The 144,179-nt window shown below is 43.6% G+C and overlaps 1 protein-coding gene, 1 non-coding gene and 1 pseudogene across 4 annotated transcripts; 2 read left to right on the top strand and 1 right to left on the bottom strand.

Moving 5' to 3' along the window:
• Positions 1 to 17,484: 17,484 nt before the first annotated feature.
• Positions 17,485 to 17,587, bottom strand: LOC147883328 (U6 spliceosomal RNA). Its single transcript, XR_015543837.1, has one exon. It is a non-coding gene; the product is annotated as a U6 spliceosomal RNA (small nuclear RNA).
• Positions 17,588 to 37,057: 19,470 nt separating this feature from the next.
• Positions 37,058 to 97,996, top strand: LOC147883326 (histone-lysine N-methyltransferase CLF-like). Of its 3 annotated transcripts, XM_087399294.1 has the most exons (21): positions 37,079 to 37,148; positions 37,279 to 37,349; positions 55,961 to 56,023; positions 56,210 to 56,332; positions 56,441 to 56,505; positions 67,265 to 67,372; positions 67,516 to 67,808; positions 67,924 to 68,085; positions 68,485 to 68,569; positions 69,265 to 69,534; positions 69,726 to 69,773; positions 69,925 to 69,996; positions 70,117 to 70,904; positions 71,586 to 71,742; positions 71,858 to 72,078; positions 72,224 to 72,355; positions 72,433 to 72,523; positions 72,633 to 72,680; positions 72,854 to 72,982; positions 97,501 to 97,578; positions 97,680 to 97,996. In XM_087399294.1, the coding sequence occupies exons 4-21, from the start codon at positions 56,212 to 56,214 to the stop codon at positions 97,869 to 97,871; spliced, it is 3,060 nt and encodes a 1,019-aa protein (XP_087255420.1). In that variant the 5' UTR covers positions 37,079 to 37,148; positions 37,279 to 37,349; positions 55,961 to 56,023; positions 56,210 to 56,211; the 3' UTR covers positions 97,872 to 97,996. The 3 variants fall into 3 exon arrangements, with proteins under 3 accessions (XP_087255421.1, XP_087255419.1, XP_087255420.1); XM_087399293.1 differs by having other exon boundaries at positions 37,059 to 37,349; XM_087399295.1 differs by lacking the exon at positions 55,961 to 56,023 and having other exon boundaries at positions 37,058 to 37,349.
• Positions 88,532 to 90,512, top strand: LOC147883327 (uncharacterized; annotated as a pseudogene).
• Positions 97,997 to 144,179: the final 46,183 nt, after the last annotated feature.

Raw genomic sequence — 144,179 nt, 5'->3', positions numbered from 1 at the left:
ACCAAGCTACCTCACATGCAGCCATTGCTGCACCCCTATACTCAGCCTCTGTGCTCAACAAGGCAACTGTAGGCTGTTTCTTACTGCTCCAAGTGACTGAAACACTCTAAAAAGAGAGCATATATCCACTTGTAGATCGTCTATCAAAAATACTACCAGCCCAATCAGCATCAATGTATCCATGCAACTGTATTTGAACCCCAGTCTCATAAAATAGTCCATATTGCAATGTGGACATTACATACGTCAGTATGCATCTAGCCACATCCAAATGCAGTTTCCTTGGAGCCTGCATAAACTGACTTACCAACCCAACAGCATAGCTCAAATCTAGCCTGGTAATAGTCATATAAATCAAACTTCCTACTATGCGTCTATACATAGTAGGGTCTTCCAGAAGCTCATCCGCATCTGCGCTCAACTTCACATTCTACTCCAAAGAAACTAAAATAGGCTTACAACCTGTCATCCCATATTTGGACAGCATGTCCAATCCATACTGCCTCTGCAAGAGCCATATCCCACTTCTCGATCTAATCACCTCAATGCCCAAGAAGTAACGCAGCTCTCCCAAATCCTTCATCTCAAACTTTTGCTTCAATAGCATTTTCACATGAAGGATATCTTCATCACTATCACCTGTGATGGTCAAATGATCAACATAAATGACAAGCAATGCCTTTCTCTGTTTTTCTCACATAAAGTGAGAAATTTGCCTTGAAAATCTGAAAGCCAATAGTGACAAGATACTATCCTATCTTGTCAGACCATGCTCTGGGTGCTTGCTTCAAGCCATACAAGGCTTTCTTCAACTTACAAACAAACTCAAGATGAACAGCATGAACATAACCTAGTGGCTGCTCCATATAGACCTCTTCTTGCAAATCACCATGCAAAAAAGCATTCTTTACATCCATCTGATGTAAAGACCATCCCTTTGATGCAGCCATAGCAATGACTGCTCTTACGGTTGCCATCCTTGCAATTGGACCGAATGTTTCTTCATAATCAATGCCATATGTCTATGCATACCCCTTGACAACTAATCTTGCCTTGTATCTGTTCACAGAACCATCTGCATTGTGCTTCACCTTATAAACCCACTTGCAACCAATTGCATTCTTGACTTTAGGCAAAGGGACCAATTCCCATGTAGCATTTGCTTCCAAGGCATCCATTTCTTCATCCATGGCTTTCTCCCATTTTCCCTTTCCCATGGCTTGCTCAAAAGAAGTGGGTTCTAGTTCATGTATCACTTTGAACATATAGGCATAGTGAATGGCTGTAAATCCATCATATTTCAGCCTATCCACATGATACCTAGCTTTGGTAGACCTGCGCAAAATAGGCTCACTACCAGGTGCTCTCAAAACATCCCTTGTCTTCCTTAGTCCAAGTGTAACAATAGAGGGAATACCCAACTCATCATCAAGGCTCTGTTATGAGCCACTGGATTCACCATCCACATAAGAGTGACCTACATTCACATCAACCATGGGCTGATCTACTTTCTCTTTTCCTTTTCATGATACTTGCATACCACTATCTGCATTGCTTTGAGGAGATCCTCCTGATTTCAATCTGCCTATCCATGGTGAAGTATGTGAACCACTACTAGAGGACGCTACAGGTCCACTAATATTTTGTGATTGCTGCTGTGAATTCTGTGCAGCATTACCATTTTGTTCATCTACATCATCAAGTCTTTGTACCCAAGGGTTTGAGCGAGTTTCTTTAATAGATTTTGTCCATCAAGAAGGCTAAAAAGAGTTGGATTGTGGTTATCTACAACATTTGAACCACCACAGTTATTGCCTAGTGTAATGATACCACCCCATGTTAAATTACACGGCGCAGTGAAACAAAAACTGAACAAAGAATAGAGAGTACACAACAAACTAGAGATGAACAAAATTTTCAATACTAATGTAGTACAGATGATGGCTTCGTCCACCCATGCACTCCCATAGTGGAGCTTAGATGGAGATCTAGACAGATACTCAGTGAAGAGCTACTAGCTAGAAGATCTCTACTAGAAGATCTAATTTGATTTGAGCTGATCTGATATAATGGACTAGGGAGGTCGCCTCTTTATAGCTATGATGACAGTAGTCAGATCAATGTAGTCGGTGGAACCAACCAATCAACCTAGTCGGTCAAGCTGACCAATCAACCTTGTCGGTGGAACTGACTAGTCATCCATGGAATATTTAAGGAATATTCCCTATACCGTCACCTCGGGGGATCTTGCCCCCAAACCCCCACCAGACCCCCCCAGCTAGGGACCAATTGGCCCCCAAACCCCAGCAAGAGTAAGGGGCTCCCACACAATCACCTTTTTACCATCAACAGTCTCATTGATAGACCTCAACTGACATGCAAGTTAGGATCAAGTCCATCTAGTGTCGTGGGCTCACACATGGCTTCTCCTCATATGGGGGCCTTACAACTTGAGCACCTTAGACCACTGGTGGTTACCAGGAGGGTGGGGCATTGAGCATATCTAACACCCCCCCTCAATGTCCCCCCATAGGTGAACTATCTTCTCGGCCCAATGCCGAGTCTCTGAAGATGACCCTAAAGCTGATCCTTCCCGAGTGCCTTGGTGAAGATATCTGCTCCATTTTGCTCTGTTGGACAATAGACCAATTCCACTATGTCCTCGATGAAATCACGCACATAATGATACTGAATCTCTATATGTTTTGTGCATGCATGAAACACTGGATTTTTAGCAATGGCCATGCAACTTTGATTGTCGCACCTCAGCACAGTTGCCTCATACTCTTGCACTCCCATGTGCCATAAGATCCTCCTCAGCCACACTACTTCACAAGTGGCAAAACATGCTGCCTTGTACTAAGCTAGGTGCTACAGGTAGATCCTCCACTCCCACATGAAGAACCAATCGATCTAGAGATGCCATTCTTTATGGCCGAGTGGGATAATGAACCTGAAGAAGGTACCCATACCAATGATGACTTAGATTTTCCTTGGGACCTTGAAACAGAGGCTGAGAATGCTGAAATTGAAGATCAAATCTTTGATAATGACTTAGCCATTCTGTATGCCCTAATGGCAGTCGAGTTCCCAAAAGTCAATTCACCAAAATTGAATAACAGTAGAAGATCCCACAAGAAAGCTGAAGGAGGAAATCGTAGAAAAGCCAAGGCCGAGAACTTCAATGAATTTGAACGACTCCAAACAAGGATCGTTGAGTTGTACCTTGCAAAGTCAACTCCCTCAAAATTAGAACCACCACCTCTTGAATGGTCCCCTGAGGGACTGGAAGGAGTATGCGTAGCAAATGAACCCTTACTTGGAAATTGAGAGATTAATGGAGAGATCAGTGGAGTGATTTGTGGATCTAGGATGCTCTCTCTTGAACTCACATACAATGTATCACTGGCCTATATATTGGAACTTCCTCTCATGAATAAACTACTCTTTCTCCTTCATTGTTGATCTCATCATGACTTCTTTTCAGTTCCTTCACATCTTTTGAAGTTTAATTTATGAAAGAATTTGTCTATCCGTTGGTAGCATGCTCTCGGGGACTATTTCAACCGATACAGAGCCTTCTTCAGCTTACATACCTTGTTCTCAGAATGGGGAGCCTCAAACCCAGGTGGCTGAGCCACATACACCTCCTCCTTGAGGTCACCATTCAAGAATACTAATTTAACATCCATTTGATAAACTAGCCACTTTTTATGAGCAGCCACCAATAGTACTATGTGAATACTAGTCATTCTAGCAGTCAGAGCGAAATATTCCCGTAAATCAAACCCTTCAACTTGCAAAAATCCTTGTGCAACCAATCTGGCTTTGTACTTTTCTAAAGTCGCATCAGCCTTGTACTTTACCTTCCAAACCCACTTGGTGCCAATAACCTTATTGTTAAGTGGTCGATCTACCAACTCCCAAGTTTCATTCTTCATGATGATGTCATATTCTACTTGCATAGCATTTTTCCAATCTTGGTCTGCAAGTGCTTCCTTCAAACTCGTAGGCTCCTTTACTTTTGCAATAATCTCAGCCATCAAGGCCATATTGACTATGTGAGTAGAAGCCCTCCTTTGCTCCTCAATTCTCTGAGACCGCCTTGGTCCACTGCTCAACAAACATAGGCATCTAGTTATTGTGGTCATAGAGCTACCTTACCCATTGCAACAATGGCTTTTCTGGTGGTGTAACAATAGGTTGGTGACTTATACCTTCATCATCTAATATTTCCTCCTCCTTTATATCTCCTGGGATAGGTCCATAGTGAATTACCTCTTCGCTTGATGATAAAGTAGAAGAGCTCTTCTCTGCCTCCACTGCATGTGGTGTTATGGATAAATTTGTCTAAGGAAAAAGGCATAAATATGTGTGTGTGTTTGTATGTGTGGCAATAGTATAATAAAATATGGAGTGCATAGGGCTCAGGGTTGAGGTGGCAGGGCATGACCATATGCCACCCTTCCACATAAGAGGACCCATAAGGTGTGTTGTACATAATCCATGGTAGTAATATTATAAAATGTAAGGTGGCATGGCTCCTCCATGTGCCACCCCTCCACCTAGGCAGTCCCATGCCTGCATTTAGTGAGATATGGCCCAAAGTCCATGGGAGAAGTAATATAAAATCGGTGGAGATGGATATTATATTGGGGTATTCCCTCCATATAGGATAGGCCCATGTGGGGGAGGTGTAGAAAGTCCAAGGATGCAAGTTAAATAATGGGGAAAGTAGGATGAGTTCCTTGTGCCAACCCTCCACTTGTCCTCCTAGATGTTTGAACGTATAATAAAATTGGGAAGAGACCAAGGGAGTATCATAGACTTGGGATATGGGAGTTGATATATGTGGAAAAATGTGGCCAAGTGTTATCGCACACAATTGAGAGTGCATAACCGCCTAGCCCACATGGGAGACTCTTCCACATACACCATGTATGTGGGAGGATGCATTTATTGGGAGAGACCCCCCCTCTTGGCTATAAAAGGAGCGGGCTATTCCTTGATGGAACGCGCTCATTCTTGTAAAGCCACCTAGCTAGTACTTTGATTTCCCCTTCCCTTCCTTTCAAATAAAGCATGGCCCTCTTCCCTTGATGTCTCCATCTTTACATTCCTCCTCCACCCATATACATACTCCTCTTTCCCCTCTCCCTCTCCCCTTGTGCCATAGTCTCCCTCTTTTTTCCCTCCCCTCTTAATTCCTTTTCCCCACCCATGTTAACGCTCCTCCCCTCACGTTCCCTATTCCTCTATGGCCGTCGAGCATCGCCATACCTATCCTCTAGCCTCTTGTCTTGACTTCTTTTCTAGGTGACAAAAATGGTGTGGCTGCTGGGATCGAAATCTCCATGGCTAGTGGTGTAAAATCTGTTACTCCTATGACTGGGTGCGGCTCTACAGCCTTTTTTGTATGCAGTTCTCTACAAACTGTGTGCCTTCCCTGTCTCTACGGTTGCAAAACCTCCCTGCTTCTGCGCTTCCAGTCTGCCTACTTTCTACTCACGGTTCCTACATGTATGCTGGCTGGCAAATCTTTTGCTCGTATCGATCACATTTGTAGAACTGTAACATTCATGCTCCCTCTGAGTTCCTGCGCACACATTCGCATGGCTACTGTATACACCTACATGCATCGCGGATCGATCATGACGGTTTTTTGGGCTCCTACATCTTCTGGTCGCGGACAGTTTTTTTGGGCTTCTACAAAACTGTAACAGATCCTGCGCCCCTGCTCTCTTCTCTTGTTCTTCTTCTCCTTCTCTTTCTCTTCTCCTCCTCTCCTCTCCTCTCTTTTTATTGAAGAGTGGGATTTGAACCCAAGACCTCCCCCTTCACAAAAGGGAGACTTAACATTGGGCCAGCAAGTAGGAAGTGATGAAAATGTAATGATTTTTTGCTTATATATTGAAATCTCGGGAACTGTAACTCTCTAACCATGGGGAGTTTTCACATGCTATAAAAAGCAAAAGTACTTCACTTCATGTGCTCTACTCATATCTCCTACTAGATCACAAATTCTAAACTCTTTCAAGTTCACTTCACGGATGCATGCCACACAAGGACGGTGGATATTTATGTCACTTCTCGACGAGTCTAAGGATTTGGTGCCTGGTCCTTTGCGCCTTACAGCTACCAATGGGCGAGATCTCTTTCTTGATCTTCATGTCGATCTTCAACAACTGATTGTACATTGCATTGTTCAAGGAGACGACAGGTGGGATGATACACGATGGATGATTCAAGGTGTAGAACTAGTGATATGCTAGGAGGACTTTGATTTCAATTCTACTCATTGTGCCATGATCGAGCTACTTGCTGCTTCAGAGGTAATTAAAAGGGTGTCCTTCTTTGAAGGTTGGGATGCTCCCCAAGCTTGGGGGGAGATTTGGCACATCTGCTTGTTAATTCCTGTGGATAAGCTCATCTTGAATGGTTTATTCTCAATCTCACTACAAAGGTTTCTAGGGCTCAGCTATGGTTGGTAATGTTTTGACCAAGGAATCCCTTTGTACTAATCAACCCTTTATGCCTCATTTTGAGTGTCAAGTTGTAATTCTTTTTTGTCTAAAGATAAACTATCAACAAAGGATTGCAAGTTTATTTGGTGCTGAACATTTGGCTCAAGTATTGAATTCTCCCCACCCTCTCCTTCTACCTATCCTGGACTACTGAGAAACTTGAGATGTCCGAATTTTAGTCTTGGTGTGATGACATCTTGGATCCTTCAATTTGATGGAGCTTACAAACCTTCGACCAAGGCTTCTGGCGTGGGTGTGAAGCTCACTTCACCGGGTGGTGAGTATTGTTATAGCAAGTCTGCACCTACAAGTACTTGCAACCAAGTTGAGTACTCGACACTCATTTTTGGGCTACAAAAGGCGCAAGAACATTGCATCAAGCAAATTGAGGTGCAAGGAGATTCTCAACTCGTGTGTGAACAAGTTAGTGGAAAGTGGAAGGTACAGAGCGAAGGCTTGATTCCATGACATCAACAAGCATTGGAACTATGCCAACAATTTGAAGAGGTAAAAATTCAGCATATCCCTCGAGCTCAAAATATAGTTGCTAATTTCTTGGCACGTGAAGCTTGTACTTCAATCATGCATGATGCGAGTGGAAGCACCACCCCAACAAAGCCGCAAGCCACGAAGGAGGGTGATCATTTGTAAGGAATGCAAAGGTTGTGGTCATCATGAAACTAAGTGTTGGGCATATCTGATACGAGTTTACCGACTTCGGAAGATCATTAGAAAGGTCCTCAAGGACATTGCTCAAAAGAAGGATGCCATACCGCACACCCCTTGAAGAAATAGCATGGCGATTACAAGAACTGGAAGAAGCTGAAGGTGATGTGCAAGCTCTCCAACTATTGACATTTGTCATGGCATTCTTGTTTGCCTTGATAAACAACCTCATGCAACGTCATGTCTCTAACCCTCGCTTGTAAAGATGGATACCATATCATGAGGGTTGGTCCTTTTAAGATTGTCTATGAGCTATTCTATGCTGAAGATTCTTCCCCAGTAGTATTTCATAATACACCAATCACACCCTACCCTGCCTGTGTGCTTTGTGGATGTATCTTCACCTGATTTTCAATTCAAGATACCTCTTTCCGTTGTTTGCCAATAGATAATCCTCATTTCGACTCTCTCTTTTCCATTTTCAAGCATGGCTGACATTCTCGTGTTCTGTGGATGGGTTGAAGAAAATCCAAATGAGCATCTTGTGGCCTTCAAGTGCCATTGTGTTTCTCTCAACTTTCTTACTAAAGATTGACAGCAGCGATGATTGAGTATTTCGGCAAAGAAGAGGAGCCAGAGAATGTGTACCTGCAGGTGGCAAACTTGAAGCAGTCAGAAGGTGAGATGGCACGTCGATATGTGGATCGAGCGGCCGTGCTCCTGGACCGTTTAATTGCCATGCAGGAGGACAATGCTAGATTTTGAACTGGAATAACTCAGCACATGTTGGGCTATCTTGTAGCAAGAGCAAGTGACAAATTCTGCCTCAAGCTTAAATGGGAGAATCTAGAAACTATGGCGCTAGCACATGAGATTGCTCAAAGGTTTGATAAAGTTCAGTCTGACCCCGCTTCAAAGAAGATGATTGTCCCTCGACAACCCCCTCCGCTCTGGCAACAACAACCATCAGGGATGTATCCACCACCTCCACCTCAAATGTATGGTCCTCCCTTAGATGCTTACCCTCAAGAAGGTGTATATTCTCACCCTCTGCCTCAAAGATTTCCCCAGCCTCTCGCCCACGAGCCCCCCTCCTTTCTACTCCCTTAGCCCCTCCAGCTAAAGAGGCCCCTTCTGCAAAAGAAACCGGAGTCAATGACCTAGCTAAGGCCTTGAATGATCTTCGTCTTGAGATGGTGGGCATCAAAAATCAAGCCAATCACCCTCCAAGAGAACGTGCCAATGTTGTCTGCTACGAGTGCCACCGAATGTCCCAATATTCCAAGGGTAAATCTTCTAAGTGAATTAGGCTCTAAGGATTCTGCATACCACCTTGGACCCCTCTCCAAACCGTGGACTAGGCCACCCCAGGAAGAAGGTCTCCTTCTCAGAGCCCTCAGATGTTGAGATGGCAGACCCACCAACAGAGAAGACTAAAAGATCTTGCAGGAGTAAGTGGTCGCCCTTGGATTTTCCCATCAGCTCGGGGCAAGAGGACTATTCGGTCGTTCAGGACCTTGCTCATCGGTCTTTGAGCATCACGCTCCCTCAACTAATAGCATTAAGCCCTAAGGTGAGACGTGAGCTGCAACAAGGGCTCTCAACAAGGAGGAGCAAGAAAAAGGGAAAGGTATGAGAGGTCTCTTCTATCTCTGAAGAAATTGATCGACACCCACATACAGTAGATGTCATCATAGATAATTGCCGTGTCAAAAGTGTGTGTGTTGATGGGGGAGCCACATGTAATATCATGGTGCCCCGAATCATGAAGAAATTGAATTTGAAATGTACAAGGCGTTCCTCCACTCGAATCAAGGTAGCAAATGGTCGACAACTCGCCACCCTAGAAGTCATTGAGGATTTGCCCATCACTGTCAATGGGTTGACCACCACCGTCAATTTCTATGTAGTGGACATTGAAGATACAGGTAGGAGTTACCCAACCATACTCGGGAGACCATGGTTGAGAAAGAGTGATGCAATCAGCTATTGGAAGACAGGACACATGTCTTTTGGTGCTTCTAAGGAGGAGATCCCCGTGCAACAGGTGCCACGAAACCAGAAGAAGAAGAGAAGCAAGAGAGTGATACTCTCTCATCCTCGGTGTCTGAATCAATGGAAGAATCAGACGGCGGGGAGGCGTTCTCAGAGGAGGAAGTTTACATGATAGGGGTGTCTCCAACCCCGCCACCTGTAGAAAAGGTAACAACTAGTCCTCAACAGCTTGAATCTATGCTTTCCCCAGACCTCACTCCAAGTGAGAAAGACGAGTGCCTAGAAATGTTCAAAGATTTCCCTGACCTCTTCACAACTAGCTACCGCCACCTTCACCATGTGACTGCCATAGAGCACAAGATAGAGCTGAAGCCTGATGCGAAGCCTGTGGCTCTGAAGTATCAGAGATTAGGGCCCCTACAAACCGATGCTTTATGCTTAGAGTTGCAGAAACTTGTAGAAGCTGGGTTTATTGTTCCAGTTCACAATACTGAATGGGTTTCACCAGTGGTAGTCACCCCAAAGAAAAATAAGTGGCAGGTTTGCATAGACTATAAGAAACTCATCATCCTCTGCCCTTTCAAGACCTCATTCTTGAGAAGTTAAGTGGTCATGAGATGTATACTTTTTGTGATGGTTACTCCGGGTTTTATCAAATCAGAATTGCCAAAGAAGATGTGCTTAAAACCACATTTGCCACACCCTGGGGGACATTTTCATTCAAAGTAATACCATTTGGCCTCACCAATGGTCCTGCCACCTTTCAAAGATTTATGCAGATGGTGTTTGCTCCTTATTTGGGGGATTTCTTGGAGGTGTTTTTGTATATTCTCGTCACGCAAGGAGCACATCATGAAGGTTAGGTTGGCCTTCAATGCACCATTGGAGCCACTCAAGGGTGGGACATATTGTCTCATCCGAGGGCATCAAGCCTGACCCCGAGATTGTAGAAGCCATCCTCAAGCTCTCCCCACCAACAACCAAACGTCAGGTACACTCATTTTTCAATCTAGCAGGATACTATCACCGCTTCATTGATCAATATGCTGCTTTGACACGACCCATGATTATGCTATAAAAAGATGGGGTTGATTTCTCTTGGGATGAGGATTGTGATCATGGGTTTGCACAAATCAAGAATGCTCTGGCTTCAGAACCCATTCTATGCAATCCTAATTAGTCAAAGACTTTCTATATCAATCCTGGGTTTGGTGAGCACACTCTGGCAGGTATTCTTCTCCAGCAAGGGGAGGATCGGTTCATGTATCCTGTTCGATTTGCTTCTTGACAATTGCTCGAAACTGAACGACGCTACTTTGAGGCTGACAAGCATGCCTTGTCTTTGGTGTTCTGCATTGAGAAATTTAAGCATCATGTGGCTGGAAAGTCCTTCATTATAATCTCTAGCAATGGTCTTGCAAAGCAGGTTCTTCAATCACCAAATCCCATGGGCCGGTTGGCCAAATGGTTGGCCGTTTTACAAGAATATGATTTTTCTTTCAAAATTGTAAAAGGGAGTTGTTCCAACTTGAAGAATGCTTTGATTGATTTAGAGGAGTGCCTTGATGTAACCCTTGTAGTGGCCATAGAAGTTGGGGATCCATGGTATGGCGGTATCTACAAGTATCTAACTACTTTCTCCTTTCCTCCAAAAAGTACTACCTATGAGAGAAAGAAGATCCGCAGAGATAGTAGGCGCTACACCCTCTTTGATGGGTGTTGTACCGTTAAGGCATGGATGGGGTACTAAGATAGGCCATTGATGCAGATGAAGTGCCTAAGGTATTGAAGCATTATCATGATGGATTTTGTGGTGGCCACTATGCCAGTGACTATACAGCTAAGAAGATTTTAAATGCTGGGTACTATTGGTCGACCTTCTTCAAGGATGTCACTATGCATTGCAAAACTTGTGAACCATGCCAATTCTTTGGTAGGAAGGATTTGCATCCTGGGCAACATCACCCAGTGATGTCAGTCCATCTATTTCAGAAGTGGGGAATAGATTTTGTCGGGCCCTTGCCCATGACTGCCCACAAAAAGAAGTATCTTTTGGTAGCCACTCAGTATGTCACTAAGTGGGCTGAAGCTATCACCCTCCCCGTTGCAAATGGTAAGGCAATTTCAAATTTCATATTTGAACGTATCTGCATAAGGTTTGGGACACCCATGGAAATAGTATCTAACCATGGGAGTCCATTCTTAAATGAAGCAGTGGAATTGCTCATGGATCGCATGGGTATTGATCATCGCACTTCTAGCATCTATTATCCAACATCCATGGGTCAAACGGAGCAGACCAATGGCCTCCTTTGTAAAACCATGGGAAAATGGCTATAGGGAACAGGAGCCAGTGGGATCAGAAGGTCACAGAAGCCGTATGGGCTTACAACATCACTCATAAAATGTCCACAGGTCACACTCCTTTTGAGTTGGTGTATGGTACTGAGGCTGTTTTACCACTAGAGATAGAGAGTCCGGCTTTCAGATTGGCAAAGAACAGAGGATGACAGAAGATGAACATGTAGAGGCACAGTTGGTGCAACTTGAGAAGCTAGATGAAACCTTACGCCTTGCCCTACATCAAATAGAGATTCAAAAGAATCGACAAAAGGCCCGCTTGGATGCTAAGATTCGCAAGGGATGGGAAAGACACTTTGCTGAGGGGGATGTTGTGCTATGCTTTGATAATAGATTGGACCACCAAATGGATAAGAAGTTCCTTCCATTGTGGACCGGTCCATACAAAGTCATCAAGGAACGTAGCAATGGGTCTGTACAAGTTTGCGAGCTGCATGAGCCATATGGCACGAAGGTGATCAACAAGCGTTACCTCAAGCCCTTCTTTGTGCATGATGGACCCAGGCATGGAAATGCTGTGCATTCCCTGCCTAGGGGGGGAACTGTTATGGATAAATTTGTCTAAGGAAAAAGGCATAAATATGTGTGTGTGTTTGTATGTGTGGCAATAGTATAATAAAATATGGAGTGCATAGGGCCCAGGGTTGAGGTGGCAAGGCATGACCATGTGCCACCCTTCCTCGTAAGAAGACCCGTAAGGTGTGTTGTACGTAATCCATGGTAGTAATATTATAAAATGTAAGGTGGCATGGCTCCTCCATGTGCCACCCCTCCACCTAGGCGGTCCCATGCCTGCATTTAGTGAGATATGGCCCAAAGTCCATGGAAGAAGTAATATAAAATAGGTGGAGATGGATATTATATTGGGTTATTCCCTCCATATAGGATAGGCCCATGTGGGGGAGATGTAGAAAGTCCAAGGATGCAAGTTAAATAATGGGGAAAGTAGGATGAGGTGGCAAGATTCCTTGTTCCAACAACCCTCCACTTGTCCTCCTAGATGTTTGAACGTATTATAAAATTGGGAAGAGACCAAGGGAATATCATAGACTTGGGATATGGGAGTTGATATATGTGGAAAAATGTGGCCAAGCATTATCACACACAATTGAGAGTGCGTAACCGCCTAGCCCACATGGGAGACTCTTCCACACACACCATGCATGTGGAAGGATGCATTTATTGGGAGAGACCCCCCCTCTTGGCTATAAAAGGAGGGGGCTATTCCTTGATGGAACATGCTCATTCTTGTAAAGCCACCTAGCTAGTACTTTGATTTCCCCTTCCCTTCCTTTCAAATAAAGCATAGCCCTCTTCCCTTGATATCTCCATCTTTACATTCCTCCTCCACCCATGTACATACTCCTCTTTCCCCTCTCCCTCTCCCCTTGTGCCATAGTCTCCCTCTTCTTTCCCTCCCCTCTTAATCCCTTTTCCCCACCCATGTTAACGCTCCTCCCCTCACGTTCCCTATTCCTCTATGGCCCTCGAGCATCGCCATACCTATCCTCTAGCCTCTTGTCGTGATTTCTTTTCTAGGTGATAGTGGCTGCTCCCTAAACACCACATCGTGGCTCGCTATGATCTTCTTTGCCTCTCGGTCATACAACTTATAGGCTTTCTTCTCATCACAATAGCCTAAGAAGATACATTTGGTGCTTTTTAGTTGTAGCTTGTTTCTCTCTTTGTCTGGTACATGTGCATAGCATTCACACCCAAACGTTCTGAAGGGGAGACACATGGCTTCTTATCGCTATAAGCCTCATGTGGTGTTTTACCTCTGAGTGCCTTTGTATAGCTACGATTAAGGATGTAAACCACAGTATTGATAGCCTCAGCCCAAAATTGGTTTGGCAGTCCAACACCTTTCAACATACACCTCCCCATCTCCACGATGGTCCGCATTCGGCATTCAACAACCGAATTATGCTGAGGCATATGTGGTGTCATCGTTTGTTGCTTGATCCCTTTGCTCTTGCAAAAATCTCCAAACTCTATAGAAACAAACTCACCACCACCATCCAATCTGATTTTCTGCACTTTTTAGCCTGTTTCATCTTCAACAAGCTGTAGCCATTCTTTCAATTTACCAAAAGCTTGAGCCTTTTCGCAAAGAAAGTACACCCACATGTTCCTACTATAGTCATCGACAATCAATAAAAAAACAGGAAGATCCCCCCAAGGCCTATGTAGGCATCTTACCACACAAGTCAACATGCACCAACTCTAGAGGAGCGTTTGCTCTATTCTTGCTTTCTTGTGGGAATCCCTATCTCTATTGCTTGCCCATCATGCAAACTTCACACAGTTCTTTGATTTCTGCTACTGCAAGTAAGTGAGCAACCATATCTTGCGTCTGCATCTCCTTCAGCACTACAAATCCGATGTGGCCAAATCTTTCATGCCAAAGTCTACTTGTGCCCACTCGAGTGGCAGCTATGAGAGCACTTAGCTCATACAGGTTGTTCCTCCTTACTCCTGTGCCAACAAGATTGCCAACACTATCTAGAATTTTTGCTCCTATCTTCTTGAACCTCACCTCATGGTCAAGGTCAGTTATGGAAGCAACTAATAGAAAATTTCTCTTGATTTGTGGAACATACAGCACATTAGATAGTTTCTTAACATCTCCATTTACAGAAACAAATGAAATCGTACCTATATCCTCAACATGGCATTTTGCATTATTTCCAACCGTCACAGTGATGGGTTCCTATAGAGGCTACATGGAACAATATAGACCCTTCTTGCAGGTCATGTGATGGGAGGCACCACTATCCAACACCCATGAATCAGTGGTTGACGCTTCTTGAACTGAGGAAGACTCTTCCTCAATGGCCAGAAATAGATCCAACTTTGCTTTCACTGTGTTAGCTATCTCTTTCCCCTTATCTATCGTCTTTAGGGTACCATTCTTTTCATCTACTTTCTTGACCCAGCAATCTGCAATCACATGGCCCTTCTTCTTGTAGTAGAAGCATTCTCCTTGAAACTTCTTCTTGCCACCCTTCTTCTTTTTGTCACCATTAGTAGAGGACTCGCCTTTGGTGGAGGAACCACCTTTGCCTTTTGCAGTGGCACAAAAAGCATCATCCCCATTACTGCCTCCATCTCGAGCTTTAAGCCTCAATTCCTTCTCCATAAGTAAAGCACAGAACTCCTCAAATGATAATGGTTTGGGGTCTCACCTGAGTGTTAAGTGCTGTTACCAGTCCATCAAACCTTGGTGGACATATCTAGAGACACCATCGAGCTAGCTCTTCGCTAGTCTTTTGTATCGTAGCACCAACCATTTGGTCACGCAGATTTTTGATTCGGGTTATGAACGCCTCCGCTATCTCTCCTTCATTAAACTTCTCAACTGCGAGATGATTCTCTAGGTTCTGGATCCTTGTCTGATGCCACATCTCATACTGACTCTTCAATATGTTCTAGGCCATAGTTGCCTTAGATGTATGCTAAATCAAGGTCAAAACCCTCCCCAGTACTGTCTCTAGAAGCTCATATGAATATAGAATAGCAGTAATTTTAAACTTCCATAGAGTACAGTTCATACCACGTAGCTTGCCTTCAGTGAAGGCTGGTGGGCGAATCCTCAACGCTTGGATTGTTGGTACAGCTGGTGTAGCTACAGCTATTGAACTCGAGCCGCTTCTTATTGCCATCACTCTATATGCTATTGAAGCCCTCGCCTCTCTTCTACTCTTCGATCCTTAGAGCCGCTTGGGCTCTGATACCATTTTAAATTACATGACACAACGAAACAGAAATTGAACAAAGAATAGAGAGTACACAACAAACTGGAGATGAACAAAATTTTCCTTCAATATTGATGTAGTATATATGATGGCTCCGTCCACCCATGCACTCCCACAATGGAGCTTAGATGGCGATCTAGACAGATACTAGGTGAAGAGCTACTAGCTGGAAGATCTTTGCTCAAAGATCTGATCTGATCTGAATTGATCTAATGCAATGGACTGGGGAGGTCGCCTCTTTACAGCTATGAGGGCGGTAGTCGGATCAATGTAGTCGGTGGAACTGACCAATTAACCTAGTCGGTGAAGCCGACCAATCAACCTAGTCAGTGAAACCGACTAGTCGTCCATGGAAGATTCAAGGAATATTCCTTATATCATCACCTCGGGGACTCTCACCCCCGAACCCCTACTAGGGGGGCTGTTGGTCCCCCTAGGAACCCCCAACTGGGGCCAGCTACACCTCAAACCCCAGCAAGAGTAAGGGGCTCCCACACAATCACATTTTTACCATCAATGGTCTCATTGATAGACCTCATCTGACATGCAAGTCAGGATCATCCAGTGTCCCAGGCTCACACATGGCTTCTCCTCATATGGGGGCCTTACAACTTGAGCACCTTGGACCACTGGTGATTACCAAGAGGGTGGGGCATTGAGCACATCTAACACCCCATGGTGCTGGAAACCCAAAAGTACTAGGAAAGTCTTTGCACCCAAGGCTTGGGGCAAGTTTTGTTGATAGATTGTGTCCATGAAAAGACTAAGAAGTGTTGGATTGTGGTTTTCTACAAAATTTGAACTGCCACCCACGGTAATGCCTAGTGCAATGATCCTTGCCCTATGGTAGTGGGAATCTAAAAGTACTAAGAAAGTCTTTGCACCCAAGGGTTGGGATGAGTTTCATTGATAGATATTGTCCATCAAAAAGGGTAACAATGTTTGAATTGTGGTTGTTACAACATGTATACTAGCACACGCATTGCCTAATGCAATGACCCCTACCTATGTGGTGGGAACCTGGAAGTACCGAGAAAGTATTTGCATCCAAAGGTTGGGACAAGTTTCATTGAAAGGTCATGTAGGCTAAGAAGGCTTGGATTGTGGTTATCTAAAAGATTTGAACCACCATGGTCATTGCCTACTACAATGCCCCCTACCACATGGTTGTGGTGTGAACATGGAAATATTGGGAAAGCCTTTATTCCCAAGTATTGGGATGAGTTTTGTTGATAGATCATGCCCATCAGGAGCGTTGGATTGTGGTTGTCTAAAACATTTAAACCACTAGGATTGGGATGAGTTTCATTGATGGATTATGTCCATCAAAAAGGCTAAGAAGGGTTGAGATTGTGGTTGTCTAACACATCTGAACCACCACGGGCATTCCCTCATGGTATTGGAAACCCCAAAGTACCGAGAAAGTCTTTAATCCCCAACAGTTGGGATGTGTTTGTTTGATGGATTGTGTCCATTAATAGGACTAAGAATGATTGGATTGTGGTTGTTTAAAACATTTGAACTACCATGGGCATTTCCTAATGCAATGAGCTTTACTCCGTGGTGGTGGAAACAATAAAAATTGTCGTGGGAGCCCATTCTATAAGGATGGGATGGAGTGATTGTCTAAAACATTTTTTTGATGGTTGTTCAAACATATGGAATGGTTGTCAAATGGTTGTCAAAAGATGAATAAATATAAAATACCTTAATTTACTGATATCTTTATAATCAAAAATTATCATATAGTATTTATTTTATTACAAAGATCAAGATCTAATTTTAAATATTATGATATATCATTTATTTACATTACAAACATAAAGATATAAATATCTTATATATCAAAAGTTTGTATTTATAAAATATCTTTTTTTTAAGAATAATATTAATATATAATTTATGATAAGGAAATTTTATATACAAATAAATATTTATTTCAAGAATCTAAAGATATAATTTATATTTTTTTATTTTAATTTTTTAAAAAAAGTAAAACATATCACATATAATTTATAAATTTATTACATAAAGAAAATCAACGTAATATTTTAATATGTCATTAATTTTCTTTAAAATAACATGATATTTTAATTATTATGTAAAATAATAAAGATATAATTTCTAAAGCTATTATTTATTAATATCTTATTTTTTTAATTATAATAATTAATAAAATAAAGTATTTAAACCATTTCTCGATTTGTGCGTGTCATCCTTGCGCAAGGACCATGCTTATCTTCTCTATATTGTTCCAATTTTATCAGATGTCTCCGAAGAGACATTAATAAAATAAAGTAAAAACTATAAGATATAATTTTCAAAGTTATTATATAAAGCAAAATAATATGTATAAATAATAATATATTTTTATTATTTATCCATGATTTTAAAAATAATAAAGATAAAATTTTAAATATAATGTTACAATATATCTTTTTTTTTAATGACATATCATTACAAACATAAAGATATAAATATCTTATATATTAAAAGTTTGTATTTATAAAATATCTTTCTTTTTAAGAATAATATTAATATATAATTTATGAGAAGGAAATTTTATATTACAAATAAATATTTATTTAAAGAATCTATAGATATAATTTATATTTTTTTTAATATTTTAATTTAAAAAAATATAATAAAACATATCACATATAACTTATAAATTTATTACATAAAGAAAATCAACATAATATTTTAATATATCATTAATTTTGTTTAAAATAACATAATATTTTAATTATTATGTAAAATAATAAATATATAATTTTTAAAGCTATTATTTATTAATATCTTACTTTTTAAATTATAATAATTAATCAAATAAAGTAAAAAGTATAAGATATAATTTTCAAAGTTATTATATAAAGCAAAACAATATATATATATATATATAATACTATATTTTTATTATTTACTCATTATATTAAAAATAATAAAGATAAAATTTTAAATATACTATTACAATATATCATTTTTTAATAATATTTTAATTTATTTATCATATTAAAATAATTAATGTTCAATTTTTAGCTTTTTAATAACAACATTTTTTATACTAAAAAAAGTTAAAATATTACAATATATCATTCACAAATACTATAATATTTTACCTATTATATTAGAGATATAATAGGTAAATATACTATTTGAATAATACAATGCTTCATTTATTATATTACCAATTTATTATATAGACAAATACATATAATATTACAATATATCAAGTAGGATGATATTTTATTTACTATATCACAAATAATAGAGATATAATTTTTAGATACACTATTATGATATATCATTATTTTTATTAAAATTATTATATTACCAATTTATTATATAAACAAATACATATAATATTACAATATATTGTTGACAAATAGTATAATCTATCATTTATTATATTAAAAAAATAGAGATATACTTTTTAAATATACTATTACAATAGATCATTTAGTTTTATTACAACATTTTGTTTATTGTATTAAAAAAATAAAGATACAATTTTGAAATTTTTATTTACAAACTATCCTATCAATAATATAACTACCTGCACTAGAAATTTATTTATTACTTTATTAAATTAAAAAGTTTTTATACTCCTTCTTACTTGGATCTTAAACTTTTGATCCTAAATCCTCAAAAAGCATGTGTTTAACTACCTAAGTCTTTTGGAGTAACATCCTTAACTTCTTAGCTATTTGCCTCATTAACTAATAACTAAGCTAACCTCAAATCAATTAAGGAAATTTTAAATTTTAAAGTTTAAATTAAAAAACAAAATAAAGAATAGCTACCCGTATTTTAAATTTAAAAATTTTACAATTTACAATTTGATATATACATACATGCCTATGCACACACACACACATTTATTTATATTTATATTTGTACATACTTAATTACTTACTTATTTATTGACTTACTTACATACTTACATACATACATGCATGAGTGCATGCGTCCGCGCACACGTACACACACACACACACTCTCTCTCTCTCTCTCTCTCTCTCTCTCTCTCTCTCTCTCTCTCTCTCTCTCTCTCTCTCTATGTGTGGCTATAGCCACGGCCGTGTCCAACCCCCCCCTCACCCCTCAAACCCCCTCCCCTGGACCTCCTTCTCTCTCCACTCACCCCACCTTCTCTCCACCTCCCTATGTGTGGCCATGGCTGCGCAAGGAGGAGGGGATGGAAACCTATGCATGGCCACAACTATAGGCCCTCTCCTCCAAACCCCCCACCCCCTCCCCTCGAATCCCTCGCCACTCACCTCCATCCCCTCCTCCTCCCTACATAGCCATGGCCATATGCACCCCACCCCCCTCTCTCCCCTCAAACCACCCTCCCCTCGAATCACCCCCTTCCCTCTACGCATCCACCCTCCCCTCCTCCTTTTGCTTGACGAAGTCCGTGGCCATGCCACACACAAGGAGGACCTTCTGCCCTCAAACTCTCTATTTTGTATTCCTTTTGCTATTGTTGAACCAACACTCTTCAGTCCTAGGCCTGAATGATTACATATGCTACCAAATTGTGTTGACCTACATTTGGCATTTTTGTGTTGTTGAGGATTCATCTCAACATCATGTTCATGTTGTGCATAACACTACCCTAAAACAATATTAAATAGGTAGAAGGTTTGGAAACTTTAGCTCTAAGCCTAAAGGGATTGGTCTATATTTACTCTTTTCAACTAATATAGTGTATACGGTTAGTCATTTGCGGTGTGCTCTCTAGTTGTTCCCTCTATTAATGCTAAAACATGATGATGGTGTGACTAGTTCAACACTTCATCCCATGGCCCTTAGTTTATCCAAGTATGGAAGTCGGCTGCCTTTTCTAGATGATCAAAAGGGCATTGAAATAATGCAAGCCAGTAAGCATATGCAAAGCATGGGGGGAAGCGAGAACAAACAACTCAAAGTGAAGTGAATGCTAAAAGAGAGATAGAAGTAAATCTTGCAATCATTGGTCCTTGAAGTATTTTCAACTTTGTTCTACACTCCACACACATGAGTATGCTTATGTCACAAGAATGACCCTAACTTCTAGGAGTCTACACCTTATAGACTAGGGTCCCATCTGACATTCGTGGTGGGTGCTACTCACCATATTTACAATAGTTCACACTTCCCTTGTCAAAAACTTTATATCAATTAGAGATAATAGACTTCATGCAAACAAATCATTTATGCATGGCCTTCATCAATGATGTCCTTGGTTTGGGTGGGTTGACCCTTCGTTAGTTAACATAATGGGCATTTGGACCTTCCATGAACCTCTAGCTTGTTTTGTTGTGTAGCACCAATTAACTTATAGCCTAGCATTGCATGACTTAGCTTCTTTACTTTTTTGCCTAATATGCATGGCCTTGGTGACCTTAACAAACAATCAATCCGCATTGTGTATGGACTAGGTATCTTGAACTGGACATTGATGGGAGGGTTTGAGTTGCTCCCTACTTCACCCATTCCTTCAATGAGCTATCCCATCCACTCATTGTCTTCACTCTCCGCTCTTCAAGATCCATTTGTTTGCTTCATCCTCTTCTCTAGGAGATTTCCTTTGGCCAAAGATGAATCCCCAAAATGTTAGCTCTAATGGCGGGTTAACATTCCCCCCACCTCTATTTTGAGCCATGCCCTCGTAGCTTCAATTTGTCGAGACTACTCATGGACATGTTGCTTATGGTCCCCCCCCCCAATGGTCTATTAACTATCCCTTCATGTTGCCCTTATTGCCTTTCCTTGCCATTATTAAATTGTCCAATTCAAGATGTTGCCCCATTAAGAATGTACTATTTTGGGAGTCTGTGCCCAATCTTGGCACTCTTCTAATCATGAATCTGCGTGACCAACCCGTTAATTAACTTGTCTGTAATGGCTCTCTTGGGTCAAACACTTGCATTTGTTCCTTCGGGACTTCTTTTTCAAATTATGCCTAAGAAAATTCAACCTATGGCCAAAATACCTCGATCTTTGTTCCATTGATTTTGACTTCATCAATTTGTGGTTCTTGTCATGCTTTCCCACACAAATGTAGAGTGAGCTCCACCATAATCCCACACTTAGGATTTTTCTCAATGGAGAAGTATCCACTAGTAGCCATTTGATGGGTTCGTCCATGACAAGGGCTCTTTCATTTGAAAAGGTGCATCCTCGAAGGATCATGCCCCCCTTTTGTGTACAAGTAGCCACCTATGATGAGTACTTCCATGCCTTCAGTGTGATCCTTCATTGCTTATCCTCGCTTTCTTCTTTAGGGAACGTCCTCCTTCATAAAATAGTTTTCCTTTCTTCATACATTGACACCATGAATAAGTTGTCATCAAGAAGATTATCATCGATCCCTTCACTTGATTTTAACCCCTCTATGCGGGATAGGTAATCATTTCCAAAATGGGATGAAGTTGGATGATCTTGAAGGCAAACTCTTAGAACAGTATCATCCACCAAATCAAGAGAGGCTTCATGATTATCTTGCTGATCAAGTATAATAGTGTCTAATGATCTACATAGAATGTGAAGGAGCTACCCAATTGGTAATGTTGCACAATCCCTAGGGATTCTCACTCAATTATTGAATAGTTTATTTCAACCAATGAGAACATTTGGCTTTGTAGTACAATTGGAATTCCATGCTCCCTTTGGGTTGAGTAAAAATGGACCCAATGGCTATTCCAAAATGCATTAACATGCCCATATGGAATACTTGACAAAATATGAAGAGGGGAGAGGAGAAGAGTGGAGATGAGGAGAGAGGCCACAGCTAGAGAGCACACCACCAATGACTAACTGTACACTAGATTTAGTTGAAAATGTAGAATATATACAAACCCATTTAAGGTTAGGGTTAGGGGATTTAACCCTTTCCTTTATAGCACTCAATTGGGTTAGTGCTATGCACATATGATCACATGATGGTGTTATGCACACGTGATCACATGATGTTGAGCGTGAACTCTCAACACCTTCCCTCAAGATCAACATCATGAAGTAGGCCTTCCCTCAAAATGATCATTCTGGGGAATCGAAGAAGGACTGAACATTACATTCCATCACACCCCTTTAATGGGAACCAAGAGCTAGTCGGTGTTTCTTGAATAGCTCTTTACCGCGAGTGGTTTGGTAAAGATGTCTGCAACATTCTCTTTGCTATCACAATGCTGCAGTGTGATGTCACCAAGTAACACTCTTTCTCTGATGAAGTGCTCTCTAACATCAATATGCTTTGTCCTAGAGTGATATATTCTTGGCCAATGCTTAAGCCAATTGATTATCACAGTATATTGTTGTTGGCTTTGACTCATCAAAGTAATCTATTTCCGACAATAGTCTTCTGTGCCATATAGCCTCACATGCACCTGTTGTGACTACTCTATATTCTACTTCAGTCGAAGACAAAGAAACAGTTGGCTGTTTGTTTGACAACCATGATATAGCACCTTGACCAAAGAAAAATGCACATCCCTATGTCGATCTCCTAGTCTCATGATCTCCGACATAGTCACTGTCACAGTATCCATGCAATCGTGGATGACTTTCTCTGTATTCTATTCCAAACTATCTTATACCTCTGATGTATCTCAAGACTCTTTTGGTTGCATTCCAATGAGACTGTTTTGGATTTGCCATAAACTATGCAAGTGAGCTTACTGCATAACAAATATCTGGTCGAGTGATAGTTAGATATATAAGAGATCCAATGAGCTGCCTATAGTACTTGTCATTGACTGTAGGCTTTTTTGAATCTTTAGTAAGTTTCAAACTCCGTTCCATGGGAGTGGCTGCAATCTTGCAATCTGCCATATGAAACTTCTTTAGGACAGTGTCAACATGCTCGAGTTGACTCATGAATGTACTATCTAAATCTCTCCAAAACTCAATTCCAAGACAATAGTGCATAAGTCCAAGATCTTTCATGTCAAACTCTACAGATAAGTCTTGTTTTAGTTTTCTAATGAAGCTATCCTTGCTTCCGGTCACAATCAGATCATCTACATACAAAAGTGCAATAGTAATGTCTTCCCCTTGAACTTTGTAGTAGAGTGTATGATCTCCATTGGACTTCATATATCCCAGATCAGCAAAATACTTGTCAATTCTATTGTACCAACTTCTGGGTACTTGCTTTAAGCTGTAGATACTTTTCTTGAGATGGCAAACCTTATTCTCCTTTCCTGGTTCAACATAACCTGCTAGTTGTTGCATGTAGACTTCCTCATCTAGATAACCATTGAGAAATGCATTCTTGACATCGAGCTGATACACATTCCATCTGCTAAGTGTCACTAGTGATATCAAGAATTGTATGGAATCCATCTTTACTATTGGAGCATAAGTCTCATCATAATCCTGACCATATTTCTGGGTGAATCCCTTTGCAACTAATTTGGCTTTGTATCTTTGAATACTGCCATCTGGATTGTACTTCACTTTGTATACCCATTTGTTTGCTATGGCCTTCTTTCCTAGTGGAAGGTTGTGTAATTCCCAAGTATTATCCTTATACAAAGCATCCATTTCTTCATTCATAGCAGCTTGCCATTCTGGCTTGTCTACTACATTTTCGAAGTACACTGGCTCTTCTGTAGCCATGATGGTAGTTATAAGAGCATAGTTGGTGGTTTCCACCTGAATTGCTTTGTGTTTCTGAGCATATGTCAATCTGGCTGGTGGTCTGCTTTGCCTAGTAGACCGTCTGAGCTATTGTGGCTCTGCTTGAGGTGTTTCTGGCAATTCTTACTCTTCTTCATCAACCTGTTCTATAGATGACTATGAATTCAATGCTTCCATCTCCTATGTATTTGAGGTTTTCCATTCTGATTCCTCATTGAAGATTACATCTCTGTAGATAATGACCTTGCAGTTGATGGGATCATACAACTTGTATACTTTGCTTTCTTCACTATGGCCAACCATGATGTATTTGTGTGACTTCGCATCCAATTTCCTGGGCATATGCTATGCAACCAAATATGCAGAGATGCCCAATGTGTGGCTTGTGTCTAGTGAATGCTTCATAAGGAGTCATAACTTATATCGATTCGGTAGGAAGCCGATTAAGCAAATTGTTTGCAGTGGCTATTACTTCTGCCAACTACTAATTCAAAAGATGCTTTCTCACTAAGCATTGCTCTAGCACTATCTACTAAAGTCCCATTCTTCCTTTCAGCTCTTGCATTCTGCTGAGGAGTATCTACACAAGCGAACTGTCTTCGAATGCCGTGATTTCTGCAGAAGTTCATGAATGCTGAAGACATGTATTCACCTCCTGTGTCTGATCTCATGACTTTGATCTTTCTACCTATCTAGTTTTCTACCATGGCTTTGAATTCTTGAAATCTAGAAAAGACTTCAGATTTTTCTTTTAGAAAGTAGACCCAACAATATCTGCTATAGTCATCGATGAAAGTCAATAGTAAAGTGAACCATTGATGCTGCAGGTCTCGGCATAACCCCATACATCTGTATGAATCAAATCAAGAATACCTCATGCACGAGAGGTACTTCTACCAAAGTTGGTTCGCTTTTGTTTGCCGAAGCAGCATGCTTCGCAAACTTTTCCAAGAAACTGTAGCTTAGGAATCCCAATTGCCATATTCTGATTCATGAGATCTAACAAGTACTTAAAATTGTTATGACCATATCTCTTGTGCCATTTTGCAGATAGTGGCATCTGTTGCGGCTGAGCTAACATGGCATGCTTATCTAGTATTGTAGCTAGCATTTTGTATAAGTGTCCTTCCTTGACACCTTTTGCTACTAGCTGACATCTTCTGGATTTGTCTCTGATAGTGCATTCATCTCCGTCGAAGATGACTCTGTAGTTGTGTTCCGTCATTTGACCTACTGATAAAAGGTTCTTGCTGAGCTTTGGAACATAGAGCACATCTTTGACCAATCCTTTCATACCAGTGAAATCGTTCATAGGGATAACACCTGTTCCTTGAACTGGATTTAGTGTATTGTCTACTGTGTAGATGACATTTTCCTGATCTTCTAATGGTTTCATCTCTATGAACCATTCCTGATGATTTGTCATGTGAGATGATGCACCGCTGTTGATATACCAAGGATCCTTTTTTCTTGGTCGACTTGATATAGCTGAAATCCTCATTTGGATTGTAGTCAGTATCTATGTACACTGTATTAGTTTGCTGCATTTCCTCATTTGCAAGAAACATATTCCCATGTTCATTTGCAAAATGACTGTGACTAGAATGTCCACCATGATGATTTCCTCTGCCTCGAAAATTTCCTTAATTATTGTTGGATTGACCGCCTTGGTCGTACTGCTTCTTGCAACAATCTCTTTCATAGTGTCCAAACCTGTGACAATAGTTGCATTGAATGTTTGACACATTGGTGGATGCATTCCCTCGTCCTTGGAATCTTCCTCGATTGGAATGGTTTCCTCTTTGATGATTCTAATGCTGCTGAAGATGATGTTGATGCTGATGTTGATGCTGATTTTGCTGATGATGACCTTGTTGCTGCTGATGATTACCACTTCTCTGATATGATCTACCTCTACCTCTGCCTCTGCCTCTGCTTCTGTCTGAAGCTGTGAATACTTGATAATTAAAATGACCTTTTCGTGCTTGAATTGCTTGCGTCCTGAGTTCTTTACCAAGTAGGACTGACTGGAGCTCTTCAAGTGTTGGAATTTGCCGTTGGATGGCAATACTCTGGACTAGATCCTCATATCCCTCTCCTAGTCCATTCAGGATTACTTGAACCATTTCTGCAGGGTTCATAGTCTCTCCTCCTACTACAAGTTGATTATTGTAGTCTTTTATCCAGAGTACATAAGCATGACCAGTTTCACTGCTATTGTGGAAACTCTGGTTGTGATCTGGTTTCTCAGTGTGAATCCTGGATGTGTTCTTGGACTCATAGAGAGCTACAAACATATCCCATGCTTCTTTCGATGTCTTGACTGTGTTGAGTTGTCCTAGCATGATATCTTGCACATTCTGCTTCATTAGATGATAGGCATACTTATCTTTCTTATCCCATTCTGCCTGAGCTCGGGCAATGGCAAGATCTACTACAGGTGTAAAAACTATTTGTGTAGCTATAGATGCCGTTGTAGATCCCGCTGCTGGTGCTGTGACAATAGGTGAAGTAGAGCTACTGGTGGCTGGATCATCCAATGGTCTAGGTGTAGACCCATCGACATACTCCCATTTTCCCTAAAGTACTAGAATGGTCTCCATTCGGTATTTCCATTTATCGTAATTGGAGTTGTTTAGATTAGCAGATGCCTCCAGATTGAGGTTGCTAGTCGTAGACATGGTGCAAAAAATGTACTCAAAATGCGTGAAAATCTCTATATAAATCAACTGCAAAACACTGACTATGGCAAGTGAAATCTCTGAACTATTGGTGAAGAACTGCAATATATAAAATTTGATATGTGTTACAAGGCTTGTGGCAAATTATGCTGAGAATAGCCAAGAGGCTTTACAAGGCTGAAATTATGTGCACAATGCAGTGAAATAGCCATGTAGGCTTTACAATGATGGCATGTGTGTGTGAAATCAAATCTGGTGCTATCTGCCCACTAAACAATCGGCAATGCCTCTGAAAACCGAAGTTTGCTCACTGAACTCATGGAACGCCAGGTTTCAGGTAATGTAATGATGTGAAACCATATGTGAGCATATGGATTGACTATGAGTAGGTACTAGTTGGGAATTTCAGGAATGGCTTAGATTGGCAACTTGGGAAAATTCAAAGCGTCCCCTCTATGGCGATCTAGTCTACTCTAATCTAGATCTATACTAACCGTCGATCAATGAAAGAATAGCAAATAATTCCTTTTCTTTTGTTCTTTTTAAGTGCTGGGTTAGATGCATCAATGTGGAGGCTGATGTGCATGTAGAAAGTGGTTTTGTTCGACGAGGCTCAAATGTGAGTGTAACTTGCGTCGAAATGTGACAATGATGTGACGAGCACGTAGAGCACAAAAAATTGAGCGACTTTCCTTTTTCGTGCGCCCTCAAATTCTTCCCAGATCAAGAGATATGGCTTGATCTAGGTGGAGGGGCAAAAGGAGTGCAAATGGTGCTCAATGATGATGTGTTACTGTGGGTCACATGCAATGATGATGTGGCATTGTGCCTAACAAGAGGTGTGCCTATGGAGCCCTGTGCTGAGGTGGCAAAAGTGTGGTCCCATGCAATGTGTGCATAGTGTGCTTGGCAGTGGACTGTGCCTGCAGGGGTCAGTGCCATGCGACAGTGATGATGTGGTAGCTAACTGGTCATGATGAGGTGGTAGTTGCTGTTAACTAGTCAAAGTGATGACGTCGCTGTTGACCAAGTAATGATGACATGTCAAAGATGACATGGTAGATGATGTGGCAATGATGATGTGGACTACCACCGTGGTAGATGATGTGGCAACCAAGGGTGATGTGTCATGATAAGGTGACATGGCAAATTTGATGACATGGCACTTGACCAATCACTGATGATGTGGCATGTACACATGTCAAGATAAGGTGGTGATGTGGCACAAGGACCAATGTGCTGATGTTGATGTGGCAGTCGACTCGTGTTAGCTGCGTGACCCAAGGCTACTAACCCTGAGGATAGGGTCGCCACATGTTTGGAGGATGGCAACGAGAATATTTGAGATTCTGTTGATGCTATAGTTTGAAACTTGCGTGCAAGAGCTAATTAGCTACTAGCCATTGAGCTTGTGGAGCAATCAATTGCTGAAGCTATCGTTGTAGTCGTGGTGGATAAGGAAGGAGGCGACGCAACCTGTGCGCTTAAGCTTCGTTGTGCATTAAGAGTAGCCCTTTGGTGCTAGCGCTGGAGCCGTGTAGAGCATGAGCCACTGCTCTTGGTGTATGTCCTAGAGCCTAGCTTAGTTAAAGCCTTAGTCAAAGCTAGGAGCCTTACAAGAGCAGTACGTGGTCGAATCATTGTAGAGGTCACTAGACTGTGAGCTGAAGGAGGCGACTCACTTGAAGGCGGGGCTGTAGAGTCCGTTGCTTACTGGCCATTAGGAGCGGCTTTGTAGACGGGCGCTGGGCATTGTAGAAGGAAGCTAGTAGATAGGTTATGTTAAGAGGCTATGTGTGGCAAGAGTTGCTGTTGGTCGTTGATGGAGCGGCCCATGTTGGAGGTGCGCTTGAACTTCGGGGTTTGCAAGGTCTGCCGATGGCGAGGTGACCATCTGTGACGCAGCTTCAGAGCAGCTGCTTAGTTGCTATTGGAGCCGCCTTGCTCGTGGTTGTTGTGGCTATATAGAGGTAGGTGCAGAGGCTTAGGATAGTGGTGCAGTTGAGGCTTTGGTCATCGTTAGATTTAGAGTTGGAGAGGTCTGTGGGAAGATGCGCTGGCTGCAGCTAGAGCTGGTCGGCCGATGAAGAGGCTTGTGGGAGATGGAAGCAAAGGCGTTGCTACAGGGTTGTTGTGATGCTAAAGGTTCGTTAATGAAAGGCTTGTATGAGGCTCAAGGACTTGCAGCTAGTCCAAGCAGAGAGATCTCTCCCTCTCTCTCACGTAGTCTCTCTTTCTTTCTCTCGATGAACTTCTCACAATGGAATGAAGAAATCTCTCTCTTTCTCACAAAGAACTCAAGAAATGAAACGAAAATATGGACGGAGATTTTCTCTCAGTGAACGAAAATTTTCTATCACTCTACGGAAGCGAATGGAACACTCAATCTCTCTAGATCTCTCAATCTCTCAATCACTCTCACAAGAAGGATGGTACCTCAGTGAAAGGCAGAACCATGCTCTGATACCATGACAAAATATGAAAAGGGGAGAGGAGAAGAGTGGAGACGAGGAGAGAGGGCACAGCTAGAGAGCAGACCACAAATGACTAACTGTACACTAGATTTGGTTGAAAATGTAGAATATATACAAACCCATTTAGGGTTAGGGTTAGGGGATCTAACCCTTTCCTTTATAGCACTCTATTGGGCTAGTGCTATGCACATATGATCACATGATGGTGCTATGCACACGTGATCACATGATGTTGAGCATGAACTCTCAACAATACTACATTCTAGTTGGGCTTTTGAAGTATTGGTATTGCATCACCATCTCTTGTATGATTTTGAATTTTGTGCTTCGTTCCCTACTCCATTCAAACTTCATATCAGCTCTTACTAGCTGATGAAGTAGTTCAGTGAGACAGTTGTAAACTTCTTGATGAACCATCGGTAGAAGCTAAAGTATTCCACTAACAAATGTATTTGCTTGATGCTATTAGGATATTTCATCATCTTTATGGCATCTATCTTCAACTTTTTTTTCATGATGCCTTCACTAGATATATTTTGCCCCAACAATATGCCCAAGGACACATAGATACACACTTGTATGGGTTGAGGGAGATTTTGGGTCTCCTTAAATTCTACAACTCCTTCCTCATGCACTCCATCGTGTTGTAGATTGATGAATCTAACCCAAGGAATTGTCAACATACCCTTGGAACGTCTTTTCCCATGCAATGCAAAAACATTCTTGATGCATTCTTCAACTTGAATGGCAACTTTACAAGATTATCACCCCCATTTGGTGATGAAGGTCATCTTCTCCTGGTCCTTTTTAGCCACCATGGTATGATTGGTCCCATTATACCTATCAATGAAAATGGCTAGCTACCTTATCCAAGATTGTGTCCATGAATGGGAGCAAGGATGTATCTTTGATGTCTACTCATTTAGCTTCCTATAATCGATGCAGACTTGCAAATTGCCATTTTGATTTGGCATGACAATGGTTGGAAACAAACAATTGCTTTGCTCAACTTTGTAGACAACTGTGCTTTGCATAATTGATCAATCTCCACCTTCATCAAGTTGGCATAGTTGGGGTTCATTGAGTATCGTTGTTGCCAAATGCATTTTGGACCTGGAATGATGGGGATTCAGTGTTGGATCAAACTTGATGGGACTCCCTTCAAGTTTGTGTATTCCCAAGTTAATACATCCTATATTCACTTGGCATTCATTGAGTATCTTTGTTGCAGAATGGATTTTGGATCTAGAATGACGGGGATTCAGTGTTGGATTAAACTTGATGGGATTCCATTCAATTCTGTGTATTCCCAATCGAATACATCCTGTAATCCTTGAAGAGTACTTCAACTTTGGTAAAAAAGTTGTTGGGAGGTTCCTCATAGATCTAGATCAACTTTAGTTCTTTGCATGATCCCATGTTGATTTCTTTGATGGCCTGCCCTTCAATAATTTGGTTGCTGCCATATCACTGATTTAGCTTGCTAGTCCTTCTTGGACCTTCCTATCAATCATGACTTCATATATTTGTGTGTCTTGGATGAGCTCATGTAGAGGGCAACTATCCTTCATGCCAAGACAATTGTAAAACATAAGGCCCTCCACTAATCCAGCTTCAAAACTAGAAAAAAGATACTTCATAAAAACCTAAGACCATGACCATCTTCTTGACAAATTCATTGAGGATACTTCACCAAGATGATTATAGTAGGAAGATGATTTTTAGTTCACCCAAGATGATTATAATAAGAATATTGGAATGTGCCCAAGCATTTACAACCTTTCAAGTAGAAGAGACAAGAATCACATTGTTGGTATGAAGAAGGATTGCCAACAAATTTCCTCGAAATCATTGAGAATCATCCCCTACATTCTATCAATATACATGTCAATGTGTAGATCAAAGAGCATGAAAGATAAAGGACATCCTTTGTACATTTCGATGTTGTAGGGTATTGGTGTAGGTAGCCTTACCAGTTTGGTGGACTTGATGTCTTACATGGCTTCTCTAATACAATCCTTGGGAAGTCCAACATCTTATAGCCTACACATGAGAATTGCTTGAACGACGAACCTCTCAAATAGAAGATTTTGAGCAACTAGGCATGAAGCTTAGCCACAGTGTACTATCATAATTACATGTAATTTTATGTATCCCAAGGATTATCTACCTTGTATATGGGTTGAATCGTATTTTGGGGCATAAGACGATACAGGGGAAGGGGCATAAGACAGCTGTGCTGACTCCGCTGGGGTGATCTCAAGCGGTGTGGGGTGGCTCGGAGTCTGTAGTGCCGACTCTTGGGGAGTGTTAAGGGTACCCGTCATATACCCGTATAACTCCACAGGACTAGGAGGGTGCCCTAAAAGATTATATAAGTCCTTCCAAATCGATTCCCGCAGATCAAGTGAGCTAGAAGCGCTTCCTGGCCACATGTTGAACTAGAAAAAAGAAAACAAATCTATTACTGATGAGTTGAGAAGAAAGGGGAAGAAAAAAAGAGGCTTTGTCAGAGCACGTCTATAGACCCGTCTGATTTGCACGTCTATAGACGCGTCTAATAGAGCGTTTAACAGTGCGTTTAATAGTCCATCTAACAGTGCGTTTAACAGTGCATCTAACAGTGCATTTAAAAGCGCGTCTAACAGTGCGTTTAGAAGTGCATTTAATAGGGCGTTTGTGTGAGCGTCTACAGACGCGTCCGTATGTGTTTGCAACAAGCCAGATGCATGGATAGACGTGCCTATAGATGCGCTTTTAGACGTGCCTTGAGACGTGCCTATAGACGTGCTCTGACAGGCGAGAATACTAAAAAGTCGAAAAGGACGTTGCACCCGACAAAAGAACGTGACGCTCATACCTGGATCCTGCATTTCTTGGATGCGAGAAAGTACAAAACTGAAAAGAGCAAACAAGAACAACTTCAAAAGGACTTACTTGGATAAAGGTATGGAAGGTTCTTTCTTTTCCAAACTTGTTTCTTCTCCTTGTTCGTACTCCTCCTCTCCTTTAGGCTTGGAAGCAAGTGTAGGTACGGTCCCTTTCTCTTGAGTGAAAGCTTGGAACTGTGTATGGGAGGCTCTCTCTTAAGCTTTGAATCTATGGAACTGCTAATAAAGAAGGAAGGAAGCCGCTCGCGAAGTTTAAGTGATGAAAAGAAAAGCAAAGCGAGCGGCGCACCAAAAAGCAAGTTTAAAAGCCGCGTCTATAGTCGCATCTATTAGCGTGTCTATAGGCGCGTCTAAATACACAGAGTAGACACGCGTTTAGACGCACCTTTAGACACGATGTTAGATGTGACTATAGACGCAACAAGTCATCATTATGAGTCAATCATAATCGCTTTAAATAGTGACAACTATGGTTTGATTAAGCTCTAGTGAGTCAATCATAGTCACTTTAAATAAATAGGCGTCATTAGCATCAATAGGTCCCTCTGTCTATAGGTGCTAGCGTCAATTGTTGCAGGTCCCCTCTCTCCCTCCCTCTCTCTCACACAACTTACAACAAAAGATCCAAAAAGGGCAACAAAGACTTATCTCCCCCCATCCACGCTAAATTGGGTTGAGCCCTCTTACCCAACTCAGGGATTACTTTTCTCTCACACACAACTTGCAACAATGATCTAAAAAGGGGGCAAAGCCTTATCTTCCCTCACCCACTCTAAATCAGGTTGAGCCATGTTACCCAACTCAAGGGTTCCTTTTCTCCCTCACACAACTTGCAACAAATCTCTAACAAGGGGATAGAGCCTTATCTTCCCTCACCCATTCTATAACTTGGGTTGAGCCCTCTTATCTAGGTCAAGGGTTACTTTTCAATCAAATTTCTAGTGCATACAATGGCATCGACAAAATGAAACAAACCAAAGATTTCACCATATCTACCCCTCCAAGCAAATAGTCCTATTCAACTATCACAACTCTCACACTAGCCCCATTTGAGAAGACTTGTCCAAGACAATATGACAAACAAAAGAGCAAACTCAGCTAGGAAAGAGGGTAAATAGACTATCTACAAGATGGCAAAGTGCTTATCAAGGACTTCAAGCCTAAACCCAAAAACTCTCAATCTTAAGCTCATGTAGTGAAAATCTTTGTTTAGCTTGTTTTAAAAGTAGATATGCTAATCTAGCAAGGTCTTCATGCAATCCTACAGAGATGCTATAAGCACTGCCATATCTCTTATGTGATTCTCTTATGTGATGGTTACTTTTGTTAGCTTTTTTGGTAGATTTGGGCCTTGGCCTTCCGTGGTGGACATTGAAGCTACTGCTCTCTCTCTCTCTCTCTCTCTCTCTCTCTCTCACTCTCCGCTACTGCTCTGCCTCCTCTCCTCTACTGCTCTACCTCCTCTTGATCTATTGCTTTGCCTCCACCCTTATGCTCCCCCTCACTACTGCCTTTGCTCCGCCTGCTAGGCTACCCCACCTCCCCTCTGCACCTCTACCTCCTTCTACTCTACTACTACTCCCCCCCTCTACTCCACCTCCACCCCTCGTGGGCACCCGGCCTTCCTTGTCTACTGCCACAGGGGCTGCTGCCACTGAGCCCCTGCACTTTTGACCTACTAGGCACTCCCCCACCCGGCCTGTCTGGCATGCCCCTCCCACTCGCCCTCCTTGGCGCACCCACCTACTACCTAACCTCCTTGGTGCACCTCTACTCGGCCCCCTTGCCATGCCCCTCCCACCCAACCTCCTTGGTGCACCCACCCCTTGCTCTTGCCTCGTGCCTCCTCCTTGGCACACACCTGCTTGGCCTGCTTGTTGCATGGTTGCATCTCCCCACGCTGCCTTGGTCCTATTGGTCATGCCACCTGACCTCACTTCCACCTCAGCCTCTCTACCAAGGCAGCCGCCCTTCCCCTCTTGTTCCGATTCTCACCTCCACCTCCGGACAGCCCTCTCCACCTCCCATTACCTATCCCTCCACCTCCCTACAGCCCACCCCCCGACCCCTCTCTCTATCATTTCCCAATACCTCTTTTAATAGCCCCTCTTCCCCTAGCTAAACTGAATTGAAGAATTTCTAGGGGGGCTGTCCCAGAGGATCTTCGCTATGAGCTACATAGGCAACGTGTTAAGAAAATTCAACATGGGAAAGTGGGATAAAGACAATACATAGGCAACGTGTCAAGAAAATTCAACATGGGAAAGTGGGATAAAGACAAGGACAATGAAAATGAGAAGCATAAGAAAGACGAAAAAATTCACCAGTAGTTAAAGCTTGAGGATGTAAATAGGTGCCTCAACTATAGCGGACTTGCGGACTTGGAGTGGACAGCATGGTTGTACATAAGAACTCCACCTCAGTAGCATTTACCTTGCCTACATCCTCGACAGGAGGCCAGGTATCAACCTCTTCTCAAGTGGATACAGACTTGCCATCAGGTCATCACTTATATCGCCATCATTGGAGGTGCCATATAGAGGCCTTGTCCTTTCTCTCACCCCTTCCTCTTAGCTAGCCACCCCTCTCACCTCTGATTGGTATCACCTCACCCCTACCTCAGTCATCCTCATACCTCACCCAGATTACTCAGTCATTAGCAACTATCCATCCTCGTCCCTTTTAGTTTTAGATACCTCAAGGATTGGAGTTTCCATGAGTGGAACTGTCGGATGCTTGGGAGTCTCTTCTGATTGAGGTGCATAGTATTCGAGCCAGTGAGTTGGAGCTGACATACTTTGCACACGATCATGCCTTCTTTGCTCAAGATTAGACTCGTCGCATATAGGAGCAGGGCTAGGTTATACAGAAGGCAGCTGGGCTCATTCAGGGGCTCCAGCCTTACATTTTATAGCTCCAGAAACCACCCTACATACAACCCTAGAGAGTACACCAGTGGTGGAGGTGCAGATTGCTAGGGAGTACACCAGTACATTTTACAGCTCCAGAAACCACCCTTAACGATTGTTGCCCACAGGGCATGACCTTCAAACAGGAGGTGCAGCCACTTTCCGAGCAAGGCAATATTATGCACCTAGCAGTCCAAAAGGCCTAGTCCACCAATCACATTTGGAGCCTTCATTGGCTCCTAGGGAATGTAGTTTTTCCTGTTGTCATCGGCCCATAGGAATCCCCTAAATAATCTCTCCACCTCGAGCCACTATGATTTGTTGAAATGCCAAATTGATGCCACATAGATGGTTGTGGCCGACATGATGTGCTGCGCTATTAGCAACAACCGAGCACTCTAGCTTAGCATTACACTACTCCACCTTCTTAGTTTAGCCTTGAGTTTGTCCAAGAACCATTTGAACTGTTGCCTCATGGTCAAGTCGAGGCCCAATGGGGCGCCTAGATATCTCACCACCTTACCTTTTGGAATCATATTGACCTCCAAGGCTTGTAACCACTCTTGGGGATCATCGCTACTAAAGCACAACAAGAAGTTTTTTGGCCAGCTACATTTCGAGCCAGAAATAGCGCAAAAGACCTCCATCACCCTGAAAAGACTATCCATAGTTTGCAGGCTCTTCCTACATCATGAAAGAAATGGTATCATTCGCAAACATTTGGCTACAAAGATGATCTCCCATTGGGAGTTGAACTCCTTTCAGTCTTTGAGCCTACTGTTCTCATTTCAGCATACTAAGAAGAGGGATCGTGGAAAGTGCAAAGAGGGACAGGGCCCTGCCGCACTGACCTTTTTAGATCAAATCTCTCAACTGCGCCCTCCCCTCATGGATAGAGGGACACCCTCACTAATCATTCTTCTCTTTACTTCTTGCCCCCTTACCTTTCCCACCCCTCCCGTCCTAGCTCTTCAACTAATCATTATATTTTTGTATTCTTTTCAATGGGGGAACTTATCTCCTTTAAAATAAGGAAAAACATGGATATTATTATGTCAAAAGACTTGAATATTCATGTCTTAAGAACATGACTCAAGCATCAACTATTTCTCCTCATGCATCACTCGCATAAGTGAGTTGTGTTGTTAGCTACCTTGGCTCTCTCATGAGTTGGAGCACCTTGTGGACTAGCCTTTGTCCATGCAAAATATCTTGCTTATTTGTTTGGTTGCACATGGTGACCTTTCCATCGGACCTTGGTTGGAATATACACAAGGCGGATGGTACCTAGCATTGTTGCATGGTACATGACCTACTATTTATGAACTTGTCCTTCAACAAATAAGATTTGGCAGTGCTTGCTCAAGATTGTGAGGATCTAATGAGTGTTTCTGTGGGGGATGGTAGCATGGTGAACTGGTGGAACACCACCAGATCCTTGCTTAAGGGGAGACTATTGTGACCTATTAGGAGATGTAGGATGCTACTCGACTCTCCACGTAGCACCTCGAGTTCTTTTTAGAGGATGGAATCTTTGGGACAATTGCGAATATCATGGCTTGAAACATTTGGGTGGCACGACACAACCTTATATGGGGGTGGGGAGGCACGTAGGACACATCCACCATGTTGTCCTTGTGTGCCACTTGGGAGCAAGGTACAGAGGGTTCAAGAAGACTTTTGAGGAGTGAGAACCCTATAGCTTGGCTATATACAGCCCACCTCACTACTTATTAGCATTTGCTCGAGCCAAAACCAAGGATTGTTCTTCAGTGAGTCATGAACAACAAACTCTTTGAAAGCATTGAAGAGATGGTAAGAAACCTTGAAACAATCCATGCTTGACACATCAGAATTCAAAAACCCTCATAGCTTCATACATTAAGGTTGTTTACACCAGCGCGCAAGGTTGGGTAGTGGGGGTGTCCCTTGACGTGGCTACCACTTGGAGCTCAACGATGGGTGCTCAATCTTGGGCCCCTCAACCCACCTCTCCCGATTCATCTTGACAAAGGTTTCGAATGATTGTGCCTGCCAATAAGAGGACGTCGCCCGTGTAAACCTGCAACATTTTCATTTTTACCCATGAAAAATATTTTCAATTTTGTAAAATCTACGAAATTTTAGGCAATTTAGTTACACTGAAGAATCGGCGAATTCTCATTAAAACCTTCAAAATTTGAATTTGTGATTAGTTGAGAAAAATGTTTTCTGTGAACACGGAGTCTGTCTGCCCTTTTGTCGTGCTGACGCCACGTGAGGTCGGCCGACATACGGGGACGCCCTTTTGGGCTACATTCCTTGGCCGCGTGTTGCTCCTGCAATCTACTTTCTCTGTGCTAGCGATCGTTGCGATCTACTTTCTCATTTTGTTGCAGTCTTGGTCGGCAGGTGCAAGGTGATTTTGTTGGCAGCAGCCATGCCAACGTAACGCTGGGAGCTGCCGCGTGCCGGAGAAGCAGGTATTTCTGTTTACTTATTCATAATGAACGGAGCGATAAAGAAAAACCTTGCTGTTTGCATATTTAGCGTGCATATCGATCGCTGTTGTTTTTGGGGGTTTCAGTCCTCTGTGCTTACGGACTGTCTCTTAGGTCTCTGTCTCGCATACACGCACGATTTGCACAGATAAATTTTCATTACACAAGTTACAGAGCTCGGTTATGTAAAAATCACGCACGCTGTACACGAGTTGGGTTAATGCACAGCAAATGTCCATTGTCTCTTAGAAGATCAATTTATACGCATGAAAATACACCGAACAATTGCCCAGACATGGGAGACCACTCATTGGGTAATCACCGAGTGCCCAAGGGTCTGTGATATTAATTGGTACAGGGATCCTTGTTTCCCTTGTGAATTGCAGCAGCTTCTATACCTTCTTCACATTAAGATTATGAATAAGCAACAACATTCTCATTATTGAGTGCCAAAGAGGTGTAAGGGGCTTGGTCAAGCTTGGCTCCCCTAGCTCACACTATGTATGTTCCTGCATTTGGGTCTGTGTGTGCTGGAGGACTATCGGCCCTCTTTCTTCAGAATGCCTGCAGTGGGAATAGTTGGGGTTGCTTAATTGCTTGTGCCACAAGTGGCATTCACATTGTGTTCTGCAAGGACTTCGAGAGCCTCAATTGTACCTCCCTTTGCTTTGTCTCCCGTTTCCTGCATATGCCACGTGGACCTGCTTGCAGTTGCTCTTTTCTTTAGCCTTGGCCTTTCTCCTCGTCAATGCAGCCTGCCTGGCCTCCGCACATTTCCTCTGCACATCTTTCTTCTCAGCCCTTAACTTCAGCAGCTGATTAAATATTTGCAAGTTGATGTACCTCACATCGTCATTGCACATGTATACCATCTCTGTATGCTTTCCTTTGTGCAGTTTTATCAAGTAACCAAATCCCAGTGTTCGTGAAACCTGCACACATGTTCGTCTTAGTGCAGGCTGTCTATAGACTTCATGATACAATTGCAGCTGAGGTCCTAAAAAGGGAAAGTTGCTGCGTTTCATCCATGGGTTAAGTCCTTCTCTTGCTATAGATGTGAAGGCACATAACCCTCAAACAATTGAGCGTGCAGCCCAATTGGCAGTGGTATTTGAGCCCAAATATGCTAGCAAAATATAAGATGACAACGGGCAGCACATATGGGAATGCAAATGAGGCTGAGAAGAAGCCTAAAGTGACTGATTGGAATGAAAGAAAATCAGCAGCAGCACCATTTCCGAGGTTTCCCACAGTTACAGGCAGCAAGATGCCATATGGTAAGCCATACAAGTCATTTGATGCTAAGCCAGGAGCTAAGCCAAGTGTTGGGATTGAAAAATCAGAATTTAAACAGCACACCAGGGCTATTATGGACAGCAGAAAGAGGGCAAACTTATGCTTTAAGTGTGGTGAGAAGTGGACTCCTGAGCATCAGGAAGTTTGCAAAATGCGTAAGAGTGGTACTGCAAAACTCAGCATGATTATTGAGATATCGGATGATGAGGATTTGATGGACGCTTCTGAGACTTTGGATGCCACTCATGATGATTCAGAGGGTGCACAAATCGTGGAAGAAGCTCCAGATGTTGGAGCCACGAAGGGGGCTGATTTCCCTTTTGACCCTGGTGGTGCTAATGAACATAAGATGCATGGTATACATTCCGATGACACTCAGCCCATATGTAACATGCGAGGCCGTTGGCCTAAAGTCTTTCATGTGGAGCATCAGGTTGCTATGCCTTTTCTTGTGCAAGAGGATGCAAATGGCAATGCTCGTGTGGATGAAGAGGAGATCTATTGGGATGCACATCAACCATTTATGCTATCTCTTCTCATGCCTTGATGGGTGCCAAAAGTGCTGAAACTATCAAATTGAAAGGACAAATTAATGGTAGGACTGTTCACATGCTTGTGGACAGCGGTAGCACTCATAGTTTCATCAATTCTAAGACCTTACAGAAGGTGGGAGTGATTGCTACTGAGATTGATCATGGGCTGAGAGTAGAGGTGGCAAATGGATAGCATTTGGTTAGTAAATTTTGTTGCCAAGATGCAAGGATCAAGCTCTCTGAGGATTATGAATTTGTTGGGGATCCTCTGGCATTGGATATGGGCCCAATAGATGCTGTCCTGGGCTGCGATTGGATGAAATCTTTGGGTAAAATCAGCATGGATTTAAATGCCCTATCACTCAGCTTTGTTGCAGGTCATTTCAGCAAGGCAGTTAGCTAGAGAGCTTAGGAAGGAACATGCCCTCTACGCATTGAATGTGTCAGTATCTCAGGGGGGTAGCATTCCTCGTGTTGAGGATTGTGATATGCAGCAGTTGCTATCGGAGTTTCCTGATGTGCCATCCCAATTGCCTCCCAAGAGGGATGTGGATCATGCCATTGTTCTAGAGCCCGGTAGTAAGCCCATAAACAAAGCCCTTCTAAGGTTGAGCGGGAGGAAGTGGCAGTACAGGTGCGGAAATTGCTTGAGAAGATCTTCATCTCTCATAGCACTTCTCCTTTTGCCTCTCCGGTGCTTCTGGTGAAGAAGAAGAATGGATCATACCGCATGTGCATTGATTACAGGGATCTAAATAAGGCCACTAATCAAGAACAAATTTCCAATTCCTCGGATAGATGACCTGTTGGATGAACTCAAGGGTGCTGAGTTTTTTCATGAAGATAGATTTGAGGTCTGGTTACCATCAAATCAGGGTGAAAGGAGATGAGTACAAGACGACCTTCCGCATAGAACGAGGCTTGTATGAATTCAAGGTGATGCCCTTTGGATTGACTAATGCATCGGCCACCTTCCAGGCATTGATGAACAAGATATTACAACCACTTCTTTTCAGATGCGTGTTGGTTTTCTTTGATGATATCCTCATTTACAGCAAGGATAGACAAGAGCACATTAAGCATGTGAAGAAAGTGCTAGAATTTCGAGGATGCATCAGCTTTATGCAAAAGCCAGCAAATGCACTTTTATGGCGAAGGAGGGTGAGTACTTGGGGCATATTGTGAGTAGATGTGGCATTTGGGTGGATCTTGCAAAGGTGAAATGCATCAAAGATTGGCCACAGCCACAAAATCCCACCTAGTTGAGAGGATTTTTTGGCCTTGCTTCTTGCTATAGGCACTTTATTCGCAAATTTGCCAAGAGGGCAGCTCCTCTTACTGACCTCTTGAAGAAAGATGCTTTTGGGTGGTCAAGAGAAGCACAACGTAGCTTTGAAGACCTGGAATTTTCTCACTCATGCACCTATCTTGGTATGCCTTGATTTTTCGCGTCCTTTCATTGTGGAGGCAGATGCCAGTGGCAAAGGATTGGGGGCTGTTATGAGGTAGGAACATGGGGTAATAGCCTTTGAAAGCAGGAAGTTTGATGGCAAAGAACTCAATTTCCATGTTTATGATCAAGAGATGCTGGCTATCTTGCATGCTTTCAAGAAATGGCACCACTATCTGTATAGAAGTTAAGGTGAAAACAGATCATAGGACACTCGGATTCTTCCTCACCCAACCAAATTTGTTACATAAGCAGAAGTTGTGGTTGGCTGCAGTCCAATCCTATGATTTTGACATCGAGTACAGAAAAGGGAAGGAAAATGTGGTTGCAGATGCCTTGTCCAGGATGTGGTCTTGCAATTTGTCTGCTATCTCTACCATATATCATGAGTGGATTCTGTTTGAATGGTCACCTCCCCATCTGTAAGCCCCCAAATGAGGAGAGCGTGGGGGAGGGAGACCTAGGGCAGAAGATGCCCAGAGAAGAGAAAGGGAGGGGGACTGCCACATGGGCAGCACCTCACACAAAGCAAGAAGGGTACCTGGCAAGTCGTGGAGCTCCTGATGTACAAGGCAGACATGTGGACATCAGGGACCTGCAGCAGCCTGATTGCGCAGGGATTTCCAGCAAGGACAGACGGTGCAGCAGTACAGAAGGGTACGGTATGCATACGTGGCTGTACGGGCAGGAGGCAATGATGCTGCAGCAGGAAGGCGCCTGCATGAAGAAGATACGGGGCAGATGGCAGAGGCTATGGGCAGGAGTACAGCCTGCAATAGGGTCTCCAGCAGCAGCAAAGGGCAGCCTAGCAGCAGCCCAAAAGGGCCTGGCTAGGGCCCTTATATAGGGCTGGGCCCTTGCCTTAATTGGAGGGCCAAAGGCCCTAGAAGTTTGGGCCAAAGGGCCCCGGTTTTAGAGCCCTTAAAGGGCTGGACCAGCAGCAGACTGGTCGGCCAGTATGAGGCAGGCTGGTCGTTTTTTATGTCAGGCCCCTGGGCCTATAAAAGGAGGGCCTCCAGCCCTAATTCATCATCCAACAGTTCAGCAAAAGCAGGAGCAGACATGAGCAGCCAGGAGCCACTCCCTTGGGCCTCACACTGGGGGTGAAGGAGAGTTGAAAGTGAGCTGCAGACTGAGTTCCTAGAGGCTGGACCTTGGCTGTCTTCTAGGGCAGCAAGGTGTTGTAATCACATTCTCTGGAGCAGCCCTCTGACAGCAGACAGGAGCAGCAAGAAGGCAAGCCTTGGGCCTATACATAGGAGGTGAAGGTGACCCTGAAGGAGCTGCAGACTGAGCTTGAGTGGCAGCCCACCTAGGCTGGTTTCCAGACAGCAAGGTGGAGAGGATCGTTCTGGATGGAAAGTCTACAGACGCTCGAGGTGGAGCATGCGGGCTCGAGTCTAGAGATAGCCAGCAGATTGGAGAAAGACCTTGTGGTTAGATCAGAGGACCACACCATTGGTGGGACTCTGGATCTATCTATTTTGTATTGTGTCCATAGTTTTGGACGGAAATATATATCTTGGTGGTTTCTCTATCTGGCTGGTTCATTGTCTATCGATGAGTCTGCACATCTATTGAATGCACATAAGTAAAGAAGTTTGTGATTCCACACCCACACTACATTGTGTGAGCTCCTGGGCATTACTGTAAGTCTTCCGCTATGCGTACCCTCTATTGGGTCTTTTCTAAGAGATTCATGGCAGTCAGGAAGAGTATACACAGAATTCTAAAGTAGCTCTTATATTTTCAGATTTGCAGAAGCCTTCTAGTCAGGGTCATCCAGATTTCAAATTGCATAATGGGCTGTTGTGGTGCCAAGACAGGATTTATTTCGTGCCAGACTCAAAATACCACCAGCTGGTTTTGCAAGAAATGCACTCCTCTCCCATGGCTGGACATTCAGGTATCACTAAAACATATGAAAGAATCAAGCAGAGCTTTACCTGGGAGGGCATGTGGAGAGATGTGGATAAATATGTGGCTGAATGCTTGCCTTGCCAACAAAATAAAGTGGACAGCAAGTTACCCGCAGGCCTGTTGCAGCCATTACCCATTCCAGAGGGCAAATGGATGCACATAGCAATGGATTTCATCACAGGATTGCCTTTTACAAAGAGGGGATGGGGCAAAATCTTTGTTGTGGTGGATAGAATGACAAAACAGGCCCATTTCATACCCACTAAGACCCGGTATTCAGCATCGCAGGTTGCTTGGAAATTCATTGAATATGTCTTTAAGCATCATGGTTTCCCTGAGGAAATTGTCAGTGATAGAGATGCAAAGTTTATGGGTCACTTTTGGCAGGAGATATTTACAGCAGTGGCTACTTTACTCACGCCTAGCACTGCTTACTATCCTGAGACTAATGGACAGTCGGAAAGGGTGAACAAATGGGTGGAGGAATATTTGAGGCGTTTTGTCATGATACTCAGAAGTCTTGGGATAAATGGTTGTCACTTGCTGAATTTTGCTACAACAGTACCAAGCATCTCTCCATTGGCATGAGCACGTTTGAGGCAATGTACGGATGCAAGGTCTGGATGCCTTCTTCAATTGGTGACATGGCTGTGAAAAATCAGCAAGCACGGAATGACCTGGAGAGGATGGATGCCCTTCTGCAGTTGGCAAAAAGGAATATGCAGGATGCCCAAGCCAAGCAGAAGAAATATGCGGATGAATGCAGGAGATATTTGTCTTTCAAAGAGGGAGATTATGTGCATTTGTGTCTCCATAAGAACCGTGTCTCCATAAGAACCGTTATGCCTCGCTGAAAGGTAATACCAACACAAAGCTTGCTCATAGGTATTACGGTCCTTACAAGATCATCCACAAGGTTGGAGAGGTAGCATATCAGTTGGAGCTACCCAGTACCTCCAAGATCCATGATGTTTTCCACGTGTCTTTGCTGAAACCACATGTTGGACAGCATGTCCATGTTCTTCCAGAGTTGCCACCTATGGATGAAGAGGGCCACATCCTCTATGTCCTAGAGCGCATCGTGGGTTTCAGAGACCATGTACTCTGGAACAAGTGTTAGAATTATAGATATAATTCAGCAGTGACCAATGTAATATAATAAGCTAGTTAGGGGCACTTTTTCCTCTTTAAGAGGTTTTTTCCCCTAACCGCAGTTAGTTCACTAACTATGGTTAGTGACTACTAAGGTTTTGTCACTAGGACAAAACCTTATCTTTTATTCATTGTGTAGTACTCTCACACACTCTTCTATTGCAACTAAGCTTTCAGCTTCCAAGCTTCCAGCTCTCACTCTCTCTTGCTCTCTCTCACTCACCCTCTTCTCACATTTGGTATCAGAGCCTTTTTGTCCAGCAAGGGGTTGCACAATAGTCCTACTGAGAGCACCCTCTACATCAAGATGGATGGGGGGGAAATATTAGTCATCCTTCTTTATGTCGATGACTTACTGCTCACAGGGTCCAATGAAGAAAAAATTGCAGATTTCAAAGCTGATTTGCAGACCAACTTTGACATGTCAGATTTGGGGCTGCTTCACTTTTATTTGGGGATCCAGTTCTCTCATGAGAGACGTGGCATTGTTATGTCTCAGTCCAAGTATGTTTAGAAACTCTTGGACAGATTTAACATGCATGAGTGTAAGCCCATAGCCACTCCTATGGAGCCGGGGCTGAAACTCACAATGCATGATGCAGGAGAATCAATTGATGCCACACTTTACAGTCAGGCTGTTGGATGCCTCATATATCTCTGCAACACTAGACCTGATATTCAGTTTGCAGTATCTCAGGTGAGCAGGTACATGCACAGCCCAAAAACTATGCATTGGCAGGCAGTTAAACGCATCTTCCGTTATTTGCAGGGCACAAAGTCTTTTGGCTTACTATTTCCCAGGGGGGGTGACTTGCAGATGCATGCCTACAGTGATTCAGATTGGGCTGGTGATTATGACACTAGGCAGTCCACTAGTGGCAATTGTTTCTTTTTGGGTAAATCTTGCATTTCATGGCTGAGCAAGAAACAATCTACAGTGGCTACCTCATCATGTGAAGCTGAGTACAGGGCAGCTTTCACAGCAACAGTTGAATGTGTCTGGCTGCGACGTCTATTTGCTGATCTTCATCTGTCTATGGAGGGTCCCTCTCCAATTCTCACTGATAGTCAGAGTGCCATTGCAGTGGCAAAGAATCCAGTGTTTCATGCTCGCACGAAACACATTGAGGTTCACTATCACTACGTCAGAGAGAAGTTGCATGCAGGAGAGATCAGTATGATCTTTGTGTCCACACATGACAACGTTGCAGATATTTTCACCAAGGCACTACCACGTGAAAAGTTTGAGGCATTTCGCAGTGCCCTGAACTTATATCCGTTTGGTGATTGATCAGCCTTGTACATGACATTGGCACTGCAGGGGGGTGTTAGAATTATAGATATAATTCAGTAGTGACCAATGTAATATAATAAGCTAGTTAGGGGCACTTTTCCCTCTTTAAGAGGTTTTTTCCCCTAACCGCAGTTAGTTCACTAACTATGGTTAGTGACTACTAAGGTTTTGTCACTAGGACAAAACCTTATCTTTTATTCATTGTGTAGTACTCTCACACACTCTTCTATTGCAACTAAGCTTTCAGCTTCCAAGCTTCCAGCTCTCACTCTCTCTTGCTCTCTCTCACTCACCCTCTTCTCACAACAAGGCCTACGTAGAGTATCTTATCAAGTGGCGGGAACTCCTTGAGGATGAAAATTCATGGCAGCCAGAAAGCATTGTCTAGGACCACCCCTATCTCCTACCGGATTGATTAGTAGTTGCTATTGCTGCACTTTTGGACAGCCAAGCTGTGAAATTTTGAGGGCAAAATTCAATGGGAGGGATGGCTGTAATGAAGGGGAAAAAGGGGCCAAGTTAGAGGTCCTTTAGGTGGAAAATGTGGAGGGACTATATAAGTCTCCATCCACCCCCTACTATGTACTTTTTGATGACATCTAATCCTATCTACTCTCCCTTCCTCCTTGCCTATGCTCACTCACTCTCTCTCTCTCTTCCCTACTCCCTCTCAATCTCTCCCTCTCTTTCCCACCTCATTCTCTCTCTTCTACACACCTTTAGGATCTGGTTGGAGCCGAGGGAGCTTCCAGTGAAGCTGAGTTTCTACAGAGATTACTGTCTTCGCATTTCGGAGGAAGGATTCATCACACCACCGGGGTACACTGAGCTTCATATGCCTCACTCACTACGGATCTCCATTGGACAGTTTCGGGTATCATCACACCGCCTTTGCATAGAGAGCGGCAGAGCAGAGGGGATTCCTAAGGAGCATCGCTTATGCATATTGTGCGACTGTCAGGAGGTTGAGTTGGAGAAGCATTTTATTTTCAGGTGCCCAGTGTACTACGAGATCTGAGGTCGCTACCACTGCCTCTTCAGAGACGGCGGCTCTGGGCTCCTTTCCAGATTTCTCGCCTACCCAGAGCAGAGATGCCTCGTGGTCTTCATTCACGAGGGAGTCTGACATAGAGAGTAGTTACTCAGGCGACGGGGCTTGGCCACATCATCAGACACCTCTCAGAGCAGGATCATAGAGTTCTTCCCATCGAGTGACATTGATCGTCCAGTCTCTAGCCGCAGATGTGACAGAGACCTTGACCCGACGATCGCAGCATGACACACGAGACATCGAGGGGACACAGATCACTCTGGGGGACCTCTCGTCTCATTGTTTAGACTCGGGATACGTCCCACGGGAGTCATGGTGGCTTTGGTCTTGCGTCGAGCCTCGTCCAGGAGACCGAGACGCACGGCACCCCTTGACGGGCACCAGCGTCCCATCACCGGCTATGCACCAGCCAGGGCGACATGACACATGGAGGATTCCGCTCTGCTCCAGTCCTTTTCTTTTCATTGTTACATCCAGATGTATTAGATTATGTATGATCAGACTTACGATTCAGCACGGGTGATGATGCTCGTTTCAGTAGCTCCACCCTTACTGTGATTTGTATCAGGTTTTCTTTCAGTCTCATAGACCCATCGGTCTTCCGAAGACTCTAATAAAATTTCTTTCTTTCTTTCTTTCTCTGCCTTTTGCTCCTCTATCCCCTCTCTCCAAATCTGTCCCTATTCCCTTTTCTACAGCACCCGACTGGGTCAGAATGAGGCTGCTCCCCCCAATTGGGTAAACCTAGTTGTATTTTTATATTCAATGATGCTTAGCCTCATTACAATGGTAAGTACAGATATTTGGACAAAACCACCTTTGGGAAATCCAGAGTTCTAGACCAAGACTCAAATATAGGACGGAATTCAGATATGCATGTGACTGAGAATCATCCAAGAAAGTAACCACTGGCAATCCTTGGCTTGGTACTAGGTGGAGAAAGCCACATAAAAATGGTCTTGGTCCTCCTTATCCTTGAAACACAAGAATCTCAGATTCCACCCGTTAGGGTTAGTATAGGACCCTTAGACTTTGGAAAACATAGCCCACAACATTATCAGCTAGCGTTTTCAACCTAAACGAGGTTAGAACCTTTGGAAAACGAAGGGAACATGTTCAGTATAAATAAAATCAGTTTTAGAAAGCCCTTTGAGTGAAAAACGAAATTTGAAAACCACTTTCTGGTAGCCTGAAAGACAAAAAACGGAACTGAATGCTATACAAACAGTGCGTAAAGGAGAGTGTAGTGGTTGATAAAAGTGAAATACGCGAAGAATACTTGCCCCTTGATTTGTCTTGGGCACTGGAAAGGAAGAAAGGTAGGCTGAAGCAGAAATTCCAGCAATCATGAAGTTGGACAGTAGGAGGATGGCTAGGAAGAGGGCGAATTTGCAAAGAGAGCAATAGGGAGAGGGTGCAAATTTGCAGACAGAGCAATCAATACGAAAACCAGAAGGTTGGGCAGGGCAGCGAAGGTAGAGCGCCAGGGCAGCACTTTCAGCAGTGCAGCAACATGGAAGAGCCCTTGCGGCAGGCTGGGATAAGGTGTCCAGCAAGAGAGAGAGGAGATGGCAGTGAACTGGAGCAGTAGCAGCAGCTTGGAAGGCTATGGTGGCAAGGTGGAAGCTGTTGCGCAGCGAGAGGAAGAGGAGATGGCCTAGCTGTGGAGGATTCTGAATGAATTTGTGTGGATAGGCTAGGCCATTATTTTATAGGAGAGATAGGGCTAAAAATAGAGTAGCTTTTCTAAAAATAAGAAAGCTAAAAGTAGAAAAACTAAACTAGCTTTTTGGAAAGGCAGAAAAGCTAAAGTAGCTTTTTGGAAAAGCAAAAAGCAGAAAAGCTAAACTATCTTTTTAGAAAAGCATCAAATTTTAATAATTTAATACTTCAATAACTTTATGAATATGGTTATTATTATTATTATTATTATTATACCCTTCATCAAGGTTAATTAATCTAGAGGCCTAGGATTCAATCAACCCTAGAACCTAGACAACTTGTATCTAACTCTAGACAACTCAGAATTCTACCAAACTGAGACCAACTTTTAGCTCTCGAAAGGATCTCGAAACTAGATACTCAAGGACTGGGTTTTGAGATCACTTCCAACTCACAAAACTATGTGATCTAGATCTGTCCTCATTAACTAAGCATCATAGCCTAACACACCAAGGCTCACCCTCGGCATGTTGGTAATTTAATACTAGGTGGGGGGTGATCCTGTAAGGTAGTCAATCGACTCGTAACTTCACTGGTGTGAAGTCCACCCCATGCACTAGCTTCCGACATCTTGTCACTGGATGTGACTATGGTGGATACTGAAGATCCATGGCATGCTAAAGATGGCAAAGAGAGAGCCGTGCTGAAGACGGTAACAAAAGACCATACTAAAGATGGTAAACATAGGCCATGCTAGAGATGGCAAAATAAGACCGTGCTGAAGACGATAGATCACCCTTCAAGGTGATAGAGCCACGCTGAAGGTGGCTGGTTGCGCTGAAGGTGACGGAACACTAATAGGTTGAGCCCCATGTACTAAATCTATGCGATGATCTACTGCCCGTTTTAGAGGTAAACCTTCCAGCAGTTGAGCAGGGAATACATCCATGAAATCATCTAACAACGTTCTCAATTCACGGTGTTCAAACACACTTAAATCATTCTTGTTATTTACAGAGACAGCAAATGAAGAAAGCGGAATCAAGACACACTGATAGACATCATAATGAGAAGTGTTTAATATATTCCGAAGCTGCATCGCAGACATAATAGGTCCCTGAGAAGAGGGAATATTATCACACTGAATACAAAATTGGGTGTCCTTATCCAAAAAAGAAAGAGTATGGTCCTTCCATCCAATCCGAATATTGTGGGTTTTAAACCACTGTATTCCGATTAACAAGTCCACATGCTCCAAGTGCATGACATAGCACATAAGAGCCGTTGTGTATTCTTGAATCCGAATAGATAGCTCTTCAATCTTGCGATCCCAAAACTGCTTTCTAGCTGGAAGCTGCACCTCATAGGCGTGATCGCTAGGTATCGTGGACAGCCCCATCTTCTGCACAAGTTTGTAATTAATAAAGTTGTGAGAGCTGCCCGACTCAAAAAGAATGTGAACTCTTTGGTTCCTAACTTCTCCATAAACTCGGAAAAGAACATGGAAACCAAATAACGAAGTATTAAAAGTACAATTACAAGAAAGTGGGCAAGTAATGACAGTTACAGAAATACCTGTCATCGAAACTTGATTAGCTCCCTTAGCTTTGGTACTTGGACCCGCCTGGAGCTTCGGCCCCGGCGCTTGCTTGTGGTTCTTGCGCTTAGGACAATCATTCTTAGTATGGTCCCGCTCCTCGCAGATGAATCAACGTCCCTCTTTCTTTACTTCAAGGTACGAAGAAAACAGGCACGACCATTCTTCGCCCGAGTCAAATGTTTCTTGGAGGCGTTGTCTATAGACTTCGACTCCCCGGTACCAGTGGTAGACTGGAAGAACTTCCTCTTATTCTTCCCACCCGTGTTGGCAACTGTGGTTCCCTTTGCACTGGCCATGGTATCATCATAAATGCGCGCATAATTCATGGCCTCTTGCAACGTGGTATACTTGTTGTTCTTGATCTGTAACTTGTAGGAGTCAGGCAAACCATCCACAAAGAAACCTAGCAAGGTCACTGGATCCATCTTTGTAGCTCTGGTCTGCAAATCCCGAAACCTCTGAAGATAAACCTCAAAAGTCAAATTCAGCTTGGACATATCAAGGGCTTTGAGCTTGCCTACGATATCATAATCTTCCTCCTTCTTCAGAAACTCTTTCCTGAAGACCCATGTTACAGGGTTGGGTTGGAGTTTCTTCCACCACAATAAAGCCTTTCCTGACATAAACCCGGCTGCAAGCTGTATTTTCTTGTCATCTGGGTAAGGGTGAAACTGGAAGTGTACTTGCCACTTGTGCAACAAGTGTCAACAACCTCCTTGGTATGAGACTTTTGGTCTCCGGGAAAAGGATCTGGAGTGATGTTCGGACCTAACACTGAAGCCATGGCATCCACATGCGTGAGCGCCTGAACAGTGCTAGTCAAAAGTGTGAGTGTAGTTTGAATCCCTTGGAGTTGCTGTGTCAACCCCGTTTGATTCGTGTTAACCTGCTCAAACTTTCCATCAAGAGCAGTGGTGAATTCACTGAAGGCTTTTTTCGTAATCAGATCATCATAGAGACCCTGGTCATCCTTCGCATGGTAGTTCATATCCTGGTCTCCCATTGCAAGCTCAGGGTCTACATAATTAGCCATAAAGGATGTGGAGTGAAGGAGCTCTGAAGGCCAAAGGGAAAGGAGACAGAGTTGTGAGGAAAGGAGGGGGCAACGGAGAAAACGGAATCCCGAAACAGGCAGCAATCAACGAACTGCCTGGAGATTTCGTTAGAGGGGAGAGCGTTGAAGTAGAGGAGCAGCAAGGTGGCGAACTGGAAGGCTATGAGAGAAGGGCCGTTTCAATCTCAGAAGTGCAATATAGCAGCCTGAGGTAACGGGCATTACTAGGTGAGGGCGTGTGGATGGTTGGCTATGCGCACTCATGGATTGCGAACTAGAGCAGGCGAGATGGTTGCCTGAGCAAAGAGTGCCATACTCCAGGCTTATAGCACCCTGCACGCAAAAAAAAAAAAGACCCCTACTTTTGGTAGGGCTTTTGCTTTTTTTAGCTTTCCAAGCCTAATTTGGATGCAGCTTTCCCCTGCCTGATTCACATCCAAGCCAGTCCCTCGAGACTATCATCTGCTGCGCACCTCCATCCTCACTCCAGCCATCAAAACCCGCTCCCTAACTCTCATCTTGAAGGTTGCCCGTGGACTTCTTCCATCACGTCCTTGCTCTTTGCTTTTATTCTGAAACTCGCTCCTACTTCTTTCCTGTGCCAACTCCTATAACTAACGAACTGCTCCCAAGCCCTTCCCTTTACAGACGACCTTTCTCATGGCCTCTCTTCCACTCCACCTTGCTTCTTGCGAATTCACCCTTTCTCTCTGTGTCTCCTTCCTTCTTTCCCCATCTAGCCCACTTCCCAAAATCGATGAACCAAACAAGCACTTGCAGGGTTTGAGCACAAATTTCGAAATTAGGGCATACCTGGAGGAAAAAATCGTCCAAAATTCTTGGAACAGAAGTTCCTACCTCAGGAGTTGGCTCTGATATCAACTGACACGTCCCAACACTCCTGAAACCTCTGATCTGCAAGCAAACACAAGAACACACCAACGTGAGGAAACTGAGCAGGCTGCTCACCACCCAACAATGACATCTACGAGATGTGATCCCGAATCAGGAGATGGCCCCTCTGAGCCACGAGCTGAGCTACTGGCACGAACTCCCAACCAGATCCTAACCAGCCTGGTGTCCCATACCACCAGGTGGCGCTGTGAAGCCTGGGATCTGCTGTTGGGTCTTGGGCTACGCTATGATGCAGGGGCGCGTCCGCGACTCAATCCAGGATCAGACAGCACATGGGAACGAAACTTGCTCCCATCGGCTCCTCGAGAACTGAACCTTTGGGCCCCTTATATAGACTCGGGTCCAAGCGCCAAAAATAGTGAAGACCTCTAACTGGTTTGTACCCTTGCCACTCACCCGAGAATCAAGCTTGCCTAGCTCTAAGCCTCCCCAGGCTACCTGAGCTAGTCTTGTGTACCTAGTACACATCGGATACCAATCCGTGCACATGACAGGGCACACCCACAAGCAAGTCCCTCTCTCTCTAGGTGACATAAGGAGATGTTGACCTCTAACAGGAGGGGACAACTTTCCCCAAAGATACTGTAATTTTTGGCAACATAGTTTCCAAACATTGGGGAAAGTCAATCTAGACAGGGCATCTATGCCTGATCAACAAGGAATAGTCTCTTGTAGGACACTTGTAGGACACAAACACACACACACACACACACACACACACACACAGAGGGCTCTCTTTTTGCAGTTTTCTTTCTGATCCCCCCCCCACAACCTCCCTTCTCTTTGTCTTTGGTTTTTTTAATTGCTTAGTAAGCACTGGGTTTACTCGAGAGTTTTAGGAATCCTTTGAAACCTGGTGACAATCTTTTCTACGTTTAAAGGTTTCATAGATAGCAACAATATCAGTACATTGCCTTGAATATCATAAGAATACATCACTCAAGTCAAAGCATTTCTAGTATTGTCAAGTATGAGTCGTTTCTTCTTAGTTTATTTTGTTTTGTCTTTGTACAACTAAGAACACTTTCATCTCTCATTTTGGCAATTCAAAAGAGCTATAATTTGACAAAATTAATGAAGAAAGTTTGCTTTGTTCTACTTTGAGTCATTATGTTTAAATATAAGCATCATCGAACTTAAAAGGATCATTGAGAATCGAGATAGATGAAGAAAGTTTGCTTTGTTCTACTTTGAGTCATTATGTTCAAATATAAGCATCATCAAACTTAAAAGGGTAGCACGCAGGGTTCAGCAGATGGATGCAGCCATCTGGGTGGAATGGGCAGTTGAGTTGCCTATTACTTTCACCACTTGGATGGGAGCTTTTTCGAGGACAGCGGTTCCTCTACAGGTGATCGCTCTTCGAGGTCTCGGAGAAGATGCACTGGTCTTTGACGTTGGGGATGGAGGTATACTCTCTAGATCCACGGATGATATTCTTCCCAGCCTGTCAGGATTGCTGGTTTCGTGGACCATGGAGCGGGCTTGGAGTGGTACTTAGACCCCGACCCTCTGCTTTTAGCCTTGGGATCTTGGAGGTTGTGGTTGTATGGAGGTGCACCTATCAGGTGCTTGCAGTGGGACTCAGGAGAGTGGGAGTGGATAGATCATGGGCACCGAGAGAGGGAAATTTCTTTTTTTTCGTTTCACGGTTGGTAATGTCAGGAGATTTCAGCTGAACAGTAGGGGTTGGGTTCCCTCCAGAGCCCCCTATTGGGACAGCTTCTTCATCACTGTAGATTTGCGTAGGAATTTCTGGAGGAGGCTCTGGAAATCCCTCAGAAATAGAAAGATCACTCTTTTCTTTTGGCTTTCTATTCATGGAGGGATTGTAGTGAACCTGTGGAGATCACGTTTTGGGGCTGATCCCACTTGCCCTCGTTGTCATTCTGTAGAGGAGTTAGTGCGACATTGCCTTTGGGACTGCAGTCAGGCGAGGACTATTTGGAAAGGGGTTGCGAGGATACTCAGCATTTTTCATACTTCCTCTTTCTTCATGACTTGGGGCTCGGTTGCATGGTTATCCCTTACTGGGCCCCAGGTGTTTTATGAGGGTGAGCCTTCTTCTTGGGCGGGCACTCTCGGTCTGCCGGCAGGTGATAGTGCCCTGCTCTCTTCACTTACTCCCTTCAGGGCTTCTCATGCTTCAGTGGACACCTCTTGGGAGATCTTGGCTAGCATTTCCTCTTGGCACATTTGGAGAGCCAGATGTACAGAGGCCTTGGATGGCACCCAGGTACACCCTTCACAGGTGTTCACGGGTATTTGGACTGACACGGTTCACACTTTGATAGGCATTTGGGCTAGCATGCAGGGCCCTTCACGGGCAGCCTCTTCTAGAAGGGCTGTTTTTCTTCGAGTTTGGAAGGGTTCTTCCTTTTTCTCGGAGGTCTCTACTGGATTGAGATGGCACTATCAGCCCCAATTCTTTCTTTTTGGCTCTTGAGCTTTTCATGCATTGCATGGTGTATCCCGTATGGAGCTTGCTCTAACGGTTTTCTTTAATACTTAATAGAAGTCTCTTTTTGGAAAAAAAAAAAAGGGTCATTGAGAGCAGGAGGGACATTTTAGTATGGAGGGGATCACCTTTCTTCTCTAATTCAGCTTCAAGATTGACGTGGCATTTTCAACCTCAACCTTGTTATTTGCTAGCTCTTTCTGAGCTTTGGTTTTTCTCATGCATGGCATGATGTATACACGCATTGAGCTTGCTCCTGCGGTTTTCTGTTATACTTAATAGAAGTATTTTTTTGCAAACAAAAACAAAAAGTAATGATGAAAATGGGAGCTTCAAGTCCCTTTTTTATTTAGTCTTTAGGTTTCTACTTGTTTTAGGATGTAATCTCGTAAATTGTTACTTTTTTGTGTTAGCTCCCCTTTGTGTCTATATTTGATGTCGTAATAAATAGCTTAACATAATTAACTCACTCACTCACTCACTCTCTGTCTCTCTCTCTCACACACACACTTTTTTTTTTGTAATATCCAGTGCAGTATATTTATATGCTCATAAATTTACATGATGGGAGGTCTTCGAAATGGAGAGTATCCCAAAGATCAGAAACATAAAAAGAAAAGCTCTATGCAAGAAGCATCCATATCACCCTCATGGCACCATATCACCCTTATGGCAGGCATGATATAAGGATTGCCGCAATGAGGCTCGGAAAGATTCATATGACTTGTGACTCTGCCGACCCAAGTATGCCAAATTATGCTCACTCCAGATTGTCCAAAGAGCCTAATATCTCACACACACACACACACACACACACACACACACACTTTTTTTGGGGGGGTGAAAACTCTCTCTCTCTCTCTCTCTCACACACACACACACACATACACACACACACGCACACACACATGGGAGTAGTTGGAGATTAATACTCAAGCCTCAGAACCTATCAAGTGGTTGTTTGGGGATGACACGGTGCCAATCTTGGAGGCCACCAATGGCGAGTAGCAAATTAGCTGCTATGCTGGTTTGAAACGACCATAAATTTCAACAGGATAGCTCAGGGCATGGGTGACCCAACGAGAGATCCCACAGTCGACTGATAAGCCGCATTGCAATTCGGCTACTTAGGGCAGCCCTATGTGCTGCCAAAGGATAGGCCTTCAAGGTTTTCCTCTCCCTTGATCTTTTATTGGACATTCTAACGATTTCCTAGCAAGGTTGCACTAAAACATGCCTTAGCTCCCTGGTCTATAGCTTTTACTGAAGCTCTAGAGAAACTGCATGCCACGTTGTTGTGTGCAGTGCATCATTTGTACCTTGTACTATTTTGTGTTGCACCATATGATCTAGTGTGCTACTTACAGGGTTTTTTTTGGCAATCACCTCAAGTATTGCTCGTATGTCCCATTGGGAGGTTCAAAGGAAAGAAGCACATTAGAGTGGATAATAGTAATTATTCACTACATCTAGCTCATCACTGACCATGCAAGAGCAATTATGCACAACAGGTGAGATAGATTCTTCCACACAAATGCAAGTACCTACACAACTGAAAATAGGACACTATGCCTTTTACACATCCTTTCACCATGGAGACTCTAGCTTTGAGAAGGTAGTCATGGATGACCTTATTGACCTTATTGAACATAAGCTGAAAACAAAAAGCGGGGAGCTGAATTAGCCGGTTTTTCTTTTAGTTTCAAAAGAGAGTTTGATTGAGTATGCATGTGCTTTCTAAGTTAGGATTGTACTTTTACATCTTTGTAGGAAGTGGTACACAAGTGTAAGGGGTTCATTTAGTTTTTAATGTTTTAAATAAGAGAGAGAGAGAGAGAGAGAGAGAGAGAGAGAGAGAGAGAGAGAGAGAGTTTATTCCTGTTTTTTTAATTAATAAATATAATTCCTGTTTTTTGGAAGATTTTGTTTCTTGATTTGCTTGTTTATTTTTGCTTAGTCACATTCTTCCTTTCTTCTTTATTTCTTGTTTTCTTTCTCTTTTGTTTATTTGACGTATTTTAGTAAGCATTGGGTTTGCCCAAGAGACTCCGTGGGTCTTTAGAAACCGAGTATAGCTGCTTATGCTTGGGCACTGATGATGACATAAGTGTTGCTTTGCTTGCTAAGTATGTCTTCCTTTTGTTTTTCAAAAAGTTTTTGTTAACTCTTTTTTCTTCTCTTTCGTTTTCTCTTTTATTTTCTGTGTAGATGGACTTTAGAACAACAAAAAATCTAAACTTGTATGATTGGAGGTATTCTACTCTTACAAAGGTATATCTATTCTGTGGAGCGAACAAGACATATAACATACGGTTTTTGTTTCTCATTTCTGACAAAATTGAGTCTTTTTGTGCTATGCATTTGAAATATTGCCAGTGCATTTTTATATGATAGAGTTTTCTTTACTTCTTAAGACTTCTAGGCCTTCCTTTAAACATTCATTTATTAATTGTGAAGGAATGGCGTTTGAGGCACGAGAGGAAGTAATTGAGAATGGAACTGAAGGAGAACTGAAACAAAGGAGAGAGAAGAAGGACAAAATGAAGAAAACCAAGGAGAAGAAGGATGCTTCCATCAGTGGTACATTCCTATTTCTGTTTCAGCTGTGAGAAAGATTCCATGTAGCTTTCTTTGTTTCTTGTCTTCTTTTCCTTGATCGAAGGAAGGTTAAGGCTGCCTTGTCTATAGGGAGGGAGACAAAAGTGGCCTCGATAGAAAAGAAGAACGATACTTTGGGGGAGCGACACTCACAGGTTTTGATTCCAGAACTTTCCACTGCGGGGACTGTATACATTGATTTGAATCAGCAGCTTTTTGTGAGACTATGCCAAAAGTCTTGATTGTATATTGAGTGGAGGGTAATAGTTATTTTTGAGCAGTCCTTATTGTATATAGTGAGTGGAGAAGAGAGAGAGAGAGAGAGAGAGAGAGAGAGAGAGAGAGAGTGTTTATTAAAGTCTTCGGAAGACCAATGGGTCTATGAGACTGAGAAACCTGATTCAAAACAAGCTGAAAAGGTGGAAGTACTAAACGAGCATCAACACCCATACTAAAAAGCTAAATGCCACATAGTCATAATAATATCAGTAATAACATCATATCAATATCAATATGGCCATCTCCATCATCACTACCACCACATGGCAGAGGAGTACAAGGTGAGATCCGGTTCATTATCTTAGCTGCAGCCCCCTGTGTCATCGTCATGTATCGAGTACTTGTTGGGCTAGCTGGTGTGCTAGACCTAGAATCTTATTGCGATGTTTTAAAGTCTCTTTTAGGTAGCTTCCTAGCTTTTTTCTTGGCTGCTCCAGCAGACTTTTAGATCTCTACTGTTCCATGGCCTTCTTTGATGTGTGCATAGGCTCAACATCTCAATAGGACATGGTGTTCATCATCTACCTCCCCTGTGGGGCAGACTTTGCAGGTTCTTTCCTCTGTGGGAATCCGTGGCCTTGCCCATCTACCCTACTCTACCTTGAGATCATGTGAACTGGTTCTGATTTTGAGATTAGATGTCGTTTAAATGTTGATATGTCTTCCTCAATGTATTTCTGCATTCCGTGGCTGTCCATTGAGTTGATTTCCATTCCCTCTTTGTGCCAGTCCATGGTTTGTATAGCTTCCATCGCCCTGTGTGGTATCCTATTGCCGGCCATCTTCTCAACTTTATTCATGATAAGCCATGAATTGACACAGTGCTTCCCCCTCTAGAGGTATCATTCCTGTTTCAGCCAATAGGATAGGAGAGAGAAAGAAAGAAAGAAAGAAAGTTTATTAAAGTCTTCGGGAGACCGTGAAGGTCTATGAGACTAAAGATAACTGATACAATGAGCATAACAGTGGCGGTCTCAAAACGGGCCAGCCAACCGTTCTACAAAAAAGAGGTTATGAAGGACGGTGTGTCTAGTCTTGATACAAAAAATATGTGTCTACCGCCAGATGATACAAAAAAGAAGGGGGGGGCACCAAAAATGGGGCAGAGGGGGGAGATACAATATATATGTGCAGGTGGTGATCGTCAGAGACCAATCATAGAGGGGCCGTCAAATGGGAGGCCGGAAAAAACCCTGCGATAGATGATTGGCCTCTGACGTCACGCGGCCTAGTCGAGCTCGGTCGTCGGGGGCGGCGGGTGGCCCTGTGGATGAGGGCAACGGTAACCCCGGTGGGGCGGGCAGAGAGCAAAGACGAGATGTCATGGACCCGGATGTGTGAGTCTGTCCGCTGGCGCAGCTGTCGTGGTTCTGGATCTCGCTCACGTCCGCGTCGTCGGCTAGACTGAGGAGAGGTATCCTGTGACTGGAAGAAATCAGTGATGGACCGCTGGGTGTCCTCACGCTGTGTGTGCTACGCGTGTCGCCGTGCTCGGAGAGAGGTATCTCGGTGTAGAGAGAGAGAGAGAGAGAGAGAGAGAGAGAGAGAGAGAGAGAGAGCGAGAGAGCTGGTTAAAGTCTGCTGAAGACCGATGGGTCTATGAGACTGAAGAAAAACTTGATACAATGAGCAAAAGGGTGGAGCTACTAAGCGAGCATCCTAACCCATGCTAGAAAACTGTGTAGACAAAGTCAGTGATATCATAGTACATGTCCATCATAAACCTATGCAGTCATCCTGGCATCATCATCCTCATGTGGAAACGTAGTCAGATCCAATACAATACAATACACATATAGAACATTGTGACATGAAGTTGGGGGTAATAAACTTCACGCACCTCTTCACTTCCTGCTGCTTTCGAACTGACTGACAAAGATATTTATCATTGAGAATGGGATATTAAAAAGAATCTTTTATGCCAAGATACCACACCATACTTTCCTCCCTCAGACGAGAATGAAGATGGTAACATCCCAAGTGATATTGTAATCAAGCATAGGGAGAAGGAAAGGATCAGCAGAGGCCATAATCTCAGCGACCCGGTTTGTGCCAAAGCGAAGAGCGATACGTTGTTGAAAGAAGATCTTGCGGCTCAACATGACATGAACTGATATATATCGAGGAGTTTGAAGGGGCTGATTGGGTCGGATGGGTAGATTCCGAGGAAACATTGCACCTCCTTCATAGGCACCTTTACACTTAGCTCAAAACACTCTACAAACTGTCATTAGACACAGAGGCCTATAACTTTCAGTAGAGACATGATATCAGAGATTCAAACACACAAAGAGATGTGCCTTGAGATGGGCTTCGCGCTGATATAAGTTTCGTTGTAAACAGATAGACGGTTGAAGAGATATGGACAGTTTACCGGAAGGAGTAAAAACTATCATGAAAACAGACTGTCAGACACAGAGACTCATAACATTTCGCAGCAATATTTGATTGAAGATCTAAGCACATAGAGACATGCGCCTTAAAGAGAGCTTCGTGTTGATATATGTTAAGTAAGAAACAGAGAAGCGGCCAAAAAGTTATGGATAGTTTACTAGACGGGGTAAAAATTGTCATGAAAACAAACTGTTAGACACAGAGACTCATAACTTTTTGCAGCAGTATTTGATTCAAGATCTAAGCACAGCTTCGCGCTGATATATATTTCGTAAGAAACAGAGAAGCGGCCAAAAAGTTATAGATCAGCAGAGGCCATAATCTCAGTGAGCCGGTCTGTGCCAAAGAGAAGAGCGATACGTTGTTGAAAGAAGATCTTGCGGCTCAACATGACATGAACTGATATATATCGAGGAGTTTGAAGAGGCTGATTGGGTCGGATGGGTAGATTCCGAGGAAACATTACACCTCCTTCATAGACACCTTTACGGAGGCCTATAACTTTCAGTAGAGACATGGTATTAGAGATTCAAACACACAAAGAGATGCGCCTTGAGATGGGCTTCGTGCTGATATAAGTTTCGTTGAAAACATATAGACGGTTGAAGAGATATGGACAGTTTACTGGAAGGAGTAAAAATTGTCATGAAAACAGACTGTCAGGCACAGAGACTCATAACATTTTGCAGCAATATCTGATTCAAGATCTAAGCACATAGAGACATGCGCCTTAAAGAGAGCTTCGCGCTGATATATGTTTCGTAAGAAACAGAGAAGCGGCCAAAAAGTTATGGACAGTTTACTAGATGGGGGTAAAAACTGTCATGAAAACAGACTGTCAGACACAGAGACTCATAACTTTTTGCAGCAGTGTTTGTTTCAAGATCTAAGCACATAGAGACATGCGCCTTAAAGAGAGCTCCGCGCTGATATATGTTTCGTAAGAAACAGAGAAGCGGCTAAAAAGTTTACTAGACGAGGGTAAAAACTATCATGAAAACAAATTGTCAGACATAGAGACTCATAACTTTTTGCAGTAGTATTTGATCACATAGGAATATGCGCCTTAAAGAGAGCTTCACACTGATATAAATTTCATTAAAATCAGACTACAAAGCAGAAAGTTATGAGCAAAACACTAACATGGGGCCAAACTGTCATGAAAACTGTCCTCCATCCATGCTAATTTTGCCTGAGTAGGATGCTCCCTCAAGACTCCACCTTCATCAACGATCCACCCCTCATAGATTTCGCCTAGAAAAGGGGAAGAAGTTTGTATGGTGGCTCGGGAAACAGATGGACCATGTGTGCACAGTGAGCGGTCGAATAGAAAGAACTTTTAAGACTTTGAAAGAAAGAAAAGGAAAGAGACACTCAAGAGAGAGAACCTGAAGTGACCCTCATTACCAATAGAGTGAGAATCCACTCCAATGCAACTCAAAACACTACAAACACAAGGGAGAAGAAGAGTTTTCATACATACAAGAGGGAGCGGAAGCTCCAAGACTACTCATAGAGAGAGAATAAACTAGAGAGAGATGGACTCAAGAGTCTACATAAGAGAATATCTACAAGAGAGAGAGAAGGCTCATGGAAGAGGCTTGGGGAGACTAGAGCTATAGCAACATGAGGCCTAATGGTGGAAGAGGTTGATGAACAAGGGAGAGGAGGGCTCCTTTTATAGAGATTTTGTCACCCTCCTTCACTCATTTACAATTGCTGTCTGTAGATTCTTTTCCCCATCAATCACATAAGCCCATATGTCACCATCCATGTCCTTTTTGGCTACTCTTGCCATGTGTCCCATCACAAGATGCTTAAGACTCTTAAAATATTGAGAAAGTCAAGAGTCTCCCCACATGGAGTCCATAGGGACTCTCTCTTTTCCACATGTCCACATCCTTCTTATTCCACATAGGAATTCTAGAAGGATTCCTCTTGACTTCACACTTCTCTACATGCCTTCCACCCGCTTGGCATGTGGCCTCTCTTATATTATTGGAACACATGGATATGAGCCCACCTCTTTATATGACTCACTCTTCCTATTTTCTAAAAACTCAATAATATCCCATACACAAATAACTCTCACCCCATACCAAGGTATTTATAATTCATATCTATGGTATTTACAATGAGCCATTCCACTCATCCTCTCAATCCCATACAATATCATAGAAAATAGAAATAAGTGAGAGTCACTAGGCTATCACTTGATACTCAAACTCTTATCAAACATAGAGAAAAACAATACCAATGCCAAATTAAAAATATCAATTTTTGGCGTCAATCTTTTCCAACCCAGCAGATCCTCTCTAATGATAGAGAGGGTCTGCTGGCCCTCAAGGTGGTCGAGCATAGACGAATATAAGGCGATACTCATTGGTGCATACGGGTATCACCATGCCATCAACATCCTCAAGTTGATAGGTTCCATTCGTGAACTTGTTTTTGACTCGATATGGTTCCTCCCATTGGTCGATAAACTTTTTGTCTAGCCGCTTCTCCAGATGGCTATCAAATCTCATTACCAAATCTCTTTCTGCAATATCTTTCTTCTTGCGTAATTTGTTGTCAAAACGGGCCTTGCGTCTTTTTTGAGAAGATTTTAAGATTTGTAAGGCTTGTAATCTCCATTCATCCAAGGCTTCTAGCTATACCAAGCGTTGAGCATAGGCATCCTTTTGTCCTTCTATTCTTGCAACAGCAGTGCGAAGACTATGTATCTCCAATTCAATGGGTAAAATGGCTTCTATTCCATACACTAGTTGGAATGGTGTAAACCCAATAGCTAGCTTGTGTGTGGTTCTGTAAGTCCATAAAACTTATGCCAAGTGCCTATCCCAATGTCTTTTCTTGGTGTCTACAAGCTTTCCTATTGAATTGCACAACAATCCATTTGTTTTCTTAGCCAAGCCATTACATCGGGGATAGTATGGCGTGGACATGCTATGATTTATCTTTAGCTTATGCGCCACATCTTCAATTAGTTCATTTCTAAAAGAGGTTCCTCCATCAGTGAGAATTTCCAAAGGACAACCAAAGCGTGAACAAATTTGATCAAAGAGAAATTTTGCAACTGTGCTTGCCTTGCTATTGACTGTGGCCTTGGCCTTTGCCCACCGAGTCGCATAATCTGTGGCTACCAATAAATAATGCTTGCCTTGAGATGAGCGAGGAAGTGGTTCCACAAAGTTCAACCCCCACCTCTCAAATGGTCCATATGTTGGAATAGGCTTTAAGGGCCCAAGAATCAAGTGTCGCCTTTCAAACTTTTGGCATACTTTACAACTTCGACACCATTCATATACATCCTTATGGAGGCGTGGCCAAAAGTAACCTGCATTAAGAATTCTCCTAGCTATGCTTGCTGAAGCAAAATGACCAGAGCATTCATGACACATTTCTAGGATTCTTCTAGTCTCCATGGGATGAACCACCCGACGGAGCACCTTGTCTTTTTTCAATTTATAAAGAATGTCATCAACAATAGTATATGGATAAGTCTTCCTTACCAATCTTTGCTTCTGTTGTGGAGTTAACCCTCGAGGAAACATGTCTTCTTCAACATATTGCTGAACATCTTGCAGTTCTGGCCATCCATTGTCTACCAAAGAAACCACCCCCCGGTCTTATACTACAATGGCTTGAGTAGCTAACTCATCTGTCCTTTGATTTTCTTTTCTGTTTATATAAACAAACTTGCAAAAATCAAATTGACTACATAGTGCCATAGCCTTTTGATTAAGCTCCTTCAAATGAGGACTTCTTGTCTTGTAATGCCCTTGCATTTGCTTTATAATAAGTTGAGAATCTCCTCTTACTTTCAATTCTTTAACTTGACTTTGAAGACAACCCTCAAGACCAAGAATCAAAGCATTATACTCAGCTGCATTGTTAGTTGTGATACCTGGAAGCTCTTGTCCTCTTGCCCATACTTCTTGACCTTTGAATTCATCAAGACCATCCCCCTGGCTCCTTGTTGGCGTGAAGGACTAAAAGCCCCATCAAAATACAAAACGAAAGCTGTTGGTGGTATATCTCTTTCATCTTTAATGTTCTTCTTACATTTCTTTTCTTCTCCTAGATCCTCCCGTCCTGTGAGCAAATATGCCATAGTGGACCTAGTGGTATTTTCAGTGACAAAAGAGAAAGAGAACTCTTAAAGCTCTGACAACCATTTTGCAAATCTCCCCTAAGGATTAGGCTTGCGAACTAGATATGCTAATACAGACTGAGAGGTAAGGAAGAAAAATGGTCGAGGTAATAAATAGGAGCGAAACTTCCTGACTGAAAACACCAAAGAGAGAGCTTGTTGCTCCATTTCTTCATACCTTGTTTCCACATCTGTAAGCTGTCGACTGGCATAATAGATGGGTTGCATTCTACCTGCCTCTCCTTTTTGTAGCAATACAGTACCAACTGAATGCAAAGATGCACTTGGATTTGCCTAATAGTCTTGAGACCAATCAGGGGGCTTCAATATTGGGCCCTTACTCATGGCCTCCTTAAGTTGCTGGAAAGACTCTTGTTGCTGGAGACCCCATTGGAAAGAAACTACTTTTCTTGTCAACAAGTTTATGGGATGCACTATCTTTATGAAATCATCACAAAAGCGTTGATAATACTTGCTCTTTTTTAGAATTCTGCGAATACCAGTGACACTCTCAGGACTTGGCAATGCCATGATTGATTGGACCTTGTCAGGATCCATTTGCAGGCTTTCTTCAGACACAATATGCCTCAACAATACTACTTTTGTTTGAGCCAAATGACACTTGCTAGGATTGAGACACCCTTTTGCTTCATCAATCCTAGCTAAGGCCATCTTTAACTTCTCCATGTGATCTATGCGCCGAGAATAAATGCAAAAATCATCCAAAAACACCCTTATGAACTTTCCTAAGTAAGGCTCAAGGACTTGACTCATGAACCTTTGAAATGTAGCTGGTGCATTAGTCAACCCAAAAGGCATCACCCTGTAAGCAAAAACTCCCCAAGGTGTGACAAATGATGTTTTCTTTTGATCTTCCTCCCGAATACGAATTTGAAAGTACCCAGAGTACCCATCACATACAAAATACATCTCATGCCCTGCTACTTGGTCTAGTATTTCATCTTGGAATGGCAAAGGAAAATGATTCCTCTTAGTGCATGCATTCAAAGGACGAAAGTCTACACAAACTCGTCACTTATTTCCTTTCTTTGGTGTGACAACTACAGGAGATATCCATTCTGAATCATCAACAGGAAAGATAAATTCCGCCTCAAGTAGTTGTGTTATCTCTTTCTTTAGTGCCTCAGCTTGGATCACCCCCAATCGCCTTAAGCATTGCACAATTGGTTTGCTTTCTGGCTTCAACTCAATCTTGTGCTCCACAAGAGAGACTGGTTGAACTTGTGAATAGCTTGTTGCAAAGAGACATGGAAAATCATCTAACATATCCAAGTACTGGAGCTTCTCACTACCTGATAGAGAATCACCAAGAAGCTCTTCATTGCATTGGTGTCATTTAGTGTGCTCCACATTCTCCACATGAAGTCTCTCTATAGGATCTTCTTGTACCACCACCTTGTTCCTTCCTGACTCATCCTGATCAGCATCAAGACAAAGACCAAAGGCCACTCCTTTCACCTCACCCTCTGAGTTGGACTTCTCGGAGCTGCACCCTGTCTCTTCTTCTTCATCGGTTAAGTCAGAGCTTGAACTCTCTGATGTTGAAGACTCCTCCTTGACAACTTTCTTTTTGCGGCTTCTGATGTTGTAGCGCACCTTATCATCATTTCCTTGCAAAATCAATTCTCCAGTATCTCACTTTTGAACAGCCTTCACCTTGCGTAGCCAAGGCCTTCCCAAAATCAATGGATAGGCACGTACATCTGGCTTGGTAGGGATCACCTGAAAAGTAGTCGGCACATAAATTCCACATACATCCACTTCTAGATTCTTCACAACTCCCAAGGTCTTAACCCTAGTGTTGTCAGTCAATTTGATGCGATAAGGAGAGGTAGTACTAGAGTGTTTTAAATTAGCATCTATCATGGTCTTCTCACTTATGACATTAATCGATGCACCTCCATCAATGTACACAGTAGAAATCACTTGACCATCTATGATCACATCAACCACAGGTACATCATCACCAACATCTATATCTACCTTTCGAACAACAGGAATGGCACTGTTTTTCTTTTTCTTCTTATGACACTCTTGTGCTTGCTAGCTTTACCCATCTTTTTCGTAGTTTTGGAGACAAAGCAAGTAATTGACCAAAGGTGATATGAGCTTCCTTTTCTTTAAGGTCGGATAACAAGTCATAGCTTCCAATTCCTCGTCCTAAAGGAAAGTTTGACTGGCTAATTCTCCTTCTAGATGTCTTCTTTTTCTTACTACGGTGTTCCTCTTCCTGATGTTCCTCATCTACTTCTTCCTTGCTTTCTTCTTCTTCTTTTGCTTTACCACGCCCCCGTTTAGCCATCATTACCTCTCTTTCCTCATCTCCTGAAGAAGCTTCTAACAAGGATACTTGTTTTTCTTCTTTCTTTCTCAATCTAGGACACTCGGGGCGATAGTGACCTTTTTCATTACATTCATAGCAAGTGACCCCACTGTTATATCGAGGCCTATCTTCACTCTTTGGTGCTCTAGGTTGTCGTGCATTAACCAAATGCAATTTTAAATCAGCAAACTCTGCCATCAATTGGGAGATATTCTGATCTAACTCAAAGGACTTTGGTATCTGAGGAGTGTCCATTAACTCCACCTTAGAAGTTGAAGCTATTGAAGACACAAAAGAGGATTTGATCTTTAGAGAAGCTTCTTTCTTGGTCGCAATGTGAAGTGCCTTCATGTATGTTGTTGGATCTTTACTCATTACTTTTGAGCGAAGACGAGGCTCCAAAGCTATAACAAATTTGCTTATCTTTAAGTGCTCCATCCCTGAGAGACTTTGAGGGGCCGATGATGCAGATGCTACAGCTCGCAAAGCTGTCCTTTCATACTTTGTTCATAAAGTTTCATATCGGATTGCTAACGCAGAGACCATCTCACCCTCTCCTTAATAGAACCGGTCCAACTGCAACATCAAACCATTTGGCAACTCCACTGTCCCAAATCTCTGCTTCATTGCTGCTACCACTTGGTCCCAGTTCTCCTTGGTAGAGTCTGGCAAGGTCTCATGTCAACTCAAGGCTACACCTTCAAGAAAATCAGGCAAAATCTCTGTCCGATCCTTCATGGACCATCCAGAAAGGCGGCATTCTCGAACAAAATCCCGAAGATAAGACTCCGGGTCTTCCCCTTGGATCCCTCGAAACACTGAAATCTTCATTATGATGAAACACAAAAAGGAAACACCAAGATCCAAATAATATCCCAAACAAGATCCAAACAAGATCCCACAGAGCCTTAGTATACCAAGACCAACTTATTATGCATAACTACTTGTTGAAAACCCTCCACAATGTGATTCTCAACAAAATCTTCAAAAATAAGTGACCAACCAGCACCATGAAAATATTGTGTATACATGCATTCAAGAATCACCTTTCTCACAATTGGAAGTGCATATAATAGCTTCAAGATATTGTACTCTTCATCATTTGCATAGCAAAAGAAGTTGAAAGCATTGAGAATCACTATTCCATTGTTATAGTCAAAAACTACCCAAAGACTCAACTCTTCTTCACACCAAGCTGCCAGCACATGAAATAATCCCCAATCTATCATTGTGCTTGTTGACGGCGTTGTCGATTCATCAATATATTCAAGAGTGCAAACATAAACGATATGATCATGGTGAGTGTGCGAATAGCTTGAGCATCACCTTCACAATCTTCAAGTTCTCTTAAACGGGCTGTAATCTCTTCTAACGGAGTTCTTCTAGGCATCTTCTTTATCTCATCAGAAATATACCCCTACGAACAGACCTGAGTGGAATTCACTGGCCTGAAGCCGTTCCGTCTCAAGCGTAGAGGCCTGGGAAGGCTTGGAGCAGTTCGTGCAGCCCTTGGTGCATGGTTGCGCTCCCTTGGAGCAGCCCTGGTACACGTGATGAGGTTGGAGCTGATAGTACCCTTGGGTACTGACTACCTTGGGTACCCGCGATCATGTTGGAGCTGATAGTACCCTTTGGTACTGATTACCTGTGCAGTCCTGCAATGGAGCTAGGGCAGAGAGAGAGAGAGAGAGAGAGAGAGAGAGAGAGAGAGAGGTTTTGATTTCATTTGTCCTCATTCTAGAGAAATGAAGATGCTGATCAGTCTGCGAAGGCACCTGCTTCAACAGTCAATGCAACTCTTAGCAGAGCTAAAAAGCAAGTAGAACAACATCGCAATATATATGTCAAGGTAGGATTTTGTATGCTATAGTATTTTTTGTGATAACATCGCAATATATATGTCAAGGTAGGATTTTGTATGGTACAGTATTTTTTGTAATTGATGTGGTTTTCCCTGCTTGATGATTGTAAAAATTGGATTGTTTTGATTAGACAAGAATGGATGCAAACAATGGGAAACTTCAAGAGTTTACTTCTCAGTTACTTAAATTTACAGAAGAACGCAGCACTCTTTTGAGTGAAGAAGATCCGCTTACTATTTCTATACAAAAAGCACTTTGTAAGGTGTCTGGGAATGACTTAAATGCAGTAGAAAAAGATGTGCCTAATGCTCAGGATGAAGGTACATTTCTTCCCATTCTATCAAATACTAGTCCTGGAGATTCAGTGAAGCTTCCTGTGGTTGTCAAGCATCCTCCATATACGACATGGATTTTTCTGGACAGGTAACCTTTAAAATTGATTTGACAGATTAGATACTTAGCTGAAATAAAATATTTTATGCTCACTTTTTTATGTTGTGTAGCACTTTGGCCTGACTATGTGGGATAGCTTATTCAGGAACCAAAGAATGGCAGAGGATCAGTCTGTTGTCGGAAGAAGGCGTATCTACTATGATCAAAATGGAAGTGAAGCATTGATTTGCAGCGATAGTGAAGAAGAACAAGGGGATGATGAAGAGGAGAAACATGAATTTAGCAAGGGGGAGGATTATATCATATGGTAATATGAGTTTCAAGGATGTTGTGATAAGATTTGCTTTATTTTTTAGTCGATTTTCCACCTCATGGGGCAAGACCAAGCTTCTTTGTGATATGGCTCAGAATACTATAAGAGGGTACCATTGGGTTTGCCATCCAATTGCGCTTTGCTGATATATAGAGAATCTCCTTAGACAAGGATTACAGAAAGGAATGCCTTTTTCTATGACAATTTTCATCATTAGATGCCCAGTGTATTTATTACTCCATCTTCCAAATGTCTTCCTGAAAATTAAACCATATGTGCCAACAGTACAAAATTGATTGAACCATTGCATGCTTTTTTAAAACATGAACTGCTAAAGAAAATTGCTGAATTCTATATGATGCCAAGCGCAATCATTTCTTGTTTTAATGGCAGGAAGGCTATTCAGGAGCATGGCCCGAGTGATGCTATGCTAAAAGCACTAGCAAACGCTATTGATTCAAAGCAATCTGAGATTGAGGTATACTTTTTGTGTCAAAGCAGATCACAAAAAGACAGCTTCTACTTTTTTCTTTTTGCAAGCCTACAAGCAACTTCTGTGATGATAGACAAATTTTTTAATACAAGATTTATCAGATAGAAATCTGCAAAATTGTGAACCAATTGGAACGATCTATGGTTGCAGTTGACCTTTTAGGCCGATCATGGTTTAACAGTTTTTGAATAACCAAGTATGTGCAGTGCCTCCTGTCTTTCAGAAATTCTCCTTGTTGGCTAAGCTTTGCCTATTACTTATGTGGATGCTGGCTATGATTCACTATGATAATCCAAGAGCATATCCGCAAGAAAAATGAGTCATCCCACTGTAGTAAAATAGTTATCCTGAGCCTGGAAAACACACCTGAGCAACAGTCGTCTTACCTTAATGTAATACATTCAGTACAATTCATGCTTCCTCAGTTTGGAATTGTTAATTGCAAGGAATGCATGGCATTAGATTCATTCCGACTCTTCTTAACAAAAAGCAGTTTCTACTTGACACACAGTGAACTGCTAAAAGAATGTGATTTACATGTAAGTTGCTTGCTGGACTGGTAGAAAGTTTAGTTTTCTGGAGCCTACGGTTCTTAGTGAGTGTTCTTGTTCTCTAGCTTTTGGGTGGTTATGTTTTGTTTCTATACAGAGGTGTAGATTAAAGTCAAAACTGTTCTACAGGCGAGATATGAGGCTCTGCACAAGGAGGGCTTGACAAATGTAGATTTTGTAATATACGAGAATGTAGCCGATGGCAAGCAAGCACTAGTTGAAGGACAAAAGACTGAGGGATATTCCAGTCTAGGTAAACAGATTGACGTCAAAGAGGAATTGGAGATGCAGGAAGGTGTCTCTTTGAAGTCAAGCACAGCAGAGGAAACCAAATTTGATGACAAAGATCTAGATGCAGCCATGGACTCATTTGACAACCTATTTTGCCGTCGCTGTTTGGTAAGCACGTGCATCCCCATGCAATATTTTTTACTGGAAATGGAGCGATTTACTGCCCTCTTTTTGTCATATTCTCTCACAGTTAAAGAGTATACATTCATGCTGTACTTGGAATTCAGCTTCAAATTGCAAAGATTTCTAAGTAGATTTGAGTTTTTGTCTGGACATGGGCCTGCTGCTTATGATAACAGGTTTTTGATTGCCGCTTACATGGCTGCTCCCAGCTTGTCATTCAACCAGTAAGGCCACTTTGCTTCTGTCTTAATGATAACATTTTGATGAAAGCAGTAGAGTAATGTTAGGAAGGAAAATTCCTTAAACGTTTAATGTTGACATTTCATGCTTGTAATAAAAACGTTCTGATTTGAGTAAACTCTGTACCTGTGTTAGAGTGAAAAACCAGCACAATGGAGCAATCCTGAGGGATCCAAAAACCCCTGTGGTCCCAACTGTTATTTGCTGGTAGTATGGAATCTCAATAGTCCAAAATAGTAATTCTATTATTATTAATCTTTTGGGTGAAGCTGCTTTTGATTACAGTTACTAACTCCTTGACGTTTATTCATGTATGTATGTTTACAGGCTTTTTCGGTAATGGATGATGTGAAAAACGGGAAATCCATTGATCTGGCAGCAAAAGAGACGGTGACAACTATTTTGGGGAAAAACGAAGAAAAGTTGGCGCCTTCCCAAAATTTTGGTGCTGCTGTTGATAGTACACATGCACTAGAAAAGCAGATGAAAGCAGAAAATGAGAAAAACGGTGGAGCATTGGATGAGGCCCTTCTTGATGATGTTAGATTAAGTCAAGAAGCTCAGAAGACGGAACCCTCGAAGAAGGGGAGGAAGCCAAAGAAAACTCCAAAAAGGAGAGCGGAAGAGGTCTTAGTGAATATTCGCAAAAAACAAAGGAGGGTAGCTGCTTCTGATGTAGAATCTGTGGCAAGTGGGCCAATTTCGCCTAACAATGTGGTTGATCCTGCAAAATCAAAGCTGCATGATCTGGGCGTTGGAACTAGTGAAAGGCCTTCAAAGTATAGGGATGGGTTGAGGACAACATGGAGGAAAGGTGACAAGGTCACTACAATGAGCAATAAAGCCCTGAAAAAAGACATCACAACCAAAGGTGGCATACAAACCAATGATAAAAGGGTTGAGGAGGTGGCAAACAGAAAGATTGAAAGAGAAAATGAAGACAGTTCCTTTGCAGAATCGGGTAAAGATATTCAGAATAAGGAGAAACATATTGAGGGGAAAAATGACAATGTGGGTGATGATGGAAGATTAGGAAAACTAGTTGAAAATCATAAATGGACAAAACTTGAAAAAGGTCTGTATGAGAAGGGGCTTGATGTTTTTGGTAAAAACAGGTCTATTTCTTCGCCATCATACCTTCCTTTTGGCTTATGAGGATTGACTGATTGTACTCTGCTCATATTTGCTTCAGTTTTTGGTCAAATGAACTGTTTTCACTCAAAAAATAACCGTAGTTGATATTTTGGGATTAATATTAAAGAGAGAGGTCTTCCCTAGATTTAATGGTTGTGACAGCCTAGTTTCGTGTGTCTATTCCTATGACCATCTGCAATTCTAGCTTCTCTGTGTAATCGTATGAGAGATTGGAACTCACCAGAAGCTGATGTGGCAGTACAATCTTTTGTGGTATGGTATTGCTATGTGGTTGGCTTTTGGCATCGCCCATGTATGCAATTGGTAGATTGTTGCTCCCATGAACATTTGGATACAAGGCAACTCCATTTACTGCAGAATTCTTAAGTGGCTTTGAGCAACAGTGATACATTGGGAATGCCAGAAGCTATAGAAAGTAGAGTTTACGTCTTTTATGGTAGCTTCACCGTTGTTTGTGGGAAGTTTGGTACAATATCACAAATACTGCTCTGCTCCAGTCCCCCATTTATTTTGTCGTCCTTCATTGTTTCAGACTGATAACATAGCGAGGTGTATAAAAATGAAAAGTTTGCTATGTGGAAATGATTTCATTCTCTTTGCTGAACTCCGCCTTACTGGATGCCCCTTTTTTATGGGAACAGCTGTTTGGTTGCACGGAATATGCTTAAAGGAATGAAGACATGCAGAGAGGTTGCAGAGTATATTGCCCAACACGAAGCTGCTCAATACAAAGCAGGAGATTGCCACAACTCTCACTTGACTGGAAATGGAAGGGCTGCTGACTGCGATGATGCTGTGGTTAGAACTTTACATCTAAAGCTCTGCCATGGGGTCTCTTGTTTGCTCATTAGTGAAGCTGGACATATTACTGCCTGAGGGCAAAGTTTGAGATTCTGTTTTGCTGCGATTGCAGGACATGGAAGTCCGCACTAGGACAAGGTTTTGGCGAAGAAGGGGCAGAGTACGGAGGCTTAAATATACTTGGAAATCTGCAGGGCACCCTGCAATTAGGAAGCGCATAGCTGACATAAAAGATCAGCCATGTAAACAGTACACACCATGTGGCTGTCAGTTTACATGTGGAAAGCAATGTACATGCTTGCACAATGGGACGTGTTGCGAAAAATATTGTGGGTATGAATGTTTATAGCCTGGAGAGATTGGTATTGGCACATTTTAATGGATGCTTCCTGTGTTGCTAACCAATTGATTGTTTTCTTCCTCTTTTTGATATTACAATATATTTTCAGTAAGGCGATTTCTTTTGAGCCATTTGCAGGTGCTCAAAAAGCTGCAAGAACAGGTTTAGGGGTTGTCATTGTGCCAAGAGCCAGTGCCGCAGTAGGCAGTGTCCCTGCTTTGCAGCTGGGCGTGAGTGCGACCCAGATGTTTGTAGGAACTGTTGGGTGGGGTACGTGTTTTCTGAAAGTCTTCTCCGGTTCTTTTCTGTACAAGGGTGTGCTGCATGTTTCTCACTCGGAATTACAGGTGTGGAGATGGTACATTGGGAGGGCCTCCTCAGAGGGGAGACAATTATGAGTGCCAAAATATGAAGCTTCTGTTGCGGCAGCAGCAACGAGTAAGAAGTTTCAAGTTCTACAATCAAGTTAATAGGCATTATACTAGTTTCATGCTTTATGGAAATGTGCAACATATGGCTGATCAGTCTTCTCAATGCATGTGTAAAGGTGTTGTTGGGCAGGTCAGATGTGGCTGGTTGGGGAGCATTCCTGAAGGTTGTTGCTTAGGTTTCCTGTTACATCAGTCTCACAGGGATTTTATGATTGCCCTGACAAGGATTTGAATGACGTGAAATGTTACAGCTGCAGTGAAAAATGTCAAGGCTTAGATAGTTCTTTGTAAAATGGTGTTAATTTTTTTTGTGTGGTTGTATCTGCCTCCTGAATAGAATTCCGTTTCAAGACATGATTACCTTGGAGAGTATACTGGAGAACTAATTTCTCACAGAGAGGCTGATAAACGAGGAAAGATTTATGATCGGGAGAATTCTTCCTTTCTCTTCAACTTAAATGATCAGGTATGCCATATGATTTATTTGAGAGGGACCTTATGCCATACTATCATTTCTGTTTTGCAGATGCTTTGATCTGAGTGGCTTAGACCCCCCCCCCCCCTCCTCCGCCCGGGCCCCCTTTCCCCTTCTTCCGGCCAAAAACCCAAAAACCCATCCCACCCTATACACACATAACATAGTGACAACATGACTAAGCTAAGATTCTTTGCTGATTAAATAAATTAAGAAAGAAAGAAAGAAAGTTGATTAAAAGTTTTCAGAAGACCAAAGTCTATGGGACTTAAATAGACCTGATACAATGAGCTGAGGCGTGGACCCTCTAAACAGGCTTCGACACCAATCTGAGGTGTGTTCGAAAAGGATCTCACTACCTCACATGTGAGGCAGAGAGATGTTAACTTTTTGGGAAGGACGGACTTGAGTAAGCTTTCATCAACACATGATTCTATTCTCTATCTCTTGCAATCACATAGTTGATTTCCACAGCTGGCCCATGGCTATCCGTGCTGCATGTGAGAGGTGAATCTGTAACTACATTGTTGATTGCATGGAACCATCCTTTCTGAGGTAAAGGAAATGCTCTCTTTAGAATGCTATTTTGGTAGATGTTGAGGTAGCCCTTGTCCTCTAAATGTACATCTGCCATAGGTTGTCTTCGATGATCTGATGGATCTTCTGGTGTGTTAGGCGTAATGTATTGGTATAGGGGAAGATGGTGTATGGACATGCCATAAAGTGAAGAAGGCAATGATATTGGCCTTAGAGCTGACCGATTGCTATGTAGTTCTATATAAACACAGCCCAGACAGGCTGAAAACTGAAGCTCCACCACATGTACAAGATCTTGAAACCATGCTCTCCTCTATTGGATCTCAGTAGCCTTCCCTGCACAACTCAAAAGACAAGGTGAAAAAAAAATGTGTTAGTATGCACGAGGCCTGATGCTGTTGCACTCTTTAGGAACTGAAGGAGTGAAATCTGCAACTGTGGTGAGCAAGGGTGAAACCCTCACTCACATAGGGTCAACAAGGCCGGCCTGACCAGCCTATTAGGTATACTGATCTGTAGGCCTACTTGGGGCTAACCCTGGACCCGTCCAGGCCAGTGTGGGGCAACCTTGGACCAGGTGCCTGCTGCTGCCGATCTGCTGCCATACTGTTGCCTTGCCCACCTAACGCCATACTGCCATGTGGCTGTTCATCCACATGTGGTGTGAGGGAAAAGGTAGAGGGAGTGGAACGATGAAGACAGAGAGAGAGAGGGGGAGACACAAAAGTGTGGGTGTGAAGTGTTGAGCCACACCACAAACTCATAGGTTTTATTAGGATTAGGCTTTCATCCTATGACTGTCTTAAGACAGTCATAGGTGTCATAACTTTAACAAAAGGGTGGCAATGTGCCTTTACCCCAACAACCTCCCACCTAAAGGCCAATGTGCCTAAAGGGGAGAAAAGAATAAAAATTACAGCAATATACAGTTACTGTATACAAGACCATAAAATAAGAATGGTCTCATCCTAATCCCATGATGTGGCGGCAATGTGCAAACCGCTCTGTAGGCAAGCTCTTAGTGAGCAAATCTGCAGGATTATCATCAGTATGCACCTTCACAAGCTCAAGTCGCTTGTCTTCCAGTACCTCCCTGATGAAATGATATTTCACATCTATGTGCTTGGTCTTTTGATGAAAGACCGGATTCTTTGCCAACATGATAGCACTCTGACTATGACAATGCAAAACTGGCATATCTCCTGTAATGCCCAAATCTCCCACCAGCCGAGTAAGCCATATTGCTTCCTTGCAAGCCTCAGTGGCTGCAACATATTCAGCTTCAGTGGTTGACAGTGCAACGCATTTCTGTAACCGAGACACCCATGATATAGCACCTCCTGCAAATGTGAAAATATAACCGGTAGTAGACTTCCGGTTATCTGCATTCCCTGCATAGTCTGAATCTGTAAAACCATGCACCAATGCATCCTGCCTACCATAGCATATGCACAAGTCTTTGGTACCCTTGAGATACCTCAAGACACCTTTCACTGCTTCCCAGTGCCGCTTGCCTGGATTTGCCATATACCTGCTGATGACTCCCACTGCAAAAGCAATATCCAGACGAGTGGCAACCATGGCATACATCAAAGAACCAACTGCAGATGCATACGGAACCTTGGCCATTTCAGCCTTATCATCATTTGATCTGGGGCTGTCCTTACTGCTGAGTTTTAAATGTGGAGGCAACGGGGTACTAATAGACTTCCCCCCCTCCATTTTAAACCTCTGCAGTACTTTGTCAATGTACTCCTTCTGTGACAGAAACAAAAGTCCCTTGGACGTGTCACGAATAATCCGCATGCCAAGAATATGGTTTGCATCACCCAAGTCTTTCATATCAAAAGACTTATGCAGTTGTTTCTTCAAAGCACTAATCTCCTGCTGAGATTTGCTGGCAATCAGCATGTCATCCACATATAGAATGAGTAGCATCAAACTGCCATCCTTTGCCCGTTTGGTGTACAAGCAATGATCGGTTTCACACTTATGATACCCTTGGGACTGCATGAAGGCATCAAACTTCTTGTACCATTCTCTTGGCGCCTGCTTGAGTCCATACAAGCTCCTCTTGAGCTTACACACAAGCTGCTCTTTCCCTTTAACAGCATATCCCTCTGGCTGACTCATGTAGATCTCATCATGGAGATCTCCGTGAAGAAAAGCAGTCTTCACATCCATCTGACATAACTCCATGTCCTCATGAGCAACAAGAGCTAACACTGCTCTCAAAGTAGTCATCTTGACGACAGGGGAAAAGATCTCATCAAAGTCAATGCCCTTCTCCTGCTTAAATCCCTTGGCAACCAATCTGGCCTTATACCTCGGTAAAGCATTTGAATCCACTTTGACTTTGTAAACCCACTTGCATGGCAAAACCTTTTTGCCTGCAGGTAGCTGCACCAAGTCCCATGTATCATTTTGAAGTAGGGAGTCCATTTCTGACTGCATGGCTTTCTCCCACTTCCTTTTCTCTGTTCTTCCCATAGCTTCCTTGAAGCTGGAAGGCTCACCACAATCTGTCAGCATGATAAAATCAGCCACATTATTGGCTCCTGGAACAAACCTGTCAGGAGGCTGTTGTACACGGGTGCTCCTCCTAACAAAATGTTCCGGATTAGGCTGCTGTCTAGCCTGTTCGTCATGCATGACGGGTGGCTGTACCACCATATTTGGCTGTTCTACAGCCCCATTTGCTGGCATATCCAGTGGTGCATCATTGGCAAAATTGTCTGGCTGATTTTCAGCCTGTATACCCTCTTGAACAGGGTTATCTACAGCAGCCTGCTGCTGCATATTAATGGGCATTCTTTGCTGTCCGGCATCATCATAAACAACCCTCCTGTATTCCACAGGTTGCACGGGTTCTTTGTGTACACTATCCTCTTTAAAGATGACATCATTGCTGCGTATAATCTTCCGTTTGACGGGATCCCATAACCTGTACCCCATTTCACCTTCGTCACCATAACCCATAAAGATGCATTTGAAAGACTTTGGCTCCAGTTTGGTGCGCAGTTCTTTGCGTACATGAGCAAAGCACTTGCAGCCAAACACACGTAAGTGCTTATATGAAGGTGGCTTGCCAGACCACACCTCTTCTAGCACTTTCAACTCCAAAGCCTTGTTCGGCGACCTGTTAATTATGTGAACTGCTGTTTGCACGGCTTCTGCCCAAAAGCCATGGGGTAATGCAGCATAAGACAACATACATCGAACCTTCTCCTGAATAGTTCGATTCATCCGCTCACTCACACCATTTTGAGATGCATTATGAGGGGCTGTGAGTTCTTGTTTAATGCCCTTAGCTTCGCAAAACTGTACAAAAGCATGTGACACATACTCACCCCCATTATCGGATCTGAGGCATTTCAGCCTGCGACCTGTCCGATTCTCAACCTGAGCGACAAACTTCTTGAAAGCATCTAAGGCATCGCTTTTATGCTTCAAGAAATAGACCCACACTTTGCGTGTGGCATCATCAATAAAAGTAATGAAATACTTTGCACCCCCTAGTGATAGCTGTGGCATCTCACACAAATTAGTGTGCACTAGATCAAGCGGTGCTCTATTTTGGGGAGTTCTCCTCTTATGAGGAGTCATAGAATGCTTGCCAAATATGCAATGATCACAAGTAGGCAAATCTGAAAATGAAAGAGACGGCAGATAACCCAAACGTGACAGTTCTTGCATTCCTTTAACGGACATGTGTCCCAACCGGCTATGCCACAATGAGACCTTTGGCAGCTCGGCTATGGCAACAACATGATTACCTACACTGGAAACATAAAGAGGGTACAAGGTATCACTCTTATAACCCTCAGCCACTACAACCTGGCCATCAGTAATCACCCATTTGGAATCCCCAAATGTGGTGTGGTAACCACTGTCATCCAACAAGCCAGTGCTAATCAGATTTTTCTTGATTTGCGGCACATGACGAACACCATCAAGCATAAATGTGCGTCCATCAGGGAATACTATCTGTATATTGCCAATTTCTGCAATCTGACATGCATAGTTGTTCCCAAGGTGAACAACTCCATGGGTACCTGTGTAGGAAGTAAACCACTCTCTATGAGGAGTAACATGAAAAGAAGCACCTGAATCCAAGAGCCAGGTGTGCATGTCATGACCATCAATAACCAATGTATGTGCAATTACAGCAGAAGAGCATAAAACATCATGTCTGTCACTTTCACTGTCCTCTGCTACAACATTTACTGCATCCAAGTCATCTGCCTTGGCCTTGCCTTTGCTTCCACTGCCTGCATCCTTTGTCTCAGCCTTCTTGGCTTTCGGATCCCGTATAAACTTGAAGCACTTAGACTTCACATGTCCCTTCTTGCCACAGTAAAAGCATTCAATATCCTTTTTGCCACGGGACTGACTGCGGGATTTGGACTTTCTAGCAGATCTCCCCTTCTGCTGAGTCCTACCTCTTTCCTGTACCTGCAAAGCATTGGAAGACTTGCTGCCCATATTATTCTTCCTGCTCATCTCCTCCATAAGGAGAGAGCTCTCCACATCAGCATACATAAGAGTGACATTTGAATTAGACAGGGTGGTCTTGAAAGTGTCCCAACTCTCAGGGAGGGTACACAACAAGAAAGTAGCCTTGAACTCCTCATCAAGGTTCAATCCCTGTGCAATAAGCTGTGTAAAGATGGCATTGAACTCACTCAAGTGTGAGGTCATAGCTGTACCTTCCTTCATGCGAAGGTCTACAAGCTTTTTCAACCAATAAACCTTACTGGCTGAACTCTTTTGGGCATACAACTCTTCTAGCCTCTGCCATAGGCCATAAGAGGTCTTTTCAGCCTGAACATTGAACACAAGAGAATCACTGAGAGTAAGCATGATAGCAGCCCTAGCAGACAAATCAAGCTCCTCCCACTCATCATCTGACATCCCAGATGGCTTGACACCCTTCACCCTTATGGGCTTAGAAATCTTCTTTAGCAGAAGTACATTCAAACACTGTTCTGCCCATAATGCATAATTGTGTGCCCCTTCCAATTTCTTTATGTTCAGAATTGAAGATTCACTTTCCTCTGATGCCATATCAGATAAGGAAAGTACCTGGCTCCCTGTAAGTCAAAAAATGACTAAATAAAATTCTGATTTCTCAGAAAACCTGCTCTATCAAGAGCCAGGAGCACTCACAATAGTGCTGTTTTTACTGTAAAAAAAATCTGCAGCAAAACAGAAAATTTTCCCTCCAATCACTGTACCTTCTGACACACTGTACCGTGCTCAAATAGGCATAAAACAGTAACTTCAGAATGCTGCAGCTGTTCCACAAGTGCTTTATCAGTGCATCATCAGCTGACGAAGCACAAAACACTGCTGTCCTGGACACTTCTCCCACCTCAGATGAGGTATTGCACTGATTTTATATGCATAAACCACTTGTCATACACTGTTTTGTTCACTGAAAAAAGGCTCCAAACACCTCAGCCTATCACAAACCTGCAACAAAGAATGGGACAAATCCCAAGCAATCACCCTTCTGCCAAGGGGATAAAAGGCATCTGAAGGTCTCAAACAGTAACTCAAGTGCTCACAAGCAAAATCTGGGCAAAAGCCCCTTGATTTGACACCTGTACCAAGTGAAAAACACCTCAACACTGAGGTAGCATACAAAATACAGCGCTCTCCTGGCACTTTCACCTGACAATGTAATGCATAAACGGCCCTGTGTACACAGTAACAACATAGATCCCAACGTACAAACACTGAAGAGAAAATCTTTTGAGCACTGTCAACGATGGACAGTTAGGGACCGAGTAAACTCGATGCACCTTGGCCAAGCGTGGCTCAACTGAGATTTTTCAAGGTGTCGTACACAGAATGTGACCTGCAAGAAATGTCACTGAATACACTGCGGAAACAAGACCAATGTGAGCACCCTGGCTGCACACTGCCTCAAGGCATACATTGCATAAACTTCCAGGCAAAAGCCCTTTGAAATTGTCACCCGAAAGCTGAGATTTGCACTCAGCAAAAGCATAAAAGCCCTCTGCAAAATCAAGGCATTTGACCTTCCCGAAACAAGATAACTGTGCAACCACCACACACTGTGGCACTAGTCACCTCAAGCACGAGGGACACGAGGGTACTTGCTGTACCTTCAACACACAGTTTTGAGAACTGAACAACCGGAAATGAAGAGCAGAGTGCTCTCTCTTTTCCTTCTTCCGCCCAAAAGAAAATGTGCCTCCTATACCTGCTGTACCTGCGCAGGGTACCTGCTGTACCCTGTACCTGTGAGGGCACAAATCCCAAGAAAAAATTTCTGACATGTACCTCCCTGACGCGGCGTTCGTACAGTACGGCGGCGTCCTTGCTGGCCACGCAACCGTACAGCCGTACGACGGCTTGTACGGATTCCGTATAGTCGGTACGGGTGGCTGTACAGGTCACTCCTGTACAGCTGCCCGTGTGCAGCTTGGGTGCGTGCCGGCGCTGCGCGCTGGCTGCGCCCGCTTGGTAGTGGGTAGCAGCTAGCAGCAGCTAGCTGCTGCTGTTGCAAGTGCGAGCTGCCCCGCGTTGCCCTGTTCTGCCTGCGCGCGCTGCGTCGCTCTGCCCGGCGTTGCCCTGCTCTGCCCGCGCGCTGCCCTGCTCTGCCCGTGCGCTGCCCTGCTCTGTAGGGTGCGATGCCCGAGGGGAGAGGAAGGGGTAGAGGGAGGGGTAGACCGGAGTGGAGTGGGAGAGGTAGAGGCTCTGATACCAGTTGTGAGGGAAAAGGTAGAGGGAGTGGAACGATGAAGACAGAGAGAGAGAGGGGGAGACACAAAAGTGTGGGTGTGAAGTGTTGAGCCACACCACAAACTCATAGGTTTTATTAGGATTAGGCTTTCACCCTATGACTGTCTTAAGACAGTCATAGGTGTCATAACTTTAACAAAAGGGTGGCAATGTGCCTTTACCCCAACATGTGGCTACTGCCACATCATCTGATGCTGCATCTCGTGGCTGTCTGCCACTCCTATAGGTTGTGTGTGAATGCCATGTTACCCATATGCCACATTTTCATCTCAGGTGAGGTGTATGTGGCTGTTTGCCATATCCTCACCCTGTGGACAGCCTGGAGCTATCCTGGACAGACAAGAGCTATCCGCAACATACAGCTCATCCCATGCCTCGTGATGCATTTGCATCTCATCTTCACGTCTGCTACCATGCTCATGGCTTCTTGCCATATGGGGCTCTTACAAGTGAGCAACTAAGCCTATAATGAAGAGTAACTAAGCGTGGAGCATAAGTAAGCGGCCCCCCATCCTCCCCTTTAATGTGCATACTGGGAACTATTACTTTGGTCCAATGTTGAGAAGCTTTCAGGAATCAGTAACCATGTGTGGCCGGATACTTGGATCCTTAGCCTTCAAGAGCATCTGTATTGGTTTTTTTTGTTTTCAAAAAAGAGACTTCTATTAAGTATTAAAGAAAACCGTTAGAGCAAGCTCCATACGGGAATGCGAGATACACCATGCAATGCATGAAAAGCTCAAGAGCCAAAATGAAGGATTGGGGCTGATAGCACCATCTCAATCCGGTAGCAACTTCCGAGAAAAAAAAACCCCTCCAAACTCGAATAAATACAGTCCTCTTAGAAGAGGCTGCCCGTGAAGGGCCCTGCATGCTAGCCCATATGGCTATCAAAGTGTGAACCGTGTCACTCCAAATACTAGTGAACACCTGTGATGGGTGTGTCTGGGTGTCATCCAAGGCCTCTGTGCATCTGGCTCTCCAAATGTGCCAAGAGGAAATGCTAGCCAAAATCTCCCAAGAGGTGTCCACTGAAACATGTGAAGCTCTGAAAGGAGTATGTGGTACATCCTGGAGAGAGTAGGGCTCTATCTCCTGTCGGCAGATCGAGAGTGCCCAAGAAGAAGGCTCAGCTTCATAAAACACCTGGAGCCCAGTAAGGGATAACCATGCGGCTAAGCCCCAAGTCATGAAGAAAGGGGAAGTATGAAAAATGCTGAGTATCTGAGCAACTCCTTTCCAAACAATTCTCGCTTGATTGCAGTCCCAAAGGCAATGTCGCACTGACTCCTCTGCAGAATGATAACGAGGGCAAGTGGGATCAGCCCCAAATCGTGATCTCCACAGGTTCACTGCAATCCCTCCATGAATAGAAAGCCAAAAGAAAAGAGTGATCTTTCTATTTCTGAGGGATTTTCAGAGCCTCCTCCAGAAATTCCTACGTAAATCTGCGGTGATGAAGAAGCTATTCCAATGGGGGGCTCTGGAGGGAATCCAACCTCTACTGCTCAGCTGAAATCTCCTGGCATTACCAACCGTGAAACGAAAGAAGGGAATCCCCCTCTCTCGGTGCCCATGATCTATCCACTCCCACTCTCCTGGGTCCCACTGCAAGCACCTGATAGGTGCACCTCCATATAACCATAACCTCCAAGATCCCAAGGCCAAGAGCAGAGGGTTGGGGTCTAAGTACCTCTGCAAGCCCGCTCCGTGGTCCACAAAACCAGCAATCCTGACAGGCTGAAAGGCAACCTCTAGAAGAATATCTGTATTGGTTTTTGGATCCTCAATTGAAGCACTTGACTCTTGAAGGGCTTTGTAGGTACCATTTGGACTGTCTCTTGAATACATGCTCTTAGGACACGATGTCCTTGCGGATTTCAGTTGACAAGTTTCTTGGTGGTTAGATTGTAGAGTGGTATCCCTTTGACTCCACATTGTACACGATGAAAATGGACTCTTGACTTTCTACACCAAGATTCGTCCTCCATTCATTAAAGATGCACATCGCACTTAGAACTGTAAACCTTTAAGTACTTGACAGAGGGCTTTTTACTTAAGTAGGCGGCATGTGCAGTCTTTCCTTTTATTTCCTTTGTTAAACTCTTGTTGAATATACTATAGTAGATATTTGGTGGCAACAAAATGTCATCTGCAGTCAATCTTTGTAGATGAGATCTTCATAAGACTAAAAACAGAAATGCTTGCAAAAGGTCATCCAATGAAGGGGAGGATGGCTCTATACTCCCTGTGGAGCCCCAAGAAGTGAAATGCTACTTGTATTGGACAAAAAAAGATCATTAGAACTACTTGCTCCTCTCCCATTCATCCAATAGACAAACTTCCAAAGATAAGAGTATGAGACTGTCACGGCGATGTGAATTTCTAAGCTATAGGAATTTATTGTGACTACTCTAACCTCGAATTGATTAAAACAGTTCAAAGGACACTTTAGGTAAAAATCCCTTTGGCTAAATTGGGCTTGAAGGCCACATGTGGCACAGGTGACTTGCAAGGCAAGCAAAGGTAGCTATTCCAGGATCAGTTGGAGTGGGGGCCAAGGCAGTTGACATCCAGCTTTCCCAGAGCAGCCAGCTTCACGAGAGAATCGTTTTTACTGCATGCCTACTATTCATGCCTTCCTAGAGCCCTAGATTTGAATCGCACCCTTCTCGGAAGCCTCCCAGGCCTGGTGCCTATCAAATCACACTTCTTTCAGGCTTATTGGAGCTTCTAGATAGGCGGATTTGCTTTTGGGTTGAAGGATCTACTGAATTGTATCTGTTAGAGACCTTCCACAGCTGCCAGACCTGATTTCGCTGCTTCTAGTCCACTCCAGGGGTACCAGATTTGACGTTTTCAGAGATTTCGTCCCTGTTTGAGCTGCTCCAGGCCTCCAGAATTGGGCAAAATTCCTGTTGTAGGCGTTCAGGGTGCCAAACTGCTCCTTTCAGGAGGGGCTAGGAGGAAATCGTTTTTACTGTTTTTCACCTCTTTAGGGCTGTTGCTACTGATTTCGACTGCCTGACTGCTTGGGATCTGCTCCAGATCAATTTGCCTACTTCCTTGTTACTGCCCCAGGGTTTCTAGAGCCCTCTGATCAGTTGTTTGCCCTGGCTAGTTATGAAGATCAGGTGGCCTAGATCAGGTGGCTAGTTATGAAGATCAGGTGTTTCAGAGTTTCGGGCACCAGAAGAAACGGTGAAAATGGAGTTTTGGTTTTTAAGGTTAATAAAAAATATATTATATATGTAATTATTATTAATAGATATGTCATATAGTAAGGCCTGAGAGGACAACAAGGAGGGGAGGAGAGGGAAAGGGCTGAGGAGAGCAAGGAGAAGAGGGCAACGGCCGAGGAGAGCAAGGAGGAGAGGTTGGAGAGGAGAGCAAGGAGGAGAGGAGAGGAGAGGAGAGGAGAGGGCAAGGGCTAAGGAGAGCAAGGAGGATATGCTAGAGAGGAGAGCAAGGAGGAGGGGCAGCGGGCTGAGAGGGGGGTTGTAGGATGAGAGGAGAGCAAGAGGAGAGGTTGGAGAGGGAGAGAAAAAACTGCCCTACCCGTCGATGGGATTCTAACTTCTTACTTGGTGGTTGAGGTGTGTGTGTGTGTGTGTTGGTACTTTTGCTTCTATAGCTGAGTATTGGTGTCTACAAGCTCTTACATTGCTGCTCTATATATACGTTTCCTTGGATAAATTCCAGAGGCACTGCAAAACCACAAAACCAAAAATAAATAAATAAATAAATAAAATAAAATAAATAAATAATAAATAAAAATAAAATTTGCCTGTCCGAAACGCCGTTTCTGGTTTCAGAAACGGCGAACCGTTTCGGGTGCCTAGAAACGCCATTTTTGGGCACTATGAAAATGAAAGAAACTAACATTTAACAGCTTTACACTTCATATACAAGCTCTAAAATACCCATTTGAAACTTTCAAAGAGCAAAAAGGAATTTTTTTTTTGATGTTCCGGGGCCGTTCCGGTTCCGGTCTGCTACCTGGAACGGCGTTCCAGATGTACCGGATGTCGGAATGCCGTTCCTTGGTAACTATGCTTTGCACAAAAGTCTTACTTTTGGAAAGCTATCTTATTTAGGAGCTTCTCCTTTTGGCAAAAGCCAACTAAAGTGACTGGCATGGAGTGCTACCTCCATCTCTATTTTTACCAGTAGCTGTCCCGATCCTCCACCACCATCTTTGGAGTGCTCACGACTATTATCACCTCTGTTCTAGCTAGCGAGTTGATTTTTCCACCTCCCTGCTTGGGCATGACAGCTATCATGGCATATCTCAGCCCCTTCTATGCCTTCTTTTTGCCTCTCCAAGCCTGCTTGGGCATGACAGCTATCATGGCATATCTCAGCCCTTCTATGCCTTCTTTTTGCCTCTCCAAGCCCTTCTATGCCTTCTTTTTGCCCCTACTCTGTTCCGAAGCTCTATTTGATCCTTTTGGCATTGGTATCTTGCTGTCACAGCCTGTATACAACTGCCAAATCTCTATTTTGAAACCCATACTGCTCTCAGCATTTGTTCATACATAGCATTGAAAGCAATAGCCTCAATTTGTGACATCTGTACCGGTTGTGCAGGCGGTACAAGGTTGTCAGCCTTCTGTTGAGATATCTCACGACGATTTCCATGGCAGATTCCTTCAAAAGTATTTTTTGTCACATGTGGTAACCTAAGTACACAATAAGAATTGAATTTATCAAACCACTAAAGACGCTTTGGGAATAAGAATTTAGGCACAAAGAATACAGAAGAGAGAGAAGATGAGTGATTGCAAACTACTTTTCTTGACACAATGGCCTGCTGCCTAAGCATGAAGGAGAAGCAGACTTCATTGCAAACAATCGACTGATACATACTGTATTTATCCTTCTCTTCTCCTTTGAATCTTTCCTGCTTTCGGTAATATGTTGATGAAAAACAAATAGCAACTGCTTGCTTTGCCCACCATTTAAGGTATAGAGCAGCTAGAAGTAATTACCAGGCTGCTCTAAGCTATTGCAACAGCCCCCAGTAGATGCATGTTCAAATGCTAAAAACTCAAGCCCATGTGGTTTAGTTACTACAACAGCAGGCCAAACAGTTTGCGGCCTAGACCTTGTTTATGAGTCATCCTCCTTTCAATCGTGAGGTGTATTCCAGGGACAGAAAGGAAAGGACTGTAGAGTGGTTAGCAGATGGGAAGCTCATTTCTCCCTCAGTGATTATCCAGACCAGTTACGCTCTACTACAGTTTGACGTGAAAGCATTCTCCTCGCGGCAATATCTAAAAACAAAGCCTGCAGCTCCCAGTACATGGCAAGAATTCCAAAAGGTTTTAGAAAGGAATTCTTGATTTAGCTGCATATGTTTTGACAATTTCAGAAGCCTCCTCAATTTGGATAAGGGGATGAAGCCCTTGGATACCTTTGTTCTGGAATTTCAAGAGGTTATTTCTGTTGGAAAAAAACTAGAGGTAGGTTGCTTGCTTAAGGCCAACACTAACTCTGCAGCAGATGTACTTGGGATGACAAGATAGTGGATAAGGGACACTCCATGTTTTATAGCAATGGCTGCTGTAGATAAATCTGCTCCTGCTCTTCCTGTGCACCACGATTCGGCTCTTCTACAGTGGGTAGATCAGCTCAGGAATGTCCAAAGGATCATAAAGTGTGAGAACCCAAGGAAGAAGAAAAGACATAAGAAAATTTCCTGTGCGGCGCCCTCTTGTACTCGACGGAGTGCACCTTTGGCACCGCCTCATCGTTCGGCACCAGCTCCATGTCCCATACATGTTGCTAGCCCTCGTTGGGTTCTAGCTAGAGTGAGATTGGCATCTCCACCACATATAAATCAGGAGGGGCCCTCATCCACTTCGGACCCCACCCCTAGTGGACCTTTTAGCGTTCCCGATCCGGTCGCTGATCCTGTTGGGAATAGTGATCTCCAAATCCTTCTCAGGTCATGGCTGGCGTTATACTAGATCTAATCATGGTTAAGACCAATGATGCTTCTCCTATAGATCTTCTTCGAGGTCCTGGCCCCTCCTCAGAGCAGCCCCCTTCTTCCTTTGCTTTCCAGGCTCCCTTCACGAGGGAAGAGGGTGTCTTTTGCCTCATCACCTTATTTGAGTGCAGGGATTTTGCACACTCCGACGTCATGCATGTTTCACAAGAACTCTTTTTTTGCTCTGATGGACTATGCCGTCAGATTGCTACATATTTTTATGCATTCCTTCTTTCAACAAATCCTGACTCACCTACCAGAGATGGGGCCAAACTTATGGTTTGGCATAGTATTCTAGTATTGGTGAACCCCATATAACAAATTTACTTGATTTTCCTTTTTACCAATACGGAATTCAGGATTGCATGTCTTGCCCTTCACAAGTTGAGATGATGGATTGACACCTTCTTTTGTTATTGCTTTCTAGGACATGATTGGGGACCATGTTACCTCATCCCTATAGGGCTTTGGGACTTTGGTATGATGCTTGATTCACTTACAGAGGGTATTATTCTTCTTTGTAGAAATTTCATCTCCCAATGAAGACCCATCACTTTGTTGGGAGCTTTTCACAAGATTCTGGCCAAAGCAATCAATTTGCGTTTGTAGCCCTTTCTTCTTGATCTTATTCGTGATATGTAGACTGGCTTCATGCATGGAAGAACCATTTTTGATAATATTTTTTCTTAGTCTCACTTCCTTTAGAGCAGCCTTGGATTTGTATTGGAATAAGTCCAATGGCTTTTGGATTTAGTGATGAGGACACTCCAACCTAGGGGTGGACATGGGTTTTACTTGGATCGAGAGGAGGGTCTCTGTCAGATACACGGGCTGCCATGCCGGTGGGCATATCTCCATCGCAATGATTCGCCCTTGTGCCAGAGAGTGTCAAAAGGTTTCGAGCTTAGCCAAACTTGACCTTGCTTCTATGGTAATGGAGTATTGGTGAACCCCATATGACAAATTTACTTGATTTTCCTTTTTACCAATACGGAATTCAGGATTGCATGTCTTGCCCTTCATAAGTTTAGATGATCGGGCTCAGGTGGATTGACACCTTCTTTTGTTATTGCTTTCTAGGACATGATTGGGGACCATGTTACCTCATCCCTACATGGCTTCGAGACTTTGGTACGATGCTTGATTCACTTACAGAGGGTATTATTCTTCTTTGTAGAAATTTCATCTCCCAATGAAGACCCATCACTTTGCTGGGAGCTTTTCACAAGATTCTAGCCAAAGCAATCAATTTGCGTTTGTAGCCCTTTCTTCTTGATCTTATTCATGATATGTAGATTGGCTTCATGCATGGAAGAACCATTTTTGATAATATTTTTTCTTAATCTCACTTCCTTTTGAGCAGCCTTGGATTTATTTTGTGTTGCAGCCACAGTTACGCTGAAACGCGTTTCAGAGCCCAGCCAGGCCTGAAACGCCGTTTCAGAGACGAGGCGTTTCCTGAAACGCGTTTCAGGGCCCGAAACATTTCGGGACCCTGAAACGGCTGGCTGAAACGTTTCAGCCAGCCTGAAACGCGTTTCAGCAACCTGAAACGCCGCGTTTGAGACAACAGATGCTGCCAAGTCTCCAATGTCCTGCGAGATGCGCCGCCAGCCCCGTTTTCTGCCTTTCTGCCTCCGATTTTTGCCTCCTTCCACTCCTTCAGCCTCATAGTTCATACTCTCTCCAGAGTCCATCCATCCTCAAGGTTTAGGGGCCCTCCTTCAGCCCCATTCACTCCTTTCCTCTCCTTTCTCTCTTGCAGCCTGCTTCAGCCCTCCATCATCATCTTCTCCCCTCCAGCCCTCCTTCAGCCCTCCTTCAGCCCCCTCTTTCAGCCCTCTCTTTCAGCCTTCTGTTCCCTCCTCTTTCAGGCCCCACTTTCAAGTTTCAGGCTTCAGCCCTCTCTTTCAAGTTTCAACCCTTGGCTCTCTTTGCAGTTTCAGTCCCCCTTTCAAGCAACAAGCTTCCAAAGTTCCATGGCTTCAAGACACCCTACCCCTGAGTCTCATTTGGAGGTAGAATTCACCCAATCAGATTTTTGGTGGAGTCAAGTCGATCTCCTGGGTGGCTACGACTCCAAGAAAGGAGGCACTCGCAAGTTCATGTGCAGGTGTTGTGGATTGAAAAGAGGTGGGATTCCTGATAGGGTGAAGGCCCATCTTCTTGGCATCAAGGGAGAGGGGATCACAATATGCACTGAAATATCCGAGGAAGAGAAAGCAAGGTTGGCACGAGAGGTCGAGGCATTTCCTTCCGCGAAGAAAGCTAGGACTATTGCATCCACTGGTGGAGGAGCTACTTCAGGTGCTCATATGGCTACTGCAAAAAGGAGTCCTCTTCCCTCTGCTGCTGCTACTACAATTTCATCTTCTGGGAGTGCACATGTTCTTGGAGCTACAGGTTCTACTCCTATTGCATCTCCTTCACCTCTCCCACCTACACGAAGGCAAAGCACTCTTTATACTGCATGGCATCCACAAAGGAAGGCACAGGTAGATGCAGCCGTGGCCCGTTTCTTTTACTCGAATGGGATTAGTTTCAATGTGGCACGGTCTGCTTATTTCAAGGAGATGGTGACTGAAATTACAGCCTTTGGGCCCACATACACCCCTCCCACTTTTGATGCATTGAGGGGAAAGCTTCTAGAGGATGAGGTGAAGGCAGTTAATGAGGCCATTCAGCCTGTTAAGGAGAAATGGCATAAGTATGGGGTCACTTTGGTAGCAGATGGTTGGAGTGATGTACGTAGTCGATCACTAGAGGGTATTTTGGCATATTGCAGAGGATCTTCTTTGTACATACACTACATAGAGTGCGGAGTACAACAAAAAACAGCAAATGTTTTGATGCAGATGTGGGCAGATGCAGTGGAGTATGTGGGCCCGTCTAATGTTGTGCAGTTGGTTTCAGATGGTGAAAATACCAATAGGGCTGCAGGTGCATTATTGGAACAAAGGTACCCCCATATTCAATGGAGTTCTTGTGTTGCCCATTGTTTGAATAATTTGTTGAAAGACATTGGCAAATTACCTTGGGTAAAAATTGTAATTGATAATGCAAGAGAGATAGTTGGGTTCATTACACGCCATCATTTTTCTCTCTCTTTGTATCGCACCTATGCAAGGAAGGAGCTTTTGAAGTATGCAGAGACAAGGTTTGCATACAATTATGTGATGCTTCGCAGACTCATTGAAATGAGACCTGCTCTTAAGTAGGTTGTGGCAAGCCCACAGTGGGATGCATGGCCCACTTCAAAGCAGGCTCTTGGGATATTGGTGTACGATTTGTGCATAGGCAGCGATGACTTTTGGGCTGATGCATCACACTTGTATGACTTGTGTAAGCCGATTGTCTTGTTGCTAAAAAAGGTTGATGGAGACATGCCTTTTATTGGCAAGGTATATGAGGGGATGGATCGCATGATAGAAAATATCAGAGTGTTAGAGAAAGATCCCCACAGGTTGAAAGAGCTGGAGGAGTTGGCTGTGACTAGGTGGAATCAGTACTACTCTCCCATTCATGCGGCTGCATTTGTGTTGGACCCAGAGTTTCAACACAAGGCAACTGCACAACAAAGTGATGCAAAGGTGGTCCGTGGTTGGAACCTCACTCTTCAGAAGATGGTGCAAATGCCAGAGGCTCGCCGAACAGTGAAGGACCAGCTCGCCAATTACCGCAATAAGGAGGGCATATTTGGATGGCCAGATGCCCAGCATGACAGGTAATCCTAACTCATTTAAATTCTTAAATTTTACTATTTAATGATTCATAATTTTCAGATTTCATGAGCTTTGCCATATATCTGAATTTTATGATCTTTCAAATTTCAGATTTCGAGTTGGGTCTGTTACATGGTGGGAGGATTATGGAGCTGATTCCCCACAGCTGCAAGCGCTTGCCATTCGGATTCTCAGCCAGGGTTGTAGCTCCTCCTCTTGTGAGCGCATGTGGAGCAGCTTTGCCCACATCCATACAAAGAAGAGGAACCGTCTCAAAGCACAGAAGGCGAACGATCTTGTCTTTGTTAATGCAAACTTGCGTTTGCTTAACAGGATGAGACAAGAGTACACTCATGACAAGTTCATTGGTTTTCATAAGCCTGATGACATCCTCACTGATGATGAGGAGGAGGGGGAGGATGATGACGACGACGACGACGACGATGAGGAGATGGCAGTGGAGGAGGAGAAGGAGGAGGAGGAGGACTCTTGAGCAGCTGAGCTATCTAGATTCGAGAATCTACATTATGGATTTTGATCATATCATCAGTGATGTAGCGGTTGGCCTTAAGGCTTAGAGCCTAGGCTTTTGGGAATCTGAATTTTGTACTTTTGACTCTTGAGTCTTGAGTCTTGACTCTTGACAATGAGACATAATAATATATGAATCATATATTATATTGCCTTTGGCATTTTGTAACTTGTCAATCTTCAGCTTTTCTCATTGATTTCAGATTTGTCATTTATATTTGTAATATGTATTATGTATTGCTCACTGCTAAGTTAACTTCTAAGCTCCAAGTTCTAAGTTATAATTTGTAACTTGTTCTAACTCCTAACTTCTAAGTTCTAACTTCTAAGTGACATTGTGCCATGTGGTAAGTATTATGCACTATATTTTAACTTTTAAGTTACAGGTAGGCTGTAGGCTGTAGCATTCTAAATGTGTGTGTTCTCATCTCCAAACTCCCTTTTCTAAACCTCCCTTGCTGACGTGGCGTTTCCCCGTTTCAGCCCTCCCAGAAATCCCGAAACGTTTCCGTTTTCGTTTCCGTTCCCCGTTTTCCCGTTTTCGTTTCCCCTAACTATGGTTGCAGCAGGTGCACACGTTAATTGGAATAAGTTTAATGGCTTTTGGATTTAGTGATGAGGACACTCCAGCCTAGGGGTGGACATGGGTTTTACTTGGATTGAGAGGAGGGTCTCTGTCAGATACACGGGCTGCCAGGCCGGTGGGCATATCTCCATCGCAATGATTCGCCCTTGTGTCGGAGAGTGTCAAAAGGTTTCGAGCTTAGCCAAACTTGACCTTGCTTTTATGGTAATGGTGGTCAACCAGTTATTGCTGGCCACGGCTTCGTTTATTTGTTCTTCTTGGTGCCATTCTAGGGACTGTACCACTCAGCTCAAAAGACCGATAAGGAGTTTTATTGGAGTGGTCTAGATTGTTCAGCAGATACCAGAGCCAGGGTTGCTTCGGAAACTCTTATCCTACCCAAGTAGGAAGATAGTACCACATGGATCTTTACTGAATCCCTCTAAGAGCTCCTTCCTTTCCTCTTATGGCTGCTATTCTGAAAGCTTGGGTTAGCTTCAGGAGTACTCTTTGGAGAGTCTCCTCCCCTCTTCATCTCGGGAAGAGATTGATAGACAGCTAGTCATGTGGAATGATAGTATACTTGGCGAGCATGGTAGACTATTAGGTACCTCTCACTCTATGCAGTGGTCTTCTTGGGAGAGAGGTCTTGCTTCCTTTATAGGCTCTTGGAGGATTTTCAGGTGCCTTCCAGATGATTGCATGTTCTAGTTAGTAAATCACCTCAGAGGAAATGCAAGGATAATCCAGTAGATTGATGCCATACCCTTGGATTGGGTTCTTTCAAGTAGCATGTTTCGCTCTAGGGACATGCCTTTATGAGACCAGGGATCCCACTTTAGGTCGCGGGACTACGAGGTCTAGGCAGGGATGCCTTGGTCTTTGATGTTCACTTTGGGGGCAGGTTATCTAGATCTGCGGATGATATTCTTATGTATATTGCATTTCAGCCTGTCAGGGTTGTAGGTCATGTGGAACAATATTTTCCGGAGTTAGGATGGTACCTAGATTCTAACCTAGGTCGCATCCTCTTGGGCTCATGGAGGCTTTGGATCTATGGAGGTGTTCCCATAAAGTATTTGCAATGGGACCCCAGAGAGTGTGAATGGATTGATGCAGGGCACCGAGAGAAGAGCCTTCCCTTCTTTTGATACATTGTTAGTAATGCTAGGAGGTTTCAGCTCAACCTTAAGTATGGAAGCCTACCAAAGTTCCTCATTGGAAGAATTTTCAGATTTTTGCTGCAAGTCCTTTTGGAAGGGACTATAGAAATCCCTCAGGAATATAAAAATCACTCTTTTCTTTTGGCTTTCTATTCATGGAGGGATTGCCATGAACCAGTGGAGGTTAAAGTTTGGGGCTGATTCAACATGTTCTTGTTGCCTCTCTGCTAATGATTATATTCAACACACGTTGGTAGCCAGTTGGGGGACCACGCAGGGGTCTTCACGAGCAGCCTCTACCAAGAGGAATATTTTCTTGAGGGACTCCCCATTCTTCTCTGAAGCCCTCACAATGTTGCGGTGGCACTATCAGCCTCAACCTTGGTTGTTTTAGGAGCTTGATTTGGATTTGCTTTTATTTTCTCATGCCTTGCATGATGTACTTCTCTATTGACCTTTGCTCTTGGAGGTTCTTTCATACTTAATAGAAGTCTCTTTTTCGCTAGAAAAAGAGAGAAATGGGAGAGTATTTCCATGGATTTTGTGGTTATTGTTGTCAGCTTCTTGTGGGAATGATGCAATTTGGGTAGCAGTTAGCTGACTTGCTAAGATGTGTAGATTCATTCCTACATGAGAGAATTTCAGCAACACCACTTGCTTATCTATTTGTTGAGATGTTGTTTAGTTCTTATGGTTTACTACCTACTGGAATTGTAAGTGATAGAGATGGTACTTTCATTGGGCATTTTTAGTAAGTGGCATCCAAGAAATTGGATATGCAGCTGAGCATGAGCTCAATTGACCATCCGGAAGTTGATGAGAAAAAGTCAAACTATGGAATATATGTTGAGGGCGTATCTTCCCAAGAGAGAGTTTGATTGGGAACTGTCTTCTCCATGAGTAGAGTTTTCTTACTTACAATAGCGCAATGCACTCTGCTACCAAGGAGAGTCCATTCTGTTGGTATCAAACTTTCACATATGATAACTGAAACAATACGAGGACAAGCAATATAAAGGTGGCGGCTATATCAGAATGAGCGCAAACTCTCTGGGACAACAAAGATACAAATACTCGACTCGTCTGCTCAGCCCGACACACCTGTTGCAGCTCACAACGACTCAAGACACTACCTCTCAACCACAAAGGTCACACAATTGTGTATAAGACTCTGAAGCTGACACATAGTCAGGATATAGAGACCCGACAGGCCATGATGATGAAACCGTGAAGGAGATGAAGCCGTTCTAGAGATTGCGCACAGAGCATTCACCACGATCACTTGCATCCATACTTATGTAGGTGTCCACATTGACTCACCTTCGAGCTTCCACCTCGCGACTAGCTAAGACCAGCCTATCACAAGCTGCGGTTTCCTTTTGCCAGAGGTCGCAGCTCTCCAAGGAGAACAAGGGCAACTCTCATGCGTCCCAAAAGCATGGGCAGAGACACATACGACCGACTTGATCCTTTCAGCACTTGGCCACGTCCATCTCCACAAGCAATAGTGCCAAGTGGCACACCGCTACGAGATGCTCTTGCCTTAGGAGGGTACTCACCCCCCCACACGGTTTACCCTAGGCAAGATGATATTGCTAATACCCCCCATAAACCGAGTGGGCAAAACACACCAAAACTCAAAAAAAAGGTGCCATACCAAAACCAAAACTATCGCCACAGCTAACACTATGCTTTAGAAGGCATAATCTTCATCCAAGTTATAATTGGGATGTCTTTCTCGTGTACCAGTTCTGCAATATGCTCTTTTGGTTCAGTGCCTTCGATCACGTATGCCTTGGAGCTACTACTTGCATTATCATCAAATGCTTTCTTGTAGCACATCTTCTCCTCGTGATCGTCACGCTCACAGTAGCTGCATGCTTGCATAATTCGCTTCCCATTATCCTCGGCTTTACGTTTACCTTTAATTGCAAAGGCTTGCTATGCTGTACCTGTAGAACTCATCTCTAATCTCCTCTCTTGCCTTAAAAGAATGGCACCAACATCATGAAAGGTGAGTTCATCAGAATTCACACGTAACACAATCACAATCTCGTTATTGCTTGACAACTAATTGCATGCGATTTAAATGAGTTGCGAGACTGTCTCCTTCACCCATCTGAAGAGCAAAGAGCTCCTGTTTGAGCGTTACTTTTGAATTCTTGACTCTCCAGCCAAAGAGAGTCTCCAACATACTCCAGTTCTGTGCAGCTGTCTTCGAGATATTGATATGATGGAAAAACTCCTCTCTAAGTGCTCGACCTAAGAGTCCTAGAGCTTTCTCATTCTTCAAATTCCATGCTTGCATCTTTCTTTTCTAACCCTTGATTATTTGCAGGCTTTTTCTCTGATCTAGATACTACACCCCAAAGACCTTTTGCCATAAGGAGGAGTCAAACAAACAGCTGCCAGGAAGGAAAATTCCTTCCATCGAATTTTACAACCAAGATCTCAGCTAAACCTGACTTTGTGCTTTTGGAAATAGCATCCATGACTTGGAATTATTCGACAAGCTGACCACACATAAGTGCTAAGATGTCGAGGTGTAGAATTCTCTTCCTAAGACTGCGAGGTCTTTTGAATGCCTTACGAATCTTGACAAGCTCAAACCTAGAGACCTTCTACGTACTCTTACACTTTAATTTGGTTCCTCAAGAGCATCGACCACAAACCCTATAGACCTTTGCTTTGATACCACTTGTTGGTATTAAACTTTCACATATGATAACCGAAACAATATGAGGACAAACAATATACAGGTGGCAACTATATTAGAATGAGCGGAAACTCTTTGGGACAACAGAGATCTGCTCAGCCCGACCAGGCTTGTTGCAGCTCACAACAACAAAATACAAACCAAGACACTATCTCTCAACCACAAAGGTCACACAATTGTATATAAGACTATGAAGCTGACACACGTTTAGGATATAGAGACCACACATGCCGTGATGATAAAACCGTGAAGGAGATGAAGCCGTTCTAGAGATTTTGCACACAGCAAGCACCACGATCACTTGCATCCATGCTTATGTAGATGTCCACATTGACTTACCTTCGAGCTTCCACATCGCCACCAGCTAAGACCGGCCTATCAAAGCTGCGGTTTCCTTTTTCCGGAGGTCGTAGCTCTCCAAGGAGCACAAGAGCAACTCTCATGCGTCCCAAAAGCATGGGAAGAGACAATCACGACACCGACTTGATCCTTTCAGCACTTGGCCACGCCCATCTCCACATGCAATAGTGCCAAGTGGCACACCACTACGAGATGCTCTTACCTTAGGAGGGTGGCCCCCCCACAAGGTTTACCCTAGACAAGATGATATTGCTAACACATTCCTCTTAAGTACAGATCCTGTGGGTAGTTGGCTTACAAATATCAAGGTAGGAGGTGCATTGATCGCTGGCAACATCAACAAGGTATGTTGTTAGCAAGGGAAAACATAAAGAGTGCTCAGGATAGAGCACAATTTTATGCTAATCAGAAACTCTTGCCTTGAGTTCTCTTGAAAGGCCATGGATTTATTTGAGAATGCCTAAGGACTTGAGTAATGAGAACCGGTATGGTTTTGTGAGTCGTGACCCATATTTACTCAAAAAGATTAATGATACAGCTTACAAGTTGCAATTATCTGATCGTGTTAAGGTACAATCCGTCTTTCATGTCAACCAACTGAAAGAAGTGCTGGGTGCGGGAGATAGCTTAGTTTCCAAGGATGGTCTACTAAGACTATAAGATCTTATCCTTTTATACCCCATGAGCTGTTGGAATGGTCATCTGTGAGCCCTCAAATGAGGGGAGCATGGGGGAGGTGCACCAGGGCATGTTAGATGCCATGTGGGCAGTGAGTGAGCCTGCCACATGGACAAATTTGACAGGGAAAGCAAGGCTGCCACATGGGCAGCACATGGGCTGCCATGTGGGCAGCAAGCACACAAAGAATACAAAGCAGAAAACACGGCTGCCACATGGACAGCACATGAAATGCCATGCGGGCAGCACCCAGAGATCATACCTGGCTGTTTGTGGAGCTTTGGTGGACAGGTTCTGTACAGAACAGAGAGGGCAAGCAAGAGCAGTACGGAGCAGTATTGCAGGTATGGAGGTCTGGGCAGGACTGAAACAGGTCGCCTGGAGTCTGGGAACCAGCAAGAACAGTACGGACATGCTGTAAGGGTGTCTGGAAAGAGGCTGAACCAGGGGCAGGAGAGCTGGAACAGGTCCAGCGTGGAGGCGGAACAGAAGGAGAAGATCTGAGGCAAAGGCCTAACCCGCAATAGGTCAGGACAAGCCTGGGCCGGTGGCAGGCTGCCACGTGGCCAGGCAGGTCAGTCAAATGTGGCAAAGGCCTGGAAGCCTGGAAATAACCCACAATAGGTCAGGGCTGCCACGTGGCCAGGTGGGTCAGTCAAATGTTTTACAGACTAAGGGGTCAGCTGAATCCAGTTGGGTATATTAGGGTTCCTTTGGGGCCTATAAAAGGGAGCCCTTTAAGGGCGTCTCAGTTAATCCATTCATTGAGTGAGTTGTGTGAGCGGTCCAGCCTGCTTCAAGGTACCATCCAAAAGTCTAATTGGTGCAGCAAGGGAAATGGTTGACTGCAGCATACAAGGAGCCCTCACAGCAGCAAAAGAAGGTGGGATTACGGAGGAGACTTGTGCCTCAGTTCAGGCTGCCTTCACAGCTGCAGGGAGGTCAAGGATCCATAGCAAGCACTACCTGAGCATTGCCTGTCCTACAGCTCAAGGGGATCAAACATCATCTTATTACAGGTCTTAGTCGTTCTTAGAATGGGGTAGCAATGCAAGTATAGCTCCATTATGGAGATGGCAATGCCAATGCTGGATGGCAAAGACTGTCCCAACTTTTTTGGTTTGTTGGTGGGCATTGCTTGTGCGATTCGGTTAGTCAAATTTACTTTCATGAATTTCTTTGAAACTCGCAACTCTACCATTCTTTGTACCTCATTTCATATTAACCAATGCACTCCTTGCTATTTAATGCATCTGTCATGCTATCTCATTCACAAAACCTCTCCTTGATTGAAACTGTGCCTGTATGCAAGTCAGAATACAAATTTTTGTATCTTGTTTGAAGAGCCATAATATGGACTTGGTTAGCACGATCTAAGTGTGATAACAAAGTGTTCATCATTCATTCTATGTGTGTTCCCGATGAAGAAATTTAGAGAAATAACTTTGTTCTTAATGTGATATTACAGTATGTACTGGATGCATATCGGAAGGGTGACAAGTTGAAGTTTGCAAATCACTCACCGAATCCAAATTGTTATGCTAAGGTCAGTAATTTTTACTTGGAAAGAATTGTTGATTCATGAAAGTCTGGATTATCTGGATTAAGAATTACTCTATATACTTAATGGTGAAACCTTTTTTCCAGGTGATTATGGTGGCAGGAGATCACCGTGTAGGCATATTTGCCAAGGATCGCATTTCTGCTGGAGAGGAACTCTTCTATGACTACAGATATGAACCTGATCGGGCCCCTGTTTGGGCAAGGAAGCCAGAGGGTTCGAACTCCAAGAGAGAAGAACCTTGTTCCACTGGTGGACGTGCTCAGAAGGTGGCTTGAACCATGTGTGTATTTGTAATATTAGTGAACATGATCCAGGCTAGTGTGAAGAGCCTAGTCTAGTGCTGGTGTACTGGCCTGAATGGCCCTGACTGCTTTTATTTTTACAAAAGCATTTGCTCATCCATTGAGTTGTGCAACTGGCTCATGTGGGATGTATACTTGTTAATAGAAGATGCTAGGATGTGGGGGCAAACCTGCTTCTTTCTGAACTGCTGAAACGTGTCACTTTGCTGCAAGCTTTTGATGTTCACCTCTGCATTTCTTTAAAAATATTGTAGGTTCACTTAAATTTTCTTCTTTATTGGAAGTTTGATAGTTTTTAAAAAACATTTGAAGCATTCGTGCATGTATGTGTGGCAAGAGGTTATGTGCAGAAGCAGATCTACATTGCTTGACACCAAGTAGGATCATTGAGATATTCTCGTCTGAAGTGGTCAAAAAAAGGCTGATTTATGTGTCTTCGCAAATGCAAAGAAAAACAGCGTTGTATCTTATTGACAAAGCTACTTTGTATGCAGCGATTTAAATTGTTTTCCTTTCTTGTGTGTGTGTGTGTGTGTGTGAGAGAGAGAGAGAGAGAGATGATATGATATGATTGTGTGAAAGTCTGCTTGAGACCCTTTAGGATATATGGGGCTGGTGAGATGATATGAAATGATTGTGTGAAAGTCTGCTTGAGACCCTTTAGGATATATGGGGCTGGTGACCGCTATTAACTAATAGTGGTCTTGTACACTCATAGAGAGAGAGAGAGAGAGAGAACGTTTGTTAGAGTTTTCAGAAGACATGGGTCTTTGAGACTGAGAAACCGTATACAAACAAGCTGAAAGGGTGGAGCTACTAAACGAGCATCAACACCCACACTATATGCTACATGCTACATAGTTGCTACATAGTCATAAGAACCTCAATACAAAGCCAAAACATTATGTCCATATCAGTATGGCCGTCCTCATAATCACTAACATCATATGTCACTAGAATACAAATCAAAATGCAACGCAATATCATGAAGGACCCAATGCCCGATTAGACAGTGGTAGCATAAAGTTAGAGATATAGTGTTGTTAACTATTTGTGGGTGCTACTCGGTGTGGTCTCTTGGTAGAAGCTCTGTGTCGGCGGACCAAGGCTACGGTGATCCCAGACGGTTGTACCCCTACCTTGAACATGGAAGGGATGTCTCCAAGTGTACTTAGTTTGTCCATCCTTTTCCGAGTATGACGCATCATTGGAGTCAGGTCTTGCGTGTCGTAGATCCACGTGATGGTTGATATGCTTTGACAAGAGTCTGCCAATGCATCTCGCCCTTGTCTTTGTGACCTGAGTAAGCGCTCTGGATGTCTAATTGCCTCATGGATGAAGGCAACCAAGTATCTTTGGTCTAGTGAGGAAGTAGGAAAGTAGCTCGAAGTTGTCTCTGAAGAGGTAATAAAAGTGACCTCAGATTTCGTAGTATACTAGACACTTGAAGATGAAATGCTCCTCTGACTCAATCTCCTGTAGCTCACACAGAGTGCATATGCGACGCTCTCTAGGTACTCCATCAGCTCGTCCACTCTGAATGCGAAATCGGTGTGAAGAAACTCGGAACTACCTAATAGAGATCCTCAATGAATGGGCGAGGTGAATCTGGGTATATCCAAGAGGATCATTAAAACCCTCGTTAAAAATACGTAGATCGTGATCTTGGTTCTTGCTTCCAATCAGCTTCGGAATGTGTATAGTTGCAAGAGGTCCTCGAGTATCTGATTAACCTCATGATACCTAAGTGGGAGAAATGGCACATCAATGTTGTGATAGAAGGGGGTAGTCTACCCATGTGGAGCCCCAATCTCTCGAACAACTTGCATGTGTGCGTACCAACATCTGTGGTCGATCTCAGCTGTCGAGGCCCTAGAGGACAATTCTAGCCATGGCAATTTGCGTCATCCTGAGGCGTCCCCATACCCCCTAGCACGATATAGATACGTGATGATCTGGAATGTTATAAGTTGTATACGTGATATAGATATGTGATGACCTGGAATGTTACAAGTGAGGGTTAGCCAAACTTGGCTTGAATAATGTGATGAGGAACCGACGACTTACTGTGAATCATTCGTGATAACATGACGTCCTAGAGACGCTCCACTCGAGCCCACTCTAGATCTAAAGGATTTGGCCCCCAACTAGGGTTGCCATACATTCCAACTGGTCGGACCAAGGAGTCGAGTAAGAGGACATCCTGAAAGTGCGAGTGGAAGCATTGCCTCTCTAATCTGGGCAGAGAAGCACACCCTTTGTTGAGATGGGCTTGCATAGCTAGTTTCATCGTAAAAATAGGGTCGGAGAAGAGAACCCCTAGGTATGTGTAAGATGAGGCAATCTCAAGCGGTGATCCATCGAATGTGAATTCCTCTCTATGCATGGATGCACGGGAGGTATTGAAGATCATAACCTTGGTTTTGCCAAGGTGGACCTTCAAATCATGTGACTCACAAAAGGGCTGTATGAAGGCCTCTGCAAAGGAGGAAAAAACACCACATTATCTGAATACAGCAAGATATGAATTAGAGTACCAGTGAGAGAGCATCTAGCTTGAGCCAGAGTCTGCATAAAGGTCTCCAGCTCATCTATGTAGAGGGCAAACAAGGTGGGCGAAAGAGGACAACCTTGTTTGACCTCAATAGTGTTCATGATCTCCTCTGTCCAATCAACCCCTGTCCTGACTCTACCCGAAACTCTCTTGTAAAGTGCCATGATAGCCCAAATCATCTCCTGGTTATAATCCAAATCTCATAATTGTCTAATAAGGTGGGCCCTAGTATCATATCAAAGGGTTTGCAGAAATCCACAAAGCAATAATAAACCTTCTGCTTCCATGCCTTGGCCTCCTTGATGATACATCTGAGTGTCTGTGGTCCATGGTCCCGTGGTCATGTCGGAATCCAACCTCCCCTGTGCTGTGAGCCCCTGCATCTATTGATGCATAGATCTTGGACATGACATGTCCAACCATGATGGTCCTATAGTCCCTTGCCTTGTGAATAGGTGAAATGGTGTTAAGGGTCCAAGTGCGTCGAAAGCCCAGGCACACAGCTTCATTAACCAGCTTCACTAGGATCGGGGCTAGGACATTAATCCCATATGCAATCAATTCAATGCATAAACCCTCACAATCTTTCGCTCAGCCGTTATGAAGCCTCATCACATCGTCCTTAACACCACCCTTAGTGAAGAGGGTGCAGGACATGGGCGGGGGTTATGTGAAAGGTTAGGGGCGGGTTGATGTGGGATGTCAGATAAAGTGCGTGCATAAGCACGCCAAACTGGAGGATCTGTGAGAGGTGAGGGAAACCGTTGCTAAAGGAATTTCCTCCAAAAATCCTTAGAGTTGTTACTAATCAAGGTGTTCAGTAACTCCTCATTCTAGCAGATAAAAGCTTGTTTCTTTCATCGGACCAGTCGTCGACGATACTCACACATTATCTCCGGTTCGGTCGAAAGATTATGTTTGGTCTCAAATATGAGTTGACGACGTAGGACCTTACACTCATCATTGTACCAACTATTGCATGGAACGGTTCCTAGAGGTGGTGGGTGAGTGGAGCGAGTAGTGTACGGGAATGCGTGAGTGCAACCTCGTGAAGTGAGAGTGATCAAAGCTTCTCGGTCCTCTAGAAGGGGTATGTGCTTGATGCATGTGAGTAGTGTGTAAAGTTGGGCAGAGTAGCTAGGTGAAATACTGCAATTGAAGTGTATGCCATGATAAGTGGTATGAGTGATCGGTGGTGTGTGTGGTGCTGCAAGATGGGGAGTGAAGATACGGAAGACAACGTATGTGTGATTCGCTCTTGGAGGAGGTGGTGCAACAATGAAATTAGTGATACGAGAGGCGAAGGCAGGGATCGCATGATATAGTTGACCCTGCTAGAGCCTTGCCCATGTGAGAAACAAGTGAAACCACCTGAAGAGGGCCATCGGATGAGACCATTGTAGATAATGAGATCATGCATCATCCCCAAATCCAGTAGTACATGCCCATAAGATGTGACCGGGGCTCACCTATCAGCTGAGACTCATGACATACCTATAGCACCTAAGTCAATGTCTGGCTGTAGGATAGCATCAGCTCTGAAATCAAGCAGAGAGGCACCTGGCGCACCCTCGTCCTCACATTGAAGTCCCCAACAAGGACTTCTCCGCGGCTTGAGAAATCCACAATGTCCCAACATAGTGCTGTAGAGGGTGACGTCTCGGATATCTTATGCAAAGTGGGACGTCTCGGGTGGAAAGTAGCACACTGCAATGAACAAGTCCTGGCAGTCCACCATACGTCGGATCTGGATCCAGAAAAATCTAGATGAATGTCTCTCCTCTCTACCGAAATTTCCCCAAAAAGGGATGATCTGTAAAGTACTACAACTCCTCCCGAACCTCTGACCCCACCTGTATCCCTTGTCTCGTCTTTAACAGTTGTCTCCCAAGTGTACTCGCTGACAACTAGTAGGGGGCACCTTGGACTTTGGTGTGTCTTTGTATAAAAGACTATGTTTCTACTTGTGAATGACTGCAAGAAGTTCCCTTGTTCTGACCATAAGGTACCATTACAGTTCCAAATAGTGCAGGACAGAGTTCTGATATTTTGAGTCTCATAGACCTCGCCCCCCTTGGTGGGGGAGGGAGCGTGTACTCTGTGAGGGAGTCTCCCATCTTGTATCACTACCCACTTCCCTCTTTGCAAGGCCAAATCTCGTTGCTGTGTTAGGGTATGCCTCTACTCAACCTGCAAAATTGTCAAATCCTCATCCATGGAGATCGATGGCCGGTCCCGTAGGATCGAGATCTAAAACGTAATGCTGCTAGTCGAGCCTGAGCATCATGGAATTGTATGATGAGGGGCTGCTCATGGTTGGGGTCTCTCCCCACTCGCCAAGCTCTCTCAATCGCATGCTGCACAACCCCCAAAGTGGTGGCCACAAATGTGATTGCATTAACCATTGGTGTAGATGCTGTGCAGGTGATACCACAAACTCTAATGTTGAGAGCTTTACTAGCTCTCTACTGCCACTCCATGGGAGTGGTTGAGATGGTTGCCTTTGTAGGTTCCCGCATGGCCACATCCACCCATTTGGATGTCTCCTCAATTACAAACTGCATGATAGCAATCTGCACCTCCACCACTAGTGTAAACACTAGAGTAGCCACCTTTGAAGATCCATATGGTGAAGAATCTACAAATAAACAACAACACAACTTTCAACCATCTTATGTTGATCTATAACTTTTGCCTTCATGCCACTCTCCCAAAATCCACCATTTTGAATCTCAAATATGCATGTTAAAACTTGGACCCAAAAATCCACTCATAAAATTAGCAAAATTGTATTCTTTCCATGTTTTTTGCACTTGTTCACCTTCTGACAGTTGAATCACATAATAATTTAGTTCTCCAAAACATAGTCACCTTTTTTAAATTTTCATGGTATCCTCTTCTCATGATAATACTTGTCATGTCTATCATGCGCCTTCCTCATGCAATACTTAATCGTTTTCAAGTCCTATCCATGCTTTTGAGCATCTCTCTAAATACTTGTACTCTATTGATAGGATCATACAAATTTATCGCCATACTACAATCATGACTATAGACAACTATAAATAGAAGAATCTTTGAAGAAGAATGCCAAGAGCTCTTGTAGGCCAATTCTTCTAAAGGCTACTCAACCAATTCTTTTGCTTTTCATCCACACACATCCTTGACATATCTTGTAATACTCTATTCACTCTCAGTCTCTCCATCATTTTGAGGATGAAGTTCGATATTCATCCTTAATTGGGTTCTATTGTTTGGGACTCGGAGCTTCATGTGTGTGACTCCATGTGCACTTGAGTGTGTGTCCTTAAGTGTCAATGTGAATGTGGTTGTGTAGGTGTCAATCGTGTGTTAGGCCCAATGTAGGTGTGCTTGACGTCATGTGTGATGTCAATGAGGTTCCTCTCATGTGACACCAATCACATCAATCAAATCAGTGTCATTTGTTGTAGTCTTATCTCCATCATGTATTCTTTCCCAAGATTTCCAAGATGCTATCAAAGCTAGATCTCTAATCTTGCTCAATAGTTGTAGCTTCCATCTACATCTCTTACACTAATAAAAGAATCAATGGCGTGATGAGTCCTATTCAAAAGACTATTGCTCCCTCGCACTATTGCTTCTTGCTATGAGATTTGATTGTCAATCGTGTACCTATGTAACGCATCCTGTTTCATTGGTATCGCCAAATAGAGATCTATTTAGATATTACCCCCATCATGCATAATCTTTGGAAATGCCATCACTCAGCTTTAAGCATACTCATAGGGTGATTCCTGAACTGTTGTTTTATTGTTGTTGGTCAACTATCACATATCTTCCCATACTTCTCCAAGCCAACCTACATCATTATGTGTCATCAATTCTAAATGGATGCAATTTAGGGTGACGATCAAGCTCTTATATGCATTTTGCCAACCCCTTGGCCCTTGATCTTTGATATTGTTTGCACTAGCATCATTCTTATTTAAGGTTATTAAACCTTACTAAGGCTTTATTAGCCATGTCATTGAAGTCCTATGCCATCTTGTCACTACACCATTCAGCCTCACCTATTTGCCTGCTTCAGTGGTTGCACTCCCTCTTGTTTTTTGGCCAAGAGTAGACAACATTCTTCCTCTATATAACCCACTTTGAGGCCACTGCTTGCATCATGACACCAATGGTGACATAACGTATGACAATGGTGCAAATGTCTCCAACAACCTATGCACTTCTCTTCCATTCTCGGTGCTAAGAACATTTTCAATGGCAAAAGATCAAAATTTTGAGAAAGATACTACAACTTACGCAGCAGGTGTTACGTACCCGAAAGATGAGTATCGTAATCAACAATGAAGTACTTATTAATGGCACAGAGGTGCATGATCATGGAAATTAGGAGGTTTGGGTATCCAAGTAAGTTGGCAAGCTTCTCATAGCTGCAATGTAGATCATCATCACAAATATGGGCCTATCCATCAACTACACGTTTTCATTGTCATTCCTTCCATGCGAGTTGCATTAGCATAGAAATGCCACCTGAAGGAACATGCTTCATCTCCATCAACATCCCGAATAAAAGGGGGAATCCTTGCTCTCTAAACATCATGAATTTATGTGTGACAGTCAAAGTTACTCTGCCAAGGTAGTGCCCAAAATGATTGTAATAAACTGAATCTTCTCTTGCCTTGTTTCATAAAAGGCTCCACCATTGGTGCCCTTTCATGCACCTTGCTTAAAATGAGGAGAGTGTTTTCTAGATAGATTGATGTAGGTTGTCATGAGTAATCAAGATCTCATAGGACGCTTGATTGTTGTGAGTTAAGGTGTTGGCATCGTCACGTTCTTTCGTATCACATGATTGCAATCTTGAGCCCAAATCACCATGGTTGATGACGATTCACTCATACTTCTTCACCTTTCCTCCAAAGGGGGGTTTGTTGGGGACTTGGAACTTCATGTGTGTGATTCCATGTGTGCTTGAATGTGTGCCTATAAGTGTGAGTCTTCTTCATAGGGATGAAATGATCCATTTTCATAAGTCTATCCACTATTGTATTCTTACAATAGGTAGACTTGTAATGAAATGGATTCCCATTTTCATTCTAGTATATCTAAAGACTTCACCACTTTACGAGATCTTGTTTGTTCCACTTTCACTCTTTGGATATAAAATCTTTCACTCACATGCTTGCTTATATTTCTTTTAAATAGGCCCAAAAATTTATTTCTTACCTCCCAATATGTTATATTAAACCATCACAAATATCAATCAATATATTTTTCTTTATTTTTGGAAGATCAGACACCCATAATCTTTACTTGAAAATAGATTCCCATTCACATTCTTGTAATTTTTAGCAAATAAAACATCATTTCCATCCGCAAGCTTTTACAAAGTATATTGAAAGTAAGAATCGTGAAACAAAGCATCTTTAATTTCATCAATCATATGAGTAAGCCGTAGTTATTGCATTACAACATGTTCTAATGCTAAGAGCATCTTCTACTCTTTTCTCCCTTCCCACAGCTACTTAAATGTCAAAATCATACTCACATAAGAGTTCCATCCATTTCCTTTGTTTATTATTTAAATATGTCTGGGTAAAACAAGATTTCAGACTCTCAAAATCAATTCTTCGTAGAAACTTCAAACCTAAAAGAAAACGTCTCCAATGATTTAATGGATGAACAAGTGCGGCTAACTCTAAATCATGAGAAGGATATGCTAATTCATGGTCTTTACTCTCCCATCTTGTCGTAAAACACAACCCATTTGTTTTCCACTTGCATTACATGCTACAATGAATGTTTTACTTACATATGGCATCTTCAAGACTAATTTTTCATCTCCTTTCTCTTTGATTATATCAAAGGATTTTGACACTAACTATCCCAAACAAACTTGCTCTCTTTCTTTGTTAAGTCTATACGAGGTGAAGTAATCCTTATGCTTCCTTTCATAACTAACCCTAAAAGAAGAGATAGGAAGCTTCTCCCTACTCACTATTGCTGCCTCCCCCCCACCCCTGCTTCAAACCCCCCCTTCTTCAACCTGTCCTCCCCTTGCCCTTCCTCACTACCCCGCTCCTTTCCCTCACCTTCGGTGCTTGCCCCCAGCTCTACAAGTGCCTTTCCCCCTCGCCTTGGTGCATCTTTATCACCTATGGCTTCTTGCCCTATGGTAGATGGTTGAGAGTCCTCATCCCCCCCTTGGCTCTTTTGGAGTGGCGGAGCAACTATTGCTTGGATTGTGGAGGCTGCCTATTGCAACTTGTTCAAAGTCTGGGCCATCTTGGTGGTGGCAAACTCCATTCGGGAGCTAAATTTTGAGTCCCCCAGGTTGCCTCTTGGTGGCGATTTTCCTTTCAACGGGGTAGCTTTTCCTCTCTTGGTGGGATACCATGGCAGCTAGTGCCTTTTTTGGCAACCATTGGTGGCAAGTGCCTTTGCCATAGGTCCCTACCTTGGGATGGCCTGTTGTAAAAGACACCTTTCTTCTAGCTCTTATGTGTTACTTTGGAAGAGTTTGTGAAGCTTCAAGGTGTCTTTTTCTAGATCTTTCTTCCTTAGTGTTGTACTCGCCCCACTGGGAGCAACCCACAACTAACCTTCTCTCTTAATTGGCTATGGTATTTGTTTTTTTGGAGTGGTTTTTAGAGGGCCCATTCCTTCATACCCTTAATGAGAGATTTCCTTTTACTGGTCCTTTCCACAATAGCCTCTAGGAGTTTGTTTAAGAGGGCCTCAATCGTCTCTTAGCCATCTTTTTTCACTTTTTGCAAAGGTGCAATACATAGTCACTCTACTAGTGTGCAACCAAGTTTGGGATAGAGGTCTCTTTCATGATGCAATGGGCCCTCAAGATAGTCATGGAACCTATGATGCCTTCACTATAGGGATGCATAGATGCAAACTACTCCCTCCTCTAAGCCCCCTTTGAAATTAGAGAAGTCCGATATGGTGGTGCATGCCTCTACTCATAAGTGATCCTCATTCTCCCAAGCCTCTTCTCCATGAGCTAGACCTTGTTGAGTTGGTTCCATGACCAAGCCTATCAATAGCTTCAATACCTGATACTCTACCAAGAGCTATAGAGGGCAATGGAATTTTTTTAAATTCAAGAGTATATGTTTTCATCAACAGATGTCAATCACCAGCACCATCTCTTACCTTCATTTAGGTTACTTGGATAGGCATCCTGAATGTTTATGCTACTATTGTTTGTAGGCAACAACATCTTGCGTTTTGAAGGTGGCTGACGAAGAGCCTCCCAAATGTAAACTCCTAGATTGTTGGATGCAACTTCAACAATTTAGAGGTTGGGGAGGATAAGTACGATGAAGCGCCCTTCTTAGAGACGGCAGGAGAGAGGAGCACATGGGAACAATTTATTTTCACAATCTATATCAGAGACCCTTGGCGAGAGGCAGTGTTTTCCAAACTTCTAGGCAGCCTCCATTTCTCCTTTGGTTAGTGCCAGCATGCTGGAATCTTAGTTTCCCCAGTTATTTTGTAGCTAGAGCAGCCCAATGAGGGCTTATCCAAGGGGGGATACGCATACCCTATTCCCTATTTATAGGGGCATGAGACATAGGAGGCAGTTCAGAGATTTGGAGTTAGCCCGTTGATACCCTGTGGGTAGCAAGTGCAATCCAAAGGAGCAATGACGAGCTGAAGTCATAGGCTTTGTGCTACCGCCACCTCCTTTAGGTGTGTGAGAGGGATTTGAGATGGGACCTATCCTCCATCGAGCATCTTAGAGGGTAGGACCTAGGGTTGCAGTGGCTTGTAGAGGTAGACATAAGTGCACATGGCTCGACCCCTAGGACAGAAAGACCTATCATGCAGAGTTATCATACCATTCTTCTAGAGCCCGTTGGGTACATCAAGGTTATAGGATGGCCATGTAGTTCTTTCAGGCCATAGGACCTAGGTCAGAGGGGATACAAATTACAATTGTAAAGATTGGGAGGCAAAGATGGTCACATGCACTCGGACCCCTAAGAGATTCTTTAGATGACCACGGAGTTCTAAAGGAATTTGTTTCAGGTTGAGGAGGAGTCCCCCTTGATGCTTGTAGCCAGAGAGGCTCTTTGGGGTACATCCCATCACTATTGTCTCCAGGCATGAGCAGAGAGTTAGAGATGCCTTTCATAGATGAGGAGCTCTCAGATGCCCTCAAAGACCCCCCCTTGTAGAAATGTATTAGAGAGGATGGTTTGACACCATCTTTCTTTTGAGAGCACATCTACACCCCTCTTTGACTTTCTTTTCAAGAGATTTTGATGCAGGCTTGCTACCACAGTCTTTGAGTTGAGGATGGATATGCTTGATCCTGAAATGGGGAGGTAGAGCTAACTTGTGGCAATGGACAAGGATCAATCTGCTGGACACTACATACAAGATCTTAGCCAAGGTCTTGTATCTGTGAATTTGTGGGCCCATCTTGTTGACATCATCCATGAGACGCAGACAGGGTTTGTTCATGAATGTTGTATCTTGGAAGACATCTTCACCTTTTGGGAGGCCATAGCCTCTTGCTATCCTTCTCTTGGATTGTGAGAAGGCATACGACAGGCTGGAGTGGTCTTTCCTAGAGGGCACCAGACAACATTTAGGCTTTTAGACAGATGGATTCGAGGCTCATTCGAGGGTCTCGGCCTTGAATGCAAGGATCTCCAATAAGATGCTTATCGCATGAGGATTTCTCTCTCTTTCACTCAGTTTGACAAGGTTTCTTGCTCACCCCATTCCTCTTTCTTTTTGTAGTAGAGGCGTTGAGCTATTTCTTGTGCTCTTAGGCGAGTAGGCCTTACAGGGATGAGGGTCCCAATTTGATAAGAGAAGGAGCTGTTGGACTTGAAGTTTGAAGACAACATAACATTTTACATGGAGGGTTTTGTAGCAAGCCTCAAGGTGGTCAAGAAGGCTCTAGCCTCCGACTATGTGGCATTGGGGGCTAAGATCAATTTAGCCAAATCAATTGGTTTTCTTACATCAATTGAGGGGGTCCAAGAGGTCCAAGATTGGGGGGGGGGCTTTAGTTTCAAATGGATCCCGTCAGGGCAGACAGTGAGATGCCATGTATGCCAGATGGGCATGGACACTTTAGTAGAGTAGAAGATTGCCCTAGTAGTAGAGAGTGTGCAGTGCAAGCTTTATATTGGAGTTCATCCAAACTCTCTCTAGCATGCAAGGCCTTGGAGGCTAGCTAGGTTCTCCTTGCCACAACCTGTTACATAGCCTTATGTTGGTGTTTCACAAAGGCTGCATGGACAGCTCAAGCACTTGGTGTGCAACCCCCAACGGGAAAAATTGGGTGGCACCTAGAACAATGGAGCCAGAATGGCATGGTAGACTATGATTATACCTCAAGCCCCAAGGGGACTTGGCATCATTGAACCAAATATGTAGAGCAAATCCCTACTAGACAAACTTATGGTACATAGTCTCACTCTAGGGTTCGAGCCCTAGAAGCTTTTTATTCAACAAGCGCTTCTCAAGACACCCCCCACATAGCTAGATAAAAGCAACAATTCCATAGGTGAATTTTCTTGGAGGCTCCCCTCATAAGGAGGGTCTCCCCATCCTCTTCAGAGTCTAGAATCTTCTATCTATAGGACTTACTTAGGCCAAGGCCACTTGTTGTGGTAAGGAGTTTGATTGACACAGCTGATCATTTGGCATCTCGAGGTCCAAGATCAGAAGGGATTGGCTAGGCATAGTGGGATAACGGCCCTAAGAGGTCTTTTGGGATGTGGAGATAGCTCCCTTTAGATGAGGAGGATAAGGAGCATGCACTCTCACATTTAAGGAGGTGAGGCAGATGATTGATAGAGATAGACGCATTGATTCTAGACTCATGGTAGGAGGGATTGAGCACTCCCTGGTCCCCACATCCTTGGCCTAGTTAGTTCTCAAGGACTACAGTGCCTCTCATGGTGTAGTCCCTCTAGTAGTCACAAAGGATTTTATCGTTTGTGCAGGTACTACAAGGTGGGGATGGGAGGCCTTTTGATGGCTGAGATAGAGAGAGACCATTGGGAAAAATCTCATTATTGGAGGGTCAACCTCTCTAAAACATTCGATGGGATTCAAGGGAGCAGTTCTGGCCTGCTCAAGTAGGGCAGTCGAACAAAGTGGGGAGGGTGTCCTTTTCCTTGTATATGACACGTATTGGTCGACGCTTATAGATGCAGACAACGACCTAGAACCCCTCAAGGGAATGACTGTGAGATGAGCAACAGGTCTCCCATGAGGTTATGTGGAGGCATGAAAAGGAAAGAGTGTACAAAGAGTAGTAAATGCAAATGGTTCAAAAGTCAACAAGATGAATTTCACTCATGTGGCTTGGAGAGAGAGAGAGAGAGAGAGAGAGAGAGAGAGAGAGAGAGAGGGGGGGGGGGGGGGATAGGCCAAAGAGGACACTCATTAAATGCATGCATTAAAGCCTCTTACAACGAGCATACTTGGACCAATCACCTTAAAATAAAAACCTATTTTACCTTTGGAAAGCGGACAACCTTCCCTATAGCCTTCCAAAGGTTGCATGAAAAAATGAATAAATAGATTAGGACAACCCTTAAATCCCCTCTCATGTTATCCTTCCATAATAGCATTCATTTAAGGCCCTTGCACAATCCCCATAGATGAGGCTAAAGGCAGCAAAGGCATATAAAAACAACCCATCAAAACGTAACCAATGCAGTAGAATTGGAGGTTAATTGAGAGAGCGAAAGCTGAGTACCTCTCTGTCGAGTATTGAGCTCTTGAGCTCAAAACAGAATCGGTTGCACTAGCACAAACTATACGCTACATTAACGCTCTCAGGACAACGGCAACAGCAACAGCAACAGCAGTCAGCCAGAGCTGCAACGCATTAAAGTTATATGACGAAGCGAAAGGGAGGAAACTTTGTGATAACAAGGGTAACTTCTGTTTCTGGATTGATGGCTAAACTCACCTTGTCATCTAACCCCACATTCGGGCTTCGTTCCCACGAATTGATGATATAACCTAACGAATCTGTGGAGGAGCAGGCTTTCTGCAGCGTTAGTGAAGACATACAGGCTGCAAAAAGGAATATGTTCCGAGAAAAGTGATCGCCAAAAGGAATAAGTTTAGGCACGGAAAAGATTTTGGGGTGAGAGAGGCTCGAACTCTCGACCTCAGGATAACTCAGAGCTATGAGACCTACGCGCTAGCCAACTGCGCCACCACCCCTTTGATATTCTTAGATTACACTTTTTTTTATAAGGGCTAACAAACTGCGCTTGCTCTCAACATTTTACAGTACTTGTTTCTTATTACGCTCTCTCTTTTCTCAAAATCCTACACTATGCATGGTATAAATTCTGATGCACAAGGCAATGAAGCTATAAGAAACTAGACTTGTCCGCTCACCACCCCCTTGACACATTTCTAACATTTTACAATACTTGATTCTTGTAATGCTTGCTCTTTTTTCAAATTCCATGCATAGTACACATTTTGTTAGTGAAGCTTTAAGAAACTATATTCTTTTGATTTTGTATTTCAATTTTCTAAAAAGCATACAAGTTTGGTCCACATCTCTTTATTCATCACAATTTAATTACATGTTCTCTAAGATGTCAAAAATTATATGATTTGAAGATTAGTAGGTCCACGTAGATGCGTACTTGCAATAAGTGTGTCGCAATAAAAGTGAAAAAGTGATAGCAAGTTGATAGTGTAATTTATGTGCAAAGTGATAATTAAACCTGCATCAGATGAAATTAGAAGAGGTTCAACTAAATCACATTATATAAGGGAATTGAATGTGCAATAGAAACACAGGTCTATTGTTGTATTGTATCTGGTTGATACCAACTTTCTTAGCAATCAATCAGCATTATGTATATTGACTACCGCGACAAATTGCACCATTCATAAATGCTTCCTAAATTGGTCTAGTTTATTAAGAAAAGCACTATCTCCTAATGGACTTCCATCATGTTTGTTGCAATGGGTAGTTAATTTTACGCTGAAATTCATGATGCATTTAGAAAAGAGATCCAAACAAAAGCATTAAAGAATTCACAATGAAGCGTTTACAAAATTCTACTTTTCAAAACCTGCAACTTCATATGTATCCAATAAAGCTTTATGCCCAAATGGCTTACAAAAATTAATATTTACAATTTATTGCACTCAAAAACTATGACCAAATGGCTTACAAGCAGTTGTGCTAAAACTATTCATGCAATATGTATGCCAGTACGGGATGCATTTACAAGCAGAAGAAAGTCTAGGACTCTTGGTACTGTGCTACTCGTAGATTTGCTTGCATCGAAACTCAAGATTGGTTCTTTTCCCGAGCGGTGTTTCATGGGGCTTTCAATTTGGTTTGGGCTCTCTCTACATACCAGAAAATTATCCTCCCCGTTTTCCTTGTGCCTTGCATTCATAGCACTTCTGTAATACCTTGACCCGGACTCAATCACACCTCTTATATGGTCATCAGCTTGCAGCTGGGTTGTTCATGTGTCATTACAGAAGAATATCTTGCTCACATCATTCGACATCAGGGCAAATGGTGCTATCATACTTTTCCACAAACACTGAGCTCATGTACAATCCATACCTTTGCCTTGAAATGGAATTACCCAAGAAGTGGAGCAACTGGGATAATAACTTCCACTTTGAAGCATTCTCAGCAAACATTTGCTTAACATCACATCATATCTGCACTTCAACTTGAACTGCGAAAACATAAATGACCGATCGAAGATGTTGCTGCTGGTCATATATACCCAATTATTCGTTTCATCTGCCCCACAACGTACATAAAAATCGATCCCAACTTTCAAGTCGGACGGACTAATAGCCTTGCAAAAACTCTTGAAATGTGGTTGGCCGAAATCCTTCATACAGTACCCAACATACCTTGATAGGTATGCAAATTTTGCTACTTAAACACTCAGCATCCCAACCCAAATACCTTTGCATGATTTTATTAATGCTCTGTATGCTGCGTAAAGTGATACAAACAACTATTTGGACGAGTAACCTGACCTATCTACGATGGGCTAGAGACGTGCTAGGTCTCAACATGGGATCTTAAAATGTCTTTGATTTCAAGAAATAAAATTTCAAGTTTCAAGACCCCTCCATTGCAAGCATCACATCACTTGGCTTTATGCTCAGTCTATTCAACTATTCAGCTAGATGAGTGGCCTTCTATTGTTGATCGAGGGGCAAAGCATTTACACATAAAATCTCTCCCCCCCCCAACCACGCGTGCGCACACACACACACACACACACACTTAGTGCACATATAATATTTTCCTCTCCATAACACACCCATGTGCTCTCTCTTTCTTGAGTCTCTTCCTCACATGCACACACACGATCTCTCAAACATAGGAGATCCCCCCCCTCCCTTCTCTTACTCATGTACACTTAACACACACATACATTCACACATCCTTGTTAGGGACTCTCTCTCTCTCTCTCTCTCATACACAAACAAACTCTCTCTTGTGACTCTTTCCCTCACACACACACGGACACACAAGCACGCATGTGCGCATGCACACATGCACATGTAAACACTTAAAATTAGGAGACATCACACACGTACACTTTAGGCTCACTCTCCCCTTTGTCTACCACATGGTACCTCCTATCTAATAAACGATTTGCATAAAAGCTCTCTCTCTCTCTCTCTCTCTCTCACACACACACACACACACACACACACACACACATGCATATACACATGCATGCACGCACGCATGCATGCACACACATCGATATATATAATCTCTCTCTCTTTCTCTCTCTCTCTCTCTCTCTCATTATCCATGTGTTAATTTTCCATGTATCATGCCTTGCCGCCATGTAGTATCATTTCTTTGAGTTGCTTCATCTTTCTCTCTCTCTCTCTCTCTAAGGCCTCCAAAAAGGAAAAGAATTAAATATAAAGTATTTAAAAAAGGATTATGAGAAAAGGGATAGATCTTTCTGAACACATGTATTTTCAACCAATTTCAAACATTAAATCCAATGGTACTGAGGGGAAGGCAATGACCCTTTTCTCTACAATTTTCTCTCCCCCCCTATGTGTGTGTGTCCCTCCGTCCCTCCCCCCCCTCTCTCTCTATATATATATATGTGTGTGTGTGTGTCTCTCTCTCTCTCTTTCTCTCTCTCCCTCATGGATGATTTTTTCCAATTAGTTTTGATAAGAAGCGAAACTTTTATATTGGTGTCGAAAGTTTTGTATGCCTTGGTAAAAATAAAGTTTTGAAAAATTCGCCAAGTATGAGAAAAAAAATAAAGTTTTGCCAAGATTTACAACTTTTTCTTTAAAATTCAAAAGAAAATAGATAAATTTGTAATATGTTCTACATATATTGTGAGACTAAAAAAGATTTTATATTAATATATAAGTATAGCTTCGATAAAAACATCCTTGCTCTCCCTCTCTTTGTGTGTGTGTGTGTGTGTGTCTCTCTCTCTCTCTACCTGCGTGCCTCCCTTTCTGTCTACTTCTCTTCTCTCCCTCCTCCCTCCTTCTCTCTCTCTCTCTCTCTCATACTTCTCTCTCTCTCTCTCTCTCTCCCCCCCTCATCCCCCCCCTCTCTCTCTATATGTGTGTGTGTGTGTGTGTGTGTGTGTGCCTCTCTCTCTCTCTACTACTCTCCCTCCCCCCCCTCTCTCTCTCTCTCGCTCTCTACTTCTTTGCTACCTCCTCTATCTGCATGGGCTGTCAGATCGTTGTTTGCTGTTGTTTTGTTTGAACTCTCTCTCTCTCTCTCTCTCTCTCTCTCTCTCTCCCCCCTCCCCCCCCTTTTACTTTCTTACACTGTCGAACTCTCCTCTCCTCTCTCTCTCTCTCTGCATATATAACTATACGCTCTCTCTCTCTCTCTCTCTCCTCCCCCCCCTCTCTCTCTCTCTCTCTCTCTCTCTCTCTCTCTCTCTCCCTCCCTCGCTCTCTCTCTATTTATATATATATATATATATATATGTATGTATATAATGTAAATGTAAATATAAATATAAATATATAAATATGTATGTATATTTTTTTCATATATATGTGTGTGTGTGTGTGTGTATAAGTAGATTGATAGATAGATAAATATAAATTTGTTGTTATATATATATATATATATATATATATAGTTTATATATATCTCTCTCTCTTCCCGCCCTCTCTCTCTCTAACTTATTTCTCTCTCTTCTTGGCCATGTGTCCTAGCCGCCACCGATTGGGCCCGTGCACCATGTGCGCCATCCTAGCTGAATGGCCACGCTGTCTATCCCCTAACTCATGCAGCTCTCTACAACTGTGCCCGCACCACGTCGACTGCAACTTCGTCTTGAATCTCGATCCTGCCACATCAACTACAACTACGCCCGCCCTGTTGAGCCATTGATGTGACCATGCGCACTAACTGGCACGTGTTCCTGGTAGCTGATGTGGCCTCTATGCATTTACTCCCACGACTGCTCTAGTCCGCTCTAGTCTGGATCCGCATGGCACTACTGTGCACCCGCCTCCTACAGTTGATGCGAGTCGCGACGTGGCTCTCCCGCTCTTCTTCCCAAACTTGGAAACTCTTGCTCCTCTTTTCGAACCCCCTCCCTCTTCGCCGAACCTCCCACAAGCCTCCTTCTTTTGCCAAACCTCCCATGAACCTTGCTTCCTTCACGTACGGGATTAGCGTCCTTTAAGAATAGAATAGAAGTGAAGATCATACAGTGCACCACATCGTGCAACCGCATAGAACCAGACATGCATGTCTCCTCCAAAAACCTTTGGATCCTCGAAAGCAGACCTTCTACATCGATGTCACCACCGCCAACTCCTAAGTAACACTAAGCTTCATCATCTTAGGCCCTTCACCTTTCTTAGTGTCCTTCGAAGGCCTTCCCCTTCTCTTCTTCGTCTTGTAATAGCCCACCAACACAATCAAAAACTGCATGCAGGCAACAAACACGAAGTAAAGATCAAATGGAAGCAATGGATATGAAGGCCATTGCTCCATGATCTGCTTCACTGTCACATGACTTCCATCACACTCCACGCCAACATCTGCATCCTCCTCACCGTTAGCTCTTCCATTCAGCACAATGCCAACTCTAGTGATCCGCTTCCCCTTCATCCTCAAGCCTGCCATCGTCCTCTATCTTTGTGGACAGAGCTTTACAATGGCCAAAACATATCTTTTGCGCATCCCAACTCTCACCCTCATCATGCACCAATGTAAATAAACCTTTAATTGATTAAGGCTATAATTCAACCTCCATTACACATGTGCCACATGCAAACACCACGTGGCGAAAATATCTAGACTCCCCCTGCCCCCCCCTCTTACACCTCCCCCCCCCACTAATGGTATTTCTCACCATGGCATGATGGTAGCATTTAGTTAACCTGTCTAATTCAAATGTCATTTCATATTTTATGATTACAAGGATGTATATATCTAATGTGCTCTCTGCATTAGAGCATTCAACATGTATAGCATCAACAATTATGATTTCTTCAAATAAATTGCAAATGATCTAAATCTAGAGAGCAAAAGGCTTCCCTCTATGAAGAGGCAGTTGAATAAGCGAGCGATGAAAAGTGATAGAAGCAAAAGGAGCAAGCGGTGGAAACCGAGCGAGATCCCTTTTCGTATTCCAATACAAGCGTACAACAAGCAATCCAATGTAGGCACACAAGAGGGAAAATCCATTATGGAGGAAATTCCCTCCAAAAGGAATTTTTGTGAATCTTTAAAAAATGCACCATTCATAAACACTTCCTAAGTGGGGCTGGTTTATTAAAAAATTCACTATCTCCTAATGGATGCTTCAAATTTCCATCACGTTTGTTAGAACAGGCCATTAGTTTTACGCTTAAATTCATGATGCATTTAGAAAAGAGATCCAAACAACAAGCATTAAAGAATTCACAAACGAAGCGTTCTAAAATTCTAAATTTCAAAATCTGCAACTTCATATGTATTCCAATAAAGCGTCATGACCAAATGGCTTGTTGAGAGATCACGCTCAACATCATGTGATCATATGTGCATAGCACCATCATGTGATCATATGTGCATAGACTAACCCAATAGAGTGCTATAAAGGAAAGGGTTAGATGCCCTAACCCTAACGTTAAATGGGTTTGTATATATTCTACATTTTCAACTAAATCTAGTATATAGTTAGTCATTTGTGCTGTGTTGTCCTCTCTAGTTGTGCGGCCCTCTCTCCTCATCTCCACTCTTCTCCTCTCCCCTCTTCATATTTTGTCATGGTATCAAAGCTCCCTTGCCTTCTACTGAGGCATTGAGATTCTTGAGAGAGAGAGAGATTGAGAGTTCTCTTGAGTGTTCTCCGAGTGAGTCCACTTCCGGTGAGAGATCTTCATCCATCGTTTGTGAGAAATTTCCATCCATAGGATTTCTGTTCACGTCTTTCAAGAGTTCGTGAGAGATCTATTGAAAGAGAGGGAGGGTTTTTCGTTCATTGCTTGAGTTCTTTGTGAGGATTTCCATTGTGAGATAGATTGGCCTTGTGAGAGATAGAAAGGGAGAGAATAGACATCCTATTGTTTGACAGGAGAGCCCGAAGCTCTACTGGTTTTGAGAGAAAAGCTTGAGAGAGGGAGAATTTCATGGTGCGAAAAAGAGAGAGATATCCGTGTTTTTAAAAAAAATAGCGAAGAGCTAAACGGCTTTCTTGACGAGCAAGTGCATTGTCTACAGCCTCCTGAGAGCTACAAGCAAGTACTAAAGGAAGCTCTACCTATGACTAAAGCCTCACGGCTATCCCTGAGCGAGTAAGGCTTTAAGGCTCCTATCAATAGAACATCCAGCCAACTACACCCAGCTTCAATGACGCTCCTTCAACGCTGCTCCTGCAAGACAGGCCCTCTCCAAGGAGCTTCTGAATAGCAGCGCCGCTCCACTAGCCTGTGCAGCAAAGCAACGAGCTTCCACTAGCAGCGTTCTGAGTACTTCTACGACCTTCAAGAGCAACCTACGGCTCCATTGGCCTCTACGACTCGAGTGGCTCCTAAGCTCCTCCAAAGCTCTACAGCAGCTTCAGCGCCTCCAAACAGCCAGGACCTAAGCTCCTCTGAAGCTCTGCAACAACTTTAGTGCCTCCTACACACAACATCCGCTCTTCAACGTAGCACACGCTACTGTCTACAACATGACTACCCACGGGCTTCTCCAAGGGAGCTCACAGAGCCCCTCTATAGCCGCTCCGTCTCAAACAGTCGGCCCTCCTGCCAACACGGGCCCTTCCACAGCACCCTACCGATCGGCCATCCCTAACGTCTTCAACGACAAGCCTCTTCGCACCTAAGGCGACCTCTCCAACAATGCCGACGGGCAGCTCCAACTCCATACGCCTCAATGACCATGGGCCAACCCAGTGCCCATCGACCTTCTCCACGAGCCGCCTATCTCCAACAACCTCCAGTGGCTCCATCTCCAACGCAGTCAGCAGCGCATCCTGCCAGCAAGCTACCGCACGACCACGACCTTCATCTGCGCCGTGCGACCTTCAGTCCTGCAGCCAACCAACTCTCCTGCTCAACAAAGCTCTCCTGCTTCACGGGCTTCTCCTCGACAGAATGCCTCGACACGGTGATAGAATCCAAAGAGATTCCGGTGACTCTTATCTCCATCCTCAAGGCGACATGTGGCAACCTTATCCTCAGGTTTGGTCAGATTAGTGCCATGTGGCACCCCGGTTAAGTTGACCACAGGTCAATGAAGTGAACCTCGATTAGGTTGACCACAACTTAGTGAAGTTTGGTCAACATTATGACATGTGGCAGCTGACTACCATGTCATCTTGCCTGCCACATCATTCTGGACCGCTACGTAGTCCTACAAACTGTCCTCACAACCAAGCTCCTCCAGCGCAGTTGACTCGAGGACGGATCAACAACAAGAAAGGAGGCACGTTGACATCCATATAATACAGTCACCGAATGCAAGGTAATCAATGATTAGAGGTGATCAGGACGCATGATCTACCTCAACAAACAAGCTCAGGGAGTTTGATCCCGAAATATCCAAAGTCCACCCAAAGTCCAAGGATTCCAGGCACAAGTTGTATGTTCCAGCTAACACCAAGACTAAAGATTGCAAGCAACGTGCGCATTTCAGGTCTACGTCCATGGAAATAGCTACGCCAAACAAAAATATCCATGAAAGAAGTACAACTCAAACTCAGGGAGTTTGATCCCCAAATATCCCGAGGCAAAAGATTGCAGGCAACATGCAGGGTTACCATTGAGAGTCTCACGGAAGTTAAGCCTCGCCACTCTAGGTTTTGAGCTACGTTCACGAGGTTCGAGCCCCAAATGGTTTAAGGTGTGAGGGAGTTTGAGCCCCAATTCACCTAAGCCTAAGAGGCGCGAGGCTAACACAGTGCTATTTGGAAACCGGTTAGGACCACCTTCTAATCCCAGTTTTGTCCCAAGTGCTTAAATATGGTTAACACAAGTGCTATTTCTACTAGTAGGGAGAGATGGAAAGAATAGTAATATGCCTTGGCACCCTATGGCCCCAAGAGCCTTTGGTTGTAAAAGAGGAGAGTGCTAAAAAGGAAAAGGGTTGGCCCTCCCTTCAAAAGGTGACTTGTATAAAAGGCCAAAGTGTTGACTTTGGTCTTCATTGTTGTTTGCACAAGTTTGAATACAAGCTCCCTCTTCTCTTCCAAGAGAGTGTTTTGGGTGTTCTCTTGTTTCCATTGTAGTGCCCTTGTGTTTGCCACTCCATCCCCCTTCACTCTCCTCTTCCCTTCTCCTTCTCCCTCCTTTCTCCCCTCTCCTCTCCCCTCTCCCCCTTCCCTCTTTCTCGTGTGGAAACACATGTGGAAACACATTGCAACAATCCGGGGGCCGCTTGAGTGACACTGTGGCAGACGACTTGTGCCTTGCATTGCTCTCACAAGGAGTAGCTTGGAGTGGAGGCTCCATCGGCATCCCTTCAACATCCCCATGACACATGAGTCAGTGCCGAGGCCCACAACATTTTTGGCGCTGCTGCGGGGGAAAAAAGGTACGCTTTTGCATTTGCACTTGTTTCCCTTCGATATCTACCCATTGCACAAGTCTTCAAGCCTAACTTGGAGCTTGTTAGTGGAGTTGTAGGAAAAAAGAGAGGGAGGAAGTGAGAGTGTGGACGAAAAAGTAGGAAAATTATTTTTTCTTGTGGGAAAGTCATTTGGGAGGATTTGAAGCTTGTCTTTGATGCTTTTTAGTGTTTGAAGTTGATAGGAACTTAGAGTGTGTGATTGCTAAGGAGTGTGTGAGGTCCAAACACCTCAAAAAACAACAAAAATGATGATTCTTGCCAAATTTTGAAGTTGTTTTGTGTTCTAGAACTCACAGTAGCATGGGGCACGTGAAATCCCATGTGAATCAGCAAGGACCACCTTGCAAGGGTAAATACTCCGATAGCGAAGTAGTACTGTGAGGGAAAGGTGAAAAGAACCCTTCATGAAATTTTGCATTTTTGCTTCCAAAAAGTGTTTTTTCTTCAAGTTTTTTTCATTGAGGAGGTGAACTAGGTAGTGTAACACCCCCCTAACATAACAAATCCAGAACAGAAACTCAGAATCTTCAAATTATCCACGAAAATCAATCGGTGACACTGTGTTTTCCTATCCCGCCAAGTTGATGCCATAGAGCTATCCCGTTGACCAAATATCCCGTCGATCGATGCATTAGCCGTATCCCATCGATCAAACCTTGTTGACCTGATGCCATAGAGCTATCCCACGGACCTAACTTCTAACCATGGCCTAACTTGCCGCCCCTCATTTAATATGTGTCAGAGTTACTATCCCGCTGACTTGACAGTTGCTGACCCATGGCTTTAGAGCCATCCTGCCAATCGTTGCTATCCTGCTACTCCACCACCGGTGCGGTGAACCCACCCCCATGCTCGTGGCCATATTCGTATCCCTTCGATTGTCGCTATTTTTATTCCACCACCCAACACATTATGTTTATCACGCCACCCATCACTATTGTTATCACGCCGATTGTCGCTCTTTTTATCACGCTGCTTATCACTCTACGCTTATTTTGTCGATCCTCGTCGTTTCGATCCCCACGCCCATCGTGATAACTATACCGCCGACCAACGCATTGGTAATTATCCCACCGATACATCTATCCCGCCGCCCGCTGTCTTAACCTTATCCCTATGCCCATAGGGATACCACTTGCATCTGATCCCATCGACCACATGGCAAGGCCTATCCCGTCGATTGTCATGATACCTCTATCTCACCACCGTGGTCATTCTTACTACGCTGCTGTCGCTATACGCTTATGTCACCACCTGCCACTATACCAGTATCTCGCCTCCTGGTGTGATACCCTATTCCTCCAACCATCGCTATAGAGCTATCTCACTAACCGTTGCGATACCTCTGGGGTAGCCAAAGAATTTAAAAAAAATTCCAGAAACCTCAGTTCAGCCCCTAAGTGTGCTCAACTAGAGGCCTCCCACATGCACTTGAGGTTTGAAAGAATTTTGCCAAAGGATCCTGTGCCGAAAGAGAGTGCTTCAAGCTATGCTCAGCCCACCTTCTGCCCTAGTTGGGGATCCGGAAGCTTGATCCCTAGCCTCCACTCGTTAGTAGGCCCCCAACCAGAAACTCTATCTAGCTTCGATGAAACAGAAAGCTTGGACGAAGTAATGCAAGACCCCTCGGGTCCAAGGGCACTCAAGCCCCCTTTACAAGTGTAGCCTCTCCTAACTCACATGCACCTTCAGTTGTATCCAGGCTTAGGGGTACATTCTCCAACATGTTCGGACACTTAGGCTAGATAGAGTCAGTAGACATGGAGAACCCCTTCGCCAGTATGTCTGCAGGGAGGGAAGGTCAGCAACATCCAGCGCCCGAACCACAGTCAGGGATGGAAACCACCTTCGAAGATCCAGGACCCTCCACCTATGCCAAACCTTCCCAGTGGTAACATATGGATGATGAAGATTCATGGATGAGATAATTCTAAAGGCAAGACCCCAGGAGAGGGGGGGATACTAGGAACTTCCAAGGCGGAGTGCCTTATGAACCCCCAACAGTCCCGGTGCCACCAACCTTCACCAACTATGGGGCACCATAGTTTCCACCCTACCGCCCATTGCATGGAACTAATGTTCCCATGCCCCAGGACCCACCTCCTTCGGGAGTCCGTCCCTTCTCATCCATAACAGTTGCACTAATGAATGCAAGCCTTGGTACATCCGTTCCAATGTTGGTACCAACAACTATGTGGATACCACCACCTCCACAGCAACACCACATCCACTAGCAGCCCAAACAGTGTTAACTGATGAGGCAATGCGCATCTTGGTGAATGCCCTAGGAAGGGGGCCACACCACCTCCACCCGCCCTAGTGTTTCCCGCAGGGATTGCGAATCCCTCGAGGAGCCAACCCATAGCCATCTCCAAGCTAATGACCAAGTTCCTTGGAGAAGGAGACCCGGTCTCCCATGTGGAGCGGTTTGAACAGATTTGCAAAGCTTTTGGTGCTTCCACAGACCTAGAGATGGCCAATGCATTTGGTCTTAGCCTAGATGGCAAAGCAAGCCAATGGTATAGGGCTCTCACCCCAGAAGAGAAGATCAACTGGGAGACATTGAGAAAGGCCTCTATTGTGGGGTTCGCTCCCAACAGCCATAAATGGAGCCCGATCAACCAATTGTTTGGTGTAAAGTAAAACGATAAGGAATCCCTAAGGGATTACATTGCCAAGATCAAGCACCTCAATGCCCGTTGTGAATCGTACAAGCAGATGAGCGACAAATGATTGTTGCCTCGCTTCCTTATCGGATTAGCAGACTTGAAGCTACATGACCACCTCCTGGTGATGAACCCTACCTCCTTTGATTTATGCAGCAAGGTGGACATCCACATATCTGACAACATGATGGACAAGGAGAATTCGGATAAAGCCCCAGACCCCTCAAAAATAGCTCCATCGATTAGGTCTTTGAGTGTAGAATCGATCAAGAAGGAGACTAACGAGCCCAAGGGCTTGGATATGAGTGAGCTAGCCTCTAATCTGTTAGATCAGCTAGGCCAGCAGTGGAGGACAGGAACCTCCAAGGAGGTGTCGAGCAACCCCCACTTGTTTCCATGGAGAGACAATGTCTGGTGTGGGGTATGCAATGGCAACCACCCCTCCAATGAGTGCCCACGCCTAAGGGCAAGGCTGGCACTCTACTGTGCACACTGCCATAGGTGGGGAAATCATGATACCTCCCAATGTCAATTTTCGAGGTCCCTTCCCCAACCCATGTATCAAATGAGACCCCCATTAGCCTTAATGGCCCCGCCTAACACCCTGATCACTCAAGGTGGTCTCGTGGTTAGTTCTAGCTAGTACAAAACTCAACCAGCTCCGTTACCATTGCCCATATTGGGTCCGCAACCCCGGCTACCTCGTATAGCCCCAGTCAATTAAGTGTTGGTAGAAGAAGTGCCCAATGACTGGGAGGAGATGGATTTTGATCATAGACCTCACGATTACTACCCCTACGAGGAGCGAAGTGGCACCCTGATCCACTACCTCTCGCCAGAGGATCAACAGGTTCCCGTATTCTAGACCGCCCCCATGAACGCAAGGACGAGAGACCTAAACTCAATTGCTCAGAGACCCCTGCTCCAATGTTACACCTACCAGTGTCCCCATAGAGCAAGTGAATGCCCCTAATGAGGTACTTGAAACCCTCTGGTGTCCTATTTCAAATGCCAGGGCCCCTACTTCTTGAAGGACTGTCCATACAGGGATCATACCCCCGTTGCTCCAACCACGACCAACCCCACACCCTTGTGTGAGGGGTGTGGACCAAGCATCTATTCCAGGACTGTCCCACGAGGAGACTAACCACCCCAATCATCTCACCAAAGAGTACCTCCCTTAATCTGCTTATCATCAAGCAGGGCCATGTGGCCGGAGTGCCCCTACAAGTCACCATGAGGATGCAAGCCAAGGCATTAGGCAAAGCAATGAGGAATCTCACAAGGAAGGGTAAAGGATCCCCAGTTTTTGGCCCCGAGATTCCCCCACATCCCTAACCTAGTCCAAGGCCATTTGAGTAGGTGACGACTCCAATCATCCAAGATAGTTTTGATGAGGGGACAACTACTCTTGCCACCTTCTCTACTTTTGAACAATCTTCCACCCAAGGTGACCCTGAAGTGTTCCCGATCCCAGAGGTAAACAATCAAGTGTGGGTGCAAGGCCTAGCACCCTTGCCCTCCTATAAGGAGACCTATCCCAACCCGGTCCTAGAAAAGCAATACATAAAAGATGCCCAGAACTTGGTATGGGACTGCCAAGAGAAGTTTGAGCATCGACTAAAGGCCAGTAGAGGGTTAGATACTATTCATCCAGCCCACTTGATGGGTCACCGAGGGGAGAAATCGCTCAAGGTACCAGAAAGGGTGGAAGAAGAGGAACACCTCAGCTTCGAGCAGTTAGAAGCTCCAGATCTAATGTAGAAGATGTTCCAAGAGGACCCAATGTTGTAGAACCTCTAGGAGAAAGGAGATCTTCACGCTCTATAAGCACAATGGAAGAGCCCCCTTCAGGTCCCAAATCCCCTATATCCAAAGGCATGGCTAAGGCAAGCCAGCAGGCTAAGGCCAAAAGGACCACTAATTCGGCATCAATAGAGGAGGAAACTGAAGATAAAGAGAATCTATGGTAGGTACCAGCCCATTACAAGGCCTACACGATTTATCATCATAAGATCTTATACCAACATGCCAAAAGGTCTCGAGAAGACGGATGTCCTCAAGGGTATGACAGGCCAGCCCGGGTCAAGGAGGTAAACCTAGCCCCGAAAGGGTAGGCCCCCCAACCCGTATTTGTCATCGATGACCTCACCCCCAACGAGGAGAATGACTTAATAGCTCTCCTACAAGAGTACAAGGATTGCATGGCTTGGAAGTACACTTACATGAAAGGGGTGCCTGCCGCAATAGTGCAGCACACAATCCCCATGCTAGACGATGCTAGGCTGGTATGGCAACGCCCCTACCCTATGAATCCTAAATACGCACTCATAGTGAGGGAAGAAATCTAGAAACTCATAGATGCAGAATTCATCTATGAGATTGAGCATACGGATTGGGTGTCACCCATCGTGATAGTCCTAAAGAAAAGCAGAAACATTAGAGTATGCATGGATTTGAAAAAGGTTAACGCTGCCACTAGATGTGATCACTACCCCTTGCCATTCACAAAACATGTTCTAGAAAGGATAGCCCAAAGGAAGCGTATAGCTTTCTAAACAGATTTTCAGGTTACAACCAAGTGTCAATCACCCCGCAAGATCAACACAAGACCGCCTTCGCAACCGAATGGGATGTGTATGCACCCAGGGTGATGATATTCAGATTAACCAATGCCCATGCTACCTTCCAATGGATGATGATCACGGTATTCAAGGAGTATCTGAAGGACTTTGTGGAAGTCTTCTTGGATGACATCTGCGTGAACTCGAAGTGGGATGACCATCTGAAGTACCTTAGGCTCGCGTCCTGAGAAATGCTGTTTATACTGCATATCCCTCAACCCTCTTAAGTGCCAATTCTGGGTCAAACATGGTGTCACATAGTGTCTCAAAATGGAATCTCTACGGACCATAATAAAATCAGACTCATCTTGGAGTTACCGCCCCCCACCAATGCCAAGGGAGTCCAATGATATACTGGTCACATGGGCTATTATAGGAGATTCATCTTGTTCTATGCGAACATAGCCCGCCCATTATACAAATTTCTAGTATCCTTTGAGTGGGCCGAGGAATGCCAAACAACCTTTGAAACCCTCAAACTAGCTCTAGCCACCGCACCAGTGTTGAGGTCACCCGACTGGAATTTAATATTCCATGTCCATATTGATGCCTCTAACTTTGCCATCGAGCCCAGCTCGGGGTGTATAATTTAGATTACCCGGTATACTTTGTGAGCTACCAAAACTAAACGAGGCTGAGGTTAACTACACTACCACCGAGAGGGAAGGTCTCGCCATGGTCTATATAGTCAAGAAGTTCAAGCACTACTTGTTGGCTAACAAGTTTGTCTTCTTCGTGGACCATCAAGCACTGCTATACTTGGTCAACAAACCCCGCATGACGGGTCACATCACTAGGTGGATGCTGATCCTTCTAGAGTTCGACTTCACAACCGCTATACGTAAAGGAAAAATCCATGTCTTGATTGACCACCTATCAAGGATCCCGAATGGTGAAGCCCCAACAGGAGTAGAAGATGATCTCCCCGACGCTTCTCTCTTCTTCCTCGACATCATTTCCAAATGGGCCGCCAAAATCGACCACTGCTTGGCCAATGGATTACCCCTGGGCTAGGCCCTTAACAAGGATAGAGCCCGCAAACTGATTAAGGATGCAACACTATATCAATTGATAATCGGCCAACTATACCACATGGGCAAGGATGACATCTTGTGAAGATGCATGTGCGAACATGAATGCATCGATGTGCTTGAAGAAGTCCACGCAGGAATTGTAGGAGGTCATTTTGCCACTGATGTTACAGCACATAAAGTGCTGCAAGCTGGTCTTTTGCGGCCGACACGAAGACGTGACCAAATTCATCAAACGATGCGACCCCTGCCAGCGTATCCAAATCCCACACAAGGCAGACATGATGCCCTTGATTGGAATCCTGACCGATCAACCCTTTGAAAAATGGGGCATCGATTTCATTGGTCCCATAAGCCGAGTAGCTAAGGGGATTGGGGCCAGATACATCATCCTGGCCACCGATTACTTCACCAAGTGGGTAGAAGGAAGAGCCACAGTGAAGGCTGATGCAAGATCCACTGCTAAATTGTTATATGAAAAAGTCATTACACGGTTTGGATGTCCATTGGAGTTAGTTAGCGACCGAGGAACTCACTACCCCAACGAAATGATACAGGTGGATATTGCAAAAGCCTTCGATATAGTTCAATGGGAATTCATCTCGCAAACAATGCGATCGTTGGGGTTTGGAACAAAAATGCAGCAGATTATTTAGTGGCTTTACAAGGACAGTAATGCAGCTTGCATTCTTTCTGGAGATCTCTCTAATGAATAAACTCTTCGTTGTTCGGTCCGTCAGGGATGTCCCGGGAAAAGAAAGCTAGCCGTAGTGGTCAACTGGTGCCATTGCCCGCTCAACCGACACCACCATCCTCCACTTAGGAAATTCATGAGCAGCAAGTACAAGATGTTATCCTTTGTGCCCAACGTCACTTTGATCGGGGACCCGAGTCCCAGCGGACATCAAAGTAGCAAAGATGGCCCCGGTCGTCCCAAAGACACCTTGTATGAAACCATCCGTTACCAAAAGAAAACCACATCACCAGCCTACGCCCGCACCTCATCCACCGCCACACCCCTCCAACACCTTGGTCAACACCAACCACTGGGGCTGCCAAGGCAAGAAGGTCGCTTGGGTCTCAAAGTCGACGGCGCAAGCCTTGAAGGTGTTGAAGGTAGCAACACAAGAACCTATGTCTCCCCAAGATATAGCTCCATAAGAACCTACCGATGAACTGAACAAAGCAGGCCAGCCCCAAGGTACAGAGTATGTACTAGTACCATGGATGGTTCGACTCAACACAAGTGTTGCCAAAAATAGCCAGGGACCCCCTTAAGAACTGACCCCTCCCCTACAAGGAGTTACCAAGAACCTCCCTCTAGGGATAAACACTTGAAAGGAATGGCGAACGTACCCCCTCCGATGGTACCATCCTACTCATGAAAGCAAGGGTCTGCACCAAGGGCGGACTCATGGAAACTTGCTTATCCCAAGAAGACAAACCATGCCACAACAACTAAGCCCAACGCAAATGTTCCCCTCGAGTCTAAGGTTAAAAACAAGAAGGACATTTACTCTACGTGGCTTCTTACACGCTATGTAGCAGTACGACGTCCACCTGCACCACATTCCTCATAATTATCGAGTCCAAGTCTATGTGAGTTAGTACGGTAGGCATCTCACTTGATGCACCCGTAGCCCACTAGTCCTTGCCGAACACACCACCCACTAGTCCATGCCGAACACACCCCACACACACACACGGTCAACACTAGGTGATTAGGATCAGCCATCCATTTTTGCATCTGCTCGTCATCTCGCATGTTGATCTCACAATCATGCCCGCACTACATGAGTGCACTCTACTCTCTCACTCTTCCCCCCCCCACCACTGTCTCTTCCTTTTACTCCTTTACACAGTCAACATCCCACTAGTCGTTGCCATAGAGGCATTCCGTCGATTGTCACGATCCCAACATCCTGACAGTCATCGCCCAAAAAGTATTTCGCCGGTCGACGCCAAAGAAATACCTCGCTACCCATTGCCACCGTTAGATCGCACCGACCATTGCCATCCTGTATCACGCTGGTCACGGTCTTTGCCATACTGCATCGACTGTCGCCATCAACTTACCGCACCGACCATCGCCATCGACTTACTGCACCGATCGTCACCAAAGAAAGACCCCACTGACCGTTAACATCAACTTACCGCACTGACCGTCTCTATCTATTTACCCCATTGACCATCGCTATACCCATATCCCGCCGGTCGTGGGGATGTAAAATCTATATAGACAGGCTTATCCCGCCGGGTCATCGCCATAGCAGTTGCCCCCAAACTCTTGCAAAATTTGCGCAAAATTTTGATAGTTTTCTGCTCTCTTCTACTACCATCTGAACAACATGTTTATGTCCTCCCGCTCTTCCTCATTCACCGACTCCCTCATCACTCAACTGCCATCCCTATTTTCGATGGATCTCGAACCTCGGGGGGGTCACTCATCATATGTAACCCTATCACGTGAGTTCAATAGAAGGTTGATTCTAATTCCTAAAATTTACAAAAATTAATTTACATAAGGGAGTATTTAAAGTAAGTTTGGAAACAAATTACAAATTTGTATAGGAAAAGGGTACGTTTTATTAAGAAAAAAGTTACAGAAGGTAAGGGATTTTACAAATAGGCCTTGAACGCACGTGATATAGAGGTTTTATACATAGTGAACCCCCCCAAGTCCCGAACACGAGTTCTTCGAGTTTGAATTCGAGTTTGAATCAGACTTAGGACTCCACCCTCGCCCTATTCCAGAGGCCACTGGCCCCTCGGACTCCCAAAGCACTCCATCTGCCATGATCCGCATGCCTTCTGAGATCCCCTTAGAAGACTTACAAGGAGAAGAAACATCCACCAAGCAAGCCAGTCAGGAGGGTATGACCACAGCCGGTATGCCTACCTCGAGATCAAGGAAGTGCACCCCGACACCATCAGTAGAAGTACAAGGTTGTGCGCTCCCAAAGAGATATGGCTTATTGAAAGAGGTGACTACTTATTTGAGCATCTATCAATGCATTCAGATTGAAATTGAGCATGGGTAAATGGTCATCAATTGTGAGGGCCACCCCCTAGATGACTGTGAGAGCATCACTGTTTTTGGTACTTTCCTTGAGTGTTTTTTCATAGCTTCCTCGCATCTCTGATGCATAATTTTTCAAACACAGGGGGTGGAAGCAAGTAGTGAATGAGAGAAAGGGGGAGGAGGAATGTTGGTAGGAGGTGCTGGACAGGGAGGATAAATGGATTTAGCAATTTGATAATCCTCAAGAGAAGGATTTTCAAGCGGTGGGAAAAAGTTTGGTGTTAGTGGATGGTAAGATTGATATTCTTGGATTAGAAAGAAGTGTTGTGAGGCATGGGAAAAGAGGCATGGCAAGGAATAGTGGTTAGCATGGATTTTAGAAAATGTACATAGGATGTTACTAAAGTTAGGGAGGGAGGTAAGAAGATCAGAGCAAAGTGTGGTGAGATAGGGAATATTGGATTGAAGGTAGACCACATATTCCTAAGGAAGACCTCTATCAATTTTTGTTGAAGGCATTGTTAGCTTCAATGTGCGAATCATGGGAGGATATCCCAGGGAGATTGATGGTGCTTGTTGTAGTAGGGGTAAGAGTCCCACTACTACTCGAAGAGGAGGACTACCCATTAATCATTCATATAGAAGTATGGTATCTGGTCTTAACCATATGAGGTTTTTATGTACTGATAGATAGAATATATTCTTCTCATCCTCATCCATTTGTTGGCATAACTCTTGAAGGGTCTTATGGCTTAGTGGATTGGTCCAATCAAGACCAGTGATTGCATGTAGCATTTTGAGATGCAAGTGGTTGCACTAAATGTGAGCTCATCCTTGTAGATGATCCGCTTGTTTAAGTGTTACAACAAGATCTTGGTATACTATTGTGGTGCTTTATAGCAACAGATCTTGTGTTGATTCCTTTGTGTCATCATCTAAAGTTGAAGTCCCATTTTGGGAACTCTTGCCTTTTGATTTTGCAACTCTATGCTCTTTTTATCACACTTACCAAGTGTCATTGGTGTAGGCAAGCTTTAAAACGTTGAATTGTTGAGCTACTTTTAATGATCCCACCAATTGATCATTAAGCACGTGAAGTTAGAGTAACTATTGTTCTTGGGCATCCAGTCAGTCATTGGTGTTCACAACCCGTATCTTGTTCCTTGGATGCTAAACCTTCTTGCTTTAGTCTCTAAACTTGGCATTTGAATTCCTTGATGCATTGTGCAACTCAAGGATTTTGTTGGCTGTGGCAATAAGTTGATCATCTTTTACTTGCACGTTCTCTTTAAGAGCATGATTTCTTTTTTAAGCTCATCACAAGAGGCTTTCATTATGTGGAAGTACTGCTCTACCTCTTCTTTTTTTCTCAAAGCTTCAAAAAGTTGAAGGTGTTTGTCTTGTAGACAAATTGTTGCTTGTTGTGCGTCCTTTCTAATTTTTGCTAGAGCATTTTGTACAAGGACTTGTTGTCCCATTTTCTCTACCATGCATTATTTGAGTCATAGATTCTCTATCTCTACACTCTACATCTTGGTTTGAAGTGCTAGCAACATCTGTCTTTGTTGTTTCATAGTGTTGCTCTTCTAAGGCCATTACTAGCCAATGGTTTTGACCACTATTGCATCTGTTGACTGTGATGCTGTATGATTGGGAAGTGGAGTTGCCTTATTTATATTGAGTATAGAGTTGGCTACCATGCATCCATATGGCACCATGATCCTTGTCTTGTATTGCAACTTGTTGTTGAGTGTCATTCAAGATGATGTGTGGTTGAGGCAATGGAACTATAGACTTATCAATAGCATTGACTTGCGATGCTTAAAGAGGAACATGATTCGGTCGGCTAGTGAAGTTGATTTGAGATGTGGATCCTTGTTGGATTTCTACCTTGGAGTCATTCTTCTTTGGTTGATGTGGTAGCAATTTTGAACTGAGTTGCATTATTTTTTGGCATAGTTCCACATTGTAAACCTCAAGTTTTTGCTCCTGGTTGTAGGCCGTTCATGGCATCCACATTGCGGGTGTCTATTTCCCATTCAAGAGAAAAATGAAATGCATCAAAGTCCTCCATTTCTTGGGTTGACAGGGGTGCAAAGACCTCTTCTTGCTGCATTTCATATTCGATGATAATGGCTAGTAGATGGGCAATGTAGTTCTTACCATTATGGGTTGTGGATACATATTTTGTTAGCAATAAGGATATGTGTTGACCCCAATCCTATATTTTGTCCCTGCCAAGGATCGTAAGAGTTTTTGTGGACATAAGGTGTTTTCTGACTCCTCTATGATTGATCATTTCAGCCATAAAATTGGCTGCTTCTTGGCATACTAGATCCAGAATCATATCATGGCGTATTCCATTCCATTGAGACTTTGTGCTAGGTGGGAACAATTCTTGAATTTCTGAGAGCCTTGCATCCAAATGTTTCATTGCGTAGTCTTCTTGTGGCTTTTGAAATGATAAAGCTTCCTTGATTGTAGATCTATTAAGGTAGATTTGGATAGGCTTTTGATTATGCATGACTATGCCATACTTTACCTTCTCCAACTCCTTGCTTTGATATGAGGTTATGAATTGAATTACATATTCTGTCATAGCAAGTGTTGAAAAGAAGGATTGTATCTTTTCAAAAAACATCCCTAGGCCCTTGGCCAACAAAAAGTTGTGTGCATCAGTTGATATGCTATATGTTGTGATGTGTAACCATACAAGCTGTATTGCTCTTGTTATTGTTGCATCCTTGTTGGCTTGGGCATCAAGTTGATTTGAGATTACATCTTGTATAGTTAACAATGCTGCATCTTATTCCCTTATCTCCCATGTCTCTAACTCTTGTCACATCTCTCCTTGGCATGGTGCATCAATTTCCACATTCATCACCATCTAGAATTACCATCTATGGTCGTTTTGGGATTAATAGTTGGTTTGATGATCCTAGAGCTTGTCCTTGTTTAGGTTGGTCATTTGGGGAGGGCTATTGATGTTGAGGTTTGGGCTGTTTGGCATTATGTTGCTTTGTCGATGGTGTAATAGGCCTTTTTCCCATCTTGTCGGGCTGTCTTTAGCTTGGCATTTCACACATGAATTAGCTTCCAATTTGGCAGTACCATCTACCAATAGTGTCATGTGAGAAGAGTACCATGTGCCATCTGTGCATGTTTCTTTTGTGAGTGGGTGAAACAATTCAATGTCTTGTGTGGATATGGAAGCAAGTGTATCTTGGGGCCCTTATTTGTGCAATTATTCATGGTGCTCAACACGTGTGAGTGCTCTATGCATGATTACTGAGGTGGGAATTCCTCCTATATGCTTAAGTTTCTAAGGAGTTCATAGGGAAGCTAGGACTCAGTCATCACTTCTGAGACCTAATTGAGATTGATTCAATCTACCTATATGTGCAAAAACGTACATATGCCAATGGGTGCTTGTGATACAATCTAGTGCTGCTATAACTAGGAGAGGTTTGGTGCTCCCAAATACTCATTATTGTCAGGGATGGCTCGTGTGTTGATGTAGTAATGCTTTAATTGGATCCCGTTGATTGTCATGGTGAATTGGACTCTATCTAGAGTTTCTAGCAACACTCGATAAGGTCCTTGACCTAGATATTTGAGCTTTCTCTTATTAATCTTGGCATTATAGAGCAAGACTAGGTCACCTTCCTTGATGTCTTTGTCTTTAAGGTTCCTGTCAAGCCATGCCTTTCTTCTTCAATTTTTTGCTATCATGGCATGTTAGAAGACTAATTTGGTCTCTGTATGCTTCTCCAATTGGTAGAGTCTTTCTTTCAGGGATGCATGATCTCCCATGCATTCCTGTATTGCTATGCATAGGATTGCTATTACAAATTCCAATGGGACCATAGGTTCAAGGCCAGACACCAATTAAAAAGGCATATTCCCTATACTGACCTTGAGTGTGGTTCGATATGCCCATAAGGATGCATTCAGTTTCTCTGCCCAATCAGAACGCTTTAGTTCTACTACCTTGGTGAGGACAATGGATAATATTTTGTTGGTGGATTTGGCTTTATCCATTCCCTTGGGGGTACTAGTGTGTGCTTTTTCCATGGATCACCATAAAGCCAAACAAGAGCTCTTGGATAACCGCATTGACAAAATGCCTGCCTCTATCTGACACAATTTCAATGGGACATCTGAATTGGTAATCACATTCTCGTACAAGAACTTTGCTATGCTTTTGGCATCTACCTTTCTAACTGCTTTAGCTTCATCCATTTGGTAAAGTAATTAGTGCCACAATGATGTAGCATGCATGTGTTCCCTTTGCTACTGGGACCCACAAAATCAATCCTCCCATTTTTCAAATGGTTTTTGTGCAACAACTATTGTTAGGGGTTTGAAGCCCATGTGTTGTGGTTTAGTGTTCATTGGCATATATCACATCTTTTGACATATTCATAGGCATCTGCCCAAAGCATTGGGCACCAGTAGCCTGTGAAGAGGTTTTTTCTTGATGTTGCTTCCCCTTGGACGTGTCCTCCTACAATGCCTTCATGGAATTCACTAAGGATTAGCATGATCTCATGTGGCATTCACGGATGCTTTTTTCAAGTTAGTTTTGTTAAGAAGCTAAACTTTTATATTGGCATCGAAAGTTTGTATGCCCTTTTGCCCCCCCCCCCCAAAAAAAAAGTTTGTATGCCCTAATAAAAACAAATGTTTGAAACATTTGCTAGGATTTGAAACCTTTATGCAAAATAATTTAAATTTTCACCAAGATTTATATTTTTTCCTTAAAATTTCAAAAGAAATATTGTGAAACTTTGAAAATTAGCTTGAAAAAATTTGCCAAGATTTTATATTAATATATAAGCATAGCTTCGATAAAAACATCCGTGGTGGCATTTCACATCTCCAAACTTGGTCCTTGCCCATCTTGTATAGTTGTGCTGCAATGAGTTGATAGGGTGCAACTTTTAGAATTAGTTTTCTGGCATCCACTGATTTCATTTCAGGGGGTGGTCTTCCTGCCATTAAGTACCCAATGGTGTCTACACACCAATTAGGCATAGCATCAATTTAAAAAAATGTGGTATCTAGTAGGTCATATTCTATTCCTTCTGGCTCTTCTCCTGTCCTCAATCATGACGTGATCTACAATGTAATGTTGAGATCCTTTTCTCACCACTATTTTGAAATTCAATTCTTGTAGCAGTAGAAGCTATGATCGAGTGATTCGGCTTGTGGTACATGGCTGATTCACAAAATACAATAAGGCTTGATGATTTGTGTAGAAGATAAAGTTAGTAGTGAATAGATTGTGTTAAAATTTCTTCACACTATAGATCATTGCGAAAGCTTCTCTTTCTATTGTGGTGTAATTCACCTTCGCATCATTTAGCTGCCTACTTGCAAAGTACATTTGGTAGTCTTTGTTGTGTTTTCCAGGTTGACATAACACACTCCCTACTGCATAGTTTAAGCCATCAGTATCTACTTGAAATTCTATGTCCCAATTTGGTGCCATTAGGATAGGGGATGTGATCAATCTCCACTTGAGGGTTCTAAATGCTTGTTCACATTCATCTTTCTAGATGAAGTGGACTAGGAGATTATATAGGGCTCTTGTAATCATGGCATACCTAATTATGAACCTTCTATAGTATCCAACATGGCCCATGAAGACTTGGACAACCTTTGCATTTCGTGGGGGGGAAGTTCCATGATGATCATTATTTTATCCATGTTAGTTGTGCAATCCCATGTCGAGAGACTATGTGTCCCAAGACTACTACTCCATGTGCGGCCCCTGTGTGACCAAGAATGACACTAGCTCTAGTAATTTTTGTTGGCACATTGTCAATGATTCCCAATGGCTTCATTTTAGTGTGGTCGGCTAGATAGATGTTGAAAGTAGCCTTCTGCATTGGAGGTAGGCCCCATTCTTCATAAAGATCTCTTGCTAAAATGTTTACACCAACTCTACCGTCCACTATTGTTGGGTATTGGCCAAAGGATTTATGCTCCAATGGGATGATTACATTTTTTATGTCATCCCTAGCACCAAATTTTACTAAATTAACCTTACCTTCTTCTTTAGGTGGGGGGAAGCATTGTGAAGATTCTAGCCATCCCTTGAAACTCTCCCACATTGTAGGGCAATTTCTCAGTAAGTTTCCAATTGGCATCGTGACGGGGTAGCTTATCAAGCTGGCTAGTGCGCGGTACCATCCAATTGGGGATGTATTGCATGTTGCTCCATTACCCTTTGGGATCAATCACTATGTCAACACTAGGTGATGAGGGTTCTCTAACCTCTGCTACTGCCATCTTATCTGCCTCAAGTTTCTCTTAATCCTATTGTAGCCATTGCTTCAAGGCTTGATAACAAGCTTTCTCAATTTTAGTGTTGGGGTAGGCTTCCTTTCCTTCTTGGGTGGCACTATCTGTAGATGTCCTTGGCATGGCCTCACTGAGTTGTGGGATTGGCGAGGCTTGTTTTGCTAGAGGGCTCTTTACTTTTTGAGTGGAAAGGAGTTTTTTCCATGCCGCTTCATTCTACCACCTTGTTATGACCAAGACTAGTGTGATACCAAACTTTGTGTAGCCACACTATGATTTTCTACACTAATCATCTTCAGGGATACATCAGATTTAGTTCATTGGTTGGTTGAGGCTTTGATCTGAGAGGGAAATCCATGCACGCATGTCCAACTCCACAATATTTGCACACAACTTGAAATGTAATGGGGTTACCCTTGTGTGGGCATTCCACTATGCGGTGGCTTTCCCCACAACCGAAACACTTGATGGGTGTTGGATCTGAACCTTCCATGTCATACATTGGATACTCATGTTCATACCCTTATTGTGGTTCTAGTTCTTCAAGTTGGAGTCTCTCTTCTTGGGTACTGTTGTGGCTGAGAGATATACAACTTTTGCTCAATGGCCTGTATCATGTCATCTTTGAGCTACATGGTCATGGTTGAGAGGCAACCTTCTTCAACCGATTCTACAATGGATCTAGATTTGCCTTTTTTGGAGCATTTGTTCTTGCCATCATCACTCTTTAAAGCCAGAATCTATCATTCCATCCTCTATGTCAATTGTGGCCACATCAGTAGCACTACATGTTTCATAGTAAGCTGATGATCTTTTTCATGTCCTTCTAGACCTTCTTCCTTAGTTCGGTAATGAACCAAGCTGTCAGGTACTTATCGTTGGGATGTGGGTCCCACTTTGTAATTAGGTGCTTCATTTTGCCCAGGTGCGTGCATACATCTTCTTTGTGACCTTGTTTGAGATTGCTCAATTGGAGAGCAGGATCATCTTGAAGTCTTTCTGTTTGGAACTACCTCTTGAATTTGGTTTGTAGTTGGTCCCATGTGGCTCTTTCTCCACTAAGAGATCGAGATACCATCAGGAGGGTTTGTCAATTAAAGCCATGGGAAACCATGCTACCTTGGTTTCATTTGATGGATCCCCTCCAACACGACATGCGGGATCAAAATGCTGGAGGAATCTTGTCAGATTGCCCCAAACATTGTATTTTGGAAGTTCTAGTTTGCCCAATGCCCATGGGTTGCCTGCCTTGATTGTTATTATGTCAGTCATAATTGTTGCGATGGAAAAAGAAATTGTCCCCATCGGCTTCTAGGTCAAGATCGCCATCATCACGATGAAAATCTATCATGTTGTGAATCAGAGGAGTCAAATGGATTGGATCAATTGCAAGGGGGGAATTTGGGGTGGAGGGTGGTTGGAGACTTTGGTGGCCAGAGTGTAGTTGCATGCAAAATTGTCGAGAGGTCAATTGGGTACATCCTCCTCAAGTCCGGATGTAAACGTATGTGTGTTGGGGGGGTTAGAGGTACGTTAGTGTATTAAGTATCATTGTGTTATAATTGTGCCTAGGATTGTCCCCCTTGAGTGCGAGAATGTGCCGGTGCAGCTGGATCATCAATCGGAGGTCACGTGTGAAAGTTATGAGTGAATTAGTGCAAAAAGTAGTCCACACGGGGGCACAAATTAATGAGTGCTAGGGATGCCAAAAATGGTGTGTATTGGGATGGGAAAATTCCGTAACATGATGTTTGTGTGTGTAAAATATGGGGTCAAAAGGGGTTAAATTTGGGTCTCAAATGGGCATGTTATGGTTGGTTAAATGAGGGGTAAAAAAATGGCCTTTTGGAGTGGTCTTTGGGGCTTAAGGATGGGTGTGAATGGGCTTAGTCTTAAAAAAGTAAGGGAGTCCTAATGAACCTAACTGTCAAGTTAGTCAAACTGATCAGTTAGTTTCACTAACCTAACTACCAATTTAGTTAGCCGATCTTATTAATATAACTGTAATTAGTCCAACTGGACCTCGTAAGCTAACTTTCTAGTTAGTTTAACTGGTAGTTCGTCCAACTAGTTTCACCTAACCTTCCCCTCGTTACTCTAACCTGTAGTTAGTTTATCTACTAACTGGTGTAGTTAAGGAATCCTAGCCTAACTTAATTGACTGCTAGTTAGGTTACTCTAACCTAACCTAAGATAAAACTAACATAACCTAGGTTAATGTTAACCCTTTTTTTTGGGGGGGGCGGCAGTGGTAGGCACTGCTAGTGGTCAGGAGGGAGGCATTCAAGGTGGGGGAGGGATAGGGTGTAGGGCGGGAGGTGGTAGAGGATTGGAGGGAGTGTGGTGAAGGGAAGGCATAGAGCAGTGGGGAGCAACATGGGACGGTGGAGGCGGAGGGCAGGGCATGAGAGGCAAGCAAAGAGTAGGAGGTAGGGCAACGAAATGAGGTGGCACCACCTACAGACTGGTGGTAGAACCAGCTAAGCTGTCGCAAAATGGTGGTGGAGCAACAGGGTGGGGCACCTCATGGATGTAAGTGGCTCTATGTAGCCACTGCCATGGGCCCATGTGGGCCCATGTCCTTAACTTGGTCTTTGAGTAGAGCGTTTTAGGGTGTGGGTTAGGAGAGGGGCGAGTTACAGGGAGAGAGAGAGAGAGAGAGAGAGAGAGAGAGAGAGAAGGGGGGGGAGCAAGGGAGGTGGGGAGCCTAGTGGAAATCAATGGCTTGTTGTGATTGAGGTGAGAAGGGAAGGAGTGAAGGAGGGAGTGATTCAAGGAGTGGAAAGGAAAAGATGGAGGGAGGGGCTGCTATGAAGGGAAGCAAGGAGGGGAAGAGAGAGGGAAGGGTGAGCTAAGATGAGGGAAGGGGGGGAGAGTCGAGGTGAGGGGGCCAGTGAGAGGAAGGGGGTGGAAGGGGTGAGTGGAAGAGTGGCAGTGGGAGGAAGTGGAAGAGTGCAGGGGGGGAGAGAGCCGAGGAAGGAGAAAAGAGCCGAGATGAGGTGCAAAGAGGAAGGGAGTAGGAGTGGAAGAGAGGAGAAGGGGTGGCTGAGGGAAAGAGGGGGAGGCAGTGCAAGCAAGGAAGAGGGAGGGAGTGGAAGCAAGGAAGGGGGAGGGAGTTGAAGCCAGAAAGGGGGAGGGACGACGGCAGCCAAGGGAGTGGGAGGGAGAGGGAGTGGAAGAGAGGGGGAGAGGGAGTGAAAGAGAGCATGAGCATCCAAGAGAGGGGACAGATGAGAGAGCGGCCAAGAGAGGGGGCGAATGAAAGAGGGGGAGGGAGTAGGAGTGGAAGAGAGGTGGTGGCCGAGAGAGTGGGAGGGGGAGGGAGTAGAAGAGAGGGGGAGTGGAAGAGAGTGGGACTAGAAGAGAGGGGGCGGCCGAGAGAGGGGGAGGGAGTGGGAGTGGGAGTGGAAGAGAGGGGGGGGGAGTGGGAGTGGGAGTGGAAGAGAGGGGTGGCTCAGAGAGTGGGAGGGGGAGGGAGGGAGCGGCTCAAAGAGGGAGCGAGGGAGTGGGAGTGGGGAAGGGAGTGGAAGAGAGGGGGAGGAAGGGGGAAACTGAGAGAGTCGTAGGGGGAGGGAGGAAAAGAGGGAGGGGGCGAGTGGAGGGAGAGTGCAGGCCGAGAGAGGGAGGGGGTGAGTGGAGGGAGAGTGTAGGCCAAGAGAGGGAGGGGGTGAGTGGAGGGAGGGGGAGGGAGGGGAGGGGCTACTTTGGAAGGGGGAGTAGGGGGGACTAGAGGGATTGCTTTGGAGGAGGAGGGGGAGAGGGCTATGATGGCGTATAGGGAGGGGCTCTTTTGGAGGGGAGGGGGAGAGGTTGTTATGGTGCTCTTTGGTGTGTAGTTGTGAGTGAAGGGAGGGGGATGAAGGAGGATTATTATGGGGATTTTTGGTGTGTAGTGAGTGAAGGGAGCTGAGGGGGAGGGAGGGGATTTTTTTGGAGAAGGAATTGAGCGCGGGGAAGGGGCTGCCTATGTAGAGGGAGGGGCTGCTTGTAGGGAGGGGGACAAGAGAAGGAGACTAGAGTAGCTATAGGGGAAGGACGAGGGGCTGCATGGGAAGCAGTTGAAAGAGGGGGAAGGGATTTGAGGAGTGAAGGGAGGGGGAGGAAAGACGGCAAAGTACATGCAATAGTGGAAATTGATAGTGGAGAGAAAGGCTACAAATTGGATGGTCATCAGTTTCAACATTTCAAAGTAACTACCCAGAGGAGAACTTTGGCTATAAATGTTGCTCAAGAGGTGAGTATAATTTCAACATTGCAACACCTTCCACTATCAAGTTCTCTACATGTTTCCTTCTCAAATGTGGAGTTAGTACATGTGGTACAAGATCTCTCTGTAAGATATGATGGCTTTGTATGAGATAGCACCAATAACTTTAGGATCTCTTATGCAAGGAATAGAGCAGAGGAGTGATGGGCATTTGTGGACAGAATACACCACTAGCATGCTAGAGGAGGTACTGTGAGAGTGAGTATCAGATATGCAATTTTTTTGTGATGCTATACTGTTGTGCTTATATAGATCACAATGGCTTTGTTTATGAAACACCATTGGAGGGTAAGTTAAAAAGGGTTCTTAAAATAGGTCCATTCTTGGAAGACATTGGAACACTGGTTTGTAAATATTTTGGTGAGCCACTAGAGTGTGTGGCTATATGTAGTGCACTAATCTACTATTGCTTGCCTCATGAGTGCAACAAAATTACAAAATGTATAATTCATGGGGGGGTGCATGATCACCCAGTGGAGCTGAGAAACTTAGGATTGAAAAGCAAATGGGTGGAGGACATGCTGTTAATGCATGCTAAACTAGCTCCATATGCATCTTGCAAGAACATTGAGATGTCAATGACAAAATACATATTGATGGACATGCTGCTTGTTGAAGAGGGTGCCGCACATGATGAACTAGATGAGTCGAGATTTAATAACGTGCTTGAAACAATTACTCCATTATGCCACTATAGGCATCTTTGGTGTGCTTATCCTTTCTTGCAAAGCATAGTATTTCTTGGCCAGGTTCAAGATGGGGGTGAGCCTCATATTTTTAAAATGTCCACTATCGGTCCTATGTCTAGAGTAGACTTGATAAACTAAATGAGGCATGGAGGAAATTTGGAAGAAATGTGGGTGCATTTTGATTACACACAATGTGTTAGAGGTTGGGCTTTCACAAGCACTCATGCTTATGATCCATATGTGTGAGAACTATTAACAATAGCAAAGTGTGAGTTCAAAGTGCAAAACTCAAATGCTCAAGTGAAATTTTGGGAAATGTTGAATGAATAGATCCTAAAGAATGGGTTTGAAAAACCAGAATTTTGAGGAGTTATGGTAGCTAATGCTTATGCAAATTGATTCATTAGAAATGTTTACAATGGTGGGCCTAGAAAGAAAATGGAAGGCAAGGAGACTCACCTATATTTTTCATTGGGAAATGAGTATGGTTGAGCATACAAGAACGTGCTTCAAATCACCATTCCAAGAAGAACTTAAATCTTTATGTAGAAGTTGGAGAAATGTAACCGTAGAGGCTTGTGCAGCTGAATGAAAATTACAAGTAATAAAGTTCTAGTCTCCGGCACATGTAAAGGATGGAGAACTTCCTGTCTCCAACAATGGATGCATTTTGGGACGTTTGTGTCGGTCAATGGGGGAGCATAACAAGTTAATGATGGCATTGTTCCAAAAAATGAATCTATCTAAGAGCAAGAATTCAAGCATTAGAGATGGTCATGTGTCATGCAAATATGTTTTTCTATATGAGGCTTGCATTATGGATCTTGCAATGAGTGCCTTGCAAAGTGCTCACATTCATGTCAGCCAAACATTTGGGGGCTGGATTGGATCTGTTGGATGTAATGAGACATTGCATATCGGAGGGTGGCTCTACTATAGCACATAGAAATAAACTTGTTTATTTGACAAAGGCCATGCTTGTGGAGGCTTCCTTGTACTCTCTTGAGATGAGGAAACCAATGGCCATACCCCTGACAATACAAAGAAAGAGGGGTTTGGGATTGCCTATTGAGTAGATTGAGCTTGATAATCAGCATTCGAAGTACATATCAGTCACGATGAATAGAGTGCTTGGTCAAAAAAAAGCTCTAACATTGGGACACATTCAAGTCAACCAATAGCAAACAATTGTAAAGAGAAGGATGTGCATGACACCATTTGGGCAATACGAAGAATTGAAACACATCGTGCCATCACATGCTTTTGGTGCCTAGCAAATTCACATAGGAGATGTGGGGCATTGATTAATCCATTTGATAGAGGGTCTGAGTCAAGGAGTGCCTACCCCATGCTTCCAAGATAGATGCCAACATACAAAAGGGATCACAGATCAATTCATTTGGTTTTACAATACTATAGCTACCCACACATGGAATGTGGATCATATAGTTCAAGGTGCACCTCGAAATTATCCAAGGGTGTGGAAGATTGCTTGGGGAACCTCTCTAACTATATAATCATTCCATTGTCCACAACCTCCTAGAGGGAGGTAGGATAGTGGTATTAGTTCCTTCCTAACACCTTATGGATAGAAATGGCACTATTGCTATACCCTACAACCACACTACTTTAGGATTTTGGACTTATCAGTTCAACTTGTTTGAGATTGTCTCATGAAATTATTTCTTTGTAATTTTATTTGACATAATTACAATGGTAGGGGATGGCCTTTAGCTATGGACATAAGGTCATGATGATAGTGGGGAATGAAGCGGTTGCAATTGGTTCAGTCTTTGTAATGGACCCAGAGGGCTACTGTAGTGTTGTGCAGATTGGGGACAAAAAATGTATCGATAGTAGTGGAGAAGTCTATTAATAATGACATACTCTTGTCATTTCCCACTATGGATGCAATACTTATTGGTGAAGCACTTTGGAGTATTGTCACAAGTGGCCTAAGACCTCTCTAAAACATGTTGGTGATGCTTTAGATGAACCAATATAACAAGGAGATGCACCAAAGGAGCTTGATCAACCTCATGTTGAGGTAATGCCAATTTCTCCATTAGAAATTGACAACCACATTCATGAAAGGTTTTCTTGTGGGATGAGAGAAAAACAAAGGCCATGGGGGAAGGTGTGATCTTATATGTTTTCTCAAATGACTCTATAAACTTTGATATATTGCGTAATGATTGCATTGGTGTGGGTATTAAGAAGAAAGGACAAATTGCAGGAAGAAGCTTAGAGTCTTCAATGCAAGATGTTGGTTGTCTTAGCCTAGTTAAGTAGCCCATCGGGTAGATTACATTATTGAATGGAAGCCCATTCCAATAATATGTGCACATGGACTAGGATGCTAGCATACATGAGGTGGTCAATGATCACATGTTCCACAAGCATGTTCCACCTTCAAAGAAAAGAAGATATTTCATTCAAAGGGAGACTAAGCAAAGAGCACCTTTAACATCAATGTACAAAATGTCATTAGAATCAGTGTAGCAGTTGTCTTCCATCGATTGGTGCAAGAGAGAGACTTCTTAACTATTTAGAAGAAAGAATTTGAGACTCGTACAAAATTTGTATATGATGTGTTTTCAATGGCTTGGCATCATGAATTGTCTAGGAGGATATGCTATAGCTTAGGAGGAATGGTCGAGAGATGCATAGAATACCAAGGACATCACTTTATCGATACAGGGAGCAATTTGAGAATGGTATGCAATGATATGTGCATGGAAATTTATGATTGTGAGGAAAATCAAGGAGAGCATAGGTATGGGTAGGACTCTCATTTAGAAATTTGTGGATAATACCTAAGAGCATATGCCTCACAAGAGTAGAACCCATGTTAGATGGTTCTAGAGAGACACAACTAGTGATACCTAAAGTATACAGCAAATAGACAACTTGTCTGAGGTCAACACTTCACTAAAAGAATGTGATTATGAGAGCCTAAGCTCCATATCTATGTGGATTACCATAACCTTAATGTTGCTACAATTATAGACCCATGTGACACCTTGCTAGACGTTGTGGCGAGTCATG

Source organism: Dipteris shenzhenensis, chromosome 28 (assembly GCF_047967505.1).
Source record: "Dipteris shenzhenensis isolate YYH24624 ecotype China chromosome 28, Dip_SZ_1.0, whole genome shotgun sequence".
Classification (NCBI taxonomy): Eukaryota; Viridiplantae; Streptophyta; class Polypodiopsida; order Gleicheniales; family Dipteridaceae; genus Dipteris; species Dipteris shenzhenensis.
This window is presented reverse-complemented; position numbering and strand designations above follow the sequence as displayed.

Excerpts from the sequence above, each read along its gene's own strand:
- LOC147883326 (XM_087399295.1), top strand. The coding sequence starts at position 56,212 with ATGGCGTTTGAGGCACGAGAGGAAGTAATTGAGAATGGAACTGAAGGA. Across the intron at positions 69,997-70,116 it reads GTCCCAACTGTTATTTGCTG|GCTTTTTCGGTAATGGATGA; the intron begins GTAGTATGGAAT and ends GTATGTTTACAG. Across the intron at positions 72,079-72,223 it reads TGTTGCGAAAAATATTGTGG|GTGCTCAAAAAGCTGCAAGA; the intron begins GTATGAATGTTT and ends AGCCATTTGCAG.